At 36.9% G+C, this 119,045-nt stretch overlaps 15 protein-coding genes across 22 annotated transcripts; 10 read left to right on the plus strand and 5 right to left on the minus strand.

Moving 5' to 3' along the window:
* Window positions 1-4,038: 4,038 nt before the first annotated feature.
* On the minus strand, window positions 4,039-33,231 carry LOC129574062 (PAS domain-containing protein cky-1). 2 transcript variants are annotated; one of them, XM_055455433.1, is made up of 12 exons: window positions 32,957-33,230; window positions 30,066-30,432; window positions 19,999-20,180; window positions 16,154-16,215; window positions 11,621-11,710; window positions 9,876-10,130; window positions 8,003-8,187; window positions 7,496-7,602; window positions 7,119-7,272; window positions 5,878-6,058; window positions 4,959-5,847; window positions 4,039-4,861 (listed from the first exon to the last, which is right to left on the minus strand). In XM_055455433.1, exons 2-12 carry the CDS (start codon window positions 30,125-30,127, stop codon window positions 4,833-4,835), a joined length of 2,196 nt encoding a protein of 731 aa, XP_055311408.1. In that variant the 5' UTR covers window positions 30,128-30,432; window positions 32,957-33,230; the 3' UTR covers window positions 4,039-4,832. The 2 variants fall into 2 exon arrangements, with proteins under 2 accessions (XP_055311408.1, XP_055311399.1); XM_055455424.1 differs by having other exon boundaries at window positions 4,959-6,058; window positions 32,957-33,231.
* Window positions 33,232-57,534: 24,303 nt separating this feature from the next.
* LOC129574071 (nardilysin) lies at window positions 57,535-62,967 on the minus strand. Its single transcript, XM_055455448.1, has 7 exons — window positions 62,002-62,967; window positions 61,375-61,841; window positions 61,096-61,275; window positions 59,239-60,056; window positions 59,053-59,176; window positions 58,589-58,969; window positions 57,535-58,505 (listed from the first exon to the last, which is right to left on the minus strand). The coding sequence occupies exons 1-7, from the start codon at window positions 62,582-62,584 to the stop codon at window positions 57,690-57,692; spliced, it is 3,369 nt and encodes a 1,122-aa protein (XP_055311423.1). The 5' UTR covers window positions 62,585-62,967; the 3' UTR covers window positions 57,535-57,689.
* LOC129574179 (peptidyl-prolyl cis-trans isomerase FKBP2) lies at window positions 62,764-63,739 on the plus strand. The gene is made up of 3 exons (XM_055455774.1): window positions 62,764-63,016; window positions 63,132-63,212; window positions 63,281-63,739. The coding sequence occupies exons 1-3, from the start codon at window positions 62,873-62,875 to the stop codon at window positions 63,455-63,457; spliced, it is 402 nt and encodes a 133-aa protein (XP_055311749.1). The 5' UTR covers window positions 62,764-62,872; the 3' UTR covers window positions 63,458-63,739.
* LOC129574171 (transcription initiation factor TFIID subunit 12) lies at window positions 63,547-65,079 on the minus strand. 3 transcript variants are annotated; one of them, XM_055455752.1, is made up of 4 exons: window positions 64,994-65,079; window positions 64,338-64,433; window positions 64,135-64,265; window positions 63,547-64,070 (listed from the first exon to the last, which is right to left on the minus strand). In XM_055455752.1, exons 2-4 carry the CDS (start codon window positions 64,375-64,377, stop codon window positions 63,741-63,743), a joined length of 501 nt encoding a protein of 166 aa, XP_055311727.1. In that variant the 5' UTR covers window positions 64,378-64,433; window positions 64,994-65,079; the 3' UTR covers window positions 63,547-63,740. The 3 variants fall into 3 exon arrangements, with proteins under 3 accessions (XP_055311727.1, XP_055311716.1, XP_055311737.1); XM_055455741.1 differs by having other exon boundaries at window positions 64,338-64,821; window positions 64,994-65,066; XM_055455762.1 differs by having other exon boundaries at window positions 64,976-64,996.
* A 319-nt stretch (window positions 65,080-65,398) lies between these two features.
* Window positions 65,399-74,283, plus strand: LOC129578391 (zinc finger protein 208-like). Its single transcript, XM_055466881.1, has 20 exons — window positions 65,399-65,657; window positions 65,775-65,954; window positions 66,018-66,074; window positions 66,151-66,725; window positions 66,784-67,302; window positions 67,375-67,611; window positions 67,681-67,794; window positions 67,869-68,055; window positions 68,790-68,969; window positions 69,166-69,376; window positions 69,542-69,824; window positions 69,884-70,411; window positions 70,497-70,714; window positions 71,702-71,958; window positions 72,042-72,098; window positions 72,172-72,782; window positions 72,846-73,466; window positions 73,545-73,775; window positions 73,844-73,957; window positions 74,028-74,283. Exons 1-20 carry the CDS (start codon window positions 65,584-65,586, stop codon window positions 74,216-74,218), a joined length of 5,445 nt encoding a protein of 1,814 aa, XP_055322856.1. The 5' UTR covers window positions 65,399-65,583; the 3' UTR covers window positions 74,219-74,283.
* LOC129574103 (zinc finger protein 595-like) lies at window positions 68,323-71,252 on the plus strand. Its single transcript, XM_055455525.1, has 8 exons — window positions 68,323-68,692; window positions 68,790-68,969; window positions 69,033-69,089; window positions 69,166-69,824; window positions 69,884-70,411; window positions 70,497-70,736; window positions 70,806-70,919; window positions 70,991-71,252. The coding sequence occupies exons 1-8, from the start codon at window positions 68,616-68,618 to the stop codon at window positions 71,188-71,190; spliced, it is 2,055 nt and encodes a 684-aa protein (XP_055311500.1). The 5' UTR covers window positions 68,323-68,615; the 3' UTR covers window positions 71,191-71,252.
* Window positions 74,284-74,406: 123 nt separating the features above from the next.
* LOC129574122 (zinc finger and SCAN domain-containing protein 12-like) lies at window positions 74,407-77,168 on the plus strand. Its single transcript, XM_055455576.1, has 8 exons — window positions 74,407-74,724; window positions 74,808-74,981; window positions 75,038-75,094; window positions 75,161-75,606; window positions 75,696-76,310; window positions 76,381-76,617; window positions 76,690-76,803; window positions 76,884-77,168. Exons 1-8 carry the CDS (start codon window positions 74,642-74,644, stop codon window positions 77,072-77,074), a joined length of 1,917 nt encoding a protein of 638 aa, XP_055311551.1. The 5' UTR covers window positions 74,407-74,641; the 3' UTR covers window positions 77,075-77,168.
* An 83-nt stretch (window positions 77,169-77,251) lies between these two features.
* Window positions 77,252-80,141, plus strand: LOC129574095 (zinc finger protein 595-like). Its single transcript, XM_055455512.1, has 8 exons — window positions 77,252-77,528; window positions 77,609-77,791; window positions 77,868-77,969; window positions 78,033-78,727; window positions 78,793-79,299; window positions 79,360-79,593; window positions 79,665-79,778; window positions 79,849-80,141. The coding sequence occupies exons 1-8, from the start codon at window positions 77,452-77,454 to the stop codon at window positions 80,028-80,030; spliced, it is 2,094 nt and encodes a 697-aa protein (XP_055311487.1). The 5' UTR covers window positions 77,252-77,451; the 3' UTR covers window positions 80,031-80,141.
* Window positions 80,142-80,203: 62 nt separating this feature from the next.
* Window positions 80,204-83,377, plus strand: LOC129574125 (zinc finger protein 700-like). Of its 2 annotated transcripts, none has more exons than XM_055455590.1 (8): window positions 80,204-80,736; window positions 80,815-81,000; window positions 81,077-81,208; window positions 81,273-81,688; window positions 81,767-82,330; window positions 82,611-82,844; window positions 82,915-83,028; window positions 83,099-83,377. In XM_055455590.1, exons 1-8 carry the CDS (start codon window positions 80,660-80,662, stop codon window positions 83,287-83,289), a joined length of 1,914 nt encoding a protein of 637 aa, XP_055311565.1. In that variant the 5' UTR covers window positions 80,204-80,659; the 3' UTR covers window positions 83,290-83,377. The 2 variants fall into 2 exon arrangements, with proteins under 2 accessions (XP_055311565.1, XP_055311573.1); XM_055455598.1 differs by having other exon boundaries at window positions 81,282-81,688.
* A 92-nt stretch (window positions 83,378-83,469) lies between these two features.
* Window positions 83,470-86,193, plus strand: LOC129574121 (zinc finger protein 700-like). Its single transcript, XM_055455560.1, has 8 exons — window positions 83,470-83,737; window positions 83,818-84,003; window positions 84,080-84,196; window positions 84,263-84,699; window positions 84,792-85,358; window positions 85,436-85,669; window positions 85,740-85,856; window positions 85,926-86,193. Exons 1-8 carry the CDS (start codon window positions 83,661-83,663, stop codon window positions 86,114-86,116), a joined length of 1,926 nt encoding a protein of 641 aa, XP_055311535.1. The 5' UTR covers window positions 83,470-83,660; the 3' UTR covers window positions 86,117-86,193.
* Window positions 86,194-86,276: 83 nt separating this feature from the next.
* Window positions 86,277-89,006, plus strand: LOC129574132 (zinc finger protein 878-like). Its single transcript, XM_055455613.1, has 8 exons — window positions 86,277-86,555; window positions 86,645-86,827; window positions 86,927-86,998; window positions 87,066-87,511; window positions 87,596-88,147; window positions 88,213-88,449; window positions 88,521-88,634; window positions 88,705-89,006. The coding sequence occupies exons 1-8, from the start codon at window positions 86,482-86,484 to the stop codon at window positions 88,893-88,895; spliced, it is 1,869 nt and encodes a 622-aa protein (XP_055311588.1). The 5' UTR covers window positions 86,277-86,481; the 3' UTR covers window positions 88,896-89,006.
* Window positions 89,007-89,033: 27 nt separating this feature from the next.
* On the plus strand, window positions 89,034-94,875 carry LOC129574105 (zinc finger protein 878-like). Of its 2 annotated transcripts, XM_055455547.1 has the most exons (15): window positions 89,034-89,341; window positions 89,503-89,679; window positions 89,750-89,821; window positions 89,895-90,331; window positions 90,876-91,259; window positions 91,374-91,680; window positions 91,800-91,973; window positions 92,060-92,236; window positions 92,341-92,484; window positions 92,611-92,673; window positions 92,740-93,134; window positions 93,219-93,869; window positions 93,941-94,204; window positions 94,275-94,388; window positions 94,459-94,875. In XM_055455547.1, the coding sequence occupies exons 7-15, from the start codon at window positions 91,918-91,920 to the stop codon at window positions 94,644-94,646; spliced, it is 2,052 nt and encodes a 683-aa protein (XP_055311522.1). In that variant the 5' UTR covers window positions 89,034-89,341; window positions 89,503-89,679; window positions 89,750-89,821; window positions 89,895-90,331; window positions 90,876-91,259; window positions 91,374-91,680; window positions 91,800-91,917; the 3' UTR covers window positions 94,647-94,875. The 2 variants fall into 2 exon arrangements, with proteins under 2 accessions (XP_055311522.1, XP_055311515.1); XM_055455540.1 differs by lacking the exons at window positions 89,034-89,341; window positions 89,503-89,679; window positions 89,750-89,821; ... (1 more) ...; window positions 90,876-91,259; window positions 91,374-91,680 and having other exon boundaries at window positions 91,749-91,973.
* Window positions 94,876-94,917: 42 nt separating this feature from the next.
* LOC129574077 (zinc finger protein 91-like) lies at window positions 94,918-99,304 on the plus strand. 2 transcript variants are annotated; one of them, XM_055455462.1, is made up of 11 exons: window positions 94,918-95,080; window positions 95,167-95,343; window positions 95,448-95,591; window positions 95,658-95,759; window positions 95,896-95,972; window positions 96,731-96,896; window positions 96,960-97,064; window positions 97,138-97,349; window positions 97,414-98,400; window positions 98,478-98,591; window positions 98,663-99,304. In XM_055455462.1, the coding sequence occupies exons 1-11, from the start codon at window positions 95,025-95,027 to the stop codon at window positions 99,013-99,015; spliced, it is 2,493 nt and encodes an 830-aa protein (XP_055311437.1). In that variant the 5' UTR covers window positions 94,918-95,024; the 3' UTR covers window positions 99,016-99,304. The 2 variants fall into 2 exon arrangements, with proteins under 2 accessions (XP_055311437.1, XP_055311446.1); XM_055455471.1 differs by having other exon boundaries at window positions 94,974-95,080; window positions 95,896-95,936.
* LOC129574135 (zinc finger protein 25-like) lies at window positions 99,302-101,382 on the minus strand. The gene is made up of 6 exons (XM_055455629.1): window positions 100,448-101,382; window positions 100,132-100,385; window positions 100,013-100,063; window positions 99,839-99,911; window positions 99,476-99,774; window positions 99,302-99,414 (listed from the first exon to the last, which is right to left on the minus strand). Exons 1-6 carry the CDS (start codon window positions 101,380-101,382, stop codon window positions 99,377-99,379), a joined length of 1,650 nt encoding a protein of 549 aa, XP_055311604.1. The 3' UTR covers window positions 99,302-99,376.
* An 8-nt stretch (window positions 101,383-101,390) lies between these two features.
* On the minus strand, window positions 101,391-103,844 carry LOC129574144 (zinc finger protein 37 homolog). 2 transcript variants are annotated; one of them, XM_055455648.1, is made up of 6 exons: window positions 102,947-103,844; window positions 102,625-102,881; window positions 102,510-102,560; window positions 102,342-102,414; window positions 101,960-102,258; window positions 101,391-101,891 (listed from the first exon to the last, which is right to left on the minus strand). In XM_055455648.1, exons 1-6 carry the CDS (start codon window positions 103,732-103,734, stop codon window positions 101,860-101,862), a joined length of 1,500 nt encoding a protein of 499 aa, XP_055311623.1. In that variant the 5' UTR covers window positions 103,735-103,844; the 3' UTR covers window positions 101,391-101,859. The 2 variants fall into 2 exon arrangements, with proteins under 2 accessions (XP_055311623.1, XP_055311614.1); XM_055455639.1 differs by having other exon boundaries at window positions 102,625-102,866; window positions 102,947-103,792.
* Window positions 103,845-119,045: the final 15,201 nt, after the last annotated feature.

Raw genomic sequence — 119,045 nt, forward strand, 5'->3', positions numbered from 1 at the left:
AATAATATGAAATATGAGTTGATATGTTTTCTCCTTTGCGAAGAGAAAAAAAAACAGCGATACGAAAAAAATTGTCTGTTATCTTTAGGCTGAGGCTTGCATGCTAGTTTTTTTTAGAGCCGAAAAATCCAAAACTGAAATAATAATCAAACGTAACAGAAACTGCAATTTGAGTTTATCTTCATTGGTTCAGCAGTGATTTACTGGTGGTGTCTTATGAAACCTTTATCAATAATTCGACTCGTAGTTTATGATTTAGTTTTCAAAATTTATTTGGAAAAAAAGGCATCGAGCGCTGATGGCGTTTATCAGTGGAAGTTCTCATAACGTTCGCATCTCGTTAGGTTTGACGAAAATTTAGTGCCGAATCGGGGGGATATATGTTGTTGAGTGCGAGCAAGCACTGAAATTCAAAAGCTAAACAAACAGCAATCACATTAATAATTCATAAGACCAAGGTACCTCGAAGATGGATTTTATGTAATAAAGTTCGAGAGCATTGCTGTATAAAATTTATGTTCGCACCGCTCTCATATACGTTCAATGGCCAAATGTGCTGCACATAGGACACAGACAGTATATTTATATGATAATTATAACATCTTTGGCATGTGACCAACCATAAATTTATTTGTAGCCATTGGGCTTGAAAATACGCCACACATTATCTACTCGGTGCGCTTGGTGTACACTGTACAGTGCGCGACCAGAATGAGAGAAGCACACAGCTCTCTTCCTGGCTGGTGCTGCTGCTGCTGCTGCTGCAACAATCGGTTGTTGTCACACCGACTACAGTTATGCAATGCTTCATGTATTGGCTCAACGCGCACACCATTACATCGAACGCTGATAAAATTACATGAAAATATTCAACACCACTAGAATAATGTTTATTAATTGATTAACATCGATAGAATGAGTGTGCCGCATATCATTAGCGGGCATCGATTGAGATTGGCGCGCGCAAGCAATTTGATAAGCGCATTTGTGTATGTGATCATAAAGCTATATATATATATTTAGAAACAAAACTTGAGCTTGAAGCGCAGGCAGGCAGAAATTAAGACCATCGACGCTACATTCTCCCCCTGATCAATGCTATTGATAACTCTGTGCCATATACATACACAGAGATTAGTATCGACGGCATTTTATAATAATTCATTTGAATCGCATTCTCTACGTCCAAATATTAATATATTCAATTAAATGCCCGCAGTTTGCTTGCGTTGCAGCTTTTTTCAGCACGCTAAAACAATTTTTCCTATACAATTTTTGTTCTATGATTTGAATTAAACAGATGAATCAACATACGATGATGATGCATGAACGGATCTTAAAAAGCTGTCAATGGGAAAAAATGCACCCAAACTGATGATTCAAACCGTTTAAAATTAATCATTTGATTGATCCAACATCAAATCAATTGCCAATTCCACATACATAATAAAATGTGCTGACACTTACATCTCGACATTTGTATTACTTTTATGGCATTACAACCAGCTCTGGTTCAACCCAATTTAAATACAATACAATACCAATACGGATATGGTTGAAATGTCACTTTGGTGATTTATTTTTTTCACTTTTGCTGCACTCGCAGTCGTTGTGGCAGTCATTGAGCATGCAAATTGTGCACACGTCAAAATGTGCATTTATGCAACCGTGATCACCATTGATTTCTACACATTTTGGCTAAATTCATTACCAAATGTGGTTGTGAATTTGGGAAATCGGATTCTTTTTCTCTTCGATTTTTGTAAAATGACACCAAAAATGGCCCGTTTCTGTGTACTGGGTGTTGACACACAGCTAGTGTCCATTTTACAGTGGAAATTAATTAGACGCCTACACAGCCGCCTTAAATCACCTTTTCATACCTGTTAATTGACTTTAAGTGAAACACAATATTTTGACCAAATTTAAACAAATCGCGAATTAATACGAAATATCCCTCGAGCATAGAATTTATAGACTGTATGACTCAATATTGTGATCGAATGTTGTTTAACGGCAAACAATTGAGAAATCGAAAATGAAGAAAAAACAAAGCATGACAGCTTTGAAAATAAATTGAGCGAGATCGAGCGAAAGAAAGAGAGAGAAAAAAACATGAAATGACACGAAACGCGCGCACAGTGACTTTCGGTTGTGTCACATTTTGAATAAAACATTTCCAATCGGTCGATACATAAATTCTGATTTACGGATGATAAATTCAAAGTGCCCATTTTGAGCTGGCCGCCGGTTGAAGCGGGTTGAAGCTGAATGCGATTTTGAAATGAAAAATTAATTAATATAAACAAATAAAATTACTTAAACAGCGATGCTGATGTTAAGCTGCAGTTAAAATAATTTATTTAATTGGAAATTAGACGGTATGAGAGGAGAGAAGATAGAAATAAAAAACAGCAACAGCAACAACCGGGAACGTACAGCCTTTTGCACTTTGCGCGCATAAATTTACAATATTCTTGAATAAATATGGTTTGTATTATTTATTTTTTTTTCCTTCGTTCAAACATTCATGATTTTCAGCTCATTACCATACGGACGGCTTGTATGCCATGTGATCGCGTTGTGCGCACCGCATATTGTACACATTCAATTGATTATTATTAGCATTGTACACGGTGGAACATTTGCAGCATGTATTAATGACATCAATATAAATAACATCGACATTTGGCTTTTTTTCTCTTCTCTCTTCTATCGGCTTGTTTCTCTTTTTTTCTGTTCATTTCTTGCTAATCTCCACGGGCAAGTTTACAAAACGGCTCAAAGCCAATTGGCAAAATAGCTACAATGATGAGAAAATATATAAATATATATTTTGATTCCATGCCATTTTTGGCTTTCAGTGACATAGAGTTCAATGCTGCACCACAGCTGCTGCTGCTGTTACGGCCTGCCAACGATGAAGGGCTTTGACTCGCAAATTATAATAAATGAATGAATCACGGTTGCCGCAATTTTCAAAATACTTCAAAAATTGACACACATTCAGTTGGACAGTGTGCGATGTGCGTTCAACGTGCTGACAGGCAGCTGTCTCATTTCAAATGATTCTCTGATACTTTCAACTAATAAAATGCAATTGTATCCACTTAATTGGTTGTCCGTTGTACTTTCAATCTTCGTGTGTTTTTTCTCGTTACTTCTTCTCGCGAAATGGAAAAAATTGCATTCAAACGAAAGCGATGCAACACACGATGCGATGGAAAAGTGTGATAAAATAAAAGGGAAATGAGAGAGAGAGAGAGAGATACGTGCCAAAGGTAAATTTTTTTGTTATTCCATTTGAAAACTGTCGAAAATATAAACGATTCAACAAAAAATATGGAGAAGATACCATGGCAGTGTTAACAAGAGTCTTAAACGATTTTATTGTCTCTCGCCGATAAATAGCCAATTCGCACGTACTCAATCGCCAACTGACACGAAAATACATTATACAGTAAATATCATAAATAAGTGTATGTGTGTGTGTGTGTGTGTGAGGTATTTAACGCAGCATGCCATCATGTTGTTACACGCCGATGCTATTAAACAACTCTCCACTTGACTCTTTGTCGTACCAGTGATGCACCGCACAATATGCATTCACATCGAGAATCCATTCAAAATCTTCAGTAGATACCTTTAGTAGAAAATCTTCAGTTTGATGCATTGAAACATACCGAAAATACATCGGATAAGATCATGTGAAACTAACAATAACTTTGACAGAGTTTTGATCGAATCGATCATCATAGCCAAAATGAGCTTCCCATATTTTTGTCTATCGAATTAAATAGTCAATAAGACGTTGAAAAGTACTTACGATAGTTGATAAATGTTACTTACGTTTTCACTCGAGGCTTCTGCATCTCTGATAAAAGGTCAACTTGCTATTTCCAATGCAAGTTTTGGCCTTTTTTCGTGATAAATGCTATTTTCCACCAAAATTATTTCTTCCGCAGTGGAAACAAAACAAAAAAAAGGAAAAAAGTAAAAATTCAGAAGAAAATAGAATCAAAAAGAGTATTTTGCTTGTTTTTTCTTTACAAATAGTTCTGATTTTATTGCTTATTTTTCACTCGAGATTGTTTCGGACAATGTCCATTTTTCTCGATCAGTTACAAATTGGTTCTAAGTTACAGTAATGCCATTCGAATTGATAAATAGGAAGTTACACGCTAAAATTTATCTATATCTGAGGAAGAGTATAGGACTTACGTAATCTAGAAATACTTTTATTTTTCAACTCACTCTCTTGAGGATTTGCTTGAGAAATGCCTCGCATATAAAAAAAAATTGTATGAAACTTAAGTGTTATAAATAGTTTGTAAAGCCTCGTTCCACTCGGTTCAATGTGTATCAAAATGTACAAAATTCCTTAAACATGCGATTATACACTAAGCATTCGACATTGAAGTATAATTCGATTTGAGGTTGCTATACAATAGAAATAAATAAGACATTTGTGGTTTTTTTTGGAGTTATCCATTAAAAAAATAGAAATTACTCGAAAAAGTACTTCGAGTCGTCATTTGATGACCTTCATAGAGGAAATAAGTTAATTGTCTAATTTAATACTTTTCAAGTGTGAAAATTGCATGCATTCCTTATAAAAACTTTGTTTTTATTTGCGAATTATTACAAAAAAAAGAATAAAAACGGAGTTTTCTCTTCGAGCGCTAGTAAAAAGTAAACGTTGATCACGAAAATGCGATAATGAGGACGCGTAATGAACGATTGCACGAACCAGCCACGTGGATTGGATAAAAAGTTTTCGCCGTAAAAAGTGTCGATTTCAACCAGTGAAATGAAATCAATGTATGTGTTTATTAGCGCGAGTGACGGTCTTCATGAATTTCTGAAACAAAAATTTGCATACGAAAATGTGTTGCTATGAAAGTCGATTCTAATGCCGGTGCAGTATGTTCTAGAAAATGGATAAAAAAAATGCTTACCAATGTCGTTATCGGGAGATCGATCCAAATTGTAAAATTTATGTTCGTTTGGTGACGTGGATAGCGTAGCTGCAGACATTAGCATTGCGCCCATGTGCGTCATGCCATTGGGAACGGTGTGATTATTGTTATTGTTGTTGTGGTGCGTTGTATCGACGATTGGAACGAATTGTTCGGGCATCCAGTCGAATGAGAATGCAACACCGTTGGATGAGGTAAGCGGTGCACTTGTCGGTGTTGGCGGAGTGCGTGATAAATAGCACAGTTCTTGCTGTGCAATATCGGGTACTTTTTGTGTTGTTTCCGACCATGGTGGTGATGGGTTCCACTGATCGATCAGATCGGTTGGCTCATTCGAAATCGCTTTGATGTGAGTGTGTGAATAGCGGCCGGGCACGACTGTGGTCAATAAAACGGTGCCACCATCACTTGTGGTCGTCTGATAAACTGGTTCGGAGTGCAAAGTTTCATCGGACGATGTTTCTTGTTGATGTTCTGGAATGAACAACGGTTCCAATCGATTTACGGCTCTTCGTTTGGCCGGCGGTGATCCGGAATCGGAATTCGATTGGTTCGTTGATTTAACACTCCCGCTGCTGGAGTTTCTATTGTGGTTGGTTGTCATTGGGCCAACGTGGCCGCTATAGTCAACCGGTAGAATTGGGTCAATGCGATAAGCGTACGGGCGATAGCCATCGTTTGATCCATGGTAGCTTAAATGAGGTGTACTGTTTCCATAGTGATTCACCAGACCTGGTGAGCTTTGATGCTGTGCCACTGGCGAATGATAACCATACGACGGCATGTGATGTGAATGAGTCAAATAGGAATGTGTCAACGGCGTTTGCAGCGAATTCGGTGAATAATGATGGAAACTGTGATGATGATGATGGTGGTGGTGCGAGTGGTTGTTGTGATCGTGCAAGTCATTTTGCTCGGGCAGTTGCTGCTGTTCTTGTTGTTGCTGCTGCAAATACGTATCGTTATTGGCCTGCACACGAGCCGGTCCTTCGTATGGGATTCCAAATTGAATTTTCGATTGAACCGTATAGTAATGATAAAGCCATGAATTCGCATACATCACCGACGCCTCGCTATCACTACACAAATCGAATAAGAGAGAGAAAAAAAGAAGAAGAAATCTATTTAGAAATCACGTGCATCGCATAAATTCCCAAACTTGTTTTCTAATCATAAATCAGTGCCATTGAGAGAGATGATCAAAGCTTCGAGTTGTTTCGAAGAATTCGGAACTCTGGCCACACTCCTGCACTCCCATCTAAATCCGTAATTTATGTTCTGTTTTGGCGTTCGCCGATTTGACACAGATAACGAAAATTCGAGTGCGTTGCAAAAAATGCATGGAATTGCGTGTGTTGCCGATGATTTTGGTTCCCACAGACTGTCTTTTTCTAATGTTCAATGCGCGCGACCGCCAGCCACGTTGCATTCATATGTCGCATACCTTATTATTATTATTGATGGGCGCGCACAATTTCGCCAACGAAAAATATTCAGTTTGATTTACGAATATCTGAACAATTTAATGATAATGTTGCGTTTATCATCCATTTCATCTGGCGCATTTTTGTGTGCGCGCATGTCGCGCTCGATCTCGTTCTGTTTGTTTTTCTGCCATGTGATATTTGCATTCGATTCAACATGGGTTAGCTGTGATTAGCCGATTTTGATTCGTTTTTTTTTCGTTGTGGTGTGTATGTGTATACCGTCGTTTGCATCGAATTTATCAATGTCTTATTTGAGATTATTGCCGTTTTGAATGTGGCTGGGCTGCATAATCTTGTGGTTCGGAAAATTAAGATTGATAATGATTATGCTGTCGTTATGCAATTCATATTTATTGTTATGATCATAACTATAAAACAGTCTGTCGATGCCATAAATTATCCAGTGTTCATAAAATGCACCGCGAATGACGTGGTGTACCGCTTTTGCTTCATCTCTCACCCTTTTTCTCCTTTGTTTCAATGGAGCTGTTCTTTGATTTATTTTAGTGCTCTTTTTTTATGCGCATAAAAATAAATCATTTCGCATTAAACAACGGAGCTATTTGTTTGTTTTACTTTTCTCCAATGGACGGAATAAACGCGAAAAAAAGTGCGCACACCGCACATTATGGTTTAAACATTCAACACTCACCTTAGCACTTGATTTGTGCAGACAATAACCGGCTGTTGACTATTATCTTGACTATCGCGAACCTGCAGCACAACATGCGCCCAGACAAATGTACCCGAACGCCGTTGCATTTGCACCAACAGAATACACGATCGATCTTGTTCCGATTGAGTAACTGTGTGATGATGGTTCAGGCAGACACATGAGTCAAAACATACATAGAAAAAAAAGACGAGACATAAAACATAAACAGATTAATAAATTAAATGGCCGCGAATTATGCATGGAACATTGAAAAGTCATCAGCATAAAACTTCTTTAAGAAGCCAATAAAATTGACATTCATTTCGACGGTTCGGCGATTTTTTTACTATGCACAGTAATAAAACGACACTTACTTAGTCGATGTTTATTTTGTGCTTCTCGCATACTGTCCCAATGCAATAGGTGATACCATGAAACGCCTTGCAGCTCATTTCTCGTATAGCCCATGTGAAATTCACCACTTCGAAGATAAAATGGAAAAAGAATGCAAAATAATTTATTCAATTGACTTTGAAATAACACAAAAGCCACCATTATAATGCAATAACAAAACGTAATTATAAAATACTGAGATTTTATTAAGCAATCAAGTCAGCTGAAAATTCAAAGCAATTCATTCGATTCGGCAGTGAATGAGAGGAAAATGACGTTTCTTATGTTGGTTTGTAGTTGAAACAAAAACCAAAAACAAAATCTCCGATTAACGGCTGATTGATTGCGTTAAGAAAACTAACAGCATTTACACACAAAATTCCTCATCCACAGTGCACATTAATTGACTTCTAACATTTTAATTAATGTGTACGTGTTCCAAGTGCATTGAGCAAAACGATCGGCAAGAAGCACACAGATTTACTTACTTTTTGTCCATGTGCATAATTTTCATGTCCATTGAATGAATTGTGGTGAATACATTGGTTGCACCCTGCACAATGCATTCGCGTGTCTCGGGCATTGCGATCGGTGTGCATGTTGCCAGAAATACTGGTTCGTTGCGACTGCACAACGGCAAATATGATAGGTAATGTCCTTGAATTAAAACCACCTGCAATCGATTTTTTTTTTCGAGCGAAACGAAAGAAAAACAAAACACATTATTTTTTACGAAAAATGTTCAAACGCTGTAACAAATGATATAATATTATTATGTTCAGTTTTGTAATGCTGAATCATACTGTGTGTAAATTGAATTTTCAATCGGTCGCTTTTGCAAAAGCGATTCATGAATTTAGAATTTGTTTTTTCGTCGCATTCACGCTTGAAAACTGTGAAAAACAAATAAATAAAAGCGACAGGATTGCGACACACATTGTATTGATAAACCGAAAAAGCTAAATGCCGTTCACACTAGCGCACGCTCTCTTTTTGTCTCTCTCACTCTTTCGGTTGAAACATCAGAGCCATTCAGCGTTAGATTGTTCGATTTGTTCATTCATTTTGATTGCTGTTTTGTCAAAGAGGAAAAACGACGATTTGAATTTATTAACTTGTGTGTGTGTGTGTGTGTGTGCTTCGACGAAAAAAGCGACTATTTTTTCTGGTTTGATTCTCGAGGGAACTGACTCGCGATTTACGCTCCAAATGCAAGAATTTCAAGCGTAGCTTATCTGATCTTGATACTTGTTTTCGTTCCGAAATGAAATAAAATTGCATCAGTGTCGATTTTTGTTTCGTACATATGTGCCTTATTCGCCATAGAATCACATCTCATGTCGAATTCTATGTGCAATGCAGTGCAGTGAAACACACATTTTTACGAATGAAAACCCAACGACAGATAAGCTAACCGAACAAAATGACATTGTGTGTTTACGTTAGTGCACCAGTTGTGAGATAGAGAAAGACAGAAAGAGCGGGAGTAAGAGAGAGACGACATTGGCAGCCGAATGCTACCCGAGAGGTAGAAGAATTTAATGTTAATTAAAGAAAATGTTGTTCGATTCAATTTTGCGAACGAGCCCAGCCAATCGGTGACTTAACACACGATCTGCACACAGACCGTCACTCTGTCTGTACGCGCGTTCGCCGAGTGTGCGCGCACCCGCACGTCGCTCTCTCTCTCTCTCTCTCTCAATCGCGCTTTGTTTTCGCTCGCTCGCTGCACAGCACTCATTTCAAATGCAAACGTGTGTCGTCGTTTATATTTATATAACTGTTTTGGCCGATGGCAAACTTCGTGTGTTCATAATTACTACGTTTACGCATGTGGTCCTTTGCCTTTACCATCTTACACAGATGAGATGACTCATAGGTTTCTTTTTTCCTTCTCTTCTTCAGTTTCTCTTCAAATGCAATCGAATTGGACGGAAGAGAGTAAGGAAAATAAAAACGAATCAAGATCAAAACAGTAACACAATATCTCGTTGTCCATGGACGATGTTCCTTCGGTATGTGTGTGTGTGTTTTCAAACGGACAATGGGAGTCAATACAAATTTAAAACGGATTGAATTGAGTGTTGTTATTTTTTTCTCCTTCTTTTTTTTTGTTCTGATTGTACATCGGACAGAAGTCGCTTGAGCATCGACTCAATGAGAATGAATGCTGATGACGATCGAGTAAACACATGCCAAAAACTTTTTAAACGACTATCAGATCAATTTGCATTGACAAACACTGGATTTTTTTCGGTTATGTTTGTTTTGTTGCTTTTTACACTTCGATTCCGAAGGAGAAACACCGATGAACGGTGCGGGTGGCCTATGATTTGTTATTCGTTTTGTCGTTAGCCTTACCTTTTGATCGCCAAAACGCATTTGACGCCGTGCATTTCGGCTAACATTCATTCGACACAGGAACATTCGGTGTTCACCGTCCAACGCGGTGCTGGCATTTAACGGCGAACTGTGGTGATGATGATGATGATGATGATGAGATCCTGAACTGCTTGTCTGTTGCGGTACACTGCGACTTAGTTCGGCTTGAATTGACCCGTGATCTTGTTTGTCGATAATATCATACACTGAATCACCATGAATCAACAGATCCTCCTGTTGAACGTTGAGGAGAGAAAAATAAAACGAGAAAAAACGAAAAAACCAAAATGAAAAAAAGTGTATGAAAATAAGAGAACGACTTCGAAGTTCTCATGTCAATCATAAATTACGGTGCGTATAGTTTCGCTGAGAACGAGAAAGAAACGAATAAAAAAGCAACAAGCATCGAACGATCAGTCTCAAAGTGGAGAGATTAAACGATTTATTGATATTAATTGAATCGATAGGCGTGTAATTGAACTTAATATCGAACGAACATTGTATTACAAATCGAAAAGTGTGGTAATGCTTATTTTGTACCGTCTCATTCACATCTCTTGCGGTTCGACCTCCGAATGGAATACAAAGTGAACAACACACCGTGTGGATGCACTCGATTCAATTGTATTGCGATGAGATTACTTTTAAAACGTCTGACTTCTCAATTTATGCGGTCGAAAGTAGCCGCGGACTGTGTGTTTTTTTAGCAACAGAAATTAAGATTTTCACTCTTATCGATTCGATCGCGGCTGCGTACAATATCAATATTTCACACCAAACAACTTGGCTTTTCAGCGCCACCAATTTTCCGAAACGAAATGCTGTGCACTCGATTTCATTAATCAAGAGCTAAATTGTAAAACGCCCGAATCACTATGTCTTTAACCACGACGATATAACGATGTGAAATAAATCATAATTAGCGCTTGCGATATCGTACAAACCTATCTAAATCGATGTTTATTTATTTATTACTCACGTGTGATTGAGAAAAAGAAGTAAAAAAAACAGTGTGTGTGTGTGCATTCATTCGCCTTGAAGCCGAGAGCCGCGATGATGAGAAGTTCATTGCGAGAGATATCATTTCGAGATTTCTAAATCGTGTTCCGCCGTACGTGTAGAAATATGAATTGCTTATTGAAAGTATACTAACCAAATTAAAATCGATACATTAGCTGATATTCGGTTCAATATTAGTTTGATTTATTCGCGAAATTCCTTGCAATGAAGTGAGCGTACCAAATCATAACTCCACTTCGATCTCATAGATGAAAATGGTGCGGTTTTTGTGCAATAATAATAAACGCAATCATTGATTTAGTTTTGCCAAAGACGATTAGCTTGCGTTTAACTCAACAAAATGCACATTTTTTATTACGCAAAAAGAAACACCTCGAAATGAGAAATAGAAACTCCGTTCGAATTTCAACGAGATAGAACATTTCGATGGAGCTCCGACAGAGTTTGACAATCGGCAAAAATATGCCTACTGGCGATTTTCAAGAGCATAAATCATTTTGAGTGGTCGTTTCATACACTCTCTATTTAATGTTAATTTATGCGTTATTAAACAGATACTGATTTATTTAGTGATGTTCGAGAGAATGAGATGCGATCGATAGTTTCGCACCTTATCATCATCAGCAGCGACAACGATGACGACGTCGAGGATTACGATGAACATGAGAATTCAAAAAGACATATATAAATTGCTAAGTACTTACCATTGAATGGCCTAAATATTCGGCTGCATTATCCGAGATATAAAGTAATTTTCCGTTTTGTGTTAACATCATTAAAAATCCAGACATTGCCTATGTGAATGGGTGAATAAAAACGAAAAAAAGGAATATGAAATGCCGTCGGAAAACATTCAGGGTGACAACAACGATTCCGATCAATAAGCCGTGTGAGAAATTTTCCACGCAACAGATTTCACATTGGCCCAGCATCACCGACGTGATTGTTTCGGCCAAAGCCGAAAATCGGCTAAACCTTTTCCCGCTGAATGAAACGTCAAACTGAATCAAAGCCTTGTCGACACATAAATGCTTAATTCTTTGCGCGTAAGGCTCCCATTCTCTCTCTCACTCACCTCTTTGTTCAAGTTTCATTTGGTCACGTCATGACGTTGAGCAAAAACAGTTGAAGTTTTTGGAGTTGTCGAAAGTTTCACATGAAACAATGTATTCATTTGAAGTGATCGAATTATGGACACAACATTTGGCCAAAATAATTCCACGCCGAGCCGAAAACAACAACAAAGAAATTGTTTCAATTTAAACAAGCCGAGCAAAAGAGAAAAAACAGTCGCCATATAATTGTGATAATTGCGAAAGATGAAAATGACGCGACGAGATATTTGTTTTGGCTGTACGAGAGATTTGCATGTCAATCGCATTAAAGTTTATTTTCATTTTCGCTCAATTTTTTGAATAAACATTTATCGAAAGTAATCGATTGGTTTTTTCTCTCTCTCTCTGTGTGTGTGTGTGTCTCGTATTTATTTAAATAATTCGAATTGTCGGATTTTAATGAGCATGGCAAACCGGTAGTGGTTGATGCCCAGGTAAAAATGCTCGCTTCAGTATTTTCGGAAAGAAGAAAGATAAAATATTTTTTCGATTATGATGATTGACATTGGGAATCTGCCGATCATATGGAATATAGTACACACACGCGTTTCAAGTTACACAATTCAATGATCAAGTGTTCGATAGATGTGTGTGTATGTGTGCCCGACTGTGCATATTTGAAATTTTTGCATAATTGTAAATTGCCTGAAAGCAGCCGATTTCACAAGAACGCACGGTGAATTAACTTGTGGTTTGTCGATTGTTGCGTTGTGTCGACTTTTTTTCTTCGCTCTCTTTCTCTGTATTCAGCTGCATTTGCAATACAGATCGATCATCACCATGCGTTTGTTTTCGGGCATTATGCGCACACGGAACACACATTCAAAGTGCACATAAAAAAAATGTTATAAACAATATTTGCTGCCTTTTTTCTCCTCCTTACTTCTTATTACTGGCTTTGTTTTCACTGGAATATAAGGCCAGATTACCGGCTGATGCTATATCATTATAGACCGAAATGGCTGGAAACGAAACGTTCAAATTAACAAGAGAAAAAAAAACGCAGCGCAAACTGAGAGCCTGATAATAAAGTCGATTGGTAGTAGTTTAGCACATGGGACGGAATGAGATGCGCTTATGCTCGCTCAATAAAGCCTAACCTCAGCTACACACAAGCCGAAGAAAAAAAAACACGATAAACGACCAAGACCAAACGCTTTCGTTACATTCACATGCGCTGCTGCGCCCGAGATTTTTTTCAGAGTGCAGCAAACCTCGAAAAAACCTCTAAGAAGTAAATGTGCAACGGAAAATGTGTGTGTGTGTGTGTGTGCAGCAAAGAATTGGAGCTGTCTCTTTTGCGTTCCGCTTTTGTATGTGCGGTGCGCGGGCCTGCGATGGTGTTAGTGTCGATTTTGTTTCACAATCGACGTATATTAAGAGGCGTGAGAACATTTTGCGAATGTTGGATCGCGTGCGTGTTATTATTGTGATTATTATTGTTATTATTGGGTCAATTTCATTGAATCTAATTCAAATTTATAGTGTAGATGAGCGCGCTGCAGCTCACATACCGATCCGTTCAACAATTTTAAAATCAGCTAATGCGCATTCTGTAAGCTGCTTTACAATACACGGCTTGAACTTGCCCGTTGTTGTTGTTGTTTTCGCTGTTTTTTTTTATTCTGATTTAAATTGCTGTCTGTTGCACTCGATATGAATGTTCAAGTTCATGCGTATTCGTTGCACTTCGTTCGCCGGTTAAACCGAGTCGAAAGTGTTTTTCATGCATTTTTTTTTCTGTGCTCTGATACAACGTAACCGATAAGAAATAGGCCAATAATAATGATTGGTTTTGGTGCTATGATGAAAATTAAAAGGATATTCGTTGCATGTAAGAGCACCCAATAACTTCCTCGCTTGATTTTCGCATGATTTTCGTCTGCGGCGTGGTAATGGTTCATTTCGAAATGAATCTGTTGCACGGATGCTTTTGCAAGAAATTTTGCAGAGAGGGAAAAATAGTTAAGGTGTTTGCCGCGTCATAGGCTAATTGGATTTCGATTTCATTTGCTACATTGACAACAAACACATTCCGCAGTTAGTTTTTTCTTTTGCTTATCTGCGCACATATATCAAACACTTCAAAATCGTGGCTGTCATTCGAATTTCGTTGTCAATTTGACAAATTTTTCCATTTGCTTAGAGGATGACAACACACTTTCGTGTGATTTTCGTTTTCTTCTGAAAGAGTTGTTGTGAAATCGATGAAAATTCCTACGAAAATGATTAACTCAATTCACTGAGTCAGTGGCATTGTTTTCCAAATGCGCACCGCGATAGAATCGCCAATTGAATGAGTAACAAACCGTACACAATTGATGCAATTCAAATGTTGAGCGTGGTTCAGACAATGTTGTCGTTTCTATGCTTATAAGGACATAGTCAATTTCGTCGTTGCGATATAAATCATCGTTGAACGGCGCAACAATTCCATGAGTTCATACAATGAGCGTCATTCAATTACCAAATTTGGTTAATGATTGCATTCGAAACGGTTGTTTTGTGATCGTTTGTAAAGATGTTGTTATACGCACAAAGAGCCATTATTCGTTGACTGTTTCTCTTGTAAACATTGCGAACAAATGCGCTAATGTCTGACCAAAAATGCAAATCAAATCGTGGAGTATGTGGTCCGGATCGAGGCGAAGAGCATTAATTGAAAGTTGCTTTATGAAAATATGTCATAATTACGGTTATTCATAAAGGAAGAATATGGCAATTTTTCGGTCGATACACAAAACCATAATGTTCGAAAGAGGCGCCGAGCGGTTCTACAGCTCAAATGTTAATATTTCACCCGACTCAATGCGGAACAATCTATTTGAATATCCTCAATTTGGTAACACCGGCACAACGTAAGCAAATGATATTTTGATCGAATCGATGCAGTTTTGGTAGTGCCTAAAGTCATAAACGCGATGCCATTCGAGCTTGTGAGGAAATTTTTTTAGGTTAATGACTTTCATTTGGATCATTCAAACATAATACGAGGAGTCAAACGTAGGCTCAAATTCATTTTTGCTCGAAGCTACTCTGGCAAACACTGATCGCTTTTCTTTTTTTCCCTTCTTTTCACGTACATTCTGCGTTCGACAATGCTAATCGCTTTGTATTTTTTCTTCTAATTTGATTCATCACAATTTCGATTTTCTTTGCTTTGTTGCTCGAATTAGACCACACGCTAAACACTCTCAGCGCATTCATCGATGCATAGATACAATGTAAGTACCATGTAAATGAATTGAGCCGAACAAACCACACAGAGAATCTAATTCAAACTTTTTGAATTGCCATTAAACGTAATTAAAGTTATAAGTGTGCGCACTATTGATACTCTCTCTGTGTCTCACACACAGACACAAAAAATGGCATCACAATATGTATACCAATTCAAAGTGAGTGTGTATGGCTCTGAAGGTTTCTTTTACCTCTTTCCTCATTCATTGGATCATTCGTGTGTGTGCTTTTTTTTCTTCCTTATTCTAGCCCGTTTTATATGTAATGTGCTATAAATTACCTTTGAATACCGTTTCGTTCACAAGAGTTGGTTTGTTGTGGTTTTTTTCCCTCTATTTTCTTTGTTGCTATTTTTTGTTTCTCGTCCACATTTAGAGCTTAATTCGTAGGAGGTGGAGAGGAATTATAATGCTTGAAACGATGTTCTGCATGCAAATCAATCATTATCCACGACACACACACACACCGATTGCTTCGAAGCGGTCCACATCGTTCAAATTCATCGTTTCTATATGCTTTGATTATGATGAGACACACGTCAAATGATCGCTGTTTACGGCACAGTTTCACGGTAAAAATACTGTGTTGCGTACATTACATTTGATCCATAAGGCTTATTTCATAAACCAAAACGAATTCGGTTACTTCGAATCTAGCGCAAAGATTAGCAGAAGAAAAAATGCTCAGGCAAAGTTTCATAACACATTTTTTTTCGGATGAGAACCATTCAAGGCTTCGATTCTTCGAGTTAGAGTAATTCTTTTCGGATGATTGCGTGGATAAAAGTTCTCATTAATTCATGGCTTTGCGAAATATTTTAAGCAATAACCAAAACATCGTCAATAAATTTCAGTGATGATGCACTTGTTTCGTTTTACTTACTTTGGAAAATCCTATATTTGGCGTTGGCACATGGTGCATTGTTAGCTCATATCGTTTGAACACTGAAATAAAAGGGAAAAAAATAAGAATATTTTATGAATAAAAAAAAAATCTAATCTAATTGAATGATGATAGATCTGTATGATGAAAATTGCCAAGTCATACCGCGTGTGGAATGTGCGAACCCCCATCACAGTTTTCTGTAACAATGGCATGAACTTGTTCAGCCACAGCAACAAATTATTAATTTACTTTACATAATAATAACATTGAGCGTTTTACACATGGCAATTTCGATTACACGCATAAATTTGTCAAGTTTTTTCTTTCTTCTCTCGACTCCTCTTCGTTTTGTTTCATTTTTTTTCTCCATTTAATTCCCGTTTAGAACCGTTTCTTCTCAATTGAAGTTGAAGAGAGCGAGAACGATCGAAAATAACAACGTAACATGGAAATTATGTGTTTATCTTGTCTTAAGCTTGAATCACTTACAATTATGTCGACCACATTGCAGCGCGGAGTGAAGTGAGAGAATGAGCGTTTTTCAACGGAATCAATGAGCAGCAGGGGAAATGCGTTAAATCGTTCGAATAACAACGAAAAATGGTTCGTTTTTTGTTCAATCTCTAATAAACGATCAAGTGTAGGTAATGCGATTAGATAAACTCTCTGTGTGGATGATTTGTGGGGCCAAAACTCTTATTCCGTTGTGCTTTCGATCGATGCAAATGGGTGTGTTCGATTAATTGATAATGATGACTCTGTACTATTTTACGTGCTCTTTCGATTCCACTCACACACAAATCTCATCTAATCTACATTGAGCTGTCTTCTTCTTCTTTTTTTTTCGACTCTCGCTATTTTCTGCGCTCAACTACTCCAGCGCTCGGCTGATGCTCATCTCCACTGATTTTCATTTCCTACAATTAATTCGTTTAGATCGTTTTAATGCGATCGCAGACAAAAAGGAATTCTGTTTCGTTTGAACCATTTGTTTTTCTGTGTGCGCGCGTATTTCGTTCACAATTTAATTGATTCTTTTGTGTATTTGGTTCGATTGTGTTGGGTCTTTTTTCACATCGGCTTTCAGCTTCAGGTGAATTCTTTCAATGCCGGCACATTGCTGTGGTTGGGTTCCACTATGGTGAACTATCGAAACGAGAATGGAATGTTTGCCGAATGAAGAAAGCTGAGCTTGATATTTTCGTGGAATTTAAATTACAAATCGAATTTTGTTTTTGTTCGAGATCGATGATTGGCTTGAAACATTATTGATTTGCTGTTGGAGCTAAATCAATCAATTCAATTTTCGAATGTTAAATGATCGAGAAAAATCGTAAATGATACCATTTTTCCATTCAAATGAAAAAAATCTTGACGTCGAATGAAAAATAAACTCCAGAGAATAAAACTGATTGAACTGAAACCAAATCAAGTTTCAAGTATTTGAAAAATGGTGTCAAAGCTGTGAAAGGAGCTTTGCCAAAGAATTCAAAGCATTAAACTGATTAAAGTGATAATTAGTGAACATAAATTGATTTCCGTAAATGTTATCGGTATTATTTGACTTCTTATGCAATATGAGATATCGAATAATTTGCTTGACTGTGCCAATCGTTGTGAAATTCGTCGCTTTTTCCATTGATACTGTGTCGGTAAGACGATCGGTTTTTATCTAGCCCTTTCATTCACACCAACAAATTGAATGCGTTCAGGAGAAAGAGAGTGGCAGACAAAAAATAACGAGCAATACGTAACACACCATTAGTTGGATTTCAGACGTTCAATGGTTCGTCTCCATCCAAACACCTCTCTTTGGGTGATTCTTCCTTGTTGTTCAAATTTTTTTATGTACATTTAATCGAAACACAGAGCAAAAACACTATGTAACTTAAAAGAAAATAAATTTTCGGTTGAAGATTTGTTTTCACACAAATTAATGCTGACAATGTGCTGTGTACGACGAAGGGTTAAGCGTCTATCGAAAGCGTCTATTCAATGGTGCAATGAATACAAATTATCGGTCCGTGCGAAATGTTTATCGAGGCAACGAGCGATAATACATTTATATTAACTTCCTGGGCAATAATGCAGCGGTTGTGCAGAGCTGTGTATAGTAGTGTCTAACCATTGCATGATCTATGGTTTGAACTCTCTTCTAATTTCACCAAATAAATACTCGTAATACCGACTACAATAATATCTAATTGCTCGGATAACTCGGTTATTTGCTAGCCACGTTATTTTTCTTCGACTCCTTTAACAAACCACACACAGAGATCGATCGCGATTTTCACAATTGCTCGTTCCAAGTGCACATTGGCTGCTTGGTATACTGTTTATTTTTGTTGCGCGCTTATGAGTAACACGCATCCCGCCATGCTTTGCTTGTTTATGGTTGTTGCCGTTTTGAATGCGTTGCAATAAAAACACTATTCAATTCAATGAAATCTCACTTGTGGCTGAGAGAGAGTGCTAGAGAGAGTGAGGAAGAGGGAGCAGAGAAAAAACCGTCTCGTTTTATTTTCTTTTATCACTTCGCATGTGGAAAAAAATGCGGTTCAATTTAAATGATACGCGATAATAGCAGTAACAGAGTCGGAGCGCATCATGTCTGCTGATGCAGAAGAAAAAACACACGTGCGAATTTTAACCACTTTGTGCTAATGGAAAGTACTCGATCCGTTTTTAAACAATTAGTGCAATCAGGTTACAAACATTTGGTTTCTTTCTTTTTTTCTCTCTCTATCCCTCTCTGACTCGCTCTCTGTCTCTCGCAAACGTGTTGCTGCTTATTATTTCGATTCACATCCATAAGCAATAACCGTTTAATTCCTGTGTGTGCCGAACCAAAATAAAATGAACGAGATGTACGCGCGCGCAAAATGCTTGTCCGATTACAAGAATAATAATAAGCATGCATTTATGTAATGCGCTCGGTGCTGCTTTTTTCCCTTGTGTTGTTTTTTCCTTTGCTTTTGCTTCATTTGCGCTGAGACGCGTTATTCTCGCGTTTCATAGTCAAATGAAGATGGATTGGGCCGATTAGAGACGAACGAGTGTTCGATTATTGTGTCGGTACAATGGATTCGTGTGCTCCTTAACATTTGGCACTGAACTAAAAGCGCGCATATTTGCTAACTCTCACCGTACGCTCGCACACACACACACACACCGTCAATTGCTTGCGCTGCAAAAGTAAATACTCAGGAGATATTGATAGAAGTAAATTATTGCACTGCTTTCGCGTGCAAACCGTTTTGCCGTTTTTTTTTGTTTCTCTTCATTTTACTATTCGTTTATTAGCGTTCGCTCGGTTCGGGTCATTTCGTCGTGGATGAGTTGCATTTACTGTGTGCGAGCCTTTGAACCAATATCGATACAATTAGATGTGTAAAAATTATTTTAATAGACATTTGAGATAATGCGAACGGCAAACAGTCAACGGAACCCAAAATCGAAGTGTGAAAATGAAAATGCGCGAAGGAGAGAGCGAAGCAAAAAAATGCGATGGCAAAAGTGAAGAGAGCGAGCACAGCACACACACAATGATGTGGTTCGTCTGATAAATAAGAGATAAATTAGAGCAAAATGGGCGTAAAATGCTTATCTAAAGTGTTGCATTTCTAATTACGTTCATTTCGGTGGAACGAAAACTGCAACACCAATAGCCAGGGTTCGTGTTCATAATTTTCAGTTTAATGGAACAAAAGATGGAATGCTGATATACAAACGGTGTGTTCGAACTAAAAAAAACGGTGTATCGAAAAATATTGCTATCGAATGAATGCGATTCACTTCGCATACACATTTTCGATTTTCGATTTCGTGTAAATAAAACGTACCTTGTTGGAAGTAATTGGCTTTTCGCACGTAGACACAGACCAGTGCCATCAGTTGCAGCTGTGACAGACGTTGCCTTGTCGACTGTGGCAACGGTAATAAATCACGTAAATTTGCTATCTCCGTGTTAATTAGATCTCGCCGCAGCTTTGACGCGCCTTTGGTTGATTTATTGGTGTCAAATCTGAAACAAGAGAAACAAACGAGAAAAAAAATGATTTCAATTTCCAACAAATCATAAACAAATGCATATATATGCTAAATTTAAATTCCCTTGAAAATGGTACTCAGTGTCAGTGTGATTTACACCGGCACCGAGCCTAACTGCAAACAACGACGTACACACACACACACACAGAGAAAAAACAGTATTTGATACCGCGATGAACCGTTGATAAATCATAACATGTGTTAACACGAGTGCAAGTTCAAAATGCAATCTCGATCGCACAATCGAAATGTCAAAATGCGCAATGCCGAAGCATTGAAAAGTAATGCACACCGCATGGCAACGAATGAACGAATGAGAAAAAAAAGAGAGCCAAAAACCAGTTAAATGTGCGAAATAATCATGTCAAATATAAGCATAAGTGTTTGCATCGTGCGCTGCATGAGATGAACTTTTTTTCGTCGTTTTCCACTGTTGCACCAGATCATAACTCTGATGCACGAATGATGAAAAGCCACAGAGTGGAGAGCATCCACGCAGCCGAAAAAAACAACAACTGGATAACAAAAAGCAAGAAACTAATCAAGCAATCTGTCTTCATATGTAAAATGTTCAGTCGTCCAAATGATACGGAGACGCGTTACCTCTTCTTCGTCTTTTTTCACCATGATAACCTGCTGAGTGAGTTAATATAAATACAGCTATTGCTTGATACAATTCACGTTGACGAGATGTGAGTACGATGTGCGCGCGCCAGGGAAAAAGTGTTAAAATGACGAAAGATCGCTAAATGAATTGTTGTGGAAGGATTGAAGAGGGCAGTGTAGTCAGAACAAAACAGGTCAAGCATTCAACAATCTCGGCACAGTGCAGAGCATACGAATGCGGCCCACGGATAAACAAGTTCCATTTCAATTCCATTTTCCATTTTTACACGCAAATTGTGTATCTCATCACATATCATAAGCGATGGCATTTTAACATAAATTATTTTATTAGTTTTGTTTACACTTTTATCGCGCCCCAATTCACACTGCATCAAGATCAAAATGATTGGTTTGGACTCGAGGCAACGCAACCGGCAAACAAATGAGAATCATTCTACATCGAAATATATCGCTCTGAGAATTTTATTTGATCCGTGGTGAGTTTGATGCCTTCTCTCTCTCTCTCTCTCTCTCTCTCTCTCTCTCTCTTTCAGCGTCGACTGATTTAAATCGAAAAATAGACAACTCATAAATTGCACGGCGCGCGCGAGCGTACGTTGAATCGCGCATATTTTATGTGACAGTGTTTTCAACACGTTGTCCGGCCGATGAATGCCAGCCAGAGATCCAGCGGTGAAAATGTCATCGCAATCACGATAAAGTTCAATGGTATCTCATTTGCCACTAAATCACTCACACAATCCCCAAAAAAGAATGAGCTCCTTTACAATGGTTAAATTCTCTGTTCATTTCTCTTCCGTTTTATCTATTCGCCTCATTGCATCCACTCGGTATTTTATGAGAACCACACTCATTCTACCACTTATCATTCTTTTGCAGCTCAATTTGAATGCGCATGCACTACACACGGCTGTCAGTTCACATGCATCTCAATCGTTGTTGGTTCGATGCCATTCTCATCAACATCATCACCATATTGTCCAGCCATGGTTATTAACTTGATGATACTATAATTGAATGAAAGATGGAATGCAAACGTATTCACTCAGCTTCGTTCGTTCGGGCACCGCAGAATTGCGGTCGGTTTGTCTGAAATGAACGATTTTGCACAGGATGCAGAAAGACGGAAGACACAACAAGATGTGCTTACGGACACAAGTGCAACAAGGCACAAAAAGTATTGGAAGGAAAAAAATAAGCAGCAACAATCAATTGCGTCGCATTGAACAGTTATAAACAAGTCATGTGTGTGTGTATGCGAATGGCCATGAATTTCGTTCGATATAGTATTTCTATGGGGCCGCTCTTCTCTTTCATCGGAATGTATATCTGTTTTGTGTGTGTGTATGTGTGTGTCGTGTCAGTCATCAATTTAGGCATTCAACATCTTTGTCGTATAGTGTGTGATGCGCGCTCGTTGTGTTTTCCAGGTTCAATACCGATAATGCCATGCAATTGACGGCTTTGTTTCACCTTGCCTGTAATTTACATTTTTCGCTTAGCATCTGATTGCATGCGCAATAGTCCGCATTTTTTTCTCGCTCTCTTCTCGCAACTTTTCAACAATGTGCCAATCATTTTATACAATTCATTGTCAAATTTTTCTTCGTTGCTGTTGTTTTTTTTCTGCTTTCGCGCGCACACACATTCTAACGCAGAATTAATGCGCAGGCAAACGAATTGCAACATAGTAAACGAGACGCGTTGTATGCACGTCATTGTTGTTGTTCTTCGACAGGCATTCTATCGAATTGATTCGTTCGATTCAAAATTCATGTATTTTTGTTAACGTGCCAACTGCCACTTGCAACGTTTTTTTTTATGAACATGCATACTACAATTTTCGCAATCAAATTCCATTATTGTTTTATAGCTTGGAGCAGCAAGATTAAGTCTGTACAGAACTACGCTGCGTTTGTTGCCTGTGAGAAGAATGGTTTCTGTATCTTTTCCATATAGTGATGACGATAAAATGTAATCATGTAATAATTCTTCAATTATTATTGCAATTTTTACGCCATTATCGGGCATTTCCCCCCACTCAACGCGTTATCAATGCCACGGAATCTTCAGCGACCGCTTCAATGTGATGAAATCTGATGATGATATTAAAGGCCAAATTCATCAGAAAAATGATAAGCGGAGTTTAATATTCAATCAGGCATTTCCTGGTGTTTTCGTGGAAAAGACAACTGTTGCCTTTACTGTGACGATGTAACTGTCGCCATTACTACGACTAGGTAACTGTCACCTTTAGTATGATGAGGTAACTGTCGTCAAAAAAAACCGTTTTCGTTCAATATCAAACAATCTGCGACACATTGGCTCAAAGGGTGCGCCACTCGATTCCAATTAAATCCTGTTCGGCTAAATGGTTTCCGTTTTCCGCACGGAACTATAGAAGTTGATTAGGATCAATAGACAACCGCTGGAAGGAAACAAATCCTCGGAAACTCATTAATATACAGGAGATAACCTCAGGTATGACGACTGAACAATTTAAATCAGTGTTTGATCTCGATCACTATTTAAATAATAAACACATAATTCACAGGCAACTATTATAAAATCGATGATCAAAATTCAAAGCGCATAACTCATCCATTTCAATTGTGTAATCGCACCCAAATTTCAATCGATACTTTAATCTAACGCACATGAATTGCTCCGTTGGAAACAAACTTGGAAATATCGTGCACGCACGTGCCGAATAGCAATTGCGTCGCAATTTGGAAAGGGTGCCTGAACAATTTTATTAATCTATTCAATATTTTCTTCGACGGAGTCAAGTCGGAATCATTAGGCGAAGAAATTGAGGAACGATTCGTTGAACTGAAAAAAGATCATTTATTATCGGGAAAATTATGCGTGAAACGGTACACAGAAAAAAAATTAAAACAAGCGAATTAATATTCATTAGACACAACGTGCGGCTTGGCTTGACTTGTGCTCGAGTGCGTAATATAAAAACGAGCGCTCGCGCGCGCGCTTTTGAGCACTTTCTTCGTGTGTATCCTCACAACACATCTATCGGTTATGCCGCTCGTTGACTTCGGCAAACAACTTCACCGGGCCCAAGCAAGCACCAATAGAATTTATCCATATAATTATCTCTTCTATTAAGTACATTCAAAGTTTATTGAGTGTCGGAGCTCTTTGCCGAACACCATAATTTTTCTGTTAACGTATGCCTTTTCTTTCGGCATCTACCGATTCGAGCATTTGGAAAGAGAGAGAGGGAGAGAGTGGGATCGAAAGAGAAAAAAGCGCGTCGTTTAGAGCGGTAAAGGTGTCTATTAAACGCTTACTTCGCGTACAACAGTTATGCGTGTTACAAAATGCGCACGAGACCACCAAACCATCTATTAAACGATTAACCAGTAAATTTTTAATAACTTGGATTTTGGCTTGTGTGTGTGCGCTGTGCGTGCGCCGCAACATGATTGAATAGTAGGGAGAAAAAAAAACCTATGGCGGCATTTTTTGCGCTAGAGTGTTGCTTTTTTGCTATCGAAGAAAATTACCATAAATTCTCTGATTGAGCTATGGATAAAATGACATTCTTGCACTTGTTGACATCATAATTTTCGACTTCTCTTTCGAAATCCATGCCTTATCTTACTTGAGGCATTTCAAATTGGCTGTAGTGCCTTTTAATTAGTCGAACATTTGAATTGAATTCTACCACTTGTGGTGTCTGTCGGCAACAACTTAATCAATTTTTGCAAATTGGACTTGATTATATTTTGAACACCTTTTAACACTTTGTCGTATTTTTTAATTGATTTCAAGCAATCATTTCTGTCATTTATGGCTTACATTTCAATTAGGTTTTCTTTGGAAATTAATCGGAGGTCATTTCTTCCTTTGAACGGTTCACCGACTCTCGATAACATGTGATTTTATTTACATTTGAGAGCGATAGAGAGCGAAAAGAACGGGAAAGAGCAAGAAAGGGCGAGAGAACGAGTGGATTTTCTCACACCGACGTATTTGTCACATTGAATAGATGAATGAGCGCTCTATTCAGAGCACTTCATTGGTATTATTAATGATGTGTGCCGTTAGAAGATTCAATGAAACCCAAATGTACGCGATTACAATCGGTGATTGCAACAGCATTCATTAACAAGAAACAGATTTGTCATTGTTTTAGAAGAATAACAAAACGGAAAATAAGTGATTTTTACACGGCAAAAGGTGAATGACGCAAAATAGATCGCATTTGAAATGCGATCGGTACAGAATTTTCCCACAGTATGTTTTAGGTGAGTGTATGATGTGTGTTCGAAAGCCACACACATGAATGCAACAACCATTTGGAGAAAAAAAAATGTAAACCACACACCATCCTCGGTACGGTGTAGACAAAGACGAAAGACAGAAATAATTAATCGTTTGTGTCTTTGTTCTTCACCATCGAATTCCAGCGAACAATATTGTTCCAATTACAACCATATGTTTAAATTCTGTATGCATAATTGTGTGGTTCAACTTCCAAATAAATGATATTGAATGAAGCGCTCGCACTCGCACTCGCACTCGCTCTCTCTTCCACACACACAAAAGGCAAGAAAAATCTCGGAGCATTTCAGGTCTTTATGGTTGTGCCATTGTTAAATTCAAATGTTGCGATAATAAAAGCGAAGAAAAAAATAAGCAACAACATTTAAATTGCATACAATTTTCCGTTCGTTTTTTTTTTGGTTTCGAATGTGTATCGGTATCGCGTGATGATGGTGTAGATTCTTGGTAATATTAGGATCGCGATGTGACAATGTGCGTTTGGTTCGCTGCGCTGCTTTGCACATCGATTGCGCTCAATCTCAAGAGACGAATTTTCTACGTAGGCGTTTGAAAAAATAAAACGCACACTCTCGGGAGAACACCTAGCGAATGGGTTTTTCGCTCGAAAATCATCCACATCGGCATCAGAACAATAGGATGTTATGCGTTTCGAATTGCAGCCACAGCGAGATGCACAAGACACAAACGATAAACGTATATCTCACCGTTTTCGTATCTGTTTCTCGGTTTCTGCTGCTGCTTCTCGGTCGCAACAACCATTTAATAAATCGTTTGCTGGCTAAACGATAAAGGCAAACACAATTCACGGGGCTACCAGGTGTTGTTGCATTATTTGAAATTAGAAGAGACTGCGATGTGTGTATGTGTGGACAAATGCTCGCAAGCGCACGCACGCATCGATTTATGAAATGTACAGCAGCCACGGGATCGTTTCTCGGTAAATGGATAAGACAAGCGCACGCGCACGCGCACAGACGCGACAATGTTTCAGGAGAAAAACAGTAGCCATGTAACATGATCGCATTACAAGTTCGATCGAACACAGCAGAACCAAAGGGTACACATTTCTTGGTGCATATTTATAAATGAACTGTGCGATGCGTAGAGCGCTCTTCAAATGGACCATTGCTTCTTTTTTTTTATTTAATTGCTTAAATGAGGACCTTTTTTGATCGTTGCTGGTATTTGATTGCAAGCGCATCTATCGTGTTATTTTATCTCACATTTTTTTTCTGCTAGCTTCATTCAATTTGAAAACAGTGTTGTTGTTTCACAGATACGCGGGTAGCAGATCGAATTTTCGAGCCAAAAGACAATTCGCATTCGATGATTGCATCATTTTGCTCAAATTACAGGCGCTATAATTCCAATTTCAGAACAATCAGTGCGCAGAACAATTGAATGGGAATTCATCCAATTAATTGTGAACGCGATCTCAAATATAGAAATTCGAGTCAAATGTCCTTTTATTGATATGAAGGAAAAAAAACGATGAATGCCAGCCACAATTAGACATTTATCGAACGTAAAGTGGTATATTGTCTTCGCAATCAATTTCAATGGCTCAAATTATTCTCAATACAAAACATTAAAATTACAAAATAAACAAATGAAAATCATTTTCGCTTCGTCTGCTGGAATCGCAGCTGAAGTCAACAACGTCTTGGTGATCACATCACATTTCAAATTCAACCGTACGATTCGTGCATCATCAAAAATGCATTTCCCCGAGGCAAGTGAACTTGATGTGTTTTTTTTCTGCTTCTGATTTCATTTGTTCAGCTCAAGCGTTAAAAAACATACATGTTTTTTGTATACACGTCCATTTCGGTGGTTTTGTTGATTTTCCAAATTACTATTATTTAATCAAGCAATTCTTTTTTGTCGGTTTTGTTTCCTTTTTGAAGCTGTGCATTTTAAAATGCTTGAAATTATATTGTTATTGTGTGTGTTGCATTTGACAGAGAGGAACTAAATAAATGTTGGCCACTTTATACGACTGATTGCGATCCGCTCGATCGTTATACGATTGTACTTCATTTCCATTCTTCCGTCGATGGTTTTTTTTGTGTGTGTTCTCGACCAAACCTTTCCAAATACATCGCACATTATTGCTCATATTCAATTAGCACCGGGGCGCTAAAAAGGAACAAAAACAAGCATATGGCTCAAGTTTGATCATACAGACTATGGACGCGGCTCACAACGCGCTTGTTTATTAGCAAACAAAAGCCGATTCACAGAAATTGAATGGAGAGCAGAAAATTAAAAAAAAAACGAATTAAAAAGAATTCTTCGGCTGAATTTGAGCTCATTAAAATCAGTCACCTCGCTCATTGTCAAACACACCGTCGATACAGCTATATATGTTAAATAACATTTCCTGATTTCTATCTAAATATTTCCATCTCACATATCGCACTGATCAAACTCATCATTAATTCGAACTTAGAAAACTTTGCGCAAATTGTTTTTTTTTTCATGTGAAGAATCGATGTGAAAAGTCAAATCACTTGTTGTGGATTTTCTGTTGCGAAAACGTTGATCGATGTCAATTCAATCAGAAGTGATCGTTGTTGTTGTTTTTTTTTCTGCCATGCTTAGCATTTCAAATGAATCGCATCAATAACGCTGCAAAATCGCTCGTCAGCTCATTCATACAATTCATGTGTCAATATTTACTGAATCTGGCAAACAGTAGCTGTGACATGTTTTGACTCGCGAATCGTCACAACGTCGAAATTAAATGAGAAATGAAAAATTGGTGCGCTCATTTTTTTTCCAGCCTGCTCCATTACGCGCGCGAACACCGCTGCTATGTTTGCAATTTGCACGCTCAATTTACATCGAGAACAAAATCCGAGAGCGATTTAACACACAAGCCACAGATATTCCCGACGCAAGTTTGCTCAACGACAAACGAGTTAATCATATGCACAAAATGTCAGTCAGCAAATCGACGTTGTGTTGATATTCTGGCGTCAAGCCGTTAAGCAAATATTAAAAAGTTACATTGTTGATTTAAATTTAAATTTTACGATATTTATTTAGCATTTTCCGTAACGTGGATTCGTTGACGCATTTTATTCCCCTTCTGTTACAATTTATGGCGTGTATGTGTTTTCTCTAGGTGTCAACAATAACGGAGAGGGCGTTCTAATTACAGATATAAATACAGAATAAATTATCGTCGTGTCTTTCGCTAAATTTTTGAAGAAATTCATTTTTTTCGGGCTTCCAACTTGTGTCCACTACAGGTGACAACTTCAAATAACGAAGCATAACTAAATGAAAATTTACATTTTTTCCCTTTAATTTCTTCCGCTGTTATTTGTTCGAGTCATTTCTTTGGTCGGTCGGAATAAATATGCTCGCGCTTCTGGTTGTTGACGTATGACAAGTATTCAGTGCAGCGTAATCAAAGCTTTAGCAATTCTGTGGCTACCGGCGTTAATGTTACACTCTACAGGGAAAAATACAGTTCACTGAAAAAAAAACTGATTTCGAATGAAGAAAACATACTCGGGATACTTGTCAACTTTTTCTTTGCCATTTGAGGAGCGGCACCGATTGAAGTGTCCGTATGAAGGAATGAGATGTGTGTGAAAGGAAAAAAACAACTGGAATCTAATTCAAATCTTACTTCAAACAGATGGAAATGTTGATATCGTCGCGTAATACGTCAATCGTTGTGGTGAAATTGCAATAGCAGAGCAAATCGAGTGTGCGGCTATGTGTTTTAAACACATATTTCAATAAAGATAAGCAAAATTTGACATTCATTCAGGCTAGAAAAAATGATAATCCATTCCAAGTCGTAGAAAAATGAAGAAAAAAAACATTCAAATGCAAATGTTTTGAATAAATCAGTAAATTTCCTGAATAAAAAATGATTGTGCAATATCTTTTCTCTCTCACAGTGGCAAGTTTGAGTGAAATATTTGTGCGGCCGGATGACCGATCAGCCAACAGGAGTTTGTGCTTTGTTTAGATAGAGAAATGGTTTTCGTCGGCACATTGACAGCCATCACCGCGGCAACAATCGATCACAGTGTCACATCATGAAATGCAAACGAAACGAAGCGATCTCGAATGAAAAACTCGGCACACTCGATCAGCTCGATATTTATGAGCACATGTGAATCAAAAAAAATCCCTCTGAACACAAAGGTTGCCACATTTATTGGTGTATTTTCTTTTTCGTCGTTTGTTCATATATGCAAATGCGAAAGCGTCTTAGGGTATTCTGTTCCAATTCTTCTCGATTTGATCGAATGATATTCAAATGAGTATCTTTATGTGACACAAAATAAAAACGGGAGACGATATCGATTTGAAGTATACGGACGGAATAAGATTGATTGAATTTTATGGGTCCATCAGTTGGTGTGACAGTTGACAGTGGTTGCCGAAGCGAATAGTAACCATTTCACTGCAACCGTACATTTCAAATGCATAACGAGTTTCGTATTTCACTCAATCAGGCGTCTATTATAATCGCGATCAACACCATACGGAAATGTTTACCTCTCGTCGTCGATATGACCGTATTTATCAACAACAAAATATCTAGACGGAAATTGAAAGAACTTAAGAACAAACACAATTATACACATCAACCGTTCTGCCGTGGTGGTCCGTGCACCGCGCATGTTTTATTTTGATAGCGATGAACCGAACAAATGAATCAATCAAAGCGATAATAGAGTCAAGTTGATGTCAACACTTGCCACATACAATCGTTTCACTTCGACTTTGAAGAGGAAATCAATCGATGGCAATCGTTTACATTAAATCAGGCCAATCATTTATTGAATCAATCTAGGCGTTCTCAACAATAATCGGTTGAATCTCAACATTCTGCCAATCTTTCAAACGTTCGCTTAACAGCGACTCGACTTTTGCTTAGCGTGAGAAAACTTACCGCGTAAACATTTTGCTTGGTTCAAATGAAACACCGTCACACTGATTCAGTTTCCCGAACATATGCACCAAATAAGCATTTAATACAAACTTTATAGAAAATATTCCCTTTTTTCTGGCGTTTCGATTCAAGAACAACACTAAGTTTAAGCACTTTTATCACTATCAACTCATAATTCTGGTTTCTTTGATTTTTGTCTCTTTTTTTTCTTCAATTGTTCACTGTTTTTAGCACCTTATTTTCCTTTTTTTTCTCTATTTTTAGCATAACATTTTGACTGAATTTTCTTCAGGTATCGAGTTCATTCGTGGCTTCAAGGTTTAAGCTGCTCACTATTTTCCGTCGGCGCTTCAATTTTTTTTTATTCCTGTAACGAAAAAGAAAAACGGCTGTAGAAATATGTTGTCGAGTTTTCAAGAAATTTTTAGAGCTAAAATGGGCATCGACCGGACGGTCGCAGAATAATAACGCGATGGCATTGTTTTATAATGTTGGCGCCTGTGTGAGGGTTCGTCGTCTAAAAGCGATACACGGAATCTTTTATTCGATTCACACACTTCATACTGGCTGAGACAGTACTTGCATTCAATTTTCACAATTCACTACTAGACGGGTCTGTTTTTTTCATCGCTGGATATTGTGTCTGTGGTCACAATTTTACTTCTGAAAACCACCCGCTGGTTGCATATTTTTTTGTCTTTACATTCAGTTGTGTTTTTTTCTTCTTCTGCGAAGTTTCGCTAAACTTTCTCTCTTTTTTTGTTGTTCAATAGCTAGGAAAATTCCCTTTGACTTGTGTTCGTTGGTAGCGAGTCTTTTTTTTTATTTATTGATAAAGTGAAATCAAATGAAGTGAAGAGAAAAAAACTGGAGTGAATCTTGTGGGACTGATCATTGTTCCGAGCTCATGAATTGAACCACAACAATAAAATTCATACAAAAGATATGACAAAAAAGAGATGTTACCAATTCGATATAATTCTGTCGCTTGTTTCATTTAATACAATACATAATAAAAAGAAAATCTGGCAAGAAAGCGACGACATGAAGAGGGAGAGAAAGAGAGTGAAAAAAACCACAACAAATCATAAATTTCAGTATTTTTGCGATCTGTTTTTCTCTCTCGAATGCTGCACTTGAATCAATACGGTGGAATGAAGTTGGATTGTGGCACATATGTAACCTACATATATCTCTCTAACCGTCTGCTCACATAATCATTTTTCATGCACTTTTTCAACAATTGCACGTATTGGACGACAAAAAAGTGCGCGCGCACCAGAGAGAGAGAAGGAGCAAGAAAAAAAATCGCATCCAACGAGTGCATATTGCCCAATGTCCAGTGTAACAATCTGAGATTATATTTTACATATATAAAACAATGGGCCATGCTTATGAATTTATTGAACCGAATTCCATTGGACGCTAACAACACGCATTCAAAATACCAATGGTATGTGCGACATGGATTTCTTTCGTTGTTGCATTTGTCGCTTGCAACGAAGGTGAAAAGCCCAGCGAAACTTGTGCGACTTGTACCATCATTTTTGTTCCCTTCTTCTTCCAGGTAATAACAGATTCCATTGTAAGTGAAGAGAGAAAATCGTTACTTTCGAAATGAAAAATAAAAGGAAAAAAAAAATCATTTTAAAAGACACAAAATCCATAGAGATGAGACGAAAAAAAATGGTACGCGATCTCAAAGAGCAAGAAGACAATGTTTGGTCGCATCAACACAACTTATCTGCAGAAGATTGTGACCGAAGGTTCAATGTTAATATCGGACAAATATTTTTGCATGTGCACCGTTGCGAAATCTCAGCGATATATTTTATTTTATTACAGCACCATTCAGCTCCTGAAGTAAAACTATGAACGGCGTATCAAAAAATCGCAATCAATGGGAAAAAACACATTGTCATTGAGGTATCCTTTTGGCCATATTCTACTATTCGAACGAACATTATGTGCATTTGAGACGATACAGCGAAAAATTGCTGTAAAAACAATAAAATATCGACCGAAAAAAAGAGAAAGAAATATTCAAAGCGAGGCAGCAACTCAAATATTCATACGAGCCACAGTAATAATAGTAATCAATTGAATATTGTAAATTTGAAACAATAAACCATGTACAAAATGTGAACGATTAAGAACGAAAAACAACAACAACAACAACAACAACAAGAGCGATATTATTGTATTTCGTTCTGTCCTTCCCATGAATTGGCACTGGCAAATGCTGATTGCTTTTGTTCTTTGGCTTTCAGAAAATTTTAATGTCTCTATATTTTTTTATTTATTTTGCGATAATTTTTGCAGCGCAAATGTTCCAGATATATACAGTTTTTTTGTTTCGTTTCGCTTTTCGCACACTTCACATAAATCCATTGAGCACAATCGATTTTGCGTATTCGTTCACTCAATTGAATCGTATTTGTGTTCTTGCCGTTTGCGAATGGCAAAAAAGAACATTCAAACCAAATATTTATCTATGCGGGAGGTGAATTGAAAATGTCGTTTTTTACATTGCCGCTGGCTTGGCACTACGTTCGCGCTTGCATTCGATTCATAAACTGTAAGCGGCTGCAATTTATGTCAACAACAATCGCTTTTTGAACGTATCAAAGTGGTTATTAGACGAGCGCACGGTTTCAATGCTCGACAACTTAACATTCGAATGAATTCTTCGGGCAATCACTGAATCAAGTGCGATATGGATTTTATTTTCAATTATTATCATTAAGTTGTTATTGACAGCTATGCCTTTTAGATCATAACTTTCAAACAAACATTGATTTTTTTTTTCAATTTTGTCGCAATTATCGAACAAAAACTGCTAAAATCTTAAAAATCGAATCGAAAAATCGTATTAATTTGTGAAAACGTACTTCGCTCAATTATCCTTTTTCAAACACCAAATTCAGTAAAAGTCTTTAAATGTCATAGCTTTTAGTTCAACACACAAAATTGCAGAATAAATTAAAAACAAATCTCCAACGAACAAGAAAACTTTGTTTAAATCGAAAAGTCAAAAAATGTGCTTGCGCAGGGACGACGAAAACGTATCTCATTCGAGTCGGGTTAGGCAGGTAGAATGTAATGTGCTCGGCCCTGTCGTTCGTAAAAAAAAGTGGTTAATCGCGTCGCGGTCTAAACGAATACTGAATCATAACATTGTACCAAACACTTGGTGAAGCGCTCTTTAGACGGCACAGGCGAACGATTTTGCTTTTCTTTTTATTCACATTGTTTATTACACAGAGTGAGAGATATAAGTTTCTTTGCATCTTATTTTTTTCTTCTGTTCATTCCATATATATTTCGTTTCTGTTTGAGTTGTTGTGCTTTGGTATTCGTTCTCGTTCCTGCTCGGTGCAATACATGTATGCCATGTGCGTGCTCATACACTCATTGAGTGCGATCGCATTTGTTCTGTGTTCGATCGATGACTGTGTGCAGCAGCAATAGCAGTAGTAACAGCACGGCGAGCTGATTTTGTAAGCGCAGTTTAAACACCGACACATATGATATGGATATCTAATACCCAGGTGAGTGTTGAAATTGTTGTTGTTGTATTGCCGTTGATCCGTTCACCGTGTAAATCGTCGTTGTCGTCGGTGACGGATTGGAAATGAATGCTGTTTGTAATTGAAGAATGGCTCGATTTGAACATGACATTGTTTGTATGCGGCTTGTGATCACCGAAATAAACAAATCGAACCGCGAAAAACAAAACCGCACGAATAAACTTTAAACATTACCGAATCTCACGCATTCAACATTACGTCACATCACAATCCCAGTGGAATTAATTTAGAATCGAAAATTGATTAAATGCAATCGCAACGATGGGTTTTTTGATATTTTCGTCAATTTTCGTAAGTCGTTTTTTTTCGCCGCTGATGCTACCGCGAAGTAAACGTTGCAAGGGAAAAAAAATGTTGATTTTTTCCTTCCCAACGAGCTTAATTATTCATGTTGAATATTGTGTGACAACATTTCAAATCGGTATGCAAATTCAAACGCAAAAGAACACAAAACACACAACATAAACCGACACGACATTGCATCATGGCGCTTATCTTGTCTCATGCCATGCATTTAGCAAACAGAAAAAAATGAAAAAAAGAAGGCATTCGAGTTAAGTTATTCGGGCCAAAGAAGATTGTTGTGTTGTCATCAAGAATGACAACGACGACGAATCAATTGTTACATTCTACCACGTGTTGTTGATATTATTATTTAGCCGTATTTATACCTCGTCTCGCTGCTGCTCTTGCTTGCTTGTTTCGGGCTGTGTTTTTTGCGAATGTTTTTCGTAAAACGAAAAATAAAAACACTACCAGCATACTTTTTATGGGTGGAAAAAAGATGTGTGCGCGCGCGCGTGAATACGGCCAAAAGAGCCGGATTAAAATCAAATTATAAATGCATAAATTTTATTCGTTGCCTGGTATTCTTCGTCGGGTGTTATGAGTGTGTGTGTGTGTGTGTGTGCGCGAGCGCTTATAAAATATACATACCGTAAGATTTTTTTTGATCAAAGTGTGACTCAAGTCGAGAGAGAGTAAAGGAAGAAAAAAAAACACACAGAGATATGCCGAGCTGTTAGTGAGCCAGAGAGACTTAAGTGAATGGCTGGCGGACAGAAAAAAACAGTAGCAATGTGAGTGGAATAATGGAAGACAGCAACAAAAATTGTTATAAAATCGTGCCTCTTGACTTTTTTCTCTGTTCTCATATGTGAACCCTTTAGCTCCTTTAATTTCTTCATTCTTGTGGTTTTCGATAACGTTCAATGCTGTGTGAATGTGCACACAAATCTCTTTTTTCCCAATTCCCATTTTCATTTCATCTCGGCGTTTTGAATGAATCAACTGTCGGTGTGCCGGATTTCCGAAAATAGTAAAAGAAAAGAATAAACGTTAGCGCAGTTGGCCATGGCTAAGAGGTTCACAGAAACGCACTCGAATAGCCCGTTTAGATCGGCCTTTTGTTTTGTTTGCATCAGTGTGTGTGGCGACCGACACACTCGCATTGATGCTGTCAATTCTAATCCAATGTACACATTTTGATCGTATCGTTGTCATCACATATCGCCCGTTTTGTTTGTTTGTATCGTGTTTTGATGACGTTTTCATTCTTTGTTTTTTTTTTCCTTTTTTTTCTCTTTGCGTTCGATTCGTCTGTATGTTTTGTCTCTCTGTATCAGAAATCAAGTCTATATCGTAACGTTCGCACGCATTCCGAAGCCGAACGAAGAGAGAAACAGACCGACACATTGAAAAACGACGACGATATATTTCTACACTCGGATTCGCTGAGCAACGATCGCTGAACGCGTTACGAACACCGATCGCACAACGAATACGAATACGTAGGGGAAAAAAAGCAACTGAACAAAATATAAATCCGCAGATTGTACACATAAAACGATGGGCGTATACTATAACGACATGATTGGTTGAAAAGAAGTCGCATTAAGTGCGCACCTGTACGATTATTGGGAGAAAGATACATATTTCTCAAATAGCAAAAAAAAACGTGTCTATGTGTGGTTGTTGTTGTTGTTGTTCGAGTGTGACTAGTCTGTCGTTGTGGTCGACGTTGGAAATAAAAATAGTTTGCTTTTGTATGGACACTTTCAATGATTAATATCTATGTCTGTTTCGACGCTATTTCTTCGAATTGTTTTAAATATATGTGCAATGCCATGAAGAATAAACTTGTTTCCACATTTTCGTTGATAAGCGACGACATTTGCGATTTAGATAAAACAGAACTTTAGCACATTTCATTTGATTGGATTTTCAACGTGAACAGAAATTATTGCCCATGACCTTCAATTGTAAAACGACTAATTCGATTCTCTTTTCTAGTTTCAAGCCATTAAAAGCAAAGTGTGGCATTTGTGTGGCTAGGTGGTGTTTTTTTTCCTATTCGAAGTCGAAAACGTGTTTCACGATTCACAGTCAGACTTTATGTGCCATCATTGTTGAGTTTTATTACAACGAGCATGTGCTAGGTTCAGTTATGAACATGCCAATTTTTATCGACGTCACAGAAATCGCAACACAACTCGCTGCGTGGGTTTGAATGATCACAATGCCAACGTAATAAATGTTCACCATTGTGATAACAGTAGCGATGGATTTAACACCTAAGCATCATTTTGAATGCTAATTGGATGACTTATGATTTCCCGTTACCATTCGCCGTTGAACAATCGGATGTGTACCGGAATCAGATCGTGCAACGCAAAACCGAAGACTATCACCACCTGTGATGATTATCGTAAAGGGAAAATTCTCGGAATTACATGTATTTTTCGTGAGCGTATCAAGCAAAAAGCAATCGAAGCAGACCAAATAACCAGCGATTCGATTCGATTGGAAAATATCTCTGGCATATTTGAGATATGTCACCGCTTTGTAACGATAATTAAACATTACAAGTGAAATACCACACAAAATGCGCAACGTACACCTTATAACCAGCGACAACAATACGACTCCGTCAGCTTCTGTTCAATGCTGAAAAGTGCATTTGGTTTGTTTGTGGTTTCGATTGTAAACGAATGTTAAAACATGATTTCAGCCGCAGTTCACTCAATTTAATACCTACCTGTCCGTAAAATGAACACACACCACGCGTGTCAATTTGTTTGCATCGCGTCGCATCCACATCGCTCTCGCTCTCTCTCTCTCTCTCTCGCGTTGATGCAATCTGTCGAACACGGCCTACACACAATACAATCGGACTGTGTGCGCGCACATTAAAATGAAACACTGTGCCTATTTCCCCGGCAAATATTTACCTTTCAATAAACCTATTACTTTCAAATTGTATCTTCCGTTCATGGAAATCACATTCAAATTGCCTATGTTTGCTCTGGAGCAATTCAGTTTCCTCACACTCCCGTTGAATACCGTAGTTTGATGGTTTCTTTTGACACCAACTTGTTAATTTTTGAGCTTCTAAACTGATAAACTGCAACATTGTTTCCGTTTGCCACTTCTAATACGTTGCGCGAACGGCACACACATTCCTCGGATCTCGAAGGGGAAATCGATACTTAGCAATCGTACGAAATGTTCTCTTTTTCTCTCTCGCACATTCTATACATATATAAAGGAGCAATTAAAATCCAGAAATTTAATTAGACCCAACAAATAACTTGAAGCCAACTACGAAACCGTTATGAATCGCTTGAGCTCTGATTTCGATTCATTGTTATTTTTTTAATTGTCGAGGCACTCTTTTCGATGCTCAATTTCTTATTCGACAAATCGAGACCGGCTAACATCTATTGCAAATTCATTATAATTTTTCTTAATTTTGTTCCATAACCGTTCGGCAGCGGCCAATCAAATCCAAGCACAATGGTCCGCACTGCTTCAATTCTTTTTATTTTGATATGGAACACACTTTATTGGCCAAATCAAAACTTTGTGAAACACAATTTCCTTCGGATGATCGTATTTTGTGGATACAAGTTGAGAAAATGTAATATCGAGAGAGGGAGAGAGATGTTCGCACAATAAAGCATCACTTTAACCTTAGTCTCTATCTCTGTGTGTTTTTTTTCTGACCAGAGGAAAAATCGTTTCAGCTATACAACATACACTGCCGTCGCCTGTGTGTAGCCGTGTAGCCGTTCACTATTTTTCCCATCATCTACTAAATTTAATCATCCATACAAAACGCACATATTATCCGAATCGACAGTAGTTTATGACTGTGTATTTGGTTATTGCTCTAATTAGCTAGCTCGCGGCTATTTTTGAATAATAAAGTATGGAAATCGTAGTGTTTGACTCTGTGTTTTTTTTTCGCCGTGTTTCCTTTTCTCCGTCTTTGCAGAGCAGTGCGGTCGCGCACACATACACACAAAAACCGAAATGCCCAGCTCGCAATGGTAATTTGCTACATAGCCAAGTGTGTTCAAGCTTTTGTAACGAAATATCAAAGCATACAAACCAAAATCGCACACAAAAAAAAAGAAACCAAAACTCTCTCAAAAAGCAGAGGCACAAGAAAACACGACGATTGAGAAACATTATAAAAGTTGGAATTAAAGGAAAGAAGCATCCCAGAACAATACACAAAATCATCCAAATTGAAGCCGAAAGGAATGCTGTGAATTTTTCAGGTAATTCCAGCAAACGCAAAAAGATTTAGTCAAACCAGATTGCATCTTAGACATACCATGCTCATAACTGGCTGCTGCTGTTGCTGCTGCTAAAACCCAGGCAATAATTTCATACTTGGGTTTTTTGCTTGCGGTGGGTGTAATTCAGTTACTTCATCGCATTCGCGCCGTCTTCGTGTTTCCTTTTCTTTTCTCCTACCCAGCGTGTGTGTGTGTGTGTTTCAGACGAGATTCTGGCCGATGAGTTGTGGTGAAAATGCAATGCTATGTTTTTAAATGAATCATTTTCATTATTTTTATTCACATTCAAAACGCAAATCATAATGTTGTAGTCGAGAGTAGAGAGGAAGGGAGGTGAAATGGATAAACAAATCAATGTGAATGAAGAAAAAGTTCAGCGACTTTTTATTTGCTTCTGTTTTTTTTCTTCAGAAAATAAAATATCAAAAATAAAACAGTCTTAATAAAGTGCTTCAATTTATATGATCAAATGGAAATAAAAAAACCCAAATTGGCACTCGTCAAAAAGCGGGTTTAGAAAGCAACACAGCAAACGCAGCCAAATCGATATTAGGCCCACTGTAATAAATGAACTGTTTCAAAACGCCAGTTTTCAAATTCACTTTTCGGCCAATTCTTCCTTGATTCTTTTTTGTTCGCCAGCAAGTAACTCCGTGTGTAGACGAGATGAGTTGCAAATATGGGATATATATAAGTGAAGCACGGCAGATCTGATGATGGTGTGCGAATATAAGTAGCTGTTCAGCCTTATGATTTCAATTTCTTTTTGCATCTCTTTTCGCGTTGGATACGCTACTGCTGTGGCTGCATCGATCGTGGGAAGAAAAATATTTCTTGCGTTTGAAATGCATCTCAAGCAAATCTCTCTCGTCATAATAGTAGTTGTAAACGATTTTTGCATGATCCGCACCGTACGCGCGCGCATAAGTACTTGGCTGTGGAAAAATATGAGATGGGGCCGGCGCATAACGAACAATAACATAAAAAAACCAGATACAAGTTCAATTTTTTCTTCGCTCTATCGTCTGATCGGAATTGGCTTAGAGGGTGTTGCTGCTAGCTGCTCCTAATTTTTACTTACATGCATGATAATTACTCCTTTAGACACAGCGCATCAATTTCGCTACTTTGAACTTGTTTAGTTAATGATCATTTTCGTTGAATACCCTTTTTTCACTTTGCATTTCACAACGAAAGAAAAGCAGACGCAGTATTTCGGGGGCTCCAATAACGAATAACACGTTCAATGAATGGTAATTTTCAATGAGCCCACAATGTAAGTGTGTATCGCGCTGAGAGTTTCAATTTTATTTGCGAGAAGAAAGTTAAAAAATATTCCCAATTTGATCATATGAGCGAGGTGATGTTAATTGATGGACTGAATTTCATTCGGCAAATAAGTGAGAAACAAATGTGTCGGACGACATTTGAACGCTTTTAATTTAATTCACAGCCGAATTTTCGGTTGATGCCACACAAGCTGTTCGCTTCGATGACGTTCATTCAAAGAATTTTATTTGTGATTTAGGTCCGCTTCGGAAATAATAACTTATTTAACACGTTCGATGAAATATTCGAAGTCTTTTCGAGCGGTCATAAAATGCTTCAAGAAAAAAAATGCTTTTTTATGAAATATTTGTCATTATGAAGAAATGTTCATAAAAAATCACGGAAAGAACAATGCGAAAGTTATTTTTCGCTAGAATTCTATGACTTCCACATCAAAAGTATCATCACAACCCGGATTTAGTTTTGCTTCAAATCACTTGAAAGAATGATATTAATTAACCGCACAACAACAATCGGTCAGTCAATTATTTGCGTGTTTGGTGTTATAGACGTTGAAATCGTTCCAACGTACGACCAAAAAATTGTTAATTTCACAACACAAGTTACAGAATAACAAACAAAAATGTATTAATCAATGGCCATTAGCGCATTTGAATCATTAAATGAACATTATGTTCCGTGTGCCCGTTCCAGTTTCTTTTTTCGTATGTGTCTGTGTGTTGATGCTTTCGATACAACGTAGAGTCAAAGTGGAATAATCACCTACAATGGCTGTGAATTTTCGGTGCCATCGATCATCTCGTCAACAAGTATACCGTTGAATATCCCGATCCAACATTTTTTTGTACAGATGAATATCCAATTGAACGATATTGTCTTCATTTAGAATGTGATTCATTGCCCAGAAATTGGAATGACACTCGGCCATTTATTTCGATTTCGGCCCATCGTTAAAAATCAATCAACAATGAACGGTAATGATTTGTTCTGATTTTCAATTTTAGAGCGGAAAAAAAATATGAACGCACTTTGTAAATGATGTAATTAGATCTTATATAAACATCTCTCTAAACCGTTTCTAATGGAGGCAATCAATTTTCTCGTCGTTTGGTGAAATATGACAAGCGAATTCACTCAATATGAAATCGTCAGAGTTTTCTCTTCATCAATATCGATTGCAGTTTTTTTCGAATGAAATTTCTTCATGAGTTCAAATGATACAGATTATAGTCTAGTTTTAACGATTTAATAGGTAAATAGTACCTATCATTAAACTGTACGTAATTATGACTATACGAATTTAATAGTTTTTGCGACTTTTTTCAGAAAATTTAAACAAATTTATGATTTTCATCATTTATGTTAAATTATGTTCACTCAGTTGTCAAGAATCTTGACTCAAGATGATATTTTCTTCGAAAAAATGCTGTGTAATTACTAGTCCAAGTAAAAAATCATTGATAGTTAAAAAATCAAATAAGAAATGATCACTCGTTAGATAATGTCAATGATTCAAAGATATAAATGACACCAAATCAAAAAAAAATCTGATCATTTTCTGACACCAATCAAAGCACATGTGAAATAATCTCAACCTTTTTCATTGTATATGTTCGATTGAGTAAAAAGAACAGGTGAAATATTGCTTTCAGGACATATGGATCAATAAATGACAATATGAAGTTTGGTGACAATGCACTTTTCTTCTGACATGTTCACTTTGATAAGATTTATGGTCTTGTATAGAATTTGTTCATATTTCGTTGTAATTTGATGTGGAATTAGACTGATTCCAGTGATAAATGTTTCGAAATTGGAGACTGGGGAAGAAATGAAATCGTTCTCTCTATAAATTCGTTCATTTTAGATACCATTCCCAAGAGGTTCTAATGGTGTTTGAATTTTGACTAATTCATATCAAGACTTTTTCAACATGCGCTGTAATCTAGCAACATTGCAATAGAACAATTTGAATAGAGCTGAGTGTGAAAATTGAATGCACCACCCAGAAATGGGAAATGAAACTGTGAGAGATAACAAGATTACTGTCTTTAGAATTGGCGTTTAACCGTGTATTGCATCACGTAATGACCACAAACTTCGTTGAAATGAGTGTGTTGTACATGACGAAGCTCAATAAATTATTAGGTTCAGTCAAAACAATTTTATTCTTTTCAATTGGTGCGAATGAGGCTGTGCATTGAAGGTGCTGCACAATGAAAGTGATCCGCAACATGAATTTGTTGGGCAAAAATGATTAAGGTGCTTCATCGTACCGAGAGAGAGAGAACAAAATGCAAATGATTTCCATTCATTCGGAACGGGGAAACGTAAATGAAAGGAAACATTCAAAGAAATTCGTAGCTTGAACGGTGATGAATAAGAAGACGCGATTTCTAAACAAAGCCAAAAGCCAAACGAAGAACAAAACATTTGATATAAACAAAGTATCAATCGTTTCTTTGCATTTCCTTCTCCAATTTCACACGTCGAATCGGCCAGAGAGTGGCTGAATGTAGGCATTCGAAGTTTTTCTTTTCCGCTACTTATTAGAATGAGCACAGTGAGAATGAGGTCTGGTTTATGCAAAGCGAAATCATATCCAATAAACGATTCAAAAGAGAGAAAATTGTATTCACAGTCCCTACCTATTCCCGCACGGTTGTAAATCATCGAAATGCACGGTGCAAATATAATCGAGTAAATTATGCAGTATTTTATCCACCGACTGAATTTTCAGTTTTGCGATGTGATGCGATGCCTAAGCCAGCCGCTGATCGAGTGTGAATCGACCTAAAAACGAATAGTACTTGATGATGAGTGGAAACATCCACGAATCTACCCATGCCATTCGAAATGGAAACAAAGTCAAGATCGTTATGTGAGTACGGAAGACGAGTCTATGTCACTAATGAATAGAGCAAAGGACTTGAACGAGATGCTGTAGAAATTGAGAAAGCAAACGATGAATTCAAAGGTAAATACGGCGAAAAAAATGTTGAGCGCTGTAGCGATTCACATAGCCCTAGCGATATTTATATATAGATCAAGTCATCAAGTGGGAGTGAAAATAATTGAATAAAATGTACATTTCACGTTAAAGACTGCAATCTATTATAATTCCTCTTTACTCTCATCATTTCATTTGTGTGCGCATTTTTCATTCACTGTGGCTTGCAATTGCAAATGAAACAAAAGAGCGTAATAAATGATTTGAGCTGTACTGTGCTGTGCTGTACATTGTCTTCATATACTATATGCTTCATCGTTCAAATACAGTGGTTGTGCAGTCACCGTCGAATGGGAGTATATGCGTGTATGTGTGCGATAATTGGTCGACTCTCAGAACCACATCAATTTTACGCTAAGGATCGCTCAATGGATGTGAACATATAGTTTGAATGCACGCAAATCCAAAAAAAAGCAACGAGCAGCAGAAGCAGTACCAACAACAACAACAACAACAACAACAAGACGAGCCACAACGATACAAAAATGTTTTGTTATTAATATGACAAAGGCGCATAGAGTAACGATCACTGCGCAATGCGCTCGCGCGTTCGCGAGTGTGAGATTGAACCATACTGATAATTTCATGAAGTTGAAAAGAACTCGATGCCTTACACTATCTGAAGTCAACATTGTTTGGCAACACAATTTTTTGCCGTTTTATTTCGTCTCTGCGCTCACGGAGCAGCGGCTGGCTGTTGTCGAAGCCTAAGAAATAATTTTTGTTTTCAAGTTTCGTCGTTTTGTCGAAGAGATTGCAGAAGATGTCTTTGTTCTCTCTGTTCCAAATGACTACGAGAAAGAAAAAAAACGCTGAAAATTGACGCTGGAATCTGATAAATTTAACTATGTCAATGGAGAACATGGCTTCGTTAGTTGCTTCGCCCGAAAGAGACCAACAAAAAATAGTTTTGGAAATTGGTGCTCGTTCGCGTATTTATCAAATTCGAATATCATTTTTTCTTCATCCTCTCCCCAAATTGTTGTTCACGGAAATAAAATGGGACAGAAACAAAGAAACTGGTCCGATTTCATTAGATTACGAGCAGTCGATTACGATTTTCTACTTGAAAATCATTCTAATGACAAAGTAATGAAATGATTGTGGTGTCGCTCACTTAGAAATTGTCACATCTAAATCACGTCGATCATGTCATTCGTCCATTAACACAGCAACTAAACAATGGCTCCCAAACATTGGGAAAAATTCTTTCGCTCGAAAGTCATCGACACCGTATGTGCGCTCGTGGTTTGCGGGCTGAATAGACGACGACGACGAAACAGCCATTTCTAATTGATTATCTCATTAACCACTGAAATTTGATGGTTCCAGGTGATTTGGCTTTTCGTTTCTCTCTCTCTCTCTCTCCCGCATTCGTCCGTTTCACTTTTTCAAACCCATACAAAAAAGAAGGAGGAACAAAAACGATAAAAACAAAATCAAAGTAGGAAAAAAAGTGCTCAGGCGCCGCATTACGTCAATTAGTAAAAACTGCCTCGATCTTGGATTGATTACACATTTATAAAAGAGTTCGATGGAGGCTTATTTATGTGGCCAGCGCATATATGATTCGTGGTACCAGCGCATCGAAAGCAACAAGCACCCAGCACAACGCGGAATTCCATTGCACATACGATTTCTGATCACAAAAATAACAACAACAAGAGTGTGTCTCGGCGAAGCAAAAGTCCGGTAAAAAGAGGAAAAAAAATTGGATTGAATCGCATCAGCGAGTCGGATGTGTGCAGCGTAACAACAACCAAATTGAAAATAAAAGCACATCCAGAACCAAAAACCAAAACAAACTCTCTGGCAGGCTGACTCGAATCATCGGATATATCGTCTCTGGTTGTGGTTCATGAACAGGCCTTATCGTCACCAAGACAAAAGTTACATGTTAAGTACCACATAAATGTAACATAATTATCTCTTCATCTTTTTCCATGTTAGACTTGTGAACAACGCGCGCACACTCGCCATTCAGTATTTTTTTCTCTTCTCTCCCTTAATTCTTCCACGTTTGCTGTATAAATCCACAGTCTTGAGCCTCATTGCATTCACACGTATTAGGCACTTCGATGCACACACACACAGCCCATACCAAGTTTGATGGAGGTCTATAATTGTCGCATGCTCAGCACTGTTTGTCCTGATCTGTATTTTGTTGTGGTCGACAAGCGCAGTGCCATGTGAGTTTTACATTAGCTGCATCGATTTTTGTTAATTTTGTGTTCGAGATTGTCTTTTTTCTAGGATTTGTCGTCTTTAAAGATGTTCACGTCTGCTTGCATTGTAAACAACTGCGCTCAATTGGAATTTCCAATGAATTTTGAAAATTCATCGTTTTTTCACTGAAAAAGAAAAGAACTTCTGGAGATGGATGAAAAAAATCGTCATTAAGTCCAATTCCCTTCTAAAAATTTATTTATTGAGTCATATAAACGTTATTCTATAAACGTTTTAGCGTAAAATTTCCTCAAATTAAATGCCTTTAACATTTCTCTGCCCTACTCCCGCAAGCATTTGCCAGCAGCTAGAGCCGAGAATTATCTCTCTTTCCCTTCCTTTCTCTCTTGAAGAGTTGTAGCCGTTTTTTCCCTTATGCGATGCGCACAAAATTCCCAGTTCGTTTGCATTTGTTTAATTCAGTAAGAATCTTATCTGATAAAGAAATACAACATCCAGTTCACAAATACTGGAAGCGCGAGTCGAACGATGAAAAGTCGGGCTTAAGAAAAGGGCATAATCAACAATTCCGCGAGTGGTTCTCTTTTGTTTCACTGCTTCACTCTCGCGAGAGCTTGTTCTCGCGAGCGTTGTTCGCATCATTGTTTGAAGCATCAAAACAAATATTGTTACGCGGCTGGTGTATTAGTGCGCGTTTTTACCTCTGTGTATATGCAAGAAGCACATCGTCTGGGATCGTCTTTTTTTTTCGTTATATGTGGTTCAATCCTATTCCATCAGTATGTTCGATTTAAGTGTTTCGGTGGCCTCACCCGTTGTTGTGAAAATGTAACGGCAACCAAGCTAAAATGATGTGTTGTACAATATTGGTCGCTGAGCCAGAGAGCAATGGAACTGAGTGAAGTAAAAAAAAACAGAGAAGTTCCCTTGGTCTCTTTTGGAGAGAAGATGTACATATAGAATTCGATAGTGAACCAGTTAATTGTATGGTTGTCTAAACATATGAAACGAAGAAGAAGAAAAAAAATCGACTCTGAAACGAATATTTCAGCTTACAAGACTTAGCTACGTAGCCCGCAACACGGGGAAAAAAAACTGCTAATTAAAAAGATGTAGCGCAATAATCGAGAATGTGATCGAAACAGTTTCGGACTAACATTTTGGCTTCGTTGCCGTCTCGCTGTTTTCCCCCTTTCAAATAATTTATGAGCGCTTACATCGATTAGTTGGACACATCCCACCCGAACCGCAACGACCAGAGCGCACACACTCTTAAAATAGCGAACATTCGAGAGCAACAATCAAAGCAGTTTTAACATGAACGGCCTAACCTTTATGAGATATGGCAGCGATAAACAATGCTTTGCGTATGAAAATTGCGTACAGAAGATGAAAAAAAAAGTACGAGCAACCGCTCGGATCCAGTTAATGTGTTGTTATCCATTGTGTGTTGGGTCGAACGCACCATTTTCACCAGATTTATCATTGTGATATTTTTGTCGGAGGATTTTTTTTTCACTTTAAATTATATCATTTGGCTGAGTTCATCCATACAAACGATAAACACTTTTTTTCGAGCGATCGCGATAAACACTACTTCGGGTTTGATTCCAGGAGGAATTGGAATAAAGTTGCCATAGAACGTAATTCGGAGAATCGCTGATAATACAGAAATCATATAGCTGTGTTGTGAATCACAACTTGTGATATTAAGCCCATTCGAAATGTTGACTGGCCCATCGAATTAAGCGATTTATCTTCCGAAAAAACAACAACAACAACAAACAGTTCATCTTACAAATTATTTTTGAATTGACCAACTATTTGGGATGTGGCATAGAAAAATATCAATGTAGCTCTGTATAGTCTTTATGTAGCTCTCGCGATTTGAAGCAATGATAAATGTGTCTATTTGTGGATGATGTTCATTAATCGATCGAGACACCGTCGACTGATACACTTTTGAATAATTTTTCTTCTCTACGATTACGAAGCGTTTACGCTGAATCTGTCTTTCAATGCTTCATCGTCGTCGTTCTCGTTTCCTCTCTCTCTCTCCCTTGATACTTACATTATCCATTTGCATCATTGCTGTCAATCTATTTTGTTTTGGAATAGCAGTTTCAAAGTGAAGCGTCTTCTTTGTCTTTGCGCACAAACCGAAATATCACCATTTAGTTGCTTCTTTCTGTTCTCTCTCTCTCTCTCTCTCTCTCGATCTTGGTTTTGTACGCTGACTCGTCGGTGACTTACGTTCAATAGATTTGGTTCGACTTTGTGTCGTTTCCCTTTTCACACACCAAACTCACATCGCACAGTGAAACTTGTGTTGCTCGAGATGTGTGTGTCTGTGTGTGTGTGTGTGTGTGTTTGAGGCTCGATGAATGGCCGCAGATCCCGCACATGATCGATGTGGGAAAAAAGTGATTTCTCTGCCTTACGCTCGCTGCTTCATGCGTATCATTTTCATTTTCGAATTCTCCGGTCATGTTTTCGAATGACTTTGTTGGTTTGTGCTCAATGCTTTTTTTCTTCATCTCTTCGCATCGTCTTTATCAGATCGTAGCTTCATGTAATTGTGTATTGAAATACCACAGAACATTTTGGCCTGACATACACACATACACAGCCAACCGAGAAAACTTGACCGCTTCGATCGAAAAGTTGGTTTTTCTCCCGTGTGCCTTATGCTTAATTTGCTCCCAGTCTTCACAGCGAGTGAGAGGGAGTGAATGAATAGCAAAGCAAAATGTTGTTGAAAACCAGATTCAATTGAGCATTGACCCCTTGGTTAAGGTTTATTATTTTGCTAGCATATATTTGAGTTGACGCAATTAGTTGCCGTTGCGAAACAAACGGCGTCAAACTTCTTTTTTTTCTCTTCTTATTCATGCAACGAGAAGAAAAACAAAACAGTTTAACATACGATATCATCGCGCACATAACTTCTATGCTCGGTTGCATGCCGGGATACCAAACGCCATGTGTGTATGTGTGTTTGACACAAAAACACAAATCGCGCTGTAGCACAACAACTTTTGTTTATATTTATATTCTAGATATTGCCATTTTTGGCTTAATGACTTTTTCTCAAATTCAATCGACAGCGTGCTCAATAGATTGATAAACCCCGTGTCTCTTTTCATTTTCAATATCTTTTTTTATTTCGTTGAACGATGCATGGCTGGTTGGTGTATTAGTCAATAAATTCATATTAAATATCGTTTTAATTAAATATTCATTTTTCAGCATTATTCCAATAATTTTTGCTCGAATTGAACTAGTCAATGTCATTTGTGCCATGACTACAGTGTCGCCGTTTTCTAAAACGTTCTTATCGAAAAATCTACCCCGTTCCATGTCGTATCTACTCGTTGTTGTTCTCTCTCTCTCTCTCTCTCTCTCTCTCTCTCTCTCTCTCTCTCTCTCAAGTTGCTGCATTATTCTATTAAGACTATTTTTCCGAACACTTCTGCCAACGTTGCTGTTGTGCAACATGAAAAACATTCATTTCATTTCATTCCCTGAATTTCGCAATGCTGATGCAACTGCTGCATGAGAGCAAAGTCTAATCGATACCAGTTGAAGGAAGTCATATTCTTCCAACGATTTCATTTGAGACGAAAAAATTGAACAATATTTAAAAATAACATCGTTATAAATTACGGAATAGTTTGCAAGTAGTTCCTTCTTTGGTCGTTAGATTTCTACTGAAACAAAATCTCCAGTTTTGCGTTGAATTCCCAGTGACTTCATGTATTTTAGAGGATGTTAGCTTATAATTATGCGAATTATAATGGATTTTGAATACCCATTGAAATCGCGATAAACTCATCGCGATCATAAATTACAAAACGTGTAGACATTACGGTGACACCAAACAAGATTAAAAACGATATCTGACGTGATTTATGACTTCACCCCAGTGACAACTGTCTCTGTATTCTTGTTTGCGCACCGATTAAATGGATTCGATCGATTATTCAAATCGACTAAAAGAATGAGCTGTTTTTTATATCTTTCAATTTCAAGCGACAATTAAGTAATTAAGTAGTTTTTCCCCCGTCGTCGAATGCAACAAGGAAAGGAATGATAATTGTGTAATGAGAATTTTAAACACGGGCTCCTAACGAAGTCACTTCGTTGCAGAGAAATATCGTTTAATTTGAAATTTACAAGCCATATGATTTTGAAAGCATGTAACCTTATAATTTGACGCACCTCAAAAAACGAAACTCTCTCAATCAACAGTACATGTTGATTTGGCGTGGCCTGTGTGCGGTGAGACAATGTGTGTGTGTGTGTGTGTGTGTGTGTGTGAGTGGTTTGGAACAGAAGAAGACTCCACATCGGCATTCCAATCAAAATGCCAACGAAATTGTTGAAAAAATTAAAATGAGTGGAAAAAACAAACAAAATCATCGCGCATCGTTTGTGATGTTACGCGTCGAGTGCACTTAGTATGTGTCAAGTACTTACTATGTGAAGAGAGAACGATTCCGTGTGATCGTAATTGGATGATTTAAAGCTTCAATTGATTGAATCCATGTAACGGAAAAGAAACGATTTGCGAAATCATTTGTTTTGTACATAAAAGCAATGGGAAAGAGTTTCACTTTTACAGCGACGCTGTTTCAACAATTCAAAACAATAAATTCATCTTATGACACTTTTAATTGAATGAACGTCATCGATTCTAAAACGCACGATCGTATTGAATGCGATATTTTGCAACCGACATTTCCAATGTGGAGTAGTTTTTTCGAAGTGTGTGCAAAGTGATGGAAAAAACTGGTGTGTGAAAGCGAGAGAGGAAGAATGAAATCGGTTATTTGCGGCTTCAATTGATGATATTTTTCTATTTGCCTTTGGTTTTTATCCTCATTTCTTCGGTTTTTTTTTTCTTCTTCATAGGATTAGATTATGTGTCAATAGATATTATACGTATCGACAATGGACGAAGAAAAAAAAACAAGACGAAGAACATCGTGAAGAGCATGTAAAACGTGAGAAAATCACTAACAAAATGAGACGCCTTTGTTCAATCGCACCGCACGGACACCACACACACATATATATGCGCCCATTTGGACATAATGTAAAGTCAATCTTTCAAAATTCATAAAATTTATTGAATTGAGTAGAAACAGCCGGACAATATTCTCTGTGTGTATGCGCTCCAACGTGGCGAAATCGTTTCGGCCGCGCATTCACACAGATAAATTGGACTCTGGCATAAAAATGAGAAGCGCAGGCGCGGTTTATTTGTTATATGCGAATTTATTTCGACAATTATTTTATTATTCTGTCTTCGGGTAGGTTAGTTATGTGTGTTCTCTTCGGTCTGTTGGTGGTGTTCGGTATGCACCTTCATTGCCGTGTTTCACATCTTTCTCCTGCCGCCGCCATCGTCGTCGTTGCCGCCGCAGCAATGCCGAAAATGAGAAGAGCGCGCTTGTCGAAAGGCGACCTAAAACAAAGTGTAATGCACGAAATTTATGAAATGAAATCGAAAATGAAAAATGGCCAGTGGAAAAATGTGGAGCTGATACACTGCCTGCTCACCGTACAGTGTGTGCACAGAGCACATTCAGAACATCATAAGAACGGTGCAACAAGAGACCCGACGAATCGAACGCGAGCGTGTGTGTGCTCGCGAGCGCGCGCGTGCGCGGATCGCAAACATCGAAAAAGGAAATGAACAATCTAAAGAAAATGAATTGTACGGCACAATAATATATGGACATTTATTGAAATATTGAAAATAAATTAATTATTCTGCGTTGCATAGAATATTCATATTTCACCGATGCGTACCTCGTATTTCATAACATAAAACGAAACGAAAATAACCAAAAGAGCCAGAAACAATGATTCGCTTTGGTAAATATCATCGGTCATCTGTGGTTCTTGCGGGTTCGAACGGTTTAAAGCCATTGAGCCAACCAAAAAAATAAGTTTCATTTATTAGCTGCGCTTTGTGTGCCATGTCATCGTGGTATATTCGTTGGCGATGAGAAAATACCTGGCGACGTAACATTTATGATATCGGCCGCATTCAATTTATGAAAAACATATGCACTGAGCGGTTGAGCTACCAAAAAACCATTCAAAGCGGCAACAGAAATGAAAAAAAAAACTTCGGCAAAATTCGAGTTATGATCGAATGTACATCGATAACATTCAGGATCGTCGATAGGTTTTGTCAAAAGCACCACAAAAGTCTATTTTTCCAATGGAAATCCGAAGAGAAATTGAATCATTCCGCGTTCAGTTGAATTGTTCCAACGACCCGAGCAAAGAGCGATGCGCCGGCCTATATCAAAGAAAACAACGTATTATCAACGGATTCCACTCGCTCTCGCTCTCTCTCTCTCTCCTTCTCTCTCTCGCTCTTTCTAACCAGAGCGCACAGCCAAAGCCAAATCAATATTCAAAAACTCCACCTTGGCCGGAGGTAATTAAAAAGAGCGTAGCATAGAGAATCATATCAGAAACAAGATGTACAATCGATTGAACTGGAAAATTGTGCATAGTTTTTTGTTTTCGTTGGCTGTGCATATGGAAATTGCTGGTTATGAATATCGGTGAGTTACCGATACCTGCTTTTTTCGTAACATTTTATCTTTATCGCCCCATAAATAATAGATGGGTTAATTAAAATCCACCTTTGAAAAATGTTATTGCTCGCACTACGGATTATCGATAATAACATTTGATTGCATTTCATAAGCACACGGACAAGCACTTATCGAACTTATTTTACAGCACATTTACAGCTGATGACTTTAATATTTTGTTGCGATAAACCGAATGGGGGGGACCTTTTACTCGCTTATATGTCTAATTTTACTTGGATATTCTTCTCGTTCAAATTGTTATTATTTGTGATTAAATCATTTGCATTGAAGATTCAAAGTATTGATCTTATCAACAGTGTTTATTGCCAAGGCAAACTATTTTAAATCTATAATTTTGTTTCCAGTGATTTCCACACCGAAAGATGATGTTTAAATGTTTAAGAGCAAATATTAATTGTAATTCTATCTTCAATGCATATTGACTTTTTCCTCATTAATAATTTTATGAGCGAATCGAGCGCGAGCACACTTCCCCGTCACTTTCTTTTTGCTGAGCAGTTTTCTTCTCTCTTTTTTGCAAATAACTCATTTTTGTATCTTCTAATGTCGCTGTTTTGTTGTGCTGTTTAACCTATGCAATGACCCTGGCTTGATATTTCGCACAAACCAAACCCATATTCCGAATAGAATTATTTATGGTTCCATTTTTGTATCTGTGTGTTTCGTTCAATTGGCAACGATCGATATGCGATGAAATATGTTGCTTCCGATGTTTTTTATGAGCTCTATGTCTCGGATTTCAGCATTGGCATTTGCTCCTGCTGCCGCTGCCAATTCCAAACATTCGCTTTGAATATTCAATTTCATTCTTTCAACTACATTTTTTTCAATCTTTCTCTCTCTCTCGCTGTCTATTTCTTTCTCTCTCTCCCGATATTGTATTTTTTTCCTTCATTCAAACATAGAATTTAATACGCGATGCTCGATTCAAAAGACGGTAAACATATTTTACACGAGCATACAAAATGCTCGTTGGAAAAATAAAATTTAAATATTTGTTTATTTGCTGTTGAGCAGCGACTTTCTTCTATTGATTCTAAATAATACTACCACTTCAGACTGTGCGGAATGTGAAATTATTTCGTAGACAAAAGACACAGGAGGTAAAAGAGATTGCAACTGCAAATAAATTGTGCAGTTTTTTTGTTGTTGCTGTTGTTATCGATATCTCCCGATCATTTGTAGTCCATAAATATGTGTGGCAAAGATAAAAACTTGGAACCGATTGGATTATGAAGAATTGAATGCACAAATGGAAATTGCAACGACCAAATTTGCCCGAGGAAACTGAAGCTGACTGCGCATGTTTGGATGCATAGAAATGTTGGCAATTTTTTTTGTTGCAAATTGAGTCTTCCAATTTCAAAATGAATTCAAATTAATTATGCATATTTTGACTATTCAATGCACAAAATTCACCTTCAGCGAAAATTCCAACTTTTTGCTCTCTTCAACAAACTTTTTCTCTCGGTTTTTATTGCCAAGCGTAAACGATTGCAATTGTTTCAGGAGTGTCTTTATCGATCTAGATAAGCCTGTTTTGGAGCCCCATTGCGCATGATGTCAATCTAGAAAACAATCGATATGACCTTCGATTACTGCACATTGAACATATATCGATGCGATATATATCACCATGCATCGGAGCGGATTAATCTCATGTGCTCACACACACACACACTGGCATGAATCGCCTCAATACACATTTCGTAACATATAATTCGTGGCACACCCCATAAAGTGCATAGTATCGATTGTTTTCTCGGCATGTTCCCCGAAAAAAAACAAACACATTATGCCGTGTTTGTGGCTCTCTGCCTGACATTTCGCGATTTTCTCGACAAATTTCCGCCGAGCGCAGTCAATGTCACACAGCCATTCATAAGCGGCAATTGTTGATAATTTTCATTGTGTTAAGTTAGATGGGTATTTATCAGCTCATGGCATTGATTAAGCTGATTCTCATTCCAGAGCACGTTCGTTGCATTTACATGGAATAAGTGAAAACGGCAACAGTGACAAAAATTATGTACGGTGAAATCGAAAATGCAAACGAACCATCAACAAAAAGAAATCGCTTCGAAGGGAAACGAAATTCAAAAATCGAAATACAGGAAAAAATGTTTTTCCTTTATTTTGTCTCATTCGACACTGTGAGAATTTCATTGTATGCAAAATTCGACAAGATTTGAATTTCCACAAGAAAACAACAGACGAGAAAATACGCTAGGCTAAACAAACGATCAACTAAAACCGAAGCACTATAGAAATTAAATTTTTAGATTTTTTTTTCTTCGCCAGGTTTTGTTGTTCTTTTCGTACAAAGGTAACAAAAAAGACAGACGAGCGAAACAGTAACACACACAGAATATGGTTGAAGAAAAAAAAAACACTTCGCGACAAAGATAACAAACAATCTAGTGAATGTAATGCATACACGAGATGAAGAGAGAGAGAGAGAGAGAGAGAGAGAGAGAGAGAGAGAAAAAACATTGTGAAGACCCAAACAAAAATATGTATGCATAATATTATAAGCAGGAACAGGAAAAAACAACTATAATGGAACAACGAGAATGAATGTGTATGGAAAGAGAGTCACACATCCACGGGCGAAAGAAACGATGGAAAAATTGGCTTTTCTTTCTCTCTTTGTGTATGTCTGCTATGAGCGCGAGAAACAAAAACCAAAATAACAATATGAATGTTCTCCTCTGGATTTGTGTTTTTTTTCTTCTTCTTCTGCGGTTTTGCATACAGTCAACTCATATTGATCGTACGAGTTGTGAAACCGCGAAGAGGACTGTATTATACGATGGATTTTACTGTGACTTGACTGTAGAAAGTGCTTGTAAGCTGAAGCTCAACCGAAAATTTATTTCTTTTTAACGGTTTGAACTGTAAGGCAATGCAAGTGAAAACGTACCACAAACACGAACAAAACAAACAAAAACAACCGAGAGAGAGAGAAAAAAATTATTCAAGAACCATAAGGTTCAATCGCTATCGTATCTATTCAAAGAAATAATAAAAAACACAACGAAAGAAACGATAGTAGCAAAAATGAAGCAGCACCAATAACATACATAGCTGAAAACATCCAAGAGCGGAATACATGGTCTCATAAAACTCGAAATAAACACATAACAAATATTTTTTTTCTCCTATTTTCAAATCGAGCAAGTCCAACAATTTCCAAGTAGCAATCTATTTGTTTCTGTTTCCCATCCTATTGAGCCGCATGTAAAATTCAAATGCATACGGATCGGCATAAAATATTTATTTCCACCATAGGGCTTTATGTTTTGCATATTTCTCTTTCAACGCACAGCAGAACATATAATTTGTGTATGATGTTGGGATTCGTCGCTCCATGCCAACACAATTTTTTTTCCTTCATGGGATTTATCAATTTTTGTTTATTTCTGCTTCGTTCGAAGAGCGAAGCAACAAATATGAATTGCATGGCGAATTTCTTAATTTTTGATTGAAATTGGCGCCACATCAACTTATTGTGGAATGAAAAAAAGAAAGTCATCATTTCATATGCATGCGATTTTAATTGTTGTGTTTTTTTTTGCGAAACAGTACATCGAAGCCTATTGAACCATTTCAGCAACAGAAGGAAAAGAACGAATGTTGTGTCTCATAAAGCATAAAAGCATTTGAGCTGCGGGCACAAAGAGGTGAAAATACCCAAAGAATGCCGATGGAATAATTAATGTTGGTGTTGATAAGATATCAAGACATTTGTAAACAACGATTTAAATGCTTATAATTTTGTGTTTTTCGCTTTCTTTTTCGTCTCATTTGCTGGGTTATTTCTGGAGCTGATGGTGACAAACGTATGTTTAACAGACTCCAGTCCTTATTGCCCCGATGTCATTGAGCTGAAATAAGAAAAGAAACGAGATTATCCAAGAGAAGTCATTAATCAATGCTCGGTGGCACATATCATTGTGCTCGCGGCAAAACACACTGTTGACGACACACGTGCGCATTTCATGCTTTTAACTGCAAATTACACTTTCGACACGAAGGCGCTTTAAATTTATTTTCGGTGGAATCGAACCGAAAAAAAAATAAGACAATAAATAATTTTGGTGAGTATCAATTAGTATTCATGGGTTATAGTTGATCTTTTGTTGCTTGATTTGAAAATGACTGCCGTTGATTTATTCTTGCGCCCCTTCAGATTGTTCCATCGATACAAGGCATGAATACAATGGAAATTGATTTATAAAGAAAAGTCATTAAACAAGGAAAAGGATTGTGCTGAGGTAGCTCGACGCGGTGAGTGTGAAGTAACAGCAGCGACTGTTTGGTTGCGCGCCGTAATTCCTTTGTTTGTTGTACATAATCCGGATGTTATTGTTAAACATTTACTCTTTCTCTCTCTGTGTGTGTTTTTTTCTCTCACCAATTAGAGTCGTTACCGTATCGCACTCGCGATATTATGCGCCGCGACGAGCACACACCACGTGAATACACAATCAGTTTGGCTTCTCTTGTATTTGTTCGAGGTAACTTTGAAAACACATACGGAGAGAGCGAGATAGAGAAGAATCAAATAAAACGATGAATTTTATCGAATTGAATCGATTTGAGGCATCTGATGACTATAAACCATTCATAAGTCGTGTCCAATTATTTTGTCTATACAAAACACGTCGAACACGCGACCAATGTTCATCGAATACACAATATGCGAACTTGTCGCATTCAATGCACGCCAAAACGCGATACTTCTCTCCGTTTTTTCTCTATCGGCAATTGATTTGAACGATAATTTTAATAGAGTTGTCTGGGCTGGGGCGTAGTGTTTTTAGTTTCGTCTGCTCACACTATTTTTTTTTTTCACCAGCTCAGGTGTGATCGCCGCGCATCCAATTGACACGAACCAAATCTAATGAATATACAAATTTTCAATTAAACGATAATTTATCGCTTTAATTATAATATTTTGTAAGGGCGCTTCTTTGAATACCTAATTTATACTCGAATTAAATTGGTTCCACTGCATTTGTTCTGGAAATGTTTCGAAATCGATCGCTCGTATGACGGTATACTCTAAATTTAGAACCAATGATCTGGTTCAATTCATTAAACTAATTGCCATTCTTTGAGCATTTAGCAAGAATTTGTCACTTTTTAGCGATGTTAGAACATTTCAAGAAGGTAGCGTTTTTCGAATAGGTCACTTTGTGAAGTGAAAAACATTTATTTTAGGCTCACATACACTCATATACGTGGACATAAGCACATCATAGAGGCGCATGAAGGTTCAGATCCAATAAATTAAGTTGACTCACTGCTAATTGAAAATGAATTTTTGTCGTTTTTGTGACCGGGCAAAAATCTTCATCATCCAAAGCTTGCAGCACACCTTCCGAAAAAAGTCGAAACGAAAAATTATTAATCGCAATATCAATCTTGTTTGGCCGTTTGCATCGTAGTTGATATACTAATTCAGCATAATTTTTCAATAAATTCTTCGATGATTTTTCTCTTCTAGATTTTTTTTTCGTTCTTATTGATGATTGAAGAAGTAAGAGAGGAAAAAATCAAAATGAAAATCTTTGAAATGAATTCGTATGGCGAAAAATAAATTTTTTTCACTTTATGAAGCATACAATTTGAATTTACATTGAGAAATCGGTGTCAATTCAAATTTAAAAAAATACAAAATGATTGTCTGCTCTTGTTATTGTGAAACAAAACCACAATAAAATGTTGAAACCCAACGAATGTCCAAATCTTGATCTTATTTGACCATTTCACCAGCATAATCTGCATTACACCGGCTCTCAAACTCTCTGTACTCAGCATCTGAGGTTTACAGAGCGAGAAAACCACGACAAAAGAGAAATACAAAACCGAAAGCAATAAAAACTACAAAAGTGGGCGGAAACGATTCTCTTAAATGATCGGTCTTTTAAGAGTCATTTAGTGTATGCGCTTGTGTGTGTATGTCTGTCGTAAGTGTATTATTATTGGTCGCTGACAAAAGGTAGCGCAATCAATACGATGATCGTGAGCACTTGAGCTATTGAAAAGTGAGTGAGCTTCTGAAGCTTCACTCAACGGCAAGCTTTTGCTCATGCATTTTGAATGAGTTTTAGTTCGTTATAGTTACTAAATCGAGCAAAAAGAAAACACCTGAACCGATTTTTATATGGAGAATTCAAAATTCTATTTATTTTAATAAACGATTTCAACAATTAAATTGTATATTTTGTAATAATTGAAAAAATTTCTTTATCGATTTTCGCGGTAAATAATTCATGCTAGAAGCAATTGATTCAAAAAGTAATTCGTAGAAGTTAAACCAAACGTCTATTGGTTTTGGTGACTGAATAAACTTCGAGGCTTTGCTTGAACTCCATCAAATCGTGAATGAGATTACCCTTTGGTTCACCATTGAAATCGACATAGGTCAGTGCCTCAAATCGTTTGCGGCGTGTTTCTAAATCCTCGTTGATCTCGAATTCCGTTTCCACATTATTCGGAATGTCAACTTCCTTTTCCTGAGCATTGCCAATCACTTGAATCGATAATTTGCGTTCGGCTTCACCCAAGTAGGCCCTATAAAATTCCAACAATTGCTGTTTCGTAATTGTTGACAGGTATTCGACTTCTTTGTGTGGTCGGTCAAACTCGTATTCGTCGGTGGTGATTTCGGCCCAATTCCGTTGCACCTCCTCACTCAATTTGTTGTCTTCGTTCAATTTGATTTTAGCTAGCGATGCTTTGATGGCTTCGAAATTATCATCAGGCATTGTTTCAATGGTGGTAGGCAATTCACGGCGGAAATGTTCAATTCGATCATCCACGTAATCAACCGTGAATTTCGGCTCTTGTGAATTCACGGTGATGCTGTATCCCAAAATGCCGTAATTATCACGTAAATCCAACGACACATCGTAGGCAAGTTGCTCTTTGTTCCGGAGTGTGTCGAATATCGGTTCATGAGCGACCATCACCAAAAGGTCAATTAGAACATGTGTGCGATATGAAATCGGACCGATTTGATAAAAGTTGGTGATTACTGTGTTCACGTCTTTCGGGTGGAAAGTTTTACAGCGCAGATAATTTGCACCAACGGGTAATTTTGTGGCTGTTAACTCGATTGAAGACAACTGAAAATGCGAAATAACATCAAAATCAGTGGATGATACGGATTTATTGATGCACAAATGATAAAATTGTTGAAAAAACTTACATTTTCAACTTTTCCACAGTTGAGTTCGTTCAGAACATTGTGCATGATGTTGAGTGCACGCTCTTTGGTAATGTTCCCTTGCATTATGGCCTTGATTTTCACTTGCTCACAGTATTTCCGACAAAATTGTTGAAAATCGGTGAAATTAATCGAACGTAATCGCTGATTTTTCTGGTAAAGTGGCTGATGGTGGGATTCAATCACATTCAAACGCAGTTCCTTGGCAAGAACTTTTGGCTTCAGGCAAATATTTTCATACGTTTTGAACTGTTGCTGAACGAACACCTCAAATTGCTTTTCGGTTGTATCTTCTGCTAGAGATTTTAAGCATTTGCTGAACACATCGACGATTAAATGCAGCTTTTGACTGAATCCTTCTACCTGAAATGGAGTATGATTCATAGAGTTTTCCATGCTAATGTTCAATAAAATCTACAGCGGCTCGAATTGAAATAACAACGTACCTTGAGAACTAGGCCCAAATCAGCGGCATAGCACGAGTATTCCAATCCAGCAACGGTGGCTGGATATAGTTTCTCAACGAATTGATACTTCAACAGTGTAGCCAATAAAGTCATTTGAACCATGCTGTAAATGAACGAAAAATTAGGCATCTTTCCTACATTTTTTTGGCGCAAATTTTAATTTACTTCTCGATTGATGCAGTTGCATGTGGTGTCATGAAGTAGAAATTATAGCAGGCAGTCGGTAGTAGAAATTTGTCGTCTTGCCGAAACCACAGTTCGCACAGATCATTGTCAAGAATTTTGGTTGGATATTTGGGTAGAGTGCGTCCTTCCTCATATGAAATTGTGAAATCATCAGCAATGAATGGATTTGGCTCGGGCAGAGCAAATTCAGGGAATGGTGTTGCATTTTTCCACAACGAAATCCATTTCTCCGGCATATCAATTTCAGTATACATTGTACCGAACCACGGTTCAGTCAATTCATATGTAATATTCTCATTGTATCGCCTTGTTGATGTGATCATAATGTTGAATTTCCGTGAGTTGAGCTCATCGGTGATTTGTTGAATAGCATTTGCATCGTATTCAAAATAGAGGCAGTCGCCAGTTAGAATATATTTGGGCGGATAATGTTTCAAGCTGATGACCAGATCTTCCACATTATCGAGAGCATCTCGTTCGTTGGAAAATCGGAAAGCATTCGCTTCGATGGTCTGAATCTCACGGAATATCGATTCTTTTGGACCAGCCAATTGCAAAAGCTTTAAATAACTAAAAATAGCGCTCAACACATCGTCCAAATGATCAAATCCATCCTCTGTCAAGTGAACACAAATGTTGAACATCGAAAATAGCTTGTTCGAACCCATGCCACTATTATCGGTTCCGGCAGCCAAATCAACAGCCCACAGTTTTTTGCGTAAATAACTTAAAAGTGAACCTTTTCCTTCGTGACCGAGAATGTGACTCAAATACTGATCTGGTTTGCACTTGAAATTCTGTGGACGAGAGATACAAAAAAATTAAATGAAAACGGAAGTGGGATTTTCAAAAAAAAAATGTAGGAGAGAGTGGGGAATGGTGAAACGCACTTTTACCTAATTTAATGACATGCTAAAAAATTACCATTTTTCCAAATTTCCAACTCGTACGATAAAGTACGTGTAAAAATATAATTTTTGGCACTTGTCGCTTGTTGAAAATCGAATCGACTTAAAACAATTTGCCCTGTCGGCAAAAATCACTTGATTTTTCGATTTTAAAAAATGGTGGGGAATTGTGAAACACTTCATAAATCGATCGAAAACTGAAACTATTTTGATGAAAAATGTTTATGGAAAGCTAGAAAACGATAAAAGAAATCATTTCAATGAAGAAGAATTCGAAAAATAGCGATTGTTATTAGTCGGATTTGCAATTGTTGCCTGTGAAGTAGGTGCTAATCATTTTGGTGCATTTCAAGTGAACAGCTCGAGCGCATAAATTGCATTGAATAATTTGCCAAATTTTCGCAAGAAATGTAATAAATACGCATAAAATATGCGAAATTGACTTGAAAAATTGAAAAAATGACTTGACCAAATTTCCCCACAAAGGGTGTTTCACAATTCCCCACTGACTAAGGTTTGCAACTTGATCGCGTTTGGGCTAGTCAATGAACGTTCATGCAAAATTCCTTTTTTGAGTCGAAATATTAATGGTATACGATAATTATAAACATATTCATCTGAGTTGATTCTTCAAAAAATGCTGTGAAATCAATGCAAACATGAACGGTGAATAAAAATATTTGGAACCACATTTTCGAAGAGTCCTCACAGAGAGCAAACGTTACAAGCACACGCATTGAGTGATATTGGAAAAAAGAGCTTATACTAAGACAAGACTATGGCAGTTTTTTGAATCTGCCGAACATTTCGAATTGCTGAGAAAACGAAGTGTTTCACAATTCTCCACGTTTCACCATTCCCAACTCTCCCCTATAATATCATTTGAACTTTTGTTCAATTTTATGCTCATATCTAATCAGTGGTTTACCTCAATCATTGGCTCCAAACACCAAGTGATATCAATTTTCGAAATATTCCCAATCGGTTTCACAAAGTAGACTTTTTCATAGAATTTCGATTGAAATGCGTTTTGGTGAGTGTACTGCGAGAAATCATTGCCAGGTAGTTGGTTGTTTGGAATATTTGAAAAGTGTCGATTCGCCATTTCCTGTTGTGAACATACGCAATTATCAATTCAGAAATGAATGCAATGTTGTATTTAAACAAATCAATCAACAAGATTCGATTTCTTGGTTCGGTCACTCACCTGTAGATTATCCAACGGTAAATTTGATTGGAGGCACAGATACATGCGACTGGCGGAATAGTGTCGTTTACGAAAATCGTGAACTTTCTGATACAAAGCATCGTCTTGGATATTCTCTTTCAATGTTTCCAAGTTACCCCAAGCGAAAATGCTCGACGGATGCGTTGGTTGACCAATCAAAGATAGCAACTGACCTCGTCTCACCTCCTCACCATTTTTCTTCGAAGCAAATTCCGACTCGACAGCTTCACGTTCACGAGTCATGGCCTCTTTCAACATGAGTGGCGCTTTGAAGAATTGTGAAAACCGATCCAGGGCTTCGTCCAAGAATTCTTCACTCGTTTCGAAATAGAAAGATGTTTCGTCAAAATCAGTGTCTGCGTTATCAAAACCACCGGATTTCTGCATGAATTGATCAAATTCATTTTCGCTTGGATACTTCTCTGAGCCCATAAAAATCATGTGTTCTAATATGAAATGGAAAATAGGATAAGTTAAATAGCGAGCATGCATCCGATTGGTTTTAGCTCGAAAAAATTTAGTATTCAATGGATTATTGGACAGAAGAAAATAAAATTGAAGAAATCAAAATGAAAGAAACAAAAAGAAGAAAATAATCGATTTTACCCAAAAAGTGTGCCAATCCCTGAACATCGCGTGGATCGGAAAAGGAGCCGACATCAACACAAAGACTGCACGCTGCCAGTTTTCCTCGTTTTTCCCGATGTGAATCATCTTCCACTTCATCATCATCACTTCCTTCCAAATGCCTTTCATCGTCCTCGCTTTCCGTTTCATCTTCTTCATCACTTACAGCAACCGGTTCACGTCTATGCTTGTGTGTATGGCCATCGTTTGCATCTTCGTGCTGTGCCGAATTTTGATTTGGATCAGAAATTAAAAGTGCTTTCAATCCATTCTCCAGCCGAACTACACGGTATGATTTTTTATCATTTTCCGATTTATCTGGTGTTTCCATAACCTCAACTAAACTCATTTTATTTAATAGCGATGTTTCAACGATTGATGAATTTTCTTTACTCTCCGCTTTTGTACAGCGAACTTTGCATGGGCTACTTGTAATGTTTAAACCGTCACTGTTCCTCTTATGTGATGACATATTCAGTGCAGCAAATTTTAACTCATGTTTTGTTTTGAGAATGTATGTTGACAACTGCAAACACGAATGAAACCGCAACAACTTGTACATTCGACTGATTCATATCGGACCTTGCCGTATTGCTCAAGTATTGAGGTTTTATGTTGTGTGTCAATGGGATTTTGATTCTGTCAAATCATTTTTTAATGCTTGATATTTCCGATAGAGTGCACTGATACACGCGGTTCTGGATGACATTTCAACAAAACAATTTGTGTCCTACGCTCATTGGTCGGCAATTCATTATTAGAGTTCGATATCATTCCACTGATAGTGCACCATTGATTTATACCATTTCCAGCCAATTCATACAAAATCCAAATACTAAATATACGTAAAATGAAGAGCTTAATTGTAGTTTTATCGGTGTTAGCGGCAGTGGGCTGCATTAATGCACAAAAATTACAAATTGGTATAAAAAAACGGGTCGAAAACTGCGAAATTAAAGCACAAAAAGGAGACTTGGTTCATATTCATTATACGGTAAGTTTCATTGCGTGGTAAAAGTCTGGCTTTGTTGCGTGGATTTTGAAGTGTGTTCAACTCTCATTCAGAGTCTCTGAATTCATTAACAACTTGGAATTGCTTCATTCCGTAGGGTACACTAGAAAATGGCAAAGTATTTGATAGCAGTGTTGAACGAGAACAACCATTGACATTCACATTGGGCACCGGTCAGGTGAGCTAAAATGATGACATTTCAAGTGAAAAGTGCATTTGTCAATACATATCGTTCATTGTCAACAGGTAATCAAAGGCTGGGACCAAGGTTTGCTCGGAATGTGCCAAGGTGAAAAACGACGCCTAGTCATCCCGCCAGAGTTGGCATACGGCAAAAATGGCGCCGGTGATGCAATCCCACCTGATTCAACGTTGATTTTCGAAACGGAGCTCATGAAAATCGAACGTAAAGATGAATTGTAAATTGCATACCACCGGACTGCATACCACCGGTGAACAAACGTTCTTTCCATCTGTCGAACAAGTATCACAAGAGAACAAAACACCAATTATTTCGTATCAATTTCATTTGAATTAGTTTTTTGTATTTTGAGTTGAGTTGAGGTTTTTGTTCATCATCGACGGAATACAATAAAATATTTTTGAATGGAAAAGTCTTTTAAAAAAATCGATCAATTGCGAAATAAATGTATCTTAAAAACTAATAAAAAAATGTGTGTGTGTGTGTTGGTCACATCAATTGAATTTAATATTTTTTGATAGCTTTTCGTATGAGTGCTAAACGTTGTTTGTGTGACTCAGTAACGGCGGCCCGTTTGTATGGTCGCAGTTCGTCGGTACCGAAGCCCGGAATCCACATATTCCAATTTCGTTCCAGGTACAGTTGAACATCTTTCACCTCGACCTTTGATACTTTGCGATGTTTAGCAAACAGACAGGCTGCATTCACGGTATTCTCCACAAAATCATCGGCAATTTGAAGCAATAGCTCTTCAACATCCTCGTCCAGTTGCTCAGTTGGATCAATTTCACGCACTAACTCTTGCAAACGTGGCTTTGTCAATAGAGATGGTTGCTGTGAAATCAACAAAAAATCGAATAAATTTGTCTCATTTCAAATGAAATTTTATTTTGCCTACCGGCGGTTCATTGGTGGTGGTGGTGGCAGTGGTTGGTTGCGTTGACGACGATGAAGCATTTGATGGAGCTGCTTTGGTTGATGAGGCGCCGATACTGCTCTGACTGTTCTCTGTTGGTGACAGAATCATTTCTAGAAAATAACACAACGAATTCATTAGCTGCGTTGAATATGCGTTCAAAATACGGCGCCGCACACACTTACCAGAGCTTTTGATGACGGCCACATTTTCCATATTGTCCATGGCGTCGTCACACAATATATCGAGATTTGTGTCGTTTTCGTTGATTGATGATATTTCTGACATTATATTTGGATTTAAGATTTGTTTAAAAGTTACTTAGCTTTGCTTAATAAAAATGTTTAGTTTGTGTGGATTGTTTTTGGTTCTGTGCATATATGTGTGTGTACAACAACTATTTGTAATAAATTTTGATACAGAAGAGAAGCAAGAAGAACCGTTTAAGCAATTTTGTGTGTGTTAGCTGTTTGATTGAAATGAAAGAACTTCACGTTTGAAAACAGTTAGTAAATCTAAACTCTACTTGCACTACTAATGATTTTTGAGCCAAAATAAAGTGTATAGAGTATTTGATGGAGAGGACGATTTTGTTCATAAGAAACAATATAAATGTGTATGTGTGTTTTTGTATGCGAAATAGCAACAACAAATGATACAAGGGGCGGCCTAGATCGAATACAAAAACAAAAAACAAAAGAATTTGTGATTATTTAGTTTTTCCAGTTGATTTCCAATGGTTTCACAATACAATAGATAGTCAAATGTAGCGTAAATAATGAAATTTATCGGAAAATTATGAAGATGAAGGAAAAAAAATCACCTTTGCGCCGTCAATTACCTTTTTTCTACTTCTTTCGCTTATATTTACGATCACAATAATTTAGTTTTTTTTTTTTGGTTGCATTGACAGAGTGACAGTTCAACGCAACGCAACGCATTGTTCGCATCACGCAACACCAAAGTTTGGGCTGAAACAGAATTCAGTCATACTTTCAAATAGAGCTCGACTGAACATTGTTGAGCACATGAGTTGAAGTGGTAAGGAATTTTAATTTTTTTCTATTGCAACTGAACAAAAATGGAATGTACAATTTCCGACTGTGATCAGTCCCAGATTACAAATTCAATTTGTCAATGTGTTTTAGTTCATAGTGGAAACTAAATCCTCAACTGTTTTTTTTTGACAGAGTGGCAAATTGTTCAACGTAAATGTCAAACAAACTGTCATAGTGAGTGTAAAACCTGTATTTATTTTTGTTTTGATTGAGAAAACCATTTCTATGTGGTTTGCCATCAAATTATTGTAGGAATAATGAAATAAATTCAACATTTTCAACAAGTTTTGAATTACTCTCGATAAGAGACAAAGCATAGAATACCATAGAAAAGCTTCAATTCGTTCAAAGTAACATCAAAATCATCTGAAAAATGCCGAAACGCTACTGTTGTGTGCAATCTTGTCCGAATTTTGTAGGGACATGGGGCGATATACGATTTTTTCTGTATGTATAAACATATTGATTGAGATTTACATAATTTCTTTAATTTTTCTGGCACATTTTTTCATTCACAATTAAATGCTATTCCATATTTCCAATCATATTCAATGTTGCAAACAGTTCACCAAGAGACGCAGAGCTTCAAAAGAAATGGGAACAAGCACTCAATAGACCACCATCAGCAAAATTTCGTTTGTGCAGCCTGCATTTCAAAGAGGAGGATATTATAACGACGAGATCTGGTACAACATTGAAAAAAGGTGCCATTCCGATACCCGTCCTTGTACCAAAAACAGAAAGGTAACAATGAATGCTTGTAGCTACTGTTCTTATTTCATCATATTTTATCTGTTTTTCCCAAAGTTCACCGGACACTCACATGGAGAACGTGAAAATAATTGATATTGCGACAATTACGAAGTAAATAACATCTTTTCGGCATCTCTATTGCAATCGGGTGAATGAATTTTAACAAAATGTTTGAAAAATCTTTCAGTGCTTCAAGTACACCGAATCTTTGTCAATCGTGCCTTGGTTATGATGTGAAATTACAAGCGGCTCATGCAAAGATAACGAGGTTAGAAGAGAAAGTGATCAAATTGACAGCCGAAAATCGAAAAATGAGGCTTTACATTCGGGGACAAGAAAATTTATCTGAAGATAAATTTGATTCTCGATTGAAAAATGTCAAAACGTGTAGTCTTTGCGAAGTAAAATTGACGGCAGATGAGTTTGAGCGACATTTATGTGTTGAACGAGAGAGCATCTTCTGTCCCTTATGCCCACGTACAAATGCATTCCAATCAACGATTAGCTTTCTTGATCATGTTCATCAGCACACCGAGGCGTCGATAGGAATGGACAGAAGATTTTTGTACAGGTGCAACCAGTGCACTCTAGGATATCCAATGGAACTTTTATTGGAGTGTCACAAAAGGTCACACATCACTCAGAAGCCAATGAGCATGAACGTTAAAACCGAACCCGCAGAAGCAATGTCAATTGACGAAACTACTAATAACGATCAATCCAGTTCTGTTAGCGGGCCTTCCAATTCAGTCCATGCCAAATGTAAAACATGATTTGATTTCTTTGATTATATTGTTAACTTTTTCTTGAACATTTCCAGTATTCAAATGCGGACTATGTGATATGGCATTTGGATTACCCAAAGAGTTGCAACATCATGTGAGAAAATCCCATAAAAAAGCAATGGAAAAGCGCATCGAGTGTTATTTATGCAAAACAGAGTTCGAAACTATCGAAGTACTTCGCGTTCATATGAAACGCCACGAAAGAGACCATCCATGTAGTATTTGCAAAATGGATTTAACTCCCAGTGAACTGGGTTCACATTTGTGTGGCGACGAAAAAATCGTGACCTGTGAGTACTGTCCAAATGAATTTACAGCCACATTGAAGCTGGTTGAGCATATAGAGATGTCACATAGAAATGAGAAATTTCCATTGAAATTTTATCGATGTGATCATTGTTCGAAGTTCTATCCTTCGATCGTCCTGAAGAAACTTCACTTGAAGTCACATGAACAAGATGCACCGAAGCGATTTGTTTGTAAGATCTGTAAAAAGGCTTTTTCATCTAAATATAGTCTGCAAACTCACAGAAAGTCACACGATGAGATGAGATGTAAGTGCGGTCCAAATATTATTCCAAAATATTTCAATCACCTTTTGGCAATTATTTTCCATTCTTTCTTAGCTCATCTCTGCGAGGAATGTGGCAAAAGTTTTAAGACAGTGCGAGGTTTAAGTTTTCACAGAAACTCGTATCTTCATAGTAAAGAGCCGGCAATGATCCAGTGTCCCGATTGTCCTAGGACATTCAACCAACTTCATAATTTCAAAAACCATAGTGCAGTGCATCGAGAAGATAGATACGTGTGCGAAATCTGTCAAGCGGAACTTGTATCGAAAGTATCGTACAAAAGTCATCTAAGTTCGTATTCGATTTTAATGTTCAATTCGTAAAAATACTTTGTCATTGGCAACATTATTCTATTCGTAGAGATTCACCGAAGAACCGAGGCCGACCGAAAATATGCGTGCAAAATATGCCCAAGAAAGTTTTGGGATCCGAAAACCCTAAGAAACCATCGGAGCGTACACAATGGCGCAAGATGTAAAGAATTAATTTAATTTTAACTCCTTTGGAATGTTATTCCATTCACTTGATCATGATTTTTACTTCTTTAGTGCACAGCTGCCGATTTTGCAGCCAATCGTACAAATATGCTGGTGACTTGAACAAACATCTTCGGACTCACCTTGGCAACGAAATATATGAATGTTCAAAGTGTCCAAAGCGATTTAAATATCCAAAAGAGCTTCAAAAACACGAATTCCAGCATTACAAAGAAGAAAAGGAAGCGGAAGGAACAAATGACTAAAAGTTTAATCTATATTAAGGCACTAGTTCCAAGAATTACAATCGTGCACGATTGTTATTCTTGGAACTAGTGCCTTTAGATTTATGTTTTTTTTCGAACAAATAATGAATAGGACGAATAAAAATTAAAATGTCAAAACTCATAGTATTTTCATTTTTATTCCATCATAATTATAACGTCTGTGTTTAGCTTTTTCTTTGAGAGAAGAGTCATACAGTTGTTTGACGTAAATGTCAAACCAACTGTCAAAATGCAAGTAATTTCTTTTGTTTATTCTATTTTGGTCGTAAACACATACATTTTTAGGACGTGTGGTGACAAATTATTCATTTATTTTGGAATAATGAAATAAATTCAAAACATTCAATAAGTTTTAACCGCGAAGAATAAAGTTTCGAATAACATGGAATAAAAAATTTAAGCAGTAAAATCAATGGTGTTAACAATATTTAAGAAGTTGTCCAAAATAACTTGAGAATAATCTCAGGAGGCATCAAGACAATTGATTTTTTATAGATACCGTACAACTAAAATTTCGGAGAAGGGGGAAAAAATGCCGAAACGATATTGTTGTGTTCAATCTTGCCCATTGTTTCGTGGCACATCGGATGGAAATGCTCGATTTTTCTGGTACAAATTTACGAATCAAGATTTCAAATTATTTCATTTTTTCATTCACAATTAAATGCCATTCCATGTTTTCAATCATGTTCAATGTTTCAAACAGTTCGCCAAAAGATCCAGATCTTCGAGCGAAATGGGATCAAGCCATCAATAGGCCACCAATAGGCAATTTTCGTTTGTGCAGCCTGCATTTCAAAGAGGAGGATATTATATGGAAGAGCACAGGTGCAGCATTGAGATCCGGTGCCATTCCCATACCCGTCCCTGTGCCAAAGACGGAAAGGTAAGAATGAATGCTTGTAGCTACTGTTCTTATTTCATGACATTTGATTTATTTTCTCCATAGTTTACCGGAGACACACGTGGAGAACGTAGAGTTAATTGATATTGCGACAATTATGAAGTAAATAACATTTTTTCGGCATCTCTTTTTCAATCGGGTGAATAAATTTTGACTAAATATTTGAAAAATCTTTCAGTGCTTCAAGTACACGAAATCTTTGTCAATCGTGCTTTGATTATGATGTGAAATTACAAGCGGCTTATGCAAAGATTGCGCTCTTAGAAAAGGAAATGAGCGAATTGAGATCAAGAGAAAATAAACGAATGCAGGCAAAGAGAATAGTCAAGAACCAAATTCGTTCCAATTCGACTCAAGACACAGAAAAGAAAATGTGCAGTCTTTGCCTAGTAAAATTAACAGCATTTGAACTTGAACGACATTTATGCACGGATGACGAAAACATTGTTTGCTCTTTATGTCCAACGACATTCAAATCAACAGTGAGCTTTATCAGGCACATAACGAAGCACAGCGAAATGACTCTAGCAACTAAAAACAGATTAATGTTCAAGTGCAACCAATGTAATCTTGCATATGCAATAAAAACTTTGTTGGATTGTCACAAAAAATCACACGAAGACAACCCTCCTCCGCCAGAAGAGCTTAATCTCAAAGTTGAATTCCAAGAACCGATGTCGGTTGATGAAACTTCTAATGATGACACAATTCTACCCACATCTATGCTCACTGTTGAACTAAACGAGTCGGTCGAATCAGCCCGACAATTAATCCAGCCATCAACTCAATCAAGTGCAGTGGACGAGCCTCCTAAGCCAGTGTCACAGGACAATAAATGTAAAATTCAATCACAAAAATCGTGTTATCCGAAAAATTCATTTGTTTTTCATTTTCAGTGTTCAAATGTGGACTATGTGATGTGGCATTTGAGCTACCAAAGCAATTATCATGTCACGTACGTGAAAATCACGATTCAAAAGACAGTTTTCAGTGTTATTTGTGTAAATTTGATTTTGCTACTGTCAAACAACTTTGGATGCACATGAAACGCCATGCACGAGACCAGAAATGTGACATCTGCAAAACCGAATTAACTCTCAACGAACTGAATTCACATTTGTGTGGCGATGGGAAAAGTATTCGTTGTGATTACTGTGTAGATGATTTTACGATTACATCGAAGCTGGTAGATCATTTGGAAAAGTCACATAAAAAGAGGAAAATCCATCGATGTGAAATATGTTCCAAAGTATTTTGGAGCATTGCTCTGAAGGAATTGCACATGTTGTCACACGCACAAGATGCAGCAGTATCTACACATGAACAAGATACAGCAATGCCATTTGCTTGCGACATTTGTTCGAAAGTGTTTTGTAAGAAATTTCAATTGGGTCGTCATATGAAGACGCACGATGAACAAAGACGTAGGTGATTTTTTTTTCAGCAGCTAGGTAATTTTACCGAAACTGTTCTAGAATAATTGCTTCCATTTGGTGTTTTTTTTTTCAGCTTATCTCTGTGAAGAATGTGGCAAAGGTTTTAAATCGGCACAGAATTTACTTTTGCATAAAACTTCCATCCATTACAACGAACCAACACTTCAGTGCCCTGATTGTCCACGTAAATTTTTCCGTTTGTGTTTGTTGAAGAGCCACAGTGCCGTACATCGCAAAGATCGAGACGATAAATACGTGTGCGAAATTTGTCAAGCCGAACTTGTATCAAAAGTATCATACAAAAGCCATTTAAGTTCGTATTTGATTTTAACGTTCAATTCGTAAAAATACTTTGTCATTGGCAATATTATCCTCTTCGTAGAAATTCACCGAAGAACAGAAGCTGATCGAAAATTTGCGTGCAAAATATGCCCTATGAAATTTTTCAATGTAACACACTTGAAAAAACACCAGCGTGCACACACTGGCGCGAGATGTAATGAATTAACATCATTCAACTGTCTTAAACGTTGTTTTACCCACTGTTTTTCTACACTTGTTTTTCAGTATTCAAATGCCGGTTTTGTGATCAATCCTACAAATACAGCGGAGACTTGAATAAACATCTTCGGACTCATCTGGGCAATGAGATATACGAGTGTCCAAAGTGTCCGAAGCGATTCAAATACCCGAATGAGCTTCAAAAACACGAATTCGAGCATTACAAAGAAGAAAAGGAGGCGAATCAAACGATGGAGTTAATTTAAATGTACTCAGAATAAACGATAAAAAAATGAATGGAATGAATAAAATTTAGAATTAAAATGAATATCAAAAATCTGTTTTGAAACTGAATGCATTTTTTATTTGAATCAGCATAATGCCTGCGTTTAAATTGATCTGTTTTCTTTTGACATAAAGGCAAATGGTTTGACGCAAATGTCAAACGAACTGTCAACATGAGTGTAATGATTGTGTTTATTTTGTTTTGATTGTGAACACAGTTCTGTATTATTTTCTAGTGAATTATTTTTGCGGTATAAATTCAACATTTTCAATAAGTTTCAAACTAATTTCGATGAAGGACACAGTATTAAATATTATAAAATATAGAATTGAAACAGTGATTCCAAGCAAAAACAATTGCTTAACAATTTTAAGCAATAGTTCGATCCAACATCATGAATATGTCAAAAAAAGACAGAAGAAGTCGATATTCGTATTGCCTTTTGCAATCGTGCAAAAACTTTCTTGGCACAATCGATCCAGCCGTGAACTTTTTCAGGTGCAAATATTGAATTGGGATTGGATAATTCCATATTTTTCATTCACATTAAAATACCATTCCATGTTTATGCTTATTATAGTACGCCAAAAGATCCAGAGCTTCGAGTCAAGTGGGCAAAAATCATTAATGTGGAACCATCAATAAATTATCGCTTGTGCAGCCTTCATTTCAGGGAAGAAGATATTCAAATAAATCATGATCAAGGTGTTGTTTTGAAAGCTGGTACCGTTCCAACATACGTTCGACAGTAAGTACAAACGCTTGTAGCTGGTGACATTGTGAGATTTCATTGAATTTAGTTTATTTTGTTTGGTTTCATTCTGACAACAGATCACAGAAGCCACTCGAAAATAACGTAAAAATAGTCGAGATTGAAACAATCAAAGGGTAACTAACATTATGTCTTGGCTATTATCCCTCTTAATTTATCTATAAATGAATGTCCGAAAACTTCTTCCAGTGTTTCAATTAAACCAAATTCATGCCAATCGTGCATTGACTACGATTTGAAATTACAAGCGGCTCATACAAAGATAACGATGTTAGAAGAGGAAGTGATTAAATTGACAACAGAAAATCGGAAAATGAAGGATTTTATTCGAGAACAAGAAAATTCAACTGTAGACAAAATCCGTTTGCCACTGAACTACGACGAAAAATGTAGTCTTTGCCAAGTAAAACTGACAGCAGTGGAATTTGAGCGACATTTGTGTGTTGAAAAAGAGAGCATCTTGTGTCCTTTATGCCCATGTACAAATGCATTCCAATCAACGATTGGCTTTCTTAATCACGTAGATCAACACACCGAGGTGGCTCTAGCAACTGACAAAAGATTACTATTCAAGTGCAACCAGTGTAGTGTCGGCTATCCAATGGAAATTCTACTGGAGTGTCACAAAAAGTCACATGTTACACACACCACTCGGACGCCAGAGCCCAAGCCCATCAAATTTGAGCCAGAAGAATCGATGTCTGTTGACGTAACTACTGATGATGATGAAACGCTTCCGCCATTAAGTCAATCAAATTCTGTTAGCGGGCCTTCAAAGCCAGTTCTAGGAAATGATAAATGTAAATGATCACTGTTTTAGATTTCGTTCAATATTCCTAACCTTTCTATGTTTTAATTTCCAGTATTCAAATGCGGATTCTGTGATGTGTCATTCGAACTACCAATATTTTTATCTCTTCATATAAAAGAAAATCATACTAAGAGAAAAACTCATGTTTCTAGATTGCCTAAAGCGAAGAGTGAATGTCATGAAGCAAAAACCATATTTGTTTTTCGTTTACGTGAGGAAAATGAAAATAACACTGAAAAACAGAAAGAAAAGAAAATATTCCAGTGTTATTTGTGCAGAACGGATTTTAGCACATTCAAAAGACTTCAAGTCCACATGAATAGAAGTCATAAAAGGAATCATAAATGTGGGATCTGTAGAATGGTATTAACTGCCAAAGAGCTGCGTTCACATTTGTGTGGTGGCGAAAAATGCATTCGTTGCGAATATTGTTCAAATGAATTCACCACAACGAAAAAACTGCTTGATCATTTGGACAAGTCACATGAAAAGAAGAAACTTCATCAATGCGACAAGTGTTTAAAATTCTTTACAATGATAATTTTGAAGGAACATCACTTGAAGTCACATGAGCTAGATGCACCGAAGACATTTATTTGCGAAATCTGCTCCAAAGCTTTTCCTTCGAAAGAATGTCTTAAAAATCATATCAGAATCCACGATAAGACAAAATGTTAGTGATTTGTACTAGAATAACACATTCCAGCAACATTCCAACCGTTTATAACATTTAATTTCTATTACTTCTCAGCTCATCTTTGCGAGGAATGTGGCAGAGGTTTTTCATGCGTGCAGTATTTGGAATCCCATAAAAAGACGCATACTCAAAGAAATCCAAAATTCCAGTGCCCAGATTGTCCGAAGAAATTTTTGGAATTGAGCAATTTGAGAAGACATAGTAATCTTCATCGAGACGATAAATACGTGTGCGAAATCTGTCAAGCTGAACTTATATCCATGCCCTCATATAGGAAACATAAGAGTTCGTATTCTGTTTTAACTGGTCAATTATGAAATTCTTTGTCATTTGCAATATTGTTCCCTCCTCAGAGATTCACCAGAGAACAGAGGCCGACCGAAAATATGCGTGCAAAATATGCGATAAGAAGTTTTTCGATCCAAAACATTTGAAAATACACCAGCGTGTACACACTGGCGCGAGATGTAATGAATTAACATCATTCAATTGCCGTAACTTTATTCATCTCACTGTTTTTTTGCCCTTATTTTTCAGTATTCAATTGTCGCTTTTGTGATCAATCCTACAAATACACCGGAGACTTGAATAAACATCTTCGGACTCATCTTGGCAATGAAATATACGAGTGTCCAAAGTGTCCGAAGCGATTCCAATACCCGAAAGAGCTTCAAAAACACGAATTCGAGCATTACAAAGAAGAAAAGGAGGCAAATCAAACGATGTAGTTAATTTACTTAAAATAAACGATAAAACATGAATGGAATGAATAAAATGTAAAATGAAATTTAAACTAAAGTTGGAGCCAATTAATTTTCCTTTTTATTGAAACAAACAAAACACACGCGTTCAAGTTTGCCGGTTTCTCTTTTTGACAAAAAGCCGATTGTTTGACGTAAATGTCAAACGAACTGTCAAAATGTAAGTGAGCGTTTAGTTTATGCTATTGTTTTGGTTTGCGAACACACATTTCCATGTCGTTTGTTGGCAAATAATTTTAGTTTTTTTTGGAATAATGAAATAGGTCCAAAATTTTCAACAAGCTTCCACCTACTTTGGATGAAGCATCATTAAATACTATAAAATAAAGAATCCAAACAGTGATTGAAAGTGAAATTAATTGTTTTAAGTAAAACCTTCACGTCAAAAATATGTCGCAAAATAACCGATATTGTTGCTTGAATTGGTGTCAAAATTTTCTTGGCACAACGGATCCAGATGTTAAGTTTTTTCGGTATGAATATATTGATTCCGATTCCAAAAAGTCATATTTTCTATTCTCATCAAAACACTGTTCTATGTTTATATCCATTACAGTACGCCAAGCAATCCAGAGCTTCGAATCAAGTGGGCAGAATGTCTTAATTTAAGTCCATCAGTTGGATATCGTTTGTGCAGTCAACATTTCAGAAAAGAGCATTTACGTACGAACGGTAGATTGAAACCAGGTGCAATTCCAATACCCGTATCACGGACTGTCAAGACTGAAATGTTAGTATTATGACGTTAGTGCATTTCATTTTCTAAAAAAATTGTTTCATTAACAGATCAGAGGCCGCTCCAACAGAGTGTATAGAAGTAGTACATATTGAAGAAGTTGAAAGGTAATTAATCTTCACTTGTCTGCTTTTATCGATCTAAAAATCTATTGTCCAATCGAAATATTCTAGTGCTCCAGATCAGAAAGAATTGTGTCACACTTGTATTCAATATGAAGGGCAATTAAAAGCGGCTCGTGAGCAGATAGTGCTGTTGAAACACAAGTTGATCGAATTGACGACCGAAAATAAAATGCTGAAGAATCAAATTCTGCTTGAATCAACTGAAGAGTTGATCTGTAACGAAGCGTCACATGAAGAACTCATTCAACAGGCAAAACAGATTTGGAAAAAGACTGAACCCGATGAAATGATTTCTGTCAATGAACTAATTTTAAATGACGGTCCAATGTCACCCGCTTTGCTCAACGTTGAGATGGATGAATCAACGTATGATAAGTTGTTGGTAGAGGCATTGAACGAATCTTCGGAAGAGATGGAAGAAACAATTGAAACAACCATTCAACAATCAAAATTAGTAGATGAGTCAATCCAGCCGCCGCAAGAGATTAGCAAAAGTGAGACATCACCTTGTTTAAACATGCACATCTGTTCTAAATTTCTAGTCCATTTTAAATTCGTTAAAATGTTCTCTCTTGATTTTCAGTGTATTATCAATGTGGATCGTGTAATATATCATTCGATTCACCACGAAAATTATCCCATCATATAAGTCAAGTGCATAGAACGACTCAAGCCCTTAGCTTGCCTAGATCCAAGAGTCAATTTCCCAAAGCAAAAAATACGCCTGTCCTCAGCTTGCCCGAAACGACGAAAATTGCCCGCAAAAGAAAAAGAGTAGAGCGGATTTTCCAGTGTTATTTATGCGGAATGAATTGCAGTACTAAACAAATACTTCGAGCTCACATGTATCTCCATGAAAGATGCCATAAATGCGACATCTGTAAAACGGCATTAACCCAAAACGAGCTAAATTCCCATTTATGTGGTGAAGAAAAAACCATTCGCTGTGACTACTGCCCAATTGAATTCACCGTAACATTAGAATTGCTTGAGCATTTGGAAAAGTCGCATGAAAAGAGGAAATTTTATCGATGCGAAAAGTGTCCAAAATTCATAGCATCAATTGCTCTGAAGGAAACTCACATGAAGTCACATGAGCTCGATGCACCAAAGCGATTTATTTGCGAAGTCTGTTCCAAGGCTTTTACATCAAGAGTTAATCTAAGAAGTCACCGTAGATCCCACGTTAAGACAAAATGTTAGCGATTTGTATTTGAATAACATATTTCAGCATCATTTTAATCATTCAATTTTTGTTACTTTCTTAGCTCATCTCTGCGAGGAATGTGGCCGAGGTTTTAGGGATGCACGGAATTTGTTGATCCATAAGGGATCACATATTCATAGTGAAGTGCCAACATTTCATTGTCCTCATTGTACCAAGAAATTTTTTCAAAGGGACAGTTTCGAAAGGCATATTGAGTCAGCACATCGAGAAGATAAATACGTGTGCGAAATCTGCCAAAATGAACTTTCATCAAAGAATTCATTTGAACAGCATCTGAGTTCGTATTTGATTGGAATTTTTCATTTATGCAGAACTTCATTGATGGAAATATTATTTTTTTTTTTTATAGGAAATCACCGAAGAACAGATACGGACAGAAAGTATGACTGCAAACTATGCCATCTGAAATTCTTTAAACGAGCAACTCTAAACGCTCATCAGAAAGTACACACTAGCGCAAGATGTACGGAATTAGTTCGATTTAACTACATTGTGATTTTATTCCATTCCATTCACTGATAATTTTTAACTTCAATTTTTCAGTGTTCAGTTGCCGATTCTGCAAGCTATCTTATAAATACAAAGGGGATTTGAACAAACATCTGAAAACTCATATTGGAAACAAAATTCACGAATGTAAAAAGTGCTTCGAGCTATTCGAATATAAAGATCTTCTAAAACACGAAAATGAACATTACAAACAAGAAAAAGAAGCGAATGAAACGAACAAGTAAAGGCGAATTTTCATACTGAAGTTGGACGATTTGGTTTCAATAGCTAATGAATGTGAATAGGATCAATAAACATCAAAATTAAGTTTTAAAAAAATCCATTGTTTGTTTGCATTGAACTACGTTTTTTTCGGGTTGGCGATTTTTCATTGACAGAAGAGAAGTATGAACGTTTGACGTAAACGTCAAACGAACTGTCAAAATGCAAGTGATTGTTTAGCTTGGGTTGATTTGGTTCTGTTTTGGTTGTGAACACAATTTATGTTCGTGTTGTTTTCTACAAAACGCTGTTTGGTGCGCTCGTCCTCAATATTTAATGAAACAATTAATTCAACGATATTAAAACGAGTTAGTTTAGAGAAAAAACTAGAATAGTTACAATGAGAAAGAGATTTTGTGGTGTGAGCTCTTGTCCGAATTTTACTGGAACCGCAGATGAAAATGTCCGATTTTTCAAGTATGAAATTCACTCAATAGATTTTTATGATTTTCGTCATTTTGTTTCATGTAACCATTCTACGATATCATTCATTACAGATTGCCAATTTACGAACCGGAACTTCTGGTTAAATGGAAGCAAGCTGTCAATAGAGAAATGCCAGGGAATTTTTTATTATGTTACTTACACTTCAGACAAGAGGATCTTATAGGGAGTAAATCTCATTCAAAATTGAAACCGGGTGCCATTCCAATACCCGTGCCGACTGTCAAGACTGAAATGTTAGTATGAATGGTTGTAACTTGTAAAATCACTGCATTTTGTTTCATTGTTTATTGTAATTGGTTTCGACAACAGATCAGATGAACCTCCCATAGAAGATCCTCTCCCAGATGAACCTACCACAGAGGAACCACACACAGAGCATGTGGAAATAATGGATATTGATGCAATTAAAAGGTATTATCCTCTTCATCATCTATCTTGATTTATGGATATAATTAAAAGAATATATTTTTATAGCCGTTTCAGTGCTTCAGATGAACAAGAGTTGTGTACGTCATGCATTAAATATAACATACAATTACAAGCGGCTCATGCGGAGATAGCGGCATTGAAGAAGAAATTGAGCGAATTGACGGAAGAAAATCGAATAAGAGGCAGAAAGTGTAGACTTTGCCAAGCCCAACTGACGCAATGGCATTTGTGTATCGACGCAAAGAACATCGTTTGCCCCTTGTGTTCACATCCATTTGTAACAACCGCTAGCTTTCTAAAACATATAGAAGATCAACATGCCGAATTGACTCAAGTAGCTAGCAATAGATTGTTGTATAAGTGTGACCAGTGTACGCTTGGATATCCAATGGAAATATTATTAGAGTGTCACAAAAAAGCACATGAAAACGCTACAAAACAGTCAGAAGAACCACCACCACCAACTGAAGAGTTGAATCGTCACGATATAACACACGAAAGTATCAAACAAGAGCCAGAAGAGCTGAACACCTTGATTGAACCTGACGTACAGATTTTAATTGATGACACAGCGTCGAATGATTCGTCAGTTCTGTCTGTTTACATGGTCACCGTTGAGTCGGATGATGAAAAATCATCAGGTAATAAACCGCCTGCAGCAACTGTGGACGCATCATCAGACGAGGTTGAAATAATTGAAATGTCAGATGACAGCTTAAACGAGACTGGGACCTTAAAACGTAAAACAAACCATCACATTAACATTTGTTATTGTCTCAAAATAATGGATTATTCAATTTTTCAGTGTTCAAATGTGGAACGTGTGAGGAATCATTCGAAACTACAAAAGAACTCAACGATCACGTACGTGAAAATCACAAATGGAATCACACATTGTACACATGCCACTTGTGCGAAAAAGATTGCCATACCCAAAGCAATCTGCAGAGTCACTTTAAACATCATGTAAAAATGACAAAATGTCAAGTCTGTAAAAGGAGCTTAAAACTAGATGACTTGAATTCACATCTGTGTGGCAAAGAGAAGAGTATTCGTTGTGATTACTGTCCAAATGAATTCACGACCACATCAAAGCTAGTAGAGCATTTGGAAAAATCACATGAAACAAATGTTAAATTCTATCAATGCGAAAAGTGTAAAAAGTGTTTCCCCATGATTGCACTAAAGGATTTTCATATGATCTCACATGCACAAGATGAGCCAAAGCCTTTTGTATGTGAAATCTGCTCCAAGGCTTTTTCGAAGGAATATTATCTGAAAGTTCATAGCGAGACTCACGATGCGCCGAAATGTAAGTGATTTATTTCTTCAAAGAAAATGTGGTTCAACATTGATTTTGGTCATTTTGCAGCCCATCTTTGTGAAGAATGTGGAAAGGGTTTCCCAAGCAAACGAAATTTGCAAAAACATCAAGACACTCATGATCCCAATAGAAAACCAACAATCCAGTGTCCCGATTGTCCCAGGAAGTTTTACAATGCACAACATTTGAGAAGGCACAGTGATGTGCATCGCGAGCATGATTACATTTGTCATATCTGCCAAGCTGTACTTAAATCATTGCTAGGACTCAGAAAGCATTTAAGTTTGTATTTGAATTTGACTTTCAATTTAGAAAACTACGTTATAAACAAGAAAAATATCATTCTTTTATAGAGATTCACGATAGAACTGAATCTGACCGAAAATATGCGTGCAAAATATGCCCTCGAAAATTCTTTAATTCATATTCGTTGAGAAGTCATCGGAAAGTACACACTGGCGTGAGATGTAACGGATTAATATCATTCAATTGCCGTAACTTTATTCAATTCAGTGTTTTTTTAACTTTGTTTTTCAGTATTTAACTGTCGCTTTTGCAGCCAAACCTATAAATACAGTGGTGATTTGAATAAACATCTAAAGACACACTTGGGAAAGAAAATTTACTCCTGCCCGAAATGCCCAAAGCGATTCGAATATCCAAATGAGCTCCAAAAACACGAATTCAAGCATTACAAAGAAGAAAAGGAGGCGAATTAAACGATGGAGTAAATCGTTATCATCAAAAGTTTTATTTTTTTAGAATGAACCATAATGAATGTAAATGAAAAAAATTAACATTTCAATTGACAATTAAACGAAGCCAATCCATTTTTATTTATGTTTTCATTCAAATGTTGTCAGCTAGGTTGTTTTTGATATCAGTTAAATGATAAGTGCTCAATATAAAGAGCATCAAATTCTGCGTCAATTGATGGCATGAACACGACGCATGGATTGCTATTCACACTTCCCGAAGCAAAAAACTGTTGTAAAGTCTGACCATCAATTGCTGTGTATGTGTTATTGTCATCAAACCGTGCAGAAAATTTCCTCTTCACATTATACAGACACTTAATTAATATAGTCACAACTTTCCTATTTAGTTTAACGGGTTTTATTGACAGAAGAGAAGTATGATTTTGTTTGACATAAACGTCAAACGTACTGTCAAAATACGAGTGATTGTTTCCCTTGAGTTTTTTTGTTGTTTTGTTTGCAAACATACGTTTTCATGCTATTTTTGATGGATTCGCCTTAATATTCAGTAGAACAATTGTTACAAAACAATATTTAAAGGATCGTTTAGACAAGACAAAAGTGACGAATAGCTAGAGACAGAAAACAAAATGGGAAGGAGATATTGTGGTGTACAATCTTGTCAGAATTTTTTTGGGACATCAGATCGAAATGTCGGATTTTTCAGGTAAATTAACAACTGGATTTCCATGATTTTCACCATTTTTTTTCTCGTGAAAACATTCATTGTTATTCATCATTACAGATTGCCAGTTTACGAACCAGAAATTCTGGCTAAATGGAAGCAAGCTGTTAATCGAGAAACCCCAGGGAATTTTTTATTATGTAGCTTACACTTCAGACAAGAGGATGTTCTATGGAATAAGACGTATGTAAGATTGAGACCAGGCGCCTTTCCAATACCCGTTCCAAAGACTGTCAAGACAGAAATGTTAGTATGAACAGATGAAACTTGTGAAATCACAGTATTTTATTCCATTGTTTATTGTAACTGATTTCGACAATAGATCAGATGAACTTCCCAAAAATGAGCCTATCACAGATGAAGCTATTACAGAGTACTTTTCGACAGATGAACTTCCAACAGAGGAACCACACACAGAGCATGTGGAAATAATGGATATTGAAGCAAATGAAAGGTAAGTGTCCTCTTCATCATCTATCATGATTTATAAATACAATTATAAGAATATATTTTTATAGCCGTTTCAGTGCTTCAGATGAGCAAGAATTGTGTCAGTCGTGCATCAACTATGAAGTTCAATTACAAGCGGCTCATACGGAGATAGCGGTATTAAAGGAGAAATTGAACGAATTGACCGTAGAAAATAATATGATGAAGAGTCAAATTCGATCAATATCAACCAAATATTCAACGTGTCACATAATATCTACCATCCAAGAGCCAGAAAGTGTGACTCTTACGATTGAACCTGATCAACCGATTTCAATCGATGAAAAAATATTAAACGATTGTTCCGTGTTACCCAATTCTCTATTCAACGATGAGATGGATGGATCGTCCGTGAGTGAACCATCTGAAGAGATTAAACGATATAACAAATCAGTTGAAACAGTAACAGACGTATCTCTCGAACCAAGGCAGCCAACTTTTAAAAGTAAAAGAAACATTACCGCGTTACATTTCGTTGAAGATTTACCATAATCTCGTTAAAACACTTTCTCTCATTTTTCAGTGTTTCAATGCGGAAGATGTGACATCGCATTCGAATTAGCAGCAGAACTGGCTCGTCATATGACGGCATGTCATGATACAAAAACCATAATTGTCCCGCGCTTGCCAAAAGAAAAGACACGTGCTGTGAGAAAGAAAAAAGAAGGGAAGAGCTACCAGTGTCATTTGTGCAGAACGAGTTTCAGTACTTTCAACGGAGTTCGAGTACATATGAAACGCCATGAAAGAGACCAGAAATGCGAGATCTGCAAAATGGAATTAACTGCCAACGAGCTGAGTTCACATTTGTGTGGCGATGTGAAAAGCATTCTTTGTGATTACTGTCCGATCAAATTTACGGTTACATCGGAACTGGTAGAGCATTTGAAAAAGTCACATGAAAAGAGGAAACAATTTTATCGATGTGAAAAATGTTCGAGATACCTTCCCATGTTCGTTCTGAAAGAATTTCATATGAAATCACATGCTAGAGAACTCAAACCATTTGTATGCAAAGTCTGTCACAAGGATTTTGCTTCCAAATTACTTCTTAAGCTCCACGCCAAGAGACACGATGAGACAAAATGTTAGTTATTTGTATTGGAATAATATATGAGTAGTTTGGAGGGCAAATGTAATACAGAAAAGTTGAGCGGAAAAATGTCAAAATGAAAAGAGATAGCTATATAGTTCACTTTAATTTACTATACAGTTTACTATATAGCTATCCCTTTTCCGCTCATTCATCATCGACATTTTTCCGCGCAACTTTTCTGTATTACATTTTCGCTCTAAATAATCATACATGTTATCATTAACCTATGTATGTATCTAATCATCATTTCAACCTTTTTCTTTATTTTTAGCTCATCTCTGCGAAGAATGTGGCACAAGTTATGCATCATCACGGAATTTACTGCTTCATAAGAATTCGTATATCCATACGAAAGAGACACCCTTTCATTGTCCTCATTGTCCTAAGAAATTTTCTCAACGTAGCAATTTCAAAAGTCATATGGAAAAACATCAAGAGGATAAATACCCGTGCGAAATCTGCCAAACTGAACTTCTATCAAAGCGATCATTTGACAAGCATATGAGTTCGTAATCTACTTTAATGGTTAATTTATGTACAACTTCATTGACGGTAATATTATCTCTTTGTTACAGAGAGGCACCGACGAACAGAGGCCGACCGAAAGTTTGACTGCAAATTATGTCCTCGGAAGTTTTTTTCATCGCAAGCTGTGAGAAAACACCAGCAAGTACACATTGGCGTGAGATGTAAGGAATTAGCTTGATTTGACCACTTTGGGATTTTATTCCATTTACTTATTTTGACTTCATTTTTTAGCGTTCAGTTGTAAGTTCTGTGATGCAAAATATAAGTATAAAGGGGATTTGAACAAACATCTGAAGACACACATGGGAAACAAAATTCACGAATGTAAAAAGTGCTTCGAGCTATTCGAATATAAAGATCTCCTAAAACACGAAGACGAACATTACAAACAAGAAAAAGAAGCAAGCGAAATGAACGAGTGAAAGCGACATTTATACTGAAGTTAACAGGTGTTGATAAAACCAATGAATATGTATGAAATTAATAAAAAACGGGGACAAATGAAATAAATCCATTTTTTGTTTGCATTTAACTACGTTTGTGTTTCGGTTTGGCGCTTTTTCATTGACAGGAAAGAAGCATGATTGTTAGACGTAAACGTCAAACGAACTGTCAGAATACAAGTGATTGTTTGGCTTGAGTTTATTTGGTGCTGTTTTGGCTGTGAACACAGTTTATGTTCATGTTGTTTTCTTCAAAACACTGTTTGATGGATGCGTTATCAATATTTAATGAAACAATTAATTCAACGATATAAAAATGATAGTTTAGAGGAAAAACCAGATTAGTTACAATGAGAAAGAGATATTGTGGTGTAAATTCTTGTCCGAATTTTACTGGAACCGCAGACGAAAATGTCCCATTTTTCAGGTATGAAATTCATTCAATAGATTTTTATGATTTTCGTCGTTTTGTTTCATGTAAACATCCTACGAAATCATTCATTACAGATTGCCAATTTACGAACCGGAACTTCTGGCTAAATGGAAGCAAGCTGTCAATAGAGAAACCACAGGGACTTTTAAACTATGTGGCTCACACTTCAGACAAGAGGATCTTATAAAGAGTAGAAGGAATATAAGATTGAAACCGGGTGCCATTCCAATGCCCGTTCCAAAAACTGTCAAGACTGAAATGTTAGTATGAATGGTTGTAACTTGTAAAATCACTGCATTTTGTTTCATTGTTTATTGTAATTGGTTTCGATAACAGATCATATGAAACTATCATAGAGGAACCTCCCACAGTAGACTCTACTCTAGATGAACTTCCCACCGAGGAACCACACACAGAGCACGTGGAAATAATGGATATTGAAGCAAATGAAAGGTATTATCCTCTTTATTGCCGATTATGATATATTATAGATAGTTACAATTATATGAACCGTTTCAGTGCTTCAGATGAGCAAGAATTGTGTCAGTCGTGCATCAACTATGAAGTTCAATTGCAAGCGGCTCATGCGGAGATTACGGCATTAAAGAAGAAATTGAGCGAATTGACCGTAGAAAATAATATGATGAAGACTCAAATTCGATCAATATCAACCAAATATTCAACGTGTCACAGAATATCTACCATCCAAGAGCCAGGAAGTGTGACTCTTACGATTGAACCTGATCAACCGATTTCAATCGATGAAAAAACATTGAACGACTGTTCCATGCTATCCGCTTCTTTTCTCAGCGAAGAGATGGATGAATCATCGAGTGATGAGTCGCCGACAGCTTCAATGAGTGGACCATCAAAAGAGATTGAACAATACAAGGAATCAATTAGGACAGTGGACATAGCAGATGTGTCTCTCGAACCGAGGCAATCGACCCTAAAACGTAAAATACATTACTGCGTTACATTTTGTTGAATATTTGAATTTGTCGCTGTGTCTATCTAAATCGATGAAATATTTTCGCTCAATTTTCAGTGTTTCAATGCGGAAGATGTGACATGGCATTCGAATTGGCAATAGAACTGTCCCGTCATATAACGGAATATCATTCAATAAAAACAGTAACTGTCCCGCGTTTGCCAAAAGAGAAGACACGTGCTGCGAGAAAGAAAAAAGAAGGGAAGAGCTACCAGTGTTATTTGTGTAGAATGAGTTTCAATACTTTTTTCAACGGAGTTCATGTTCATATGAAACGCCATGAAAGAGACCAGAAATGCGAGATCTGTAAAACAGAATTAACTCTCAACGAGCTGAATTCACATTTGTGTGGCGATGAGAAAAGCATTCGTTGTGATTACTGCGCAGATGAATTCACAGCTACATCGAAGCTGGTAGAGCATTTGGATAAGTCACATGAAAAGGGAAAATTATTGTATCGATGTGAAAAATGTTCAAAATACTTCTCCATGTTCGCTCTGAAGGAATTGCATATGAAAGTACATGATAGAGCACCGAAGCAATTTGTATGCAAAGTCTGTCACAAGAATTTTGCTTCCAAATTGCTTCGTAAAGTTCACGTCAAGAGACATAATGAGACAAATTGTTAGTGTTTTGTGTTCGAATATTATATTTGAGCATCATTTCAATCATTTATAACATTAATTTTCCTTCATTTTTAGCTCATCTCTGCGAAGAATGTGGCAAAAGTTTTGGATCAGCACGTAGTTTACAGCTTCATAAAAGGGCGTATATCCATAACAAAGAGTTAATATTTCATTGCCCCCATTGTTCCAGAAAATTTTTTAATAGGCAAACTTTTAGTAGACATCGTGACAAACATCGAGAATTTAAATACGTGTGCGAAATCTGCCAAACTGAACATCCATCTAAGCAATCATTTGAAGCGCATATGAGTTCCGTAGTCTAAAGTAATTTCCAATGTATGCAGAACTTCATTAATGGCAATATTCTCTTTTTTAACAGAGAGGCACCACCGAAGAACAGAGGCCGACAGAAAATATGCCTGCAAATTATGCCCATTGAAGTTCTTCTCATCACAAATTTTGAAATCTCACCAGAAAGTACACACTAGCGTGAGATGTAAGACATTAGATCAATAATTCAATTGTGATTTTATTCCACTGAATCTATTTGACTTCAACTTTTCAGTGTTCAATTGCCAATTCTGCAACCAATCGTATAAGTATAAAGGGGATTTGAATAAACATCTGAAAACTCATATTGGAAACAAAATTCACAAATGCAAAAAGTGCTTTGAACTATTCGAATATAAAGATCTTCTAAAACACGAAGACGGACACTACCTAAAAGAAAAAGAAGCGAATGAAACGAACGAGTGAAGGCGAATTTTCATACTGAATTTGGACGATTTTATTAGCTAATGAACATGAATCAATAAAAAAGTTATAAAAAAAAACCATTTTTGTTTTACTTCAAATATAATCCCAATATTCGTGTTTCGGTTTGGCGGTTTTTCTTTGACAGAAGAGAAGCATGATTGTTTGACATGAACGTCAAACGAACTGTCAACGTAAAATTAATTGTTTAGTCTTTGTCTTGGTTTTATTGTAAACACAATATTTTCATGTTGTTTGTTCTTTGGTGGACTCTTCCTCATTATTTGATAAAACAATAACTATAAAGAGTTTTAAACGTTAGATAATTGGAGGAGAAGAAAAGTCTGAAATAATTGATACTTGGAAAAATGAAAAGATATTGTGGTGTAAAATCTTGCGAACATTATTATGGCACCACACGCTCGGACGTCCGATTTTTCATGTATGAAATCGTTTAAATCAAATATCCCATTTGTATCAATTCCATTTTTGCATTCACAATCAAATAACACGCCATGTGAATATTATCAGGTTACCAAGGACTGATCCAGAGCTGTTGGCAAAGTGGGTGAAAGCCGTCAATATAAAAGGAGGAACCATTTGTCGATTATGCAGTAACCATTTCAGAGATGAGGACATACGACGGACTGAAACAAAAATAACTTTGAAGAAAGGCACCGTTCCAATACCTGTTCCTGTGCCGAAGACCGAAACGTTAGTATAAATACTTGTAGCTTGTGATATTACTACGATCTGTAGTTTACATTATGTTTAAATTCATTGAATTTCATTGAATTTATTTTGTTCCGACAGATTGGAGGAACCTTCCACACAAGACCCTCCCACAGAGAACATAAAAATAATAGATATCGCAGAAATTAAAAGGTAATTATTTTCCAATCTTATCCATTGGTCGAAAGTCAAATTGAAACAAAAACCTAAAACATTTCAGACCTTCAGATCAACGGGAATTTTGTCAATCTTGCATTGATTATGAAGAACAACTGCAAGCGGCTCATGTAAGGATAGCGCAGTTGGAACAAAAACTAAGCAGATTGCAATTGGTCATTGAAAATAGAACGGTGGACAATCGAATTGGACAAGAATCACCCGAAGATTTTACTCATCTCGAAGTATCAAGAGACGATATCAAACTCGAAAAACAGGATTCCCCGATTGAACACGTTGAACTGGTTTCAATCGATGAAATAAAATCAAATAACTGTTCGATGTTGCCAGCTTCTTTGCTTAACGTTGAGATGGATGAATCATCGAGCGACGAGGCACCGGTAGGGCCAGTGAGCGGATCATCAAAAGAGATTGAACCAGATAACGAATTATTTGGAACAAAAAGCGTAACAGACGCAACTCTCGAAGCAGATCATTCAGTTCTCAAACGTAAAACATTACCACGTTTAATTTTGTCAAATATTCCCGATTTTCTCTGTCAAACTTGATAAAAGGTTTTCTTCAAATTTTCAGCATTTCAATGCGGAAGCTGTTATATGTCATTCGATTTGCCATGGAAATTAGGCAGTCATATAAGAAAAATGCATACAACACAATTCGCGTTGCCTAAAAAGAGTAGAAGTACCACCAGAAGGAAAAAAGAAGAGAAAAGCTTCCAGTGCTATTTGTGCCAAACGAGTTTCAGTACTATGAAAGAAGTTCGAGTTCACATGGAACGCCATAAAAGAGATCAAAAATGCAAGATCTGCAGAACAGCACTAACTGTCAACGAGCTGAATTCACATTTATGTGGCGAAGAAAGAAGCATTGGTTGCGAATATTGTTCAAATGAATTCACCATAACGGCAAAACTGTTAGAGCATTTGAAAACGGATCATGCAACGAAAAAGATGCATAAATGCGAAAAATGTCCAACATTCTTGGCAATGATTGCTCTGAAGGAATTTCACATGAAGTCACATGAGCTCGATGCACCGAAGCGATTTATTTGCGAAATCTGTTCCAAGGCTTTTGCTTCAAAACTACGTCTTAGAGGTCACATCGAGAGACACGATCAGATAAAATGTTAGTGATTTGTATTAGAATAACATAATTTGGCATCATTTCAATCATTTTCTATTACTTTTTAGCGCATCTCTGCGATGAATGTGGCAGAAGTTTTGCATCCGCACGGAATTTGGAGCTTCATAACTCAAGCATTCATATTGGAGAAAAGACAAAGACACTCCAGTGCCCAGAATGTCCCAAGACTTTTTACCAAATGAAATATTTAAAACTACATAGCCTAACACATCGAGAAGATAAATATGTGTGCGAAATATGCGAAGCAGAGCTTGTATCGAAGAAAGCACATGAACAGCATTTGAGTTCGTATCCTAGTGTAAATTCATAATTTATTCAACACTTTTTCAACGACACAATTTTTTTTTCTTCACAGGGAAACACAAAAGGACAGAGGCCGACCGAAAACATGCCTGCACGTTATGCCCACTGAAGTTCTTCGAATCGACAACATTGAAATCTCACCAGAAAGTACACACTGGTGTGAGATGTAAGAAATTGGCTTGATTTAACAATTTTCGGATTTTATTTCATTCAATCATTTTGTCTTATTTTTTCAGCGTTCAGTTGCAAATTTTGCAAGGCAAACTATAAATACTTAGGGGATTTGAACAAACACTTGAAGACTCATCTTGGGCCGAAAATTCATGAATGTCCAAAATGCTTTGAGCTATTCGAATACAAAGATCTCCAAAAACACGAAATCGAACATTACAAAGAAGAAAAACGAGCGAGAGAAATGAACGAGTAAAAGCGACATTTTTACTGAAACTAAATTCAAAGTTTTTATTACAATAGCGACTTAATGTGAATAGAGGAAAAAATAAAAAAAACAGAACATCATGATAAAATTTAAAGCAAATCGATTTTTGTTTTCGTTCAAGTATAGTCACAACGTTTGTGTTTCGGTTTTGCGGCTTTTCTTTGACAGAAGAGGAGTATGAATGTTTCATGTAAACGTCACACGAACTGTCAGAATATTTTGTTTTGGTTGTAAACACAATTTATGTAGTTTTCTTCGAAACGCTGTTTGGTAGACTCGTCCTCAATATTTATTAAAACATTTAATTTAACGATATCAAAACGATAGTTTAGAGAAAAAAATACCAGAACAGTTACAATGGGAAAGAGATATTGTGGTGTGAACTCTTGTCCGAATTTTTCCGGAAACTCAGATGAAAATGTCCGATTTTTCAGGTACGCAATAATTGGATTTCCATGATTTTCATCATGAAATCATTTATCTTGTAATCATCCATTGTATAATATCCATAAATATATTGCCGGAATACCAAAAGACAGCCAATGACATCTCTTAACCAACTTATTGAATCATATGATAATATCATTTATTACAGATGCCCAGTTTACGAGCCAGAAATTCTGGCTAAATGGAAGCAAGCTGTCAATAGAGAAAACACAGGGACTTTTAAACTATGTAGCTTACACTTCAGGCAAGAGGATTTTTGTGTTAATGGTCAGAGATTGAAAGCAGGTGCTATTCCAATACCTGTTACAGTGCCAAAGACTGAAATGTTAGTATGAATAGTTTGAAAAATCACTGCATTTTGTTTCATTGTTCATTTTGATTTGTTTCGTCAACAGGTCAGATGAACCACCCGTAGAGGAACCTCATACAGAGCATGTAGAAATAATGGATATTGAAGCAATTAAAAGGTATTACTCTCTTCATCTTCCGTCATCATTTATAGATATAATTATAAATTTACTTTTGAAAACCCCGTTTCAGTGCTTCAGATGAGCAAGAATTGTGTCAGTCGTGCATCAATTATGAAGTTCAATTACAAGCGGCCCATGCGGAGATTACGGCATTAAATAAGAAATTGAGCGAATTGACCGTAGAAAATGATATGATGAAGAGTCAAATTCGATCAATATCAACCAAATATTCAACGTGTCACAGAATATCTACCATCCAAGAGCCAGGAAGTGTGACTCTTACGATTGAACCTAATCAACCGATTTCAATCGATGAAAAAACATTGAACGACTGTTCCATGCTACCCGCTTCTTTTCTCAGCGAAGAGATGGATGAATCATCGAGTGATGAGTCGCCGACAGCTTCAGTGAGTGGACCATCAGAAGAGATTGAACAATACAAGGAATCAATTAGAACAGGGGGCAGAACAGATGTGTCTCTCGAACCGAGGCAATCGACCCTAAAACGTAAAAAACATTACTGCATTACATTTTGTTGAATATTTGAATTTGTCGCTCTGTCTATCTAAATCGATGACACATTTCAGAGTTTGACTCAGGCGACAGATATATGCTTTAGCATAGAAAAAATAACCGCATATTTTTTGGTTTGTCCACTCTCAGTATATAACGGCATCCAGCTTCATCGAGTATCAGCACGCACACTGAACGTGGTAGTATAGAACGGTTTGTTTACAAAGAAAAAAAATTGTTTATAAACAAAATCTTCCCGAGTTGTACAGTGCAATGTATTTGAACGGCAGCAATGCTGTCCTATGTTAAGGTTTTGCGCTGTATAGTTCTGGGAGATTTTGTTTATAAACAATTTTTTTCTTCGTAAACAAACCGTCCTATACTGCCACGTTCAGTGTGCGTGCTGATACTCGATGAAGGTGGGTGCCGTTATATACTGAAAGTGGACAAACCAAAAAATATGCGGATATTTTTTCTATGCTAAAGCATATATCTGTCGCCTGAGTCAAACTCTGAAACATTTTCTCTCAATTTTCAGTGTTTCAATGCGGAAGATGTGACATGGCATTCGAATTAGCAACAGAACTGTCCCGTCATATGACGGAATATCATGCAATAAAAACTATAATTGTTCACCGTTTGCCAGAAGAAAAGACACGTGCTGTGAGAAAGAAAACAGAAGGGATACGCATCCAGTGTTATTTGTGCAGAACGAGTTTCAGTACTATAAAAGAAGTTCGAGTTCATATGAAACGCCATGAACGAGTCCAAAAATGCGAGATCTGCAAAACGGAATTAACTCACAAGGAGCTGAATTCACGTTTGTTTGGCGATAAGAAAAGCATTCGTTGTGAATATTGTTCAATTTGAATCCACGATAACAGCAAATCAGTTAGATCATTCGGAAACGGTTCATTCACAGGTATTTTCAGATCGCAAACTTTGAAATCTCACCAGAAAGTATACACTGACATGAGATGTAAGGAATTAGCTTGATTCAAATATTTCAATCAATTATTTTGTATTATTTTTTCAGCGTTCAGTTGCAAATTTTGCTTGCAAACATATAAATACAAAAGGCGATTTGAACAAACATTTGATGACTCATCTTAGGCCGAAAATTCATGAATATCCAAAATGATTTGAACTTTTCGAATCCAAAGATCTGAAAAAGCATGAACTCGAACACTTCAAAGGAGAAAAAAGAGCGACAGAAATGAACGAGAAAAAATACAATAGCGACTGAATGTGAATAGGAATAATATAAAACAAAAAACTTTATAATTAAATAGGAAAATCCTTTTTTGTTCTTATTCAAATATAATCCCAACATTCGTGTTAAGGTTTGGCGGTTTTTCATTGACAGCATAGCAATATACTTGTTTGACATAAACGTCAAACAAACTGTCAACGCACAAATGATTGTTTTGATTGTGAACGATTGTGAACACAATATTTTTAGGTGGTTTTCCACGAAACGCATTTTGGTGGACTCGTCCCCAATTTTCAGTGAAAAAATTAGTAAAAGTTGCAAGGTGACAAAACCATTCAGATTTACGAGTGTTTATATCTGAGTGAGGATGTCGTGCATAATAAAAAATTGCAATTCAACATACAAAAATGCTACATTATTTGGGTAATTTCTGTGATAATTTGAGATGTATTTCATTATGAACTGAAAATAAATACTAATATCTTGCTTTGGATAAAATATCATCCAAGTATTCCAGTCAGCGAAGACGCCCGAACAAAATGGATAGAAGCAATTGCGCGGCACCAGCCATTCTATGAAAATGGAACGAGTATACAGTTAGTGTGCGTCAATCACTTTCAGCCCAATGAAATCTTGCCTGGAATTCGTAAAAGAATATCTCCATCTGCAGTACCAAGCATTTTTCCGTTAGTACAAGTTATAATTGAAATCGCATCATGATTTGCACATCCAAATAACAACATTTCCATTTTCGGCTACGAAATTGAATGTCGATTGAATTTGATTTTAGAGCCAAAGCTGAGATTGCACCAGTAAATACTGGTCAACACATCCGGCCAAACATATTGAAACGGACAATACCATCAATCGGCCCAGCGACAAAGGTTATAAAACTCAAACAATCTCCACAGAACAATGTGCTAAACGGCCAAATGTAAGTAAACTTCATCGATATCATCATGTGTGTTTACTTCACTATGTCATTTCCCATTTTATTCTGCATATTATTCGTTGATATGAAAGAAGGAAACAGTTTTAGTTTGTGCAATTCCCATTTCAGATATGGAGATTCTTCCAAACAAGACCCTCCCACAGAGAACATAAAAATAGTAGAAATTAATAGGTAATTATTTTCCAATCGTATCCATTGGTCAAAAGTCAAATTGAAAAAAAAATTAAAACATTTCAGACCTTCAAATCAACAAAAAATTTGTCTATCTTGCATTAAATATAAAGTACAACTGCAAGCGGCCCATGCAAAGAATGCGTTGTTGGAACAAAAATTGAGCAGATTGCAATTGGCCATGGCCAATCAAAATGGAACGGTGGACAATCGAATTGGACAAGAATCACCCGAAGATTTTACTCATCTCGAAGTATCAAGAGACGATATCAAACTCGAAAAACAGGATCCTCCGATTGGACATGTTGAACTGGTTTCAATCGATGAAATAAAATCAAATGACCTTTCAATGTTGCCCACTTCTTTGCTCAACGATGAGATAGTTGAACGATACAACGAATCAATTGAAAAAGTGGACTTAGCAAACGTGTCTGTCAAACAAGAGCAACGAATTCTCAAACGTAAAACATTACCACGTTTAATTTTGTCAATTATTTACATTCATCACTTTCAAACCCGTTGAACCATTTGCTTCACATTTTCAGCATTCCAATGTGCAAGATGTGATATGTCATTCGAATTACTAAAAGAATTACGTCATCATGTAAAAGAAGTACATGAAAAAAAAGTCAAACCCAAACGCAAGCGAAAACCTAAGCTCAAACCTATCCAGTCGTTGCCTGAAAAGACAACTATTTCTGGAAGAAAAAAATTGAGCCGTCATGTAAGAGAAGTGCACGAAGAGAATAGAAGTACCACCAGAAGGAAAAAAGAAGAGAAAAGCTTCCAGTGTTATTTGTGCAGAGCGATTTTTAGTACTGCTAAAGAACTTCGAGTTCATATGGAACGCCACGAAAGAGACCAAAAATGCGAGATTTGTAAAACAGAATTAACTCTCGACGAGTTGAGTTCACATTTGTGTGGCGAAAAAAGAAGCATTGGTTGCGAATATTGTTCAAATGAATTTACGATCACATTGCAGCTGGTAGAGCATTTGGAAACTGCCCATGAAAATAAAAAACTGTATAAATGCGAAAAGTGTCCAATATTCTTTGCATCGATTGGTCTGAAGGAGTTTCACATGAAGTCACATGAGCACGATGCACCGAGGCCATATGTTTGCAAAGTCTGTTCCAGGGCTTTTGCTAAAAAAATTCTTCTTAGATATCACACCGAGAGACACACCAAGATAAGACGTTAGTAATTGGTATTAGAATAAAATAATTCTGCATCATTTCAACTTCAATCAATTTCTGTTCTATTTTAGCTCATCTCTGCGATGAATGTGGCAGAAGTTTTGCATCCGCACGGAGCCTAGATTATCATAAGAATTTAGAACATAATGAGAGGTCACATGTTGATAATGAAAAACGGACACAGGTAATACAGTGTCCAGACTGTCCAAAGACGTTCTTCCAAATGGACGCTTTCAAACGACATAACGTATCACATCGAGAAAATAAAGATAAATACGTTTGCCGAATCTGTCAGGCGGAACTTCAAACGAAGAAATCATACAGCAAACATATAAGTTTGTATTCTATTGCAATTCTCAATTTACCTAATTATTTATTGATGACAATATATTATTTTCTTCATAGGGAAGCATCAAAGAACAGATGCCGACAGAAAATATGCCTGTCCGTTATGCGATCGAAAGTTCTTCTCATCAAATCATTTGAAATGTCACCAGAAAGTACACATTAGCGTGAGATGTAAGGAATTGGCTTGATTTAACAATTTTCGGATTTTATTTCATTCGCTTATTTTGTCTTCTTTTCTTAGCGTTCAGTTGCAAATTTTGCAAGGCAAACTATAAATACAAAGGGGATTTGAACAAACATCTGAAGACTCATCTTGGGCCAAAAATTCATGAATGTCCAAAATGCTTTGAGCTATTCGAATACAAAGATCTCCAAAAACATGAAATCGAACACTACAAAGAAGAAAAACGAGCGAAAGGAGAGTGTTAGTGTTCAGTAGAGGTTGAATGAGTTGAATTTTTCTCAAAGTTATTTCTTCAAGAGTTTAAAATGTTTTTAAAATAAAAATTGGCGCGACGAGTAAAATAAAAGAATATTATGGAATTTTGTTTTGCAAGGAAATTGTTTTCATTACCTATGTATGCGGATGTCAAATGTATTTTTCAAAAATGAAAATAATAACATTTTAACCAAAAATAATAAAAACAACCCGAATTAAGTCCGAATTTTGTCATTAAAAAGCGCTTTCCCGTAATTCCAGGCGGTTGATATACACACTACAACGCTTTTGACACATGCCACACTAATGTCAAACGTTGCAAAGTGACAGAACCATTCAGAATTACGAGTGTTTATATTCGAGTGAGGATGTCGTGCATAATAAAAAATTGCAATTCAACATACAAAAATACTACATTATTCGGGTAATTTCTGTGATATTTTAAGATGGATTTCATTGTGAACTGAAAATAAATACTAATATCTTGCTTTGGATAAAATATCATTCAAGTATCCCAGTCAACGAAGACGCCCGAACAAAATGGATAAAGGCGATTGAGCACCACCAACCATTCGATGATAGTGGAACGGGTGTACAGTTAGTGTGCGTCAATCACTTTCAAGACAATGAAATCTTGCCTGGAATTCGTAAAAGAATATCTCCATCTGCAGTACCAAGCATTTTTCCGTTAGTACAAGTTATAATTGAAATCGCATCATGATTTGCACATCCAAATAACAACATTTCCATTTTCGGCTATGAAATTGAATGTCGATTGAATTTGATTTTAGAGCCAAAGCTGAGATTGCACCAGTAAAGACTGGTCAACACATCCGGCCAAACATATTGAAACGGACAATACCATCAATCGGCCCAGCGCCAAAGGTTAGAAAACTCGATCAATCTCCACAGAAGAATGTGCCAAACGGCCCAATGTAAGTAAACTTCATCGATATCATGTGTGTTTACTTCACTATGTCATTTCTCATTTTATGTTGCAGTGAGAATAGTTTGGTCGGAAAGAAGGTGAGGTTAAATATTGGAAGTCTGAGAACTATGGCATCATTTGTCGGTGTCACCAAGGTGCCAAATGCAAGCACATCGTAAGTTGACGGAAAATATTCAACCGATATTTCCACACCGAAAATCGAGTGTACTCATCACGTGTGATGAATCAAATATTTCCTCCGATTTATATTGATGGATAAACATTTTCATTCATTCTAAAATTGGTTTCAGACTCGCAGCACCTGTACAACTTCCAGCACGAATTTCAAACGGTACAATTCAAACAATGACACTATCAAGTAGTCTAGGTATAGGTCAATTTACAGATTTACATTTTCGATATGTTATTAATATGTTATTGCCCGACATATTTATTATTATGTTTTGTTGGGATTTTTTTTTATCTGAATAACGTTATTAAGATTCAGCATAATAATAACATAATATGTTATGCGTTATATCGGGTGTTATCTTAATAAATCCTAAGATTTGGCGGTAGTAACATTTTATTAACTATAATAATAACATATTATTAAGATGCAATCTTAATAGCGCTTTTGTCGCGCATTCTTTTCCCTAGCTGGAGAGAGAACAAGCACTGTACGGTGTACACACCTATAACTTTAAAATTGATCCTTTCAAGGTCGGGTAAATTGATCCTTTCAAGGTCGGGACTGGCGATTTCCTAAAATTAATGGTTAAGTTCAATACATGATAATTCCGTTTCAAAGAGTCATTTTAATTTCATTACAACAGTGCAAAAATTCATATGTGTACTCCGCAGTGAAAAAACAACTTGTCAGTGCTCCGGTGAAAAAAATGCGCGAAAAAAGCGTTATTAAGATTGTATCTTAATAATATGTTATTATTATAGCTAATAATATATTATTAGCGCCGAATCATAGGATTTATTAAGAAAAATCCAACATATTTCGTAACATATTATGTTATTATTATGCTGAATCTTAATAACGTTATTATTATGTTATGTTGGACCAATATATCGGCCGTTATTATTATGTTATTAAGTATAGTTAATAATATGTTATTGCCTGTAAATCTGTAGGTCAATTATCACCGTTTGGGAAAAAAATTCGAATTATTGTACCCAAGAAAAGTGTCCATTCAATTCCAAAAGTATCGCCTGGTGTGCAGGACAGTGAAAAATTCAACCCTTTGCAACCGATTGCAGATGAAACATCTCCGGAAGATAACATTTTCGAACAGCCGAGGTAAGAAAAATTGAGCGCAATTTTAGCAATGGAAGACATTACGTTCCTATATTTATTTCACAGTTCAAGTGAGCCCATCGGACAACGACTGAAACTAGTTGACATTGACAAACTTAAAGAAACACCAATTTCATCCGAAGCGGAAAACAAATCGAACGTTTTATATACGTGAGTTAATTGTGTTTTCTTCAATCAAATCAAAAAGAAGTAAAGTAAAAAGGTTCAATCTTCTTCCAAATAGAACAAATTGCTCGAATGAAGTTTGTCTCAACAAATTGTATCTTGCCAACGGTAGAGTGACGATTCTGGAAAAAACCATTACAAAATTGCGGCTTCACAATGCAGTTTTGAAACGAGAACTTGCCAAGAAGTCAAACACATCTGCAGGCAATGCATCTGCTGCAGCTAAAACGCCAACCAAAATGAATCAGCAATCCATTATGAAAACATGTTGTGAGTAAATTATGATGCATGTACTAAGCTATTTTCGATTGATAAATCAATTTCATTTTTACAGTTTTCAAATGTGCAAAATGTGCGGCATCATTTGAAAAACCGTTGGAGCTGAATAAACATATACATCACGTACACGTTCGATTGGAAGATAATAAATGCTATAATTGCGGAAAAAGGTTCGTTGGAACTGCACAATTGGAGGCGCATATTCATAAAGTGCATAGGGATATATTCGAATGTAAAGTTTGTCATCCAATGCTGAAATATCTGCAAGAATATCATATAGCACACGAAACACACGCCAAGACTGTGGATGCAGCTGCCAAGCCGCCTCAAGCGTTGAATAATTGCCCTGAAATACCTCGTTTCGAATGCTATATTTGCAAGGATGAAATAAACAGCATTACTGCTCTACAAACACACATGGAACAACATGAAAAGAACCAAAAATGCCAAATCTGCAAAGCAAGTCTCACACTCATCGAACTTAACAATACTCATTTGTGTGGCACGGAGAAGAGTATTACATGTGAATATTGTGAGGAGTCATTTACATCGACAATGAAGCTGTTGGAACATCTGAAAACACCGCACGAGAAAAAGAAATTATATGGCTGCCATAAGTGTTCCAAGTATTTCCCTCAATTGAATTTGCGCCACTACCACATGTTTCTACATGAAAATGAAGAAGGAAAAGACGATGACGGCTCACTGAGAAGATATACGTGCAAAGTTTGCGACAAAGGATTTGATAACTACGATCATTTTTACAAACACCGAAAGTCTCACAGCAGTCCCACAAAAAAAACAAGAGATCACCTTTGTGAAGAGTGTGGAATGAGCTTCATGACCGTACAAACTTTGAGAGCCCACAAGATGTCCAGCATTCATTCGAAAGAACCAACGTTTCAGTGTTCCGATTGCCCGCGAAAATTCTACAACAAAATACATTTGCATCGACATGCTCAGAAACATGAGAATATCAAATACGTGTGTGATATTTGTAATAGGGAACTTCGATCAAATATGTCATATAAGAAGCACATGAGTTCGTGTCATTTTCATCTTTTCGTTTGTTTTTAACCTTTTTTGTACGTCTAAAAAATGCTTTACTTTAAATTATAGGAAGACATAATCGTACAGAGGCGGACAGACGGCATGAATGTCAAATTTGCCACATGAAATTCTACGAACCGAAGGCCTTGACCAAACATAAATTAGTACACAACGGACACCGGGGTAAATGATTAATTTATAATGACAGATTGTGATAGAGATATATAGTGGAATCATTCTGTTTTTCTTTTTAGCTCATTCATGCCAGTACTGCGATTGCTCGTATAAATACAAGGGCGACTTGAACAAACACCTTCGTATACATTTAGATGGTAAAATACATCAATGCACCATGTGTGATGAGAGTTTTTACTATCCAGAGGATTTGCAAGAACATATATATGACCATTACAAAAAAGACAAGGCCAACCGAGCGGCGGAAGGAACGGCCGAAGGTAATGCGGAGGCCGATAGCAAGGAGGAGAAGAATGACGAAAAAGAGAAAGACGATGAAGAGAATAATGATTGCGTCTCGAACAATATATTGGTATCATCTGTTTCCCTTAAACCTAGTTTTATACATGAAAATGTACAGCTTTGGAACTGATCATGGCCAAATTCAATGGAGAATGGTGTCTTTCCATGAATATTTACTGATTTTCATTACATTTAAGAGCATTCTAGGCACTCCGTTGATCAAATGATCCAGTCGATTTCGTGTGGTGTATTTTGACACTGCACAATACTTACATTTCAAATTTCACTATGCCAAAAAAAAGTTTTGTTTTCTGTTAAACAAATTCTATTTCACATCTAGCTCATGTAGATTACACATTGGCTTCATTGAACACTATTTTTTATATGACATCTGACTATAATAAAAGACTTTGATATTCCGTTTCGTTGTTTATTTTAAATCGTTTGTCTTTTCCATTCAACAAAATCCCATTATAGAATCACTAGTTCGATCAAGTTTTTGAATCCTTCCTTTTTCTCAGGTCGATAGCTGAAAAGGAATTTACCTATTATTTTGTGGATTTGTATTTTTTATAAAATTAGACACTTACAATGAACTTGCAGTGAGTGTTTATTCAAGTTTGGCCAATTGGTGCTTTTGTAATCGCAGTGATTGCAGACGTATGGTTTTTCCGATGTGTGCGTTCGTTCATGAGTCTTCAACGAGCCCGTATATCGGAATTTCTTTTCACAATATTTACACGCATATGGGAAAATATCGTTATGGCTCCGCATGTGAACATTCAAATTAGACGTGTTCCGGAATCTTTTTTTACATATATTGCACTCCACTGGCTTGGAATCGTCATGACGCTTGAAGTGTTTTTCCATCTGCGCTTTTGTTTTGAATCTAAGAAAAAAACACTTTGTTAGCTGTGGTAAACACGGTAGAATAATGACACGATAGAACCTACCTTTTATCACATTGTTTGCAGCTGAACGGTCGAATGTTGCCATGTGTGGTCACCAGATGATTTGACAAATTCCCTTTTATCGAAAAATGCCGACGGAATATCATTTGTATAAATAATGCTTACAAAATATGCATGAAAAACAACAAAGAAAAAAAATAAACTTAATAGCTTTACCTTTTGTGCGGAACTTCCAACCGCATTGATCGCAAACATAGTCGAATTGTTCTACAAATACATGAATTAGAATTGAACGAAAATAATCATAAAGTATCCAATTTTTGTCTATAACTCACGTGTATGTTGCAGCAAATGAGTTTTGATACTCGTTTTAGTTGCACACACCTTATGACATAAATCACAAGTGTATGTTGCATCCACATCAACATATTTCCGATCGAAATGTCTTTGTGCAACGTGTATGTACAAACTGTCACGAGTCCAGGTACTTTTGCCGCATTGTTCACACTTATACTCAATATCTTTGTGTAGATTTCGATGCTTTATCAACTCTGCCTCATCCCAAAAGTAATCGGTGCAATAGAAACAACTGAAACCGAATAAATCAAATTGAATTGATTCAATTTCAAACTGATTGAGTCGAAAACTTACCTGAATTTCAAGTGTGGAAAATGTTCTTCCGCGATATGCCGATGGAGATTAAATTCCCGTTTGTACTTCGAGTCGCAGTAGACGCAAAAGAAATCCATCGAATGTGTTTCCTCCCAATGCATCGATCGAACGTGTGTCCATAATTTTTGTGGGCCGTTGAAAATTCGTGCACATTTGGTACATTTGTACTGACAGTCGTTCCATGTCATGGTGCTCATGTTTGGAAACAATTCTTTCAGCTTAGCTACACCATTTGCGCTGATTGTTCCATCCGAACAACGGTCCTCATCGGGCAATGCAGCTACGAATGGATCGAAATCTGGAATTTTATTCACAGCAGCCTTTTTTGTGGATTTATTTTGACGTTTCGTGCGTTCGTTAATACAATTTACGTCAATGTTGTTCCAGTCAAGAGGTTTTTGTTCAGTTTTTTTCGAATTTGAGGGCAGTTTAGATTTCTTCGTTGCTTTCTTTGACTTCTTCGTTGGTTTCTGGTGTTTATCCTTCTTACTTTTATTTGAATGCAAACTTTCGGTATCTGATCCACTGATTGGATTATCGAATGTACCGGAATCAAAGTCGTATTCAAACTGTTCCAATCCTATATATTCTGTATATGTCTCCACTTTTACCATTGCGGACGATATCTCTTCAACGTGTGACATAGGATCAGGTTCAGGTTCAGGTTCATTTGAAACCATTTCTCTCGTAAATTTATGGAACTGCTGTTGAGCTGCACTCACCTTTTCAGCGAAAGACCAACTCCTTTGAAGCTCATCAACACATAGTTTGCATGCCTTTTGCGGTAATCGCTCTTCATTTTCTGATGATTTCCAATCGCAACACAGCCGTAACTTTGGCTCTAATTCGGAGATTTCTGTTGATATTTCTACACCAGTCACGCAACTGGCACACAAACGACATAAAGATAACATTTTGCCTATTTCTTTCAATTTATTCCTTTATTTTAATTCCATATTTACTGAACTGTTCGAAGAAGAATATTTTTTTGTTTACGAATTAGATTTGACGTTTAAAGTGACATTTCAATGACAGCTGTGTTCAACACAGTGTGTTGTAGCTGCTTGTGGTACAGAATTTGAAACAATGTAACAAATAAATACAGGGAAATATTGTGTGTTACGCAGACAATTGATTCTATTTGGAAAATTTACTTTTCTTCTACATTATTGTGAATTTTATTGTATCTTGGAAATTAAATATAATTTTTCTACAGCCTATAGAAGCACCTTAGAAAGAAAGATGGCAACAAATGTCAATGACGATATGGGAAATGGATTTTGTCCCAAAATATCTCTCTAATTCAAAACAATTGAAATGAAATGAAATAAATGTGATTGCTTTGCCAATTCTGTTCAGCGATGAAACAACTCCGTTTTGATTAATGGAAATTAGGAATCCTTTTTTGTTCTTAAATCGATGGCTAAAAAAAGGACATTCTTCATTATTTTCTTTTGTTGATTTCTTCTCCTGAATTATTGTTATACTCACAATGAATTCGCAATGAGTGTTTGTTTAAATTTGGCCAATTGGTGCTTTTGTAGTCGCAGTGATTGCAGGCGTATGGTTTTTCCGATGTGTGAGTTCGCTCATGAGTTTTCAACGAGCTCGTGTGTCTGAATTTCCTATCGCAATATTTACAAGTATACGGACAGATGTTGTTGTGAGATCGCATGTGCACGGTCAAATTATACATTTGCCGAAATCTTTTATCGCATATCGTACACTCCAGTGGCTTGAATTCCTCGTGACGTTTCGAATGATTTGCTAGTTGATGCTTTGTCTTGAATCTACGGTTTGGTGACGAAATAATGAAAACATAACTTAAATTTCCCATTCTGAGTGATAATTGATGAATTATGATGGAAATTACCTCCCATCACATTTTGTACAGGCAAACGGTTTTTCATTGGTGTGCGTTGTCTCCAAATGGCCTTTAAGATTCCCTTTATCAAAAAATGCCGACGGAATACCATTTGTATAAATATTGCTTACAAAGTATGCATGAAAAACAAAAACAAAATAAACTTAATAGCTTTACCTTTAGTAAGAAATTTCCAACCGCATTGATCGCATACGAAATCGAATTTCTCTACAACACAAAATGATTCCTTTTACAAATTGATCACAAAAATGCAATTTTCATTCCAACTTACTGGTATGCTGCAGCATATGACTCTTGATGCTCCATTTCGTGGCGAAATCTTTGTTGCATATCTCGCATGTGTATTTCGTCGATTCTGGGTCGCCCCACTTCTTCTTCAGATGTGACTGTGCGATGTGTGAATACAAGATGTCGCGATTGTAAAACAATTGGTCGCACAGTTCACACTGGTATTTCACATCCTTGTGCATATTACGATGTTTGATCAGCTCAGCATCATCCCAAAAGTAATCGCTGCAATAGAAACAGCTGAAACCATTCAAACGGATTTAGTACAAAAGCATTCGAATCATAACTTTTACTTCGAAATTTACCTGAATTTCAGATGTGGAAAGTGTTCTCCTGCAATATGTCGAGTGAGATTATATTCCCGCCTATGTTTGGAGTCACAATAGAAACAAGAGAATGTCATCGTTGGTACTGCTTCCAAGTGAAGCGAACGATTGTGAGCGAAAAAATTCTGTGGGCTTTTGAATGATCGATTGCATTTTTCGCATTTGTACTGGCAACTGTTCCACGTCATGGTTTTCATTTCGGGAAACAATTTCTCAAGTTTGGCAACGCCATTTACACTGATTGTACCATCGGCGAGACAGTCTTTTTCCGCTAACGCAGCAAGGAATGGGTCTGATTTCGGTTGTAAATTCTCGGTAACCCTTTTAGACGATTTCTTCTGTTTTCTTGTACTTTTGTTTGAATGCGAACTTTCCGCATCCGATTCAATAACAGGACAATCGAATGCCGTAACATCGAAATTCGGCTCAAGCACTTCCAGTTCAGTTGAACAAATATCTGGTTCCAATTTTATTTCCATTGAGGTTACCTCTTCAATGTGTAGCTGCGGTTCGTCTGCATTTGTTGAATTTAGTTCACTCGCAATTTTATTCAGCTGTCGCTCGGCCTCACATACTCTTTCGGCAAAACTCCAGCTTTGTTGTAGTTGGCCCACACATGAATTGCATGCATTTTTTGGGAATTGCAGTTCATTTTCTGATTGCTTCCATCCACAACACAGTGTCAACTTGAATTCTAATTCAGATATTAGAGTGATTAATTCTGTTGGTTCCGTGTACTTTGCGCAGAGACGACATAGACGAAACATTGCGATTAAATGTTTATAATTGACTTTCAGATGTGTTTGTAGAGAGAATTTTTTTTCTTTTTGTTTACAAACTCAATTTGACGTTTCTTTGTGTCTGACGTTTCGTTATTGACAGTTGGTTCACGGGTTGCCGCCGCTCAAGTCATATCAAACGAGTTTTTTTTTAATCATTTTTGAAATACACTTTATTCAGTTGCGAAAAAAATAAACAATGCATTCATCATTTTTATTCTGTTTATGGAAAACTAAATTATTTTCATTGCCAGTGTTTTTGCCAGAACAGAGTAGACTAATTAAACCATTTATGATTTTTTATCAAACTATAATTGTAAACGATATTTTCAATGTTATTTCAATAAAAATTGAATTGGAATTTATTACCATGAATTGTCGGTTAATTTCGATTTTTTTCTTTTCACAATTCCATTTTTCTTGATTGATTAATTTGCTCATTGCATGTCTGTCTTCCAACGAATACATTTCGTTTAAACCAAACTGATAAGAAGATTTAATTTGAATAAAACATTATTTTAAAATACATGCGATAGACCAATATAATTTCGTTAGCGCGATAGAAAATAATATCCAATCTCCAGTGTCCTTCGTTGATAATCGATGGAATTTTTCGGTTATCAAATAAATAGTTGCGCATCCAATAGTGACCCTATATTAGAATGTAAACGAATTAATTGCAAGTACGCTGAATATAAGGGAATGGTTACCTTTTTAATGGGGCAATTTGTTTGATTTGCTTTATAAAGGTTAGTACTGTTCTCGTTGGCTTTCGTGAACATGAATCCATAGAGTTTTTTCAATCCTTTACATAACGATGATTTATATCCGATGATAGATTTCGTATATTGATTGTTGTTGAATCGGTTATACCAAAATGAGGCTTCGATAGACATTTGGTCATCGAAATCAATCAAAAATTCGATATCCAGGTTGACAGTGTATGTGGTACGATTTGTTTTCTTTATACGGTACATCGAACAGTTGTAGAATCCATCATTGAATGATCCGTTCAACAACTCAACACGATCGAAGAAAAGCTCATAAGAAGTCACAGTTTGGCCGTTCAAAATGATGAAGCCAATTAGAAAAGCCCCAAAAATTAATTTCATTTTTCTTCACTCGCGGTTGAACTTCAACAACTTTGACAACAAAACTGGAATGTTGCTAAATAGTCGTTTCCATCATGCTTTATATAGCGAAAATTTTTGTGACGAATTTGAAATTTTCTTGTGACCTTATATGACATTATAGTTTTGCCATAATAAAACAATAGATGCTGAGGGTCCTATAAATTTATATGGCGAACAGCAATTTGGGCTCAAACTTATATCAAATAGATCTCTATTTCATATCCTGCATTCATTTCCTGTGCCTTGATATGATTTATTATCAATATTATTGATGATTGTTGAATAGAGATACATTTTTGTTACAAATTGACAATACGTCTTGTTGTTCTACCATGATGATCAAATGCCAGTGATAGACTACCATCGAAATTATACAATTTGATAGCACTCGTATGAAACTCCATATAAATAATATAATAATATTCTTATCCAGTATTAATTCAATATTTTCGGTATCATGACTCTGGGTAAAAAAAGGAAAAGAATTGTTATTCTCTTCGGCGATTCTAACGTGTGAGCCGTATGACAATCAGAATACGTAGCGATGTAAAAAAGGGGCGCATCGTCAATAAAAAAGATCCATAAATAAATAATTCACATTTGTTATTGGCATTCTGGCGTATACACGCAGATCCAAGGTGATTTTAAAAACAAACGTGAATATGTCACGAACGATGCGATGTGATAACAGCAAAAAGTGGTGAACTTAGTTAGACGAACATGTTTTCGATTGGATGTGATAAAAAACTAGCAAGCAAAAAAAATACACACACACACATCAACAAATGGTTCTTTTTATAATCAAGAATCTTCACTGAAAATCCCTAGCCATTTTTACCCATTTCCATTGAAACGTGCATGCGCTTCTGAATGCAATTTCAATGGTCTTCTCATCGAACCAGACATAAATAAATATGTGGGCTTTTTTTGCTCTCATGCGCATGAACATGCCATCACGTGCTCAATTCAAAGTCTTAAGTCGATGACAAGAGGGAGAGAAAAACGCGGAAATCAATCAACGATTGTGTGCGGTACACACAATCAGAAAATAAGTCAATTCCCAATTATATAAATAAATATGATGTTGCGTAAATAACATTTTGTCTAAGCCAACACTTTTTTCCATCTCCTTTCTTCTCTCTCTCCCTCTCTCTCTCTCTCTCTCTCTCTCTCTCTCTCCGCATTTCAATCTCTTTCGTCGTATTTCAATCGTGCGATCTGCGATCGTCATCATCGGTGTTCTGCGCCGCATCAACAACTAGAAGCTGTGTATGCAATTACAATTAGTTTTAATTAGACGATCGCACTGTTTTTCTGAAAGAAAGAAAAAACCAGGAGATTTATTTTATTAATTAGACATTTTGTTTGGTTAATTGTTTTTTTTCCTCTTCTATCCAGCAGCAGCAGTCAAGATTGATTTTTCAGTGTGGTTGTGAATGCATTCACACGATTGGGCCACATGTGATGTAGAATAGTTGCCACAAACAAATAGGTGCTGCTTAACATAAAAGAATGTTTTTTTTGTATAATATCGTTGCATTGTGTTCAAGTGTTTACATTTTCTCTTGTCAGTTATGCTACTGTGCGTGTATATTGGTATTCGCCATCACATCAATCAATTTGTACCGAAGCTCAATTCAAGAATTGGAGGGAGCAAAAAAAAACGGTACAAGGTAAATAAATATTGTTGAAAATGCTGGCGTTCGGTATGAACGCGCACACACACACACTGATTGTTTTATCTTTGCTATTTATGGCGACGGGAAGAGAAGAATACCGATGACAGTGATTGAATGATATTACAGCAACCGCGCAAACTACGATACACATGAACATAATCAGCAAAAAAAAGAAACCAATCAATACACGAAAATTAAATGCCAATGTGACATAATTTCCAATGACATATTATTTGTTCGGCAATCGATGTGTTCGCTTCTCTCTCTCTGTGTGTGTGTTTGTGGAATGACTCCAACGCCAATCAATGGTTTCTGAACTTCTTACGACACATCAAACGATGAGCGTTTTTCTTTGTCACTGCAGCTTTTTTCACCATGACTGAACTAAGCGCACAAATAGTGACAAATTCCGCAAATCATTGAAGATTAAACATTTTCGCAATTTTCATATTAATCGTCCGATGTATTAATTCTATTGAATGAACATTTGCCGCACATTCTCTGAATTATTTATTACCATTGCTCATTCAATATTAATTCCCATTGACACCCTGAATTTTTCTTTCCAAGAAATCGTCTTTTGCACCTCAGGCAATCGACTATTTCCTAAACACATTGCCTCCATTTGTTTTTGTTTTGTGTCCACAATTCTGTAATTTGCATTTGAAAATTATTCAATTTGTAAGCTGAGAAAGCAAATTATTATTATTATTCATTGGAATTGTACGTATATTTTAACAAAGTCATCCTGTCACTGTGTCATCGGCGATGGAAATGTGTCTGTGTTGGTTCGTGAATACGGTTACAATTAGATGAACACAATGAAATTTTCCCATTTAAATAATAAATATGCGGAATAATTGAATATGAATCGATGGTACCCATGTAATTTTTCATTGAATCTAACTGAATGGGATTAACACGTTTGGAATTTTCATCGCCATCGGCAATATTCTATCGATTAAATTAATAGAGTCTAAATATATTCATAGACGCACTAAGTAAATGCGATAAAAGAAAAGAGAAAACGCCCAATTGATTTATATGTCTCTTGTCGTGCGGTTAAACGATGATTTTTTTCTTCTTCGGCTGTTTGCATCTTCTGTTCGTCGTCTGTTGTTGTTTGTGTCGATCGCTTGCGGTTCTGAATTAGTTTCATGTGTATATATAGTGCAATGGGCGATCGAATGTGATTTTCATAGAGTGGAGAGAAATAAAAACACAACAAATAATTTCTCCGTATTCTCTTTAACCTAGCTATTTTTTCATTAAGGTGGCGAGCTGTTGTAGTCTTAATAATATGGTATTTGGCGTCTTCGTGTGCGTGCCTCCTCTAGATCCGAACGCAGCCCTTACAGCGTGATCAAGCGTGCAATTATGTCGGCGATATGCATAACAATGCGAACGATGCAATTGAAATTCAATTCATTTTAACTTTGCACAACTTTTATCACCATGTTATCGATCCAAAAATAGTCATTCGATGTGAGTTTTTTTTACCTCTGTTATTGTTATTGTGGCCAATCGATGTTTGAGCTGGATGTCATGTCCGTTTAATATTTATTGTAATTAAATGCATATGACTTTTATGTAAATGTCTCTGTTTTGATTTTGTGCTGTGCTGTGTGCGTCTTTTTCGTGCTTCGTTGCACTTTCGAAAACATTTCATGCGAGTGTGTTTTTATCGCAGTATGCCATCACGAGTCCGAGTCAGCATGAGTTCCTGAGCCGAGTTTTAGAAATTAGCGAGCGTGTATATAGCCAATAACCAGCTAATTTCCGTTGATTGCAGAAGAAAAGGAGTAACAAAAACGAGCTTTTCCACTTCAACCAATTCTGAAGCCAGTCAATTCGTTCATTTCGAAAATGGCAATTTTCCAAAATCATAAACATAATTATGTTGTTGCTTAATAAGCATAATTAAATTTTATTATGAAATTGAGGCCCATGCCATGTATGGTAAAATGCACCTCTTTATACACTGACAACAAGTTTAGTCATTTTCAATAAATATAGATTTATGTATATCATTTGTTCTGGCGATAGTGATAACCGATATGCATGATCATTTCCTCATTAACACTAATCGATCTACACTTACGTGACTGGAACTGCAACCGCAGCTACGGCCATAACTTCTTATTGCCGCTAGTACGGCTACTGGTGGTGATCATTGAGCCGGTGAAATTGGTTTTCCTTTTTGTTTGCCATCTCAAAGTGGCTGATTTATTCGCTTGTTCACTCAAATTGATCTAATTTACTAACCTCTTTTTAACACCAGCTTTACTTTTTTCGCCATTTCGCTTGGCGGATACGAATGATTTGCATTCATCGAACCAATTTCAAATGTGAATGGAAATATGGAAACGGAAAAGAATTTATGATATCAAAATATCCGCTGTGCCCCATGCCACCTGTCTCCTCTCTATCTCTGCATCTTTGCCATTCATGTTGCCAATGTTCATTTGCGTGAGGTGTCTGGACGTACGATGATGATTTTTATGTTGGCTGTTCAAACCATCTTTGGTTGATTTAATAACCATAAAAATCAATCCGATATGTATATTTATTTTATAGGTTTTATGATACCGTCCGATCGATGTCAGACTCATGCTTTGAACACATGGTTACGATATGCTGGATTAAAAATCATAACATTTTAATTTAGCATCGCTATGTGTTTTGCATTGAACATCGTCGTGGCTGTACGTCGTCGTGGCTGTACGTCTGGCGAAAGCCATTGGAAATTCTATTGAATATAGTTCTGCTCTTGTGACTTTTTATAATATATGAACGAATTAATTTTATTGTCTTCCCATAAAATCAATAATATCCTAATAAAAGATTCTATAAAGAGTGGCCATCAAATCAAGAAACATTGATATAAATTGAGGTGAATTCATTCCGATATTCTCGGGTGATGATCGATGCGAATGGATATTGTATAGAAAGTTGCAACAATAAAAAAAATTGAAACAAATGATACAGAGAGAAAAAAAGAGATGCGTTTGATGTAAGTCGGATTGTGTGCTTGATTTCTTGACATTTCTGTGAAATTGGCAATAAAATGTTTTCGATACAAAATAAACGTGTTTCTTGCGGTCGCAAAATTATAGACGATTGCCGGTCGATGATGATAATGAGGGGATTAAACGGCACTGTTCATTGCATGTGCCGTGGATTAAACGGTTCCAGCTCCAGATAGAATTGACCTGATGGATAGAAAAGGTGTTTAAAATCGATCACATGCCTTCGGGACTATGTCATAAGTAAGAAAAACATTGGCATGCGACTGCTGAAACATTGTTACCACCGGAAAAGAAGGAAAACAAAAAACTGGTTTTTCGAAATGAGATTGACCGAAACTGAACTTCAAAAACCAACACACGCACACATATCGGCAAAATACCTCTGACAATTTGATTAATTGCACATGTAATTGCGTACGACTTTTTGACGATAGCTACGGCATTTGCATGTGTCACGTGCAAATTGATCGATGATTTGCAGGAATTGCATCACCCGATAGGGAAAAGTGCCGACAGCCACACAACAAACCAGATTACATATGCGCAAATGAAAGATGCTGCATTTCAGAAAGATGATGCATTCAACGAACTGGTTTAAAACGCCAGAGATGATGACGCATAGAGTACGAGACACGGTTAGAATTTTAGATGGGAGGAGGATATGGGGGGAACAAGGCCTGTTGGAAAACATTGAGAAACAAATCCGTCAAAGAATTTGAAATAAATGGAAACGGAACCCGTTACAATTTTCAATCATTTGATGCATAAAATTTATCCTAGTTCCCTGGATATATCAGAGACGACGACGACGACAACGACGACTCCTAGTCATGACTAGTTTCAGCTTCAAACGGACTATTTCAATGGCCAATCTAACGCAAAGCTCATAAGATTGATTTGATTGGATAAATTGTGTGCAAACGCCTTTTCACTGCCTTTCCCAACTGGGCACCGTTAAGAAATCAGAGTCACCGTAAGTGCGCACATTGCGTCACATTGAACGATTTTATAGAGAGAAAAAAAGCATCATAAATTCGACACATCAATTCAAAAGCCGCTTGCCACCTTATATGGTGCTCCTGATTTAAGTGCGTACGAAATCTTGATCTCATTTCAAAAAGTATTTGAGTTATTTTCTGTGTTCGGCGGTGTGAGAATAGTGTCTTGCACGTCACTCAAAACATGAAACATACAATGATCCCAAGTGAACGTACAAACAAAATTGTATGAGCAATTGACGTAGATTTGTGCATTTGGCGCATGGAAATTTCTTTTTTTTTCTTCTTCTTCCTTACTTAAATCGCATTTGTCGTCGTCGTCGTCGTCGTCGTTTTCGTTGTCATTATGTCGAGATCCGACACTGTTTGTGTACATGATTTCATGTAAATTTTTGTTCTGAATACCGCGACTTCTTTGGGTTTTGCTTTTCGAAGAGAAATTTTTTTCAACTACATCAATTCCAAATTCCACAGAGTAGAACAGAGGCGTTACATCGTTTCATGTCTTTTTTCTCTCTCTTCATTTCGCCATCTCGAAGCGAAATATGAGCACATTGTATGTGCCAATGCGGCGATATCATTTGTTCGGTTGATGCGGTTGGCCTGTATAGCGCCTAGCTTTGGTCGAGAGATGCTTTTCAAAGTCCATCGTGCGCAACAGCACCGCATATTCCAATCAGAAATGCAAGAATCTATAATCGATTTCTCATTACAATTTTTAAGTTCGCCATTTGTTTCTGGGACAGAATGCGCCTTTTAATGAGAATGTGCGAGCACGAAGCGTGAGATTCAATGCGATTAATTTGAACTAGGTATATACTATATGGTTCTATCTACAATTCTTCCATGGTGCTACTGTGTGTTCCGGGCGATCGATGGTTTATTTAGATTTTTTGTTCGCATAATTGTTTTCGTGCATTACGAAAATTGCCGGCAAAACGATTGTGTGGGAAAATGTTGCATTTCGAGCGTGCAAATCGATTCTTAATTATTTCTCGCGATCAATTTGTTTAGGCGATTGAATTGAGCCGTCAATAAGATCGAATCTTGATGCCGGTTTGCGTGCAATCGGCTCAATTACACTTGAACTATTTCTAGTTTGTTGTTATGATGGAAACACAAGGCACGAAAGTAAACAAAAAAATATTTGTGCAATTTTTGATGCAGGCCACTTCATGGAATCGAATTTATACTGAACGAAATGCCAGAAGGAACGATCAAAACGTATTGAGAATGAATAAAATAACAACGAATAAAAAACGAAACTTTCGATTTCAATGAGTCAGTGGAATAGCCTGTGGCATGCATTTCAACCGTATCTCATCCATTCAATTGATGATTGTATTTATAATTTCTGATTGCCGATTGAATCTTCTCTGCGAGAAGAGAAGAGAATACGAAAAATGGTTACGCTTTTTAATTTTCCGATCGCCACTAGATGCTATTATCTCTCTCTCTCTCTCTCTCTCGCTCTCTGTCGATTCGTAAGCACTTTGACTAATTGTTTGTTGCATACAAATCTAGCACAAATATGAAATTATTATATTATTCAAAGAGAAAAATCCATTGTTGAATTCAATTGTGTGCTGTGTTCGCTTTGGATGCTTCGTCTCTTTTGTTTTGGGTTTTCTTTTGTTTTTGTTTTTGTTTCCTTTTCGACTTAAGAAGTACAAATTGACAGAAGGCGAAAAAAAATTCCGACGCGCATTGTGATGGGATGAGATGTGATGGATGATCGAAGCCACAGTGAAAGGTCGATTGAAAATTGGATTGATAAATGCCGCTCTGTGAAACTTTAAATCGCTTTAAAATAAGATAAATCAAGTGGCACGGCTATATTTTGCACGATGCTCACGCCGCATCGTTCGTTCGCATAATTTGTCATGGTGAAAAGCAGTAAAACACTCAGGTGATGATAATGATAATAAACAAGAAGCCATTCACGACAAACGCTTCGTTTCCACTGAAATCGATTTATTCACTTAACGGCAACGAATTTCATTAGCTTTTGTTCATGTTCCGTAGGCATCATCAATCTGTGTGTAGGCAATGATATATATAAATATTCTGTGTGTTTTTATTTGTGTTGTTGCTGTGTGTGTGCTTGTGCGTTGTACTAGCCCATTCTTTAACTCTTTTTAATGATGCAACGGTACTTTAAGTCCAATGTGTTCAATTGAATTAGAATAGAAACAAACATCGACAATGGTAATCTTCGCTTCGCAACGATTTAAAGACGATCACAAACACGCAATAAATAAACGGATAATGAGTAATTGCCCGAAATCAAGTAGATGGATGCATTCAGCACCAACGACGACGACAACAACAACAGCAACGGAGGAGTGCAGCAACAGATTCAACAAACACACAAATGCAACATCTCTCGCCCATAAGAACGCAACGATCAAGTGAGACAGAGTCGAAGGAGAGCCATAGCAAACTTCTACGCACCATACAAAACATTATGCATCGGCATTGGCATTCTCAATTGGCAATTCGCATTTCGGATGTTAGCAAACGACAAAGTGATGATTATGTGGACGGAAAGCGGCAAACGGAATGGAAATAAATGCATGGGGAAAAAAACATAAAATTCAACTCGGCCTCAAATTATACTGTTGTGACTTGGAATAAACACATAAATCAGGCTGAAATGATCCGCTCTCAACGCGGCCATTTGTTTTTAATTCAGGCGGCCATCATAAAGCGGCGGCGGCAGCGGCTGGAAAACGTTGCAATTGATTCTCTTTCTGATCGATTTGTTAACGCTTTTGTACAACCAATTTAAAACTTTCGTTCTAACGAAATGACCATCGCCCGTTCGCATCCTCCGAATGCTCCGAAAACACAAGGCGAAATGGAGTGTGAGCGTGCGTGCGCGAGCATCGTATCATTTGAATTTTATTTTATAAATTATCTGCGATGCAAGAATACAAATTATACCGTGGTTGATTTACGCGGAAACCCATTATATTTTTCGCATTGGGAGCATCGCGCAGCCGCTAATCTTTTGAAAAATGACTGCAAGTGGAATTTCGGCATTCGTTGCACCGCTAAGACGCTCAATTAGGTGAAAATTAATTGCTTTTATATGCAAATGCCAATGAAATCGTGACCAGCCGTTACACTCAGGCTTCGACTGCACACTTATTTTTATTGCTATTTTTTTTATGATGATCGGTGTGTGCAATGTGCATCTCTTGTACATCAGATCTCAGCCGGTACACAGTCGAATTAAAATGATATTTCGTAATGATTGTTGAATGGTGTGAATTTTCGATGCATCATAAATTTAAGTTCATGGAAATAATTAAACGGCAGCGTTCGAATTGCGATGCGTAAAAATTGATTTGCATGATCATTGGATTGGCTACCATATCAGCTGTTGCATCGCCCATCAAAACATCAAAAGAAAATAAGATTTCCCTTGTATTTTCACTCAGAGTCTCGATTTCTTCGTTTCTTTTTCGTCGACACATCAAAAACACTTATAATATCTTCATTAATGTCATTGAACTGAGCATTCATTGTTAAATTGCTCGTCATTTAACTTGTTTTCCATTTTCTCTCTCTCTCTCTCATCTTATTTTCTCCTCTTTCTTTCTTTCTAAAGACCCCAATCGATAGTTCAAGCGGGAAAAATTATGTTTGCAACGCAAGCTCATACGGGAATACGCAAGAGTAAAACTCTTCTTTGCTAGAATCTTTGTTTATTATTAAAAAGTGAATTATTGCGATTTGTGATGAAATGGTCGCGGTCAAAGACAATGGATGATCGTTTTGAATAATGATTGTATGGAGTGTGTCTGTGTTGTGAGTGTGTTTACCTCTTGTCGATGGGCAAGCCAAAGAACTGAAAACACGAATAGAATAATTCAAAAAAAGAAACTGATAGAAAACAAACAAAAGGGGAACAGACTCACCGTGAACACTTTTCATGTTGTTCTCTTCTGTGTTCATCGTTCCTTCTTTCATTAGCTCAACGATTGTTTTTGGTCACAACAAGCGGATGTGCTGGCTGTATCACCCTACACATAGGCATAGTTTGGCCAGTGGCTTTTCATTCGTGCTTAAGCGAGCTCGCGATGTGAATTTGGCTTGCAATTGACAACGGCATCTATGTGGTTGGGCCGAATGAGAATTCACACGCCAAAATAGCCAACAATGAATGGTGAATAAACTTTAACCCAGTCACAAGATGAATAAAATAACATAGTGAAACAAAAATAAATCTCGTACTAACGGAATATATTTGCAAAAGTTAAATTATTAATTTGCTGTCGTCGCTCTAATATAAATTACATACTATCGTTGCGGTTCTGTGCACGGTGATTTAGATAAAAGAACAAACAAACTTGGTGCGAATTCTTTGCCATATGATAAATAGAAGAAAGGAAAAAAGACTTACAAATTGCTTACTTTCGAGCATTTTCAATCTCTAAATCAAATTTTAGCCATTTCTGCACTCCCTTTCTCTCTCCCTGTCTCTCCCTCTCTCTACCTCTCTCACACACACAGCGCATTTATGGCTTTCGTACTTCCCGGCATTCGCTTGAAGAAGAAGAAGAAGAACCGTTTTAATTATTATGTTTCCTTGTCTGTTCTTTACTGTTTGCAGCACGCTAGAGAGTAAAGTGTGCATGTGTCGATCCCCATTCGACGACTCAGCTAAAAACTAATCCAATTCAAAGCAAAGTGCTCAAATCACAAGAAATTGTAAGAATTTTTTTTTCTTCTCTTCAAACATTGTGTGTTTAATTCTTCTACTGTTTTGTCTTCCTTTCTTTCTTTCCCATTTCTTTCATAGTCGCTTTATCGTCTTCTTATCCATTTTCTCGTCTACAATTTTGTTGCAGCAGCAGCCGCGCTTTTAGTTTAATTACCCAGTCTACTAATGAATCTATTGTAGTGAAAATTATACGTAAACAAACAGAAAATGATAATAATTATGAGTTTTAATTGTTGAACGGGCTTGAGTGAGTTATATGGTGTATAGCAGTGCTACTGTTGCGATTGCGGCTGCTGTTGCTACTGTTGGAAATCGTCGTGCGAGTGAATGTATTCATGAACTTGTGAAAAATGATAACAACAGTGCTCACAAAACCATTACAATATTGTTACGTTGTCTGTGCAACGATAATTTCGAGTAATCGGTTGCCCAGATACCATAAAAACACATGTAGGCTGAACGAAGACGATTTTTTTTCTCTCGCTAAAACCAAAAAAAAAAAAGATTTAATTGAGATTACAGGCCATTGCTACTTGAATGTTCGTGATGTTGTGTGGCAAATTGTAATACATGTGCTGTATTTTTTCGATGAAAATCAAGAATAATCGGCTACCAATGATAAAATCACACATGGGCGCTTAACAATGACACGCTTTAGATTTTGCACTTTGATTAAGATGATGAACTACTGATTATGCATCGAAAATAAGGAAGAACCGAAATCTCTGAATGAATCGAGCGACTGTTCAGCAAATCGCAACACATTTAGCTCAACGCTCGAATTCTTTAGAGTTTTAAGTGTGGAGATTTAACGAACCAAGAATTTGCAATTTGGCCATTTCACTGGCACGCCTCAAATCCTTTTGAGAAAGTCGAAAGACACATTCACCAACCTACAATGCAGCTACACTGCGGTTTATACCGTATTTGAGATAATGTTTATCAACAGGCATCATTTGATGGCAAATTACTTGTGGAAATCGGCATAAAATTAATTGTATACTAGGTGTGCTTTTCATACTGAAGTTATGCGCCACGTAATTATGCACCAAAAACTATATCATTTTCATTCAGACGATAAATTATTACGGACTGCTGAGACTCGGTTATACTTACTCGGTGGTCAATGAATTGCGCTCAGCTTCAAAACGAAATCATAGTAATTTTAATCGTATTCATAGCATGGGAATGGGCAACGTCTCGTGAACATAAACACACCACACGCACGCAATGGCCAACGCACAGAAGGAACCAAGACTGGGCAATGTACAGGTACATCGAACAATATAAACATCCAACATCAGACACTCTTTGCATATTTGGCATTTTTAATTTTGATTGCTACAATTCGTTGTTTCGTTATTCAATTTCACTATTGCGTTGATGACGGAAACGGAAAAATCATGTGTCGTCTTTGAATCATTTCACTTGTTCTGTTGCTTGTTCCACGGAAATAAAAGTAAAAGACATTGCAAAAAGAAACACAAACATCACATAGAATTTCTGTTGTTTTTTTTACTATTGTCGACTTCACAACATCCATTTGCCACATTCAATTAAATTTTTAATTCGTTCTTATTGTTCTAATGTTCTAAATATGTTAAGCGACGATGTGAGAATACTTTTCTGATTCTGAGAATTGCCAGTTTTTCCTCCTCGTTCTTCGTCTTCTTCATCTGTACAAGCAAGCATTTTCTAGTCATTTAATTCGCATTTCTCTCTAATCTGCGCTTCTGTGCGGTTGGTTGTCATGTAATTCGTGCAAAGCACTTCATTTACCACTGCATCAGTCGGATATATGTGTGCGCGATGACGACGTAAGCCAACGATAATGATTTCGCACGACAATTATGACAAAATTCCGGAATCAACGGTTTTTTTGACCGAATCATGCCACTAATTAAATTACCAACGCATTTAAAATTTGAAGCAGTAAAAAACAAATCCAAACAGCAACTGTGCGTTTCAGTAATTTATTGTATCCATACGTTTAAAACGCAGGTCATAAAATACACCAACATGAATAGAGAACTGAAGAGCATTGCTCTTGTTTACGATTCTGCACGGGAAATGTTATTTATTTGCAAAAAATAAGCGCACACTTAATGAACTCAGTTAGTTCATCAAATAGAGATAGATAGAGCGAGAGAGACACACACACACAGAGTGAGAGAGAGAGGAAAACACAAAGAGAAATAAAATGCCCAAAAAGAGTAGAAAATAGTATGTACGTAAAATGAAATGAAAGAAGTGAAAAAAAATGACACGAACAAAAACGTATGAAAGCATAAAAATATCGGAACGTTAAGGTGAACCTGACCGAAGACTGTATGCTATTCATTAATGAGTCTTTTCTGCAGCGTGTAATTTACATAAGATTTTTTTTATGGCGTTCGTGTCCTGATGCATCACAAAACGCAACACCATTGGTGCACCATAACGAAACGAACCGTACACACATAGTCAATAAAAATCCAAAACAAAAAAAAAACGAAAAAGAAAAAATAATTTGTTAAGAAAATCGCAATAATAATAAAACTATGTTTATTTTGTACAATGCGCGCAATTGATATCTTGCATGCCACAGACAGTCAGTCAGCCGACTCAATAGTACACAAACAATCGGTGCACTTTTTTTTGTTGTTGTTTTACTCGAAAATTGTAGGGTAAACGAATGAATGGTTTCTTTTCGTGAGCACCGCGAACGCATTTGTTTTTCATCAGCACGCAGCGATACGTTTTCTTTCGGTTTGTTGGTGTTCACCATTTCTTGATTATTTTACCGATGATGCAAAAAATTCTGACAAATAGGTATTTAATGGCTGGTGCAGAGCTGCCACTGCTGCTGCTGCTGCTGCACTGACTCAGAGGGCTTTTTTGTTCATTTTTTTCTCTCTCGCACTGAGAATGCACAAAAACTGCGATGAACACACAGGAATCATGTGTGTGTACTGCGTACAATACCACCATACGATACGGTAACTAAAATGTGCGTGTTAACCGTTTAGCTATCATTGCAAAACGGTTGCATAATATATTAATCTAATGAATTTAAACTATTTTTTGCATGCATTGTGTTTCGAGTCATTCGGTCACACAGCACATCTTAACTTTCACAATAAACAACGATATTTGCGTTGATTTATGCACCGTTATCGATATATCGCATAGGTGCGTTATAGTCGGTGATCACTGTGGAATGTTTTCCATCTCTTTCTCGCACCACATCTTCGATCGAGAACAAGACTGTGTTTGTTTCACTCCTGACCCTTTTTTCATCGCTTCGCAGAGAAAAAAACGAAGCGATTATTTACAAATCGTAGGCAAACACATTTAATGTGAAATAGTATGCAATTTAAACATTCTTGACATTGATGATGATCGCAATTCTATAAGGCTTATGGTGCAATGTTTTGCATCTTCTTTTCGTTCTTGTGCGCGGCTCAATTCAAGAGATGCCGATAAATCTTCGGCCACATGATTAGCTGTAAGTGATGATGGTTGCACCGATGCGATATAAATCAAGCGATTGATAGCAGCTTGAACGCATCAAAAACATTTTGTTTCGGTGGAATAAGCACCATCGTCATCGTCATCGTCATCGTCATCATCGTCGTCGTCAACTTGAGCTTATGGTTCACACTAGAAAGTCTCTCTCGATGACTAACACAAAAGAAAGTTAATGAATCATTGGGAGAAAAAATAAGTCGCATACAGCTACAACGTAC

This window comes from Sitodiplosis mosellana, unplaced genomic scaffold (assembly GCF_009176505.1).
Source record: "Sitodiplosis mosellana isolate CC-2019 unplaced genomic scaffold, AAFC_SMos_1.0 Smas_scaffold_1, whole genome shotgun sequence".
Taxonomy (NCBI): Eukaryota; Metazoa; Arthropoda; class Insecta; order Diptera; family Cecidomyiidae; genus Sitodiplosis; species Sitodiplosis mosellana.

What these genes read in the sequence shown, in the direction of transcription:
- LOC129574179 (XM_055455774.1), top strand. Translation starts at nt 62,873, where the DNA reads ATGAAGAGCTTAATTGTAGTTTTATCGGTGTTAGCGGCAGTGGGCTGC. An exon ending in TGGTTCATATTCATTATACG is followed by an intron (nt 63,017 to 63,131) that starts GTAAGTTTCATT and finishes TTCATTCCGTAG; the next exon opens with GGTACACTAGAAAATGGCAA. An exon ending in TCACATTGGGCACCGGTCAG is followed by an intron (nt 63,213 to 63,280) that starts GTGAGCTAAAAT and finishes CATTGTCAACAG; the next exon opens with GTAATCAAAGGCTGGGACCA.
- LOC129574105 (XM_055455547.1), top strand. Translation starts at nt 91,918, where the DNA reads ATGTCGTGCATAATAAAAAATTGCAATTCAACATACAAAAATGCTACA. An exon ending in AATGTGCTAAACGGCCAAAT is followed by an intron (nt 92,485 to 92,610) that starts GTAAGTAAACTT and finishes TTCCCATTTCAG; the next exon opens with ATATGGAGATTCTTCCAAAC. An exon ending in GAGACACACCAAGATAAGAC is followed by an intron (nt 93,870 to 93,940) that starts GTTAGTAATTGG and finishes GTTCTATTTTAG; the next exon opens with CTCATCTCTGCGATGAATGT.
- LOC129574062 (XM_055455424.1), bottom strand. Translation starts at nt 30,127, where the DNA reads ATGTTCGGGAAACTGAATCAGTGTGACGGTGTTTCATTTGAACCAAGC. An exon ending in AATATTTAGGCCATTCAATG is followed by an intron (nt 10,131 to 11,620) that starts GTAAGTACTTAG and finishes AACGTTCAACAG; the next exon opens with GAGGATCTGTTGATTCATGG. An exon ending in ACAAAATAAACATCGACTAA is followed by an intron (nt 7,273 to 7,495) that starts GTAAGTGTCGTT and finishes ATCATCACACAG; the next exon opens with TTACTCAATCGGAACAAGAT.
- LOC129574171 (XM_055455741.1), bottom strand. Translation starts at nt 64,440, where the DNA reads ATGTCAGAAATATCATCAATCAACGAAAACGACACAAATCTCGATATA. An exon ending in GGCCGTCATCAAAAGCTCTG is followed by an intron (nt 64,266 to 64,337) that starts GTAAGTGTGTGC and finishes GTTATTTTCTAG; the next exon opens with AAATGATTCTGTCACCAACA. An exon ending in CCACCACCAATGAACCGCCG is followed by an intron (nt 64,071 to 64,134) that starts GTAGGCAAAATA and finishes TTGATTTCACAG; the next exon opens with CAACCATCTCTATTGACAAA.
- LOC129574071 (XM_055455448.1), bottom strand. Translation starts at nt 62,584, where the DNA reads ATGTACAAGTTGTTGCGGTTTCATTCGTGTTTGCAGTTGTCAACATAC. An exon ending in ATTTGGGCCTAGTTCTCAAG is followed by an intron (nt 58,970 to 59,052) that starts GTACGTTGTTAT and finishes ACTCCATTTCAG; the next exon opens with GTAGAAGGATTCAGTCAAAA. An exon ending in ACTGTGGAAAAGTTGAAAAT is followed by an intron (nt 58,506 to 58,588) that starts GTAAGTTTTTTC and finishes TCGCATTTTCAG; the next exon opens with TTGTCTTCAATCGAGTTAAC.
- LOC129574144 (XM_055455648.1), bottom strand. Translation starts at nt 103,734, where the DNA reads ATGTTTCGTCTATGTCGTCTCTGCGCAAAGTACACGGAACCAACAGAA. An exon ending in TTTCCACATCTGAAATTCAG is followed by an intron (nt 102,882 to 102,946) that starts GTAAATTTCGAA and finishes GAATGGTTTCAG; the next exon opens with CTGTTTCTATTGCAGCGATT. An exon ending in TGTACAAAATGTGATGGGAG is followed by an intron (nt 102,259 to 102,341) that starts GTAATTTCCATC and finishes ACCAAACCGTAG; the next exon opens with ATTCAAGACAAAGCATCAAC.
- LOC129574103 (XM_055455525.1), top strand. Translation starts at nt 68,616, where the DNA reads ATGCCGAAACGATATTGTTGTGTTCAATCTTGCCCATTGTTTCGTGGC. An exon ending in GATATTGCGACAATTATGAA is followed by an intron (nt 69,090 to 69,165) that starts GTAAATAACATT and finishes AAAATCTTTCAG; the next exon opens with TGCTTCAAGTACACGAAATC. An exon ending in ATCATACAAAAGCCATTTAA is followed by an intron (nt 70,737 to 70,805) that starts GTTCGTATTTGA and finishes TCCTCTTCGTAG; the next exon opens with AAATTCACCGAAGAACAGAA.
- LOC129574077 (XM_055455462.1), top strand. Translation starts at nt 95,025, where the DNA reads ATGTCGTGCATAATAAAAAATTGCAATTCAACATACAAAAATACTACA. An exon ending in AAAAATACTACATTATTCGG is followed by an intron (nt 95,081 to 95,166) that starts GTAATTTCTGTG and finishes ATATCATTCAAG; the next exon opens with TATCCCAGTCAACGAAGACG. An exon ending in AATGTGCCAAACGGCCCAAT is followed by an intron (nt 95,592 to 95,657) that starts GTAAGTAAACTT and finishes TTTATGTTGCAG; the next exon opens with TGAGAATAGTTTGGTCGGAA.
- LOC129574132 (XM_055455613.1), top strand. Translation starts at nt 86,482, where the DNA reads ATGAAAAGATATTGTGGTGTAAAATCTTGCGAACATTATTATGGCACC. An exon ending in TCGGACGTCCGATTTTTCAT is followed by an intron (nt 86,556 to 86,644) that starts GTATGAAATCGT and finishes GAATATTATCAG; the next exon opens with GTTACCAAGGACTGATCCAG. An exon ending in AGATCATTCAGTTCTCAAAC is followed by an intron (nt 87,512 to 87,595) that starts GTAAAACATTAC and finishes TCAAATTTTCAG; the next exon opens with CATTTCAATGCGGAAGCTGT.
- LOC129574121 (XM_055455560.1), top strand. Translation starts at nt 83,661, where the DNA reads ATGAGAAAGAGATATTGTGGTGTAAATTCTTGTCCGAATTTTACTGGA. An exon ending in GAAAATGTCCCATTTTTCAG is followed by an intron (nt 83,738 to 83,817) that starts GTATGAAATTCA and finishes CATTCATTACAG; the next exon opens with ATTGCCAATTTACGAACCGG. An exon ending in GAGACATAATGAGACAAATT is followed by an intron (nt 85,359 to 85,435) that starts GTTAGTGTTTTG and finishes CTTCATTTTTAG; the next exon opens with CTCATCTCTGCGAAGAATGT.
- LOC129578391 (XM_055466881.1), top strand. Translation starts at nt 65,584, where the DNA reads ATGCCGAAACGCTACTGTTGTGTGCAATCTTGTCCGAATTTTGTAGGG. An exon ending in GATATTGCGACAATTACGAA is followed by an intron (nt 66,075 to 66,150) that starts GTAAATAACATC and finishes AAAATCTTTCAG; the next exon opens with TGCTTCAAGTACACCGAATC. An exon ending in AGTTCTAGGAAATGATAAAT is followed by an intron (nt 72,783 to 72,845) that starts GTAAATGATCAC and finishes TTTAATTTCCAG; the next exon opens with TATTCAAATGCGGATTCTGT.
- LOC129574095 (XM_055455512.1), top strand. Translation starts at nt 77,452, where the DNA reads ATGAGAAAGAGATTTTGTGGTGTGAGCTCTTGTCCGAATTTTACTGGA. An exon ending in CGAGACTGGGACCTTAAAAC is followed by an intron (nt 78,728 to 78,792) that starts GTAAAACAAACC and finishes TCAATTTTTCAG; the next exon opens with TGTTCAAATGTGGAACGTGT. An exon ending in AGTACACACTGGCGTGAGAT is followed by an intron (nt 79,779 to 79,848) that starts GTAACGGATTAA and finishes TTTGTTTTTCAG; the next exon opens with TATTTAACTGTCGCTTTTGC.
- LOC129574122 (XM_055455576.1), top strand. Translation starts at nt 74,642, where the DNA reads ATGTCGCAAAATAACCGATATTGTTGCTTGAATTGGTGTCAAAATTTT. An exon ending in CATATTGAAGAAGTTGAAAG is followed by an intron (nt 75,095 to 75,160) that starts GTAATTAATCTT and finishes GAAATATTCTAG; the next exon opens with TGCTCCAGATCAGAAAGAAT. An exon ending in GCCGCAAGAGATTAGCAAAA is followed by an intron (nt 75,607 to 75,695) that starts GTGAGACATCAC and finishes CTTGATTTTCAG; the next exon opens with TGTATTATCAATGTGGATCG.
- LOC129574125 (XM_055455590.1), top strand. Translation starts at nt 80,660, where the DNA reads ATGGGAAGGAGATATTGTGGTGTACAATCTTGTCAGAATTTTTTTGGG. An exon ending in AAGGCAGCCAACTTTTAAAA is followed by an intron (nt 81,689 to 81,766) that starts GTAAAAGAAACA and finishes CTCATTTTTCAG; the next exon opens with TGTTTCAATGCGGAAGATGT. An exon ending in GAGACACGATGAGACAAAAT is followed by an intron (nt 82,331 to 82,610) that starts GTTAGTTATTTG and finishes CTTTATTTTTAG; the next exon opens with CTCATCTCTGCGAAGAATGT.
- LOC129574135 (XM_055455629.1), bottom strand. Translation starts at nt 101,382, where the DNA reads ATGTTATCTTTATGTCGTTTGTGTGCCAGTTGCGTGACTGGTGTAGAA. An exon ending in TTTCCACACTTGAAATTCAG is followed by an intron (nt 100,386 to 100,447) that starts GTAAGTTTTCGA and finishes ATTCGGTTTCAG; the next exon opens with TTGTTTCTATTGCACCGATT. An exon ending in TCATTTGCTGCAACATACAC is followed by an intron (nt 100,064 to 100,131) that starts GTGAGTTATAGA and finishes ATGTATTTGTAG; the next exon opens with AACAATTCGACTATGTTTGC.